General features: G+C 46.1%; 14 protein-coding genes, 2 long non-coding RNA genes and 1 other non-coding gene across 25 annotated transcripts; 9 read left to right on the top strand and 8 right to left on the bottom strand.

The window, feature by feature from the left end:
* The first annotated feature begins 3,976 nt into the window (after window positions 1-3,976).
* LOC100844550 (laccase-4) lies at window positions 3,977-7,086 on the top strand. The gene is made up of 6 exons (XM_003564544.4): window positions 3,977-4,202; window positions 4,315-4,466; window positions 4,597-4,841; window positions 4,944-5,072; window positions 5,607-6,575; window positions 6,693-7,086. Exons 1-6 carry the CDS (start codon window positions 4,095-4,097, stop codon window positions 6,821-6,823), a joined length of 1,734 nt encoding a protein of 577 aa, XP_003564592.1. The 5' UTR covers window positions 3,977-4,094; the 3' UTR covers window positions 6,824-7,086.
* Window positions 7,087-8,008: 922 nt separating this feature from the next.
* LOC100843948 (scarecrow-like protein 9) lies at window positions 8,009-12,382 on the bottom strand. Of its 3 annotated transcripts, none has more exons than XR_730964.3 (3): window positions 12,223-12,382; window positions 9,458-12,074; window positions 8,009-8,517 (listed from the first exon to the last, which is right to left on the bottom strand). XR_730964.3 is itself a non-coding variant. In XM_003564542.4 (2 exons), exon 2 carries the CDS (start codon window positions 11,972-11,974, stop codon window positions 9,557-9,559), a length of 2,418 nt encoding a protein of 805 aa, XP_003564590.1. In that variant the 5' UTR covers window positions 11,975-12,074; window positions 12,223-12,382; the 3' UTR covers window positions 9,168-9,556. The 3 variants fall into 3 exon arrangements, 1 of the variants encoding a protein (XP_003564590.1); XR_730963.3 differs by lacking the exon at window positions 8,009-8,517 and adding an exon at window positions 8,729-9,021; XM_003564542.4 differs by lacking the exon at window positions 8,009-8,517 and having other exon boundaries at window positions 9,168-12,074.
* A 7,001-nt stretch (window positions 12,383-19,383) lies between these two features.
* LOC100843640 (elicitor-responsive protein 1) lies at window positions 19,384-20,891 on the bottom strand. 2 transcript variants are annotated; one of them, XM_010234243.3, is made up of 5 exons: window positions 20,628-20,891; window positions 20,411-20,476; window positions 20,062-20,200; window positions 19,805-19,943; window positions 19,384-19,683 (listed from the first exon to the last, which is right to left on the bottom strand). In XM_010234243.3, the coding sequence occupies exons 1-5, from the start codon at window positions 20,692-20,694 to the stop codon at window positions 19,630-19,632; spliced, it is 465 nt and encodes a 154-aa protein (XP_010232545.1). In that variant the 5' UTR covers window positions 20,695-20,891; the 3' UTR covers window positions 19,384-19,629. The 2 variants fall into 2 exon arrangements, with proteins under 2 accessions (XP_010232545.1, XP_003564589.1); XM_003564541.4 differs by having other exon boundaries at window positions 20,062-20,203; window positions 20,628-20,863.
* Window positions 20,892-22,560: 1,669 nt separating this feature from the next.
* Window positions 22,561-26,209, bottom strand: LOC100843035 (triosephosphate isomerase, cytosolic). The gene is made up of 11 exons (XM_014898654.2): window positions 25,936-26,209; window positions 25,748-25,823; window positions 25,521-25,644; window positions 25,332-25,415; window positions 25,235-25,257; window positions 24,787-24,809; window positions 24,251-24,383; window positions 23,707-23,801; window positions 23,418-23,496; window positions 23,216-23,298; window positions 22,561-22,978 (listed from the first exon to the last, which is right to left on the bottom strand). Exons 1-11 carry the CDS (start codon window positions 25,975-25,977, stop codon window positions 22,925-22,927), a joined length of 816 nt encoding a protein of 271 aa, XP_014754140.1. The 5' UTR covers window positions 25,978-26,209; the 3' UTR covers window positions 22,561-22,924.
* Window positions 26,210-26,399: 190 nt separating this feature from the next.
* LOC100843336 (transcription factor MYB3R-2) lies at window positions 26,400-33,172 on the bottom strand. The gene is made up of 9 exons (XM_010234242.3): window positions 32,913-33,172; window positions 32,623-32,819; window positions 30,450-30,501; window positions 30,030-30,087; window positions 29,317-29,411; window positions 29,121-29,224; window positions 28,685-28,813; window positions 27,040-28,237; window positions 26,400-26,867 (listed from the first exon to the last, which is right to left on the bottom strand). Exons 2-8 carry the CDS (start codon window positions 32,781-32,783, stop codon window positions 27,124-27,126), a joined length of 1,713 nt encoding a protein of 570 aa, XP_010232544.2. The 5' UTR covers window positions 32,784-32,819; window positions 32,913-33,172; the 3' UTR covers window positions 26,400-26,867; window positions 27,040-27,123.
* Window positions 33,173-36,694: 3,522 nt separating this feature from the next.
* TRNAK-CUU lies at window positions 36,695-36,767 on the bottom strand. The gene has a single exon. It is a non-coding gene; the product is annotated as a tRNA-Lys (tRNA).
* Window positions 36,768-39,723: 2,956 nt separating this feature from the next.
* Window positions 39,724-45,573, top strand: LOC100842732 (protein ESMERALDA 1). 2 transcript variants are annotated; one of them, XM_003564539.4, is made up of 10 exons: window positions 39,724-40,602; window positions 41,889-41,958; window positions 42,337-42,404; window positions 42,510-42,598; window positions 43,319-43,516; window positions 43,607-43,811; window positions 43,924-44,091; window positions 44,256-44,423; window positions 44,502-44,692; window positions 44,839-45,573. In XM_003564539.4, exons 1-10 carry the CDS (start codon window positions 40,201-40,203, stop codon window positions 44,999-45,001), a joined length of 1,722 nt encoding a protein of 573 aa, XP_003564587.1. In that variant the 5' UTR covers window positions 39,724-40,200; the 3' UTR covers window positions 45,002-45,573. The 2 variants fall into 2 exon arrangements, with proteins under 2 accessions (XP_003564587.1, XP_024314698.1); XM_024458930.1 differs by having other exon boundaries at window positions 40,169-40,602; window positions 41,893-41,958.
* Window positions 45,574-45,692: 119 nt separating this feature from the next.
* On the top strand, window positions 45,693-54,011 carry LOC100823152 (fasciclin-like arabinogalactan protein 4). Of its 4 annotated transcripts, XR_002963105.1 has the most exons (5): window positions 45,695-45,841; window positions 45,919-48,332; window positions 50,335-50,416; window positions 52,858-52,912; window positions 53,788-54,011. XR_002963105.1 is itself a non-coding variant. In XM_024458931.1 (3 exons), exons 2-3 carry the CDS (start codon window positions 47,049-47,051, stop codon window positions 49,128-49,130), a joined length of 1,347 nt encoding a protein of 448 aa, XP_024314699.1. In that variant the 5' UTR covers window positions 45,693-45,841; window positions 45,919-47,048; the 3' UTR covers window positions 49,131-49,999. The 4 variants fall into 4 exon arrangements, 2 of the variants coding, with proteins under 2 accessions (XP_024314699.1, XP_010232543.1); XR_002963106.1 differs by lacking the exons at window positions 52,858-52,912; window positions 53,788-54,011 and adding an exon at window positions 50,580-50,674; XM_024458931.1 differs by lacking the exons at window positions 50,335-50,416; window positions 52,858-52,912; window positions 53,788-54,011 and adding an exon at window positions 49,068-49,999 and having other exon boundaries at window positions 45,693-45,841.
* Window positions 54,012-57,616: 3,605 nt separating this feature from the next.
* LOC100842427 (epsin-3) lies at window positions 57,617-59,458 on the bottom strand. Its single transcript, XM_003564538.4, has 4 exons — window positions 58,855-59,458; window positions 58,585-58,707; window positions 58,291-58,452; window positions 57,617-58,196 (listed from the first exon to the last, which is right to left on the bottom strand). Exons 1-4 carry the CDS (start codon window positions 58,959-58,961, stop codon window positions 57,821-57,823), a joined length of 768 nt encoding a protein of 255 aa, XP_003564586.1. The 5' UTR covers window positions 58,962-59,458; the 3' UTR covers window positions 57,617-57,820.
* Window positions 59,459-61,641: 2,183 nt separating this feature from the next.
* On the top strand, window positions 61,642-62,705 carry LOC106866167. Its single transcript, XM_014898920.2, has 3 exons — window positions 61,642-61,872; window positions 62,004-62,141; window positions 62,223-62,705. Exons 1-3 carry the CDS (start codon window positions 61,861-61,863, stop codon window positions 62,481-62,483), a joined length of 411 nt encoding a protein of 136 aa, XP_014754406.1. The 5' UTR covers window positions 61,642-61,860; the 3' UTR covers window positions 62,484-62,705.
* Window positions 62,706-63,580: 875 nt separating this feature from the next.
* Window positions 63,581-65,779, top strand: LOC100842116 (60S ribosomal protein L36-3). Its single transcript, XM_010234240.3, has 4 exons — window positions 63,581-63,713; window positions 63,799-63,934; window positions 64,892-65,091; window positions 65,489-65,779. The coding sequence occupies exons 2-4, from the start codon at window positions 63,833-63,835 to the stop codon at window positions 65,517-65,519; spliced, it is 333 nt and encodes a 110-aa protein (XP_010232542.1). The 5' UTR covers window positions 63,581-63,713; window positions 63,799-63,832; the 3' UTR covers window positions 65,520-65,779.
* A 270-nt stretch (window positions 65,780-66,049) lies between these two features.
* On the top strand, window positions 66,050-68,117 carry LOC104582899. 2 transcript variants are annotated; one of them, XR_730960.3, is made up of 3 exons: window positions 66,050-66,780; window positions 67,201-67,482; window positions 67,844-68,117. It is a non-coding gene; the product is annotated as an uncharacterized LOC104582899 (long non-coding RNA). The 2 variants fall into 2 exon arrangements; XR_730959.3 differs by having other exon boundaries at window positions 66,050-67,482.
* A 7,326-nt stretch (window positions 68,118-75,443) lies between these two features.
* Window positions 75,444-78,409, top strand: LOC100822844 (WUSCHEL-related homeobox 5). Its single transcript, XM_003567211.4, has 2 exons — window positions 75,444-75,962; window positions 77,738-78,409. The coding sequence occupies exons 1-2, from the start codon at window positions 75,494-75,496 to the stop codon at window positions 78,202-78,204; spliced, it is 936 nt and encodes a 311-aa protein (XP_003567259.1). The 5' UTR covers window positions 75,444-75,493; the 3' UTR covers window positions 78,205-78,409.
* Window positions 78,410-83,639: 5,230 nt separating this feature from the next.
* On the bottom strand, window positions 83,640-84,496 carry LOC112270945. Its single transcript, XR_002963636.1, has 2 exons — window positions 84,289-84,496; window positions 83,640-84,203 (listed from the first exon to the last, which is right to left on the bottom strand). It is a non-coding gene; the product is annotated as an uncharacterized LOC112270945 (long non-coding RNA).
* Window positions 84,497-89,379: 4,883 nt separating this feature from the next.
* On the top strand, window positions 89,380-91,679 carry LOC100840710. The gene has a single exon (XM_003564533.4). It carries the CDS (start codon window positions 89,873-89,875, stop codon window positions 91,412-91,414), a length of 1,542 nt encoding a protein of 513 aa, XP_003564581.1. The 5' UTR covers window positions 89,380-89,872; the 3' UTR covers window positions 91,415-91,679.
* Window positions 91,680-93,238: 1,559 nt separating this feature from the next.
* LOC100840403 (heat shock cognate 70 kDa protein) lies at window positions 93,239-96,603 on the bottom strand. Its single transcript, XM_003564532.4, has 2 exons — window positions 96,191-96,603; window positions 93,239-95,209 (listed from the first exon to the last, which is right to left on the bottom strand). The coding sequence occupies exons 1-2, from the start codon at window positions 96,402-96,404 to the stop codon at window positions 93,459-93,461; spliced, it is 1,965 nt and encodes a 654-aa protein (XP_003564580.1). The 5' UTR covers window positions 96,405-96,603; the 3' UTR covers window positions 93,239-93,458.
* Window positions 96,604-99,481: 2,878 nt separating this feature from the next.
* On the top strand, window positions 99,482-100,694 carry LOC100841011 (osmotin-like protein). The gene has a single exon (XM_003564534.4). It carries the CDS (start codon window positions 99,653-99,655, stop codon window positions 100,415-100,417), a length of 765 nt encoding a protein of 254 aa, XP_003564582.1. The 5' UTR covers window positions 99,482-99,652; the 3' UTR covers window positions 100,418-100,694.
* Window positions 100,695-103,550: the final 2,856 nt, after the last annotated feature.

Below are 103,550 nucleotides of genomic sequence, written 5' to 3'. Positions count from 1 at the left end.
AAAAAGTACGAATTGTTTTTTAGACGAGAAATGAATTTTCCGACAAGTTGAGAAACGAAAAAAGTACTTTTCTCATTGATTTATGGTGAGCGAATTGTTCTCTGTCAGTACTTCACTTACTTTCGGATTCCCCATTATCCAATCATCACAGGATATACACCCGGTGCAAATTTAACTTGTATCAAATGCTACTACACTGATCAAATCTTGTGAGGATCATATTTGGTCGGCTATTGGAGAGAAAAATCTTACTACCAGGAGTTCCTCAGTAGGACCAGATGCAAATTCAGAAAGAGAGAAATGGACACTGAATTTCATCATGGACCATCTAAATACTCCTCTCGCTTTCTGTTTCTTATCTGTACCACTGAAAGTCGTACCTTCCCCTGCATGTCCCCCTACATCTCTTTCCTTCTGGACACTAATCCTTCTTCGCGCCACTCCCAGATCACCGAAGTCCCCAAAGCTCTTGCAGCTGCCTCATCGGTCTCAGGGCGGTTGGCAGGTCTTCTTCTGGATAAAGCTGCATTTTCATTTCCGCGGTGTGGTGATCAAGGCATAAGTGTCTGAATGACTGAATCCAGTACGCGTGTCGTTTGCAAATTATCCCTGCACTTTGTTCTTACTCGGGAAGAGTACAGCATTGACCAATCGACTTTCTATGCCGTGCTGCTGCACCATGTTTATTAAGGATGTCATTTCGGTTGGAGCGAGCATATATATGGCATTGAGTTGTGTACTGCTGGTTGCAAATGGTCATGTCTCACTCGGCCGTTCTCAGTTAGCACTTTTTTTCTTTCTTTTTTTTGGGTTCAGACTTCAGATATCGGAAAGTTCAGACAAAACACTTCAGCAAGGATAAGGCGCGATGTTTTCGGCGCCATCTCGTGAGTAAACCGATAAATCTTACAGATGTCACATTCTCTGTTTATGCGTACTGCAGGATGCAATTTCCGCTGACGAGTCATGACCATAATAGACAGGTCTGCCATTCAGCCCATTCTGAATCTCACATTTCCGTGCTTGGCACCATTTACAGGTTCATCAGGTGCCTCATGCCAAACAGCCAAAGCCTGCACCTGCACTCCTACAATTCAGTGGCAGTTCTCGGCGGTTCTTGACGTACGTGATTCTACATGATAGACAAGGAATCGCACATTGTTTTGAACACTACAAAGAGACTGTGGTTACGTTTTAGATTGCACAATTTTTGAGTACTTACTACGTACAAATTTGAAGCTAAAGCGATGTGCAGTTCTAGCTAACTGTGATTACAATAATTTCAGACAACAAAGAACTAGGAGACCTGCTAATACATGCGTATTAAAAAAAACCGGTACAAATAGAAAAGGGAACTAAATGTGTTGTAGAATTTGGATGCCGCTATCTACTGTTGTTAAAAAAGAAAACCGGTAAAAATAGTAAAGGGAACAAAATGTTTGCAGTCCTGCATCGGCCGGTTGGGTCAAGCATCCTTCTCTCCATTGGGAACAGTAGTGCAAGGGAAGGACACGAGAAGGCACGCAAAAGGCACCAACCTGTGCAGCTGGTTGGATTGCACCAACTGGATATGGATGTCTCGGTATCCATGTCAAGCTATCTTGCAAACGTTAATAAACGTACTAGTATTATATAGCAGCATGTAAACAGCCCATAGATTCACTCTACTGTACTTGGAAGAAATAAGACGAGGATCACGATCGAACTGACGTTTACCGCCTAGCGATCTGCGAACTTTACAGGAAAGCTAGCCATAGTATATAGGTTGGTGACGGTGACTAACAATAGTATATAGCTTTTCTATTGGAAGAACACATCGCCTGCTTTCCGACGATGATCTGATCCTTTTTTCCTTTTGAGTTTTGACAGGCGAAGCGACCTAATATTGTTGATGTAACAGGGGAGTTCTCCCTTCAGAAAGGAATTAATATTGGCGTGTGTGCTATACGAGTGATGTCTGGATTGAGATGCGCAACCTAACTTTGGATGTACCATATGCGCGTACTAACTTGAGATCTAGAATATACCCTCCATTTAAAATAGACGTCGACATTTTTTTAAATATAATTTTAGATGCAATCACACCGGAAACATCTTTAATTGTTTGACTTATGCAGATATGTATCACTACTATACATGCAATTTTAAATAACACCAAATCGATTATATGTGTGTGTTCTTTGTACGTGATATCAGATCACGGTATAAAAAATCAAACTCATCACCGTAGGCCGCTTGACCATTTGTAAGAGCCCAAGACTCCTCTGCTCGAGGTTGGCTCGAGTTTGCACCTTCACCTCATCCGCACGAGATCGCCGACCACTCAAGACTCGTCGGCATAAGATCGACTCCGGCTTGCACCTACACCTCCTCTGAGTGAGATCAATGCTGTCGATCAGAGGGAAGGGGAGATCGAGGAGGGCAACGGCTTAGGTGTCATCCCAGGTCGCCTAATTGGGAGCAGCACATGGGATGCGATAAAAACTTATTACTGTAGTTTGTTTAGCGGTTTTAGACTATACCATCATGTGTGAATACCAGTTAAAGTTGTATTTTTTGAAGAGAAACTATACATAAATTTTCAAGTAATATACACCCGCGGTCCAGATTATTACGAAGGTGTAATTTTTTGAAATCCAGTATTTGGGTGACTCATTTATGTAAATTGTGCAGCGTTAGTCCTAAGCTCGTTCCACTCATGATGACCATCCGACGTGGCAGGGGCTATTTATCAGGTTCTTTATTAGATCTGGCCCCACTAATTACCTGCCATAATGTATAGGTGAACAATTCTAATTTACCCAAACTAACCTTAGACAATGGACGGTTATGATTCATTTGAACTCTTACATCCTTGTGGGGTATAAGTGGTGCGTTTTAAAAGAATTCTTGGAACTTTGATTTCAGATTTGTGCATTGACAACGGCCGGGCATATTATGTCCAGGTGAACCAGTTGCATACATAGACCTACGGGGCAACACTCCATTTTGGTGTGGAGATTTAATTTGAGTTGAAATGGCCCTCCCTATGGTAAAATATGCACTTGTGCTAGCTATTGGTGTGACGAGATTGTACGTACGAGTGGCGCAACTTTTGCCCAACGCTGCCCCTCTTTAAGGAGGGATACTGTGCATGCATGCTCATAACATTGTTTGATAGAACGACATGTCTGAGTGCGCAATTGACAAATCAGCTCCGTACGTTGAAGTTTTGTCCATTGTCATTGATCGAAATATATATGGAGTGAAACTTAATCAACTGTTCATGATCTACATTAATAACTGCTCCTGTCTAATCGATTTGGGCACTTGGTCTACCTGTCTCTCAGAATTCATTTCCCTTCCCTTACGATGCCTCTCAGAATTCATTGGGGAGCCAAAAGCACGGGGTTTAGAGAGGAAGACCACTCAATTGACTCGACATTTGGACAATCAAGTCGGCTGCCAAGATATTTCTTTTCGAAATGTGTAGGAGACAAGATTTTCGCCTGTTTACTGCATGTGCACGTGTAGTACGATTTCCACTCCTCAGTGTCAGCGGTAATCTTAATTTTCCTGACCACCAATTTACCAATTAGCTAGCGGCTTTTACCTTCCACTTTCAGTCAAGTCTCCTTTTGCATTGAAAAGAGGCAGTACGTGACTACGCAGGCAAATAGACGAGAGAGACGATCAAATCGATCGAGAGTGCATGCTACAGTTACAGCATGGTCAAAAACGATGGTTGCCCGCTGGCTTTAGCCACACTCCAAAGCTAGGGCGCTCCAGCTCGATCGATCGGGGCTCCGGCCTTGATAGTTCATCCACCGAATCACCAAACGAGAATTGCCTCCTAAGCTGCATATGCGTATCCCACCACCGATCGAGTCGAGAATGTACATACAGGCCTAGCTAGAAAAGAAATGGCACGGTGGTGGTTGGTGTGCACAGGCTAGCTAGCTTGCCGTATCCTATATATACAGCAAAAACTTAAGCGCTTATTCCAACATTCCTTCCTTCCTTCCTCACCAGCTAGTCATCAGCTCCTCCAGAGCTGATCGATCAAGATCATCACATATATAGCAGCTAGCTACGTCAAAGCTAGCCTATAGACCATGGCCATGGCTATCTCCTCGGGCCTTCCTGCTTGCTCTGTCGTCATGGCAACCCTGATGGTGCTCATCATCCAAGCTCAGGGCATCACCAGGCACTACGACTTCGATGTATGTCCACGTCGGCTAGCTATAGCTCGTACATGCATGATAACTAGGCACACAAAGCCTGCATATGCACACAAACATAGACCAAAACCTTGATCATGATCTCTGCATGCAGGTGCAGATGGCGAAGGTGACGAGGCTGTGCGGCAGCAAGAGCATCGTGACAGTGAACGGGCAGTTCCCGGGGCCGGAGCTGGTGGCGAGGGAAGGCGACCGCGTCCACGTCCGGGTCACCAACCACGTCTCGCACAACATGTCATTGCACTGGTACGTACGTATGTGGCTTTGGCTTTAGCTTACTCCCTTGGTTCCATGGTTCCATCGCTATTAAGAATTTGAGAGTACATGCAAGCCATCTCCGCACAAAGTTTTTGACACCTCGTTGCGCCTACGGCAGGCACGGCATCCGGCAGATGCAGACGGGCTGGGCCGACGGGCCGGCGTACATCACGCAGTGCCCGATCCAGATGGGCCAGACCTACGTGTACAAGTTCACAATCACCGGGCAGCGCGGCACGCTGTGGTGGCACGCGCACATCTCATGGCACCGCGCCACCGTCTACGGCGCCATCGTCATCCTCCCCAAGCTCGGCGTTCCCTACCCGTTCGCCGCGCCGCACAAGGAGGTCCCCGTCATCTTCGGTGAGTACTCTGAATAGCTTGCTAGGACGTGTAGTGGCCAGCGTTGGAACTTAATTGGAAGGTTTGATGGTGAAATTTTGGCTTTGGTTTTGGGTGGTGCAGGCGAGTGGTGGGCGGCGGACACGGAAGTCGTGATGAGCCAGGCGCTCAAGGTGGGCGGGGCCCCGAATATCTCGGACGCTTTCACCATTAATGGACTTCCAGGGCCGCTCTACAACTGCTCAGCCCAAGGTACGCACGGAGTATACATGTGTAACTTTTTTTTTCTTCTTCTTGAACTGTGCCGCATATGTAGCTGACAGAACGTTTAGGGAAGGATATATTCATATAGCGCCGCTGGGACAAAAATGTTTTGCCGTTTGCGCGCTGTCTGTAGGTATCATCTTTTTGTTCTGTGACGCAATCATCAGAGAAAATGGGTATAGTATGCTAGGAGGTTTGTCAGTCAAATCACCAAAAGTGAGCCGAAGAAGATTCAACATTTCTTCCTTGAAACGGAAACTGAATGGTGCATTAGTTGTTCGAGGTTCCTTATTGTAATGGTTTAGTCCTTGGAAGCCCAGCGATACCTGACCTAACATTTGGTAAGCCTTAGCAAGCAATTGATGCTGTTGGGTCCGGCCGGTGCTACGTACGTGAACAAAATCTTTGCAACGTTACACCTAGTACTAGGTCTGGGTATACTTTCTACTCGTTTAAGTCGGCATCAAGCTAGGTTTGCAAAAACATGCTGACTAATTAGTGAATCACCGTGCATGTACGCAGACACGTTCAAGCTGAAGGTGACACCCGGGAAAACATACCTACTGCGCCTCATCAACGCCGCGCTCAACGACGAGCTCTTCTTCTCCGTCGCCAACCACACGCTCACAGTCGTTGAGGTCGATGCCGTCTACGTAAAGCCGTTCACCGTCAAGACCATTGTCATCTCGCCAGGCCAAACCACCAACGTACTACTCACCGCCAAGCCGGTCAACCCCAAGGCCAACTTCTACATGTCCGCCGCACCCTACTCCGTCATCAGGCCCGGCACCTTCGACAACACAACCGTTGCCGGCATCCTTGAGTACCATGAAGACCCAAGTTCATCGTCAAGCTTCGACAAGAACTTGCCGCTCTTCAAACCGATGCTACCCCGGTTCAACGACACCAAATTCGTCACGAACTTCACAACCAAGCTCCGGAGCCTCGCCACGACAAAGTACCCTGCGGCCGTTCCACAAACGGTGGACAAGAGGTTCTTCTTCACAATCGGGTTGGGCACGCTGCCTTGCCCCAAGAACATGACTTGCCAAGGGCCCAATGGCACGCAGTTCGCGGCGGCAGTGAACAACGTCTCCCTTGTGCTCCCCACCAAGGCACTCCTGCAATCGCACTTCACGGGGCTCACCACGGGCGTCTACGCGTCCGACTTTCCGGCTATGCCACTCTCGCCGTTCAACTACACGGGGACCCCTCCGAACAACACGAACGTGGCCACGGGAACAAAGTTACTTGCGTTGCCATTCAACACGTCGGTGGAGCTAGTGATGCAGGACACGAGCGTGCTCGGCATCGAGAGCCACCCTCTGCACCTTCACGGCTTCAACTACTTCGTCGTCGGGCAAGGGTTTGGCAACTACGATTCGGCGAAGGACCCAGCCAAGTTCAACCTCGTCGACCCTGTCGAAAGGAACACGGTTGGCGTGCCGGCTGGCGGGTGGGTGGCCATTCGTTTCCTTGCGGACAACCCAGGTAATTAACTCAAGTGTTATACTAAATCCATACGTGAAACACAATATCCTAACTGATCAAGTACCAAATTTTGTGAGGTATTGACTCGTTTGCTAATTGCTATGTATGCTCATGCAGGGGTATGGTTCATGCATTGCCATCTGGAGGTGCATACGACTTGGGGGCTAAGAATGGCATGGCTGGTGCATGATGGGAGCAAACCCAACCAGAAGCTGCTTCCCCCGCCGTCTGATATGCCCAAATGCTAGACGGACTTGATCTCTGGCTGCTCTTTATTTGTCCTGGCCCCTTGTCTGATTTATTCGCCAATTTGCGATTGTTTTCTCCTGCGGGGGATTTTAGTGTGTTTTAGGCCGTTCATAGCTGACCTTTCTTACCAATTTTCCTTTTTTTTGCCTTTCTTTCATTTTTTTGTCACTCTCTGATGACGACTTTTGAACTTTTGATACTTGTTGAATAAACACTGGCGTGAATTCACGGCAAAATCCCGAATGTTCTGTGCAATTCTGTCTATTTTGTTGGTGAGGGAACACGTCTATATTTTTCTAAGCCCAACTCTTACCGGGCATGTTGTCAATAAAGCCCAACTGACAGCCGTCGCCACTCACCAGGAAACCCAAGTCTAACGTGGACGCTGAACGGTCCAAGTCACATGCAGGCCCATGAAGCAGGAGAGCATGACACTGAAGCCAGCCAGACTTCCAAAAGAGAACATCGAAGCTACGAAATTTTCAGCTCCCCTGAACCACATGACCACTGCGCAAAGATTACTGTAGGTCCGACACTGTTTCCTCCGTATTAATAAAGCCCAACTTGCCCTTTACACACTGACACTGGATACTTTAAGCACGCTGCCACCGCTGTCTCTCGCGGCACAATCGAATAAAATCTGCTGCAGTCGCACCTTTGTACATCCCGTTTGATCCTACCAAATCTATCGGGAGGCAGTATAATATTCAGGCCATAGTACACACTACACAGGTATCTTCTGTTTGATTAACCTGAAGCGTGGCCCAGAAGATTTGCAATAAACTGCTCCACTGGTGATCATGTTCACTGGACCGGCGTGATGATCTCGCGTGGACGGGAATATATTATACGCCGTCATCAGCGCCTGGCTATCGGCGGCTACGATTAGTAGGAGCATTAAACAAATTTATCTCCAGGACTACTACCACTCGCGCCATCGACCACGACATGCCTTGTCGGTAATTGTTATCGCCGAGCTGCCGTGCCTCCGCTGTAACTTTCAGCGGTGAACGTTGCTTTGTTGTATTATTGGAGCCTTGGATTGTATCGGCAGGTTCAGAGTTCTCGAGCATGCACCTCGGCTGGCGAGAAGATATCGAGTGCTCCCCTTTTAGGATGCTACCGTGGTCCCAACGTGCGGTAACATTTTGAAATAAATTTAGTGGGTTCATGAGATATGTGTCTATCATGTCACAAGGTTTCAAATCCAAATTCATGCACAGAGAACCAAAAAACGTTGAGATGTAGAGAGATTCCCTGCATAGCCGGTCGTTGTTACAACTTTTAAGTCTTTCTAACTTGTAATGCAGGCATGTCTGGATTCGTCGGCCCAGTCTTTTCTTTCTCCCCTGTGCTCTGTGATGTGCATGATGATATTGATACACACGACAAAAATTGGGTTGCTCTTCAATTGGCAGATGCGCCGTGCTTTTCAGGAGACAGTGATGTCCATGGCGGGCTATCGGTTTCAGCAGTAGTAGCTTGCAGCTAGTTGCTCCAGGATCATTCGCGCCATTTGTCGTGTCCAACAGTTTCACACGCCGCCGGCTTTGATTCTTCTAGATACCCAAGCCAACATGCACCGATTACACATCCGGTGATGTAGCCGATACGCCTTGTTCTGTAGCATCTGTATTCATGTGGCCGTGGTCGCATCTCGCATGCCTGCTGGTTGACCTGTTCATTCCCCAGACTGTCGCAAGAGCATTAGATAGATGAGGATTGAACAAACAAACAAGAATGGCAGTTCATCGCATATTGTGATTCACGGAAAGGTGTATTTACAACTGCCGATTAAGCAATTGAAATGGCACGACCAAGCAAACTAAAGAATTGGGTTAGAATTAGGAAGCTGGACCAAGTTTGCTGGTCTATGGAAATTTACAGCAAAATAAACAGCTATCAACTTGAAAAGATAAAGCTCGTGCCGATTATTTCACAAAATCTTTGATCGGTCCAAATCTATTACAGGAATCAAAATTGTAGCATTTCACACCAAAAGAGTGAGAGGGAAAATAATCAGTAATGGATGTTACTCTACAAACTAAGGTTTTGCATTTCATTGTTCTGAGCATTATTAGTTAGGCCCAGCTACATTTGAGCACCCATCTACATTGGATCAACATCCAGCTAATGAAACCGAGGAAATTTTTGGGAGCAACTAGTAGCAGAGTTTTGGTTATTGGTTGCACTGTGGCTGCATGAAAAACAAAGTTAATATTAGTATACTAAGGAAGAAAAGCACAAAATATTAGAGGGCAATATGACCTGTCTTCACATACTGGAACTCATGACAAGGTGTATCTACAATTTTCAGATAAGGAAATGAAATACACACCAAGCAAAATTGGAACCTTGAAACATTACTGAATAATCTGGAAGAAGGAATATAATACAAGACTAACCCATGAACGAAGCACCTACACGACTATGTCTAGCATAATTAACATACCTAGCCTGCTCCGCAAAAAATGCACTAAATGTTCCTGTCAAAACTAACTATATATGGGAACCTGTATTGAGTAGATGCTACAGGCATAAGCGGGTTCATCATGTGCATCCACAAAGAAATGAATCATGTCACTACTGAGCAAATGGTTTTGTTTCTTCAGTACTGGTTCAAATAGCATTACCTACTAATAGGTTGTTGGCCAGGAACAAGCAGCCCAAGAATTCAAGAATATGAACAGGTCTCCATTTACAGTATTCTACGGTCATAGAAACTGCAGAAACTAGGAAGAATGGTGATTTGGCTTCCATGTGGAGAGAGCAAACAGGATGCGCCCCTTCCATCCTTGTAGTAACCACCTGTTATCCTCATCAATAATGAAATTCTTGTGGTAGCACTTCACCTTCTCCCGAGCACGCTTCATGATATCCTGGTTCAGCGGGAGCTGCTTGAACCCAGCTCTCTGATTCCGCGTCTGCCATTGCTTGTATGTCTCTGGCCTCTCCATCCTCTCCAGTCCCTCACAAGATATTACGTTAATTGCCTCCCTATTAAACAGTGCAGACTCTATGAGCAGCCTCTGCTCGTTATCCCTTGGAATGTTTGCCTCCAACATGTCAAAGGCAGCAGAGTAGTGGAACAATGCCTCTCGGAAGCGTGAGACAAAGAATGGTGCATTGTAAGATCCATTGGTGATCCCATGAATGAACACATGCGGCTTCATCTTCCTTATTGTGTTCAGTACTATGTTTCTTGGACTCTCAGCCACCACACTCTCATCCATCAAAGTCTTGAACTTGAACATGCAGTTCACAATCAGAACCTCATCCTTCTCGATATGGAGATCTTCTATCTGAACAGCCTCAAATTGAGATGCGATACCCTGGAATTCAAAAGGAACTTTGAAGGTCTGAGCATAATCACTTAGATATCTCCCAGTCTCCTGTATACGCTCTGCTGGTCGAAAACCAGGCTGAGGCGTGTCGATTCCTGTGATACGAAGTTTTGGAGGGCCTCCAGCCCTGGTAGAAAGCCGCTGGATGAGACAAGGCCACTGAAAGCCATAGTATATGCCGTAGTCAATAATGTGAACTTTCTTTGCCTTCTCCACCGCATTCATAATGGTTTGATTGGCAAAGTAGTGAGAGATCTTTTTGAATGGACAAGCCGCCAAGTACAGCTGGTAGGCTTTGAGCACGTCAGTGCATGCAAGACGTGATATGGTAAATGACTTGTAAATCTGACTCCCATTACCAGCAAGCCTTGCCTCAAGGCCATTGGCAAAGCAGTGTGCCAAACGTTGGTCACCATCACCATTGGCGGATGCATGCTGCCTGATCTGCTTGAGGAGCTCAGTCGCACTCCGCCGATCATCAATGGACACAGACTGAGCACAGTGGATGAGGAGGGTCTCCAAATCAACCACCTCTTTCTTGGGTTGTTTACTCTGTTTCTTGCCACGGCCTTTACCATGGCCAGATCCTTTGCCATGGGCACCACTTGGATGATTTGCGACGTCGTGCCGCAGGGCCTCACGCAGCTCCTTGACACCTTTAGAACATGTCTCACCGTTGCATAGCAAGACCTTGTCCATCATCTCCCGCACAAGGTGATCTGAATCAATAATGGCAGGCGCTGAATGCTTGCAGCACCTCCCTTCCTCTACATCCAAGTCATCGCCATAAAAATGCTTCTTTCCACGGTGAACTGCTACTTCAGCACCAGCCTTCTCTGTCTTGACCTCCACAAACTTCTCTTCTTTAACCCCAGCCTGCAAGCTTGCAACCGACAGCAAACTCTCAACGTCAATCACAAGTTTGCTCTCTACAGGCAGAAATCTGCTTGCCTCTTCAAATCCACGGCTGAACTGTGCAGCCTGTTGGTTCTGCAGAACAAAATTGCTCAAGCCAACATCAGGCACAACACCGGCCGTGCTGAGCCACGACTCAAAGCCCTCTGAAAATGCCACACTGCTGCCATTCGAAGATGCGAACGACGACGATTGCGAGAGCAGCGTCTCAGGCACAGGATTGGTATGGAGTTGGTAGAATTCCGTTGGGTCGTACGGCCACGCGCCGCCTGCATCCACCACGCAGCTCTCGGGGCTCGGATCCTGATACAGCCGTGGCGGCTGCAGGAACGCGGCCGTGGGGAACTCGAGAAACGGCGGCGTCTGCCCGAGCCCACTGGACGGCGCGGCGCAGTGGCAGGAACCGAGGCTGTTGCAGGAGTTGGTGACGCTGCTGCCGTCGGGACTGTCGACGGTGCTGCCGCCCGAGTACGGCGGATGGTCGGCGAGGATGTCGAGGAACGGCTTCTCGGCGGAGAGCAGAGACGGGTAGTGCTCGAACTTCTCGTCGATATCCTCGGCCATGAGCATGCGGTTGATGTACCCCAGCACGATGTCCGAGAACCCCTCCGAGTCGTCTGGCGGCGCCTGGCCCGGCCCCGCCGGTGGCGGCGCTGAAGAGACCGAGACCTCTCTCGGTGGCGACGCGCTGTCGGTGGAGGCAGCCGCAGCATTCAGGTATCCTTCCGCGTCGACGCCATCGGACGGCAGGACCAGCAGCGCCTCGAGCTCCTCCACCGTGAACCCATTGGCGGCCGGGATTTGGGGGTAGATTGGAAGGTGGCCGTCGCACTTGGAATTGGATCCGGGCAGCGGCGCACTCCAGTCGTGCAGCGTCGCGTCCATGACCATCGATATGGGCTCCTCCGCACCACGGCAGCAGCAGCAGCGCCGCCACAGGGCATGCAACCGCAAGGTAAAAAAAAGAAGAAGAAACGAATCTCCTTCCTGCCTGGTAAAATGCACAAAACCAGAACGAGAAAATATCGGAGATCAGAGCAGGAAGAACTGAAACGCGGTGACTGGTTCAACCCAGCCAGTACTTAGAGGCGGAGAGACATCGGAGTCGACGATCTCCTCCTCGTCAAGGCGGAGCGTACCTGACGATGCGAGCGACCCGGGACGGAGGCGAGACCAGCCGAGCGAGCGCAAGGAGAGATGTGACGGGGATAAGAGCGAAAAAAAATATTTTGGGGGGAGAAGGCGGTCTAGTGTTTTTGAGAGGCGCAGGCTTGGCCTCGCCCGTGCCAGCCAGGTTTATTGGCCAAGCCCCAATGAATTGGCGTAAAATGTCGACACCCATGCCCGCCTGCTGGTGCGCCCTGTCCACGTCTTCGGAGCGATTTACACGCGTAGGTGGTTCGCGATGGGCGGCTTGGATGCGCTCGGGCGTACGTGGTAGGTCCACGGAGGAATGCACGGTGAGCGAACGAAGTTTTTTTTTTTTGCAAGGCAGCGAAGGAAGTTTCTGGGAACCAGTCTCCGGCTCTTGTGTTGGGCCACAAGGGGCAGAGCTGGAGCCGGTGGACTGTGCCCGTAGACCAGCGTCGAGCCGATGTTTACTTGACGCCATGACCGGTCTTGGACTTCCTTGCCTCGTTGTTACGGAAAACGCAAATTTCCTGATGCAGGTGTAGATTTGTAGGCCCTGCTTAACTAGCTCCAGACACATAATTTACCTAAATCATAAGAAGATGACTTTCTTTATTTGGTTCTCTCTCGTGCACGGTTTTCGTTGGTCAAATAGTTCCAGGCGGAATTTATTTTGTTCGTGCACGTTGTCATTTCGCGCGAACGGTGCCTCCAGATCACGTGTGATGCTAATTAGCCATGCTTGCATGCGTGCATTTTGTACTTATCAGTGATGAGATTTTGTCTCGGATGCATGGACGCATGTATGACTTTTGTACAAACTAATTTTCAGACTTAAATTATTTTATAGCTCGAACCGCTTGTACGATTCATAATCCGTTTTCATCGTTGCCTTCGTATTAACGAGAGCTTCAAAACTAGGTCTCGCTCGAATATCTTTCGACGAATTTTTTTATTTTCCTTGTTACCAAGCGATAATGCACAAGTTACCATCATACTCTGAAAGAACTTACCACCATTAGCATGTGGTAACTTGGTACTAACAGAGTGGCAATTTCATAAATTGTCGGGAGGTAATTTTAATGCATAGGTAACCATGCATCATATTTTCTATGAAGTTGTCATGTGGTAACTTTTTATTAACAGGGCGGCAACTTCATATATTATGGGGTGGTAACTTTCGACGCATAAGTAACTAGCCTATTTTGTATGTTTTAATGTTAGTAACAGGAACAGTAACTTCCTATTTTATCTGGTTGGTAACTTCAATGCATAAGTAACCATCTTTTTTTATGAATTTGTCATGAGGTAGACTGTTACTAACAGGGATGGTGACTTCATATGTTATTAGATGATAACTTTAACACATAAGTACTTATTCCTTTTTTGTGAGAGGTTATCATGTGGTAACTTGTTACAATTAGGGGTGATAACTTCATATATTATTGGCTGGTAACTTTTGACACGGATTTTTTTTTGTCGAAACATACCAATATGGGATCTAGTTTTGAAAATCTCGTCGAGACAAAATGAACCGTGAAAACGGATCCAAAATCGACTATACGGTTTGAAACCTATCACTTTTTAAAGTTTCAAATTTTACAAATGCATTAACAATGCATGCATGTGACATGCACCCGTCTACTCTCCGTGTTTGGTCTTAGTGTGCGCGTGACCTGACCGACGCGCATACGGTCGCGCATTAGTAAAGTCCCATAATTTAACAGGAAACTAGCATACTCTGTTTTCGTTCTTTCATTCGTCTGTACTACTAAAGTAATTGCATAGACAGTCGCTTCAGAATAGTTTTGGTTTCGTTCTTTTATTCGTCTACGCTAAACACTCGATTATTTCAAGATATGTGCATGCATGCAAGTGTCCGGATAATTAAGCGGGCGATGTTGGATCAAAATTACTCCCTCAGTCCCATATTAAGTGCCGAAATATTAAATATATCTAAACGTATTTTAGTATATAGATATATCTATTTTTAGACAAATCTGAGTCCTTAATATGGGACAAAAGGAATATATGGTTGAGATCGTTCCGAGTGAGGAGCGCGACATGGGACAAGGTGCAGTGGATAAAGAGAGACGTCACCTTCACAAGAAGCAATTTAAATCATTGATATATACCATATCGGTTCATAACAATTAGCCAGGTCAGTTCAGTGAAAGTAAATGTCTAATTAGGAGACTGGTTGACGGAGACTTGATTAGCATATACTGATCCACATGTGCTGACACAACTCAAATTAGACGCAAAGATCGTACGTACGTGCATGTGACCGTCTCCTACTGGATAGCGACCTCTGTCCGTGGGCTTGCCCTCCGATGCTGCACGGGCGTTCAGATCGAACGATTATCGCGGCATCAGGCATGCACGAACTCTTTCTTGAAACACTTCGCCGGTGAGTAAATTTTGTGGAGCGACGACTGCGCTAGGTAGTGTGTCGCCTAGGTGCGGCAAGCGGACAAGCGGCAAGAGGCTCTGGTGCATCGTGAGCCGGGTGCACCAGTGCACGGAATAGTTAGCTTGGACACCAAGTTCCCGGCGACCGCGTGGTGGTCCCAGGCAGGCCATGCGCGCGGCCACATACGAGCCCGAGGCAGCACATACGAGCACATGTGAGCCGGAACGGTAGCCGGTCGACACGCCAGCACGGTGGGCGCGATGCAGGGGGCTCGCCACGTCCTCATCCGATCCGTGTACACCTGTATTGCGCAGATGCAGGCAGGCGAACAGCTGCGGCACAAATGTGAGGCCATCGATCACCCCCACAAACCATTAAAAAATGGTTTTGGTATATCTAAATTGTCTGATTTTCAGTTAGATTGATTCGTTCGCGTTGGATATGACTTGTGCTTTAAGATTCGAAACAGATAAAAAAAAGATAATTGAAATTTAGATACTAATTCAACGGTTCTGATTCGTCAATTTAGATTTTTAAAACTTTTGCTTTAAATTTGGGCAACTTATATATAGCCACATCCATAAAAAATCATGATAAAATTTAGTGGCGTGTTTGATTTTTAGGAACGACGTTTTCGATTAGCATGGAATTATATACCAAAGTACGATATGAAATTCCATAGAATTGTGCTACCTCTAACTCAACCCTAATTTTCATCTAAAAAGCATCATTTCTTCGAATTTCTCTCCCATTCTACAAATCTGTGGGACAAACAACAATGATTTTTGAATCCACGATTTAAATTCAAACAAATGAAATATTGTCGGATTTTTTATTTCATTTCTAATATGGACTACTACCAACCAAAAACTCTGTGGCTCGCTTCTCGGTAACAACTTCCGGAATTAAACAAGCATTTTTCATGCGCCATTATGCATCTGACGAAGCATCGCAGCATGTAGCGCGACCTGTTTTGTATAGAGGTCTTGTGCGCCATTGACCATTACCTGACTGACTGTCCTATTGGGAAAAAGCATACACCCAGGAATTGTTAACTGAGCGCACCAAATAGCGTCCAGGTGCAGTGTATCCGTATGGCCCAAGCTTCGGATCCGATCGCTTTGTTCTGCCTTGTTTTTTGGGGGGCAGTGCGAGCACGTGGCGGCTGGACGAGCTCGAGTGTGGAGTACTTGGCGCTGTCGCGTTTGACTTGGCTTGATTTGCGGCTTCGAGTCGCGGAGCTGCCCGGCAGACGCACACGTAATTGCTCGGTCAATTTCATAATTTTTGTCGAAATGCTATGTGTATCGAATATTTTTTATGAATAAATATATTTATTTTTGAATAAATTTAAGGCAAGAATTATGAAACGAAGGGAATAGTACGTAGCAGCTCGATCAGAAAAATGATTATCGATCTGTTCCAGTGGATAAACAAATTTAAGGAAATGTTTCTCCGTTGCTTGATTGGGTTTGAAAGGGTCAAGGCTTTGAGCCTTTGACGATGCATGTTCGTCAGTACATGTCAGCGCACATGTCAGCTTGATGACACGGAGAGCGAGAGCAGAAGTTACATTTGCATTCTTCGTTGGATTTTTCTCCATCGTTTGTCTTTCGCGAGGCTTCATTCTTAGCTGGTGACGATATACGAAGTAAATGTCATTTTCCGGCCAGGATATCTTACAACGTTCTGAGAAATGAGAGCAAACTGTATATGTACTCCAGCTGAGTTAGTACTGTAGCAGTATTTCGTTATTCGTTGGCAAATAGCGACGGTAACTCATCTCGTTATTGATTAGTATGGGTAACTCATAATTGGACTTTCTGTTTTCCGAACGAGGCTGTTCTGTTTGCACTCGCACCAAGTGGAGATGCACTTCAAATAAAAAGTATGGTTAATTTACAAAAAGCATGCGCATACAGTCGTGACAAACAGAACTCCCTGACGATCTGTAAAATGTAAAGTGACTACATATAAGTACTGCTAAAAAAATATACACCCTTGCAAAAATAAAAATAAAAATAAAAATGCCTAGCTCTCCTTGGCCGGCGCTTGGCAGTTGGTAGCCAGGGGGGCATCAGAATTCAGATTTCAGGGAAGCCTCTCCCTTCTTCAGTTCGTCATGCATGGAGCTTCCTCACTCGTTCCTGCTTCCTCTTTACTGCAATGCTAGCACATGCAACAGCCATTCTAGGTGGTCTCTGCATGTGTGCATTGGAAACACAGTGTAGATGGTCCCGTGGATCTCGAATTAATTGCGCATGGCGACGCATCCGAGATTGATTGGGCCCCTAGATGAGAGGGTCATGTGCTTCCAGAAGTGAGTGAAGAACCGAAAGAAACCTCGGCCTGGAACCCAACAGGAAGATACTGCAGCTTTGGGTGACACTCATGGAGCTGGGCCACGAAATTTCCTCAACAAACTTCCGAATACGTCTTACAGAAAAGTCGGAATACGACATGAAGTGGTAACGACGGCGTTATTGGTGGAACGTATACACATACAGGCGATCGAGGACCAATGGTTTAATTCATCTGCTGTATGCTGTGCGTAGCAGAGTAGCCGAGTAGGAGGGCGGGAGTGTAATCACACTGGCAAGCTGAATGAATTAACGCGTATCCTGCACAGTTACACTTACACGCAAATGCATACACACCGGGTCGCTTTGATTCGAATAATTTTATACAGACAGTTTTGTCTTCGCGGGAATCGAAAATTTTCCCCGTGATTGCATTTTTTAGTAACTTCCGTGTGATTGCAGGGTTCATCGTTTTCGTTTTTGTCGTGCCATTGAAACGTTGCTTGTGTGGCCCAGACAGTTAGTTACCTTCTCTGTCAAGGCCTAATCATGATGGTAAAGGCAGCCCATAAAAACAAAACATCCATGTGGGCCTTGCGGGGACATAGGATGCTGCTAAAAGCCTAAAAGAAACCCATCCGGTGAACCCGTGGGCCGTGGAGCTATCCGGGCCTGCCTGCGTGGAATTGTGATCTGCTAAACGCAGTTAGTGGCGCATCACGATTAAGGGCCAGACCGTTGTCTAAAAAAAAGATTAAGGGCCGAAGCAAGAAAAAAGAATTTGATGAACAAACGAACAATACTCGCCTCTCTCTCTCTGAAAAAAACGAACAATACCCGGCCATACGGTTTTCCTAAGAGCACGTCTAGCAGTTACCGAACCCGACCGATCCGAGCTAACCGAGTTCGGATCAACCGACCAGAATTCGGTAACGTCGGAGTTTCGGCAGAACAGATACTGCATACGAAAACCGAAAAACACAGAAATTTGAAACTTCACGCGAGATTCATATAAATAGGAGATGATTCTTCGCGATTCACATCGCAGATCATCGAAGTTCGTCATTCGGCCACATACTTAAGTTCTACTACATCTACTAGTTCGACATTTACGAATAGTTAGCTAAATTAGAGGAGCAAACACCCAAAAACAAAATTGCTCCTCACCCCTCGCCGGAATGCTTACTTACTCCTCGTCGTCCGAAAAGACGATAACCGGGGGAGCAGCCGTCACCGGAGGCACGTGAGACGCGTTGAAGAGGTCGAAGGCCTCCGCGAGCATCCTCTCCTCAATGGCGAGGCGGCGCGCATCGTCATCGGCGATGGAGTGCTTCGACGCCTCCTTCGTGCGCTCGATGTCCTCGGGGTCGAACCCTGCCTCTGCAACTTCCTCCTCCCCCTCCTCATCCTCCTCCCCCTTCGCATCCACCTCCCCAACCACAACCGCCGACACCTCCCCGAGTATTTCCATCGACGAATCGCAGGAGGAAGAAGAGGACGGCGAAGCCAACCAGATCCAGTCACTCACCGCTTGGGGTGGACGCCGCTCGAGCTCCCCTCCCCGATGGCGGAGCAGCTAAAGTGGCGGTCCCCATCCACTCTCTGGCAGGCGTTGCTGCCGGGCCACCTCACCCAAATGCGGGCTCCACGATTGCGGCCGACCTCGGACTCGCGTCGCCAGGTTTCTTTCTCGGCGATGGTGACCCGGCCACCGCTAGGGTTGCCGCGGCCGTGGGGACCAGCGGCCAGATGCATGTGGTGAGCAGCGGAGGAGATCGGGGGCCGCATTTTGCCTGGGATGCTCGCCTGAAATGGAGTTGGTTGCGGCGGCGGCGGATGGATTGCGGCGGAGGGGAGTTCGCAGAGCAAACCGAAAAGCCCCCTACGAACCCTACACATACTGCAGGGAAGCGAGGCGATTCGGTGACCCGAATTAGATTTTCGGCAAACTGGCTCAATTCGATATCTGGCTTGGCCCATTTTCGGCCAAAAACTGAAAACCGAGTTCGGTTCGCTAGGGTTCAGCTCAGCTGAACTGGATCGTTCTAAAAAAAAAAAGAAACTGAACCGATGATTGATTCTAAAAAAAAAAACTGAACTGGTGATCAAGGATACAATTTTCCTGTCATGCGCACCGCGCTTAGCGTCATTCTCTCTGGTTTGTTCAGAGACGTCCACGCCCACGGCATGGCTCCTCACGTCCGATTATGCGGCGGGAGCCATGCGCAATGCGGCCTTCGTGCTCGTCATGGCGTCCCGCGGCCAGGTTCAGATTGGCATTTTTCTTTGTCGAGGAGGCGACACGGTGTGCTCCCTTCCTTCTCTGACATTCTCCGGCGAAATACTGCCGACCCGACGAGCGACGCTGCTCCCCCGGGATGAAATCCAGGGACGTCAGTGGCTCAATGCGCCCCTTCTTACGTATACCAAGTTACCAGTCCATCAACAATTCAGCATTCAGCAATGGACAGGTCTATTTGTTGTTTCAAAACAATCGGAATCATAATTAAACGAATCTGACGACGACAAGCTAATTAAGCTGTTCTGACTATACACATCTAAAGATCGAGCTGCAGATGCAAAGTACATACAACTTGGAATCGCATCAATCAGGCAACATCCAGGCTCCACTACTACTACTACCCAAGGACGACGCGACCGGCCGGCTGGGAATCCTTGCTTCCCGTCACATGCATGTTCTTCTACTCGCGATAGCTGTTCGTCCAGCCTCCAACCGCTCCCCCATCTTCTTCGACCTGGCATTGCGCACATAGTATATACAAACGTCAGATCAAAACTCACGTGCCATCAATTAATCAAGGTACCCCGGTACGGAGTACAAAAAGTCACTGGATCGCGAGGTTTCTTTATTAGTACCTTGGCGGCGGTGAACGTGATGCCAAATCTGATCTCGCCGTGGTACGAGTTGTCGGCGGTGACAACGCTGTACTTGGCCGCGTTCAGCTGCGACGTGCCGCGCTCCATGCCTATGCTGATCAGATCGGTCACGTTCACCCTGCGTTACATTACAGAGAGATGCAAGAATTAGACCAAGATAGATATTCCTTTTGCCGGAGTACTTATTTTGCGCTTTTTAAGGTACCGGCTATTGACCGGGTAGGGGCGGAACTCACGATGCTTCGCCGAGGAAGTCGTCGCTGGAGAAGTTGTCGTGGTCCATGATCCGGAAGAAGAGCTTGTGCTGCACGTTGGCCGCGGAGGAGTTGATCTGGAACCTGAACACCTCGTTCCAGGCCGGGTTCCTCCCCTGATCTGCTGCGTTACGGCAAACGGTTCAATTAGGACAGGTCACAACTCACAACTCACAACTAGCTGCATCTGAGCTTGTGGATTTGTTCAAGCCAACGTTGGCTTTGTAATCTCGTTACAAGATCATCATTTGCAGAAAAGGTTTCATATCAGGAAAAATATATATTCTGAAGAGGAACAAAAATCTGGGGAGCCATGGAATCAAGCACTCACCTCGGGCGGTGCTGCTCTTGCGCTCCTGGCTCCGGTACTGCACGATCACATACGGGTCTATCTTCCCTGCACAGGGTAAAAACACGACACGGACAGAATCAATTAATCTCTATCAACCAAACGGACACAAGAACTGACCAAATCGAAGCTAGAACCAAGAACACGCGTTGGTGACTGATTTCCTTCTCGTAATTCGGACGGGAAGGAGGGTGCTCACCTAGGAAATCGCTGCCGGAGAGGCCCTTGGCGTCGACGAGATGCACCTCAAGAACACCCCTCCCCATTACCGTTTCTCGCTCAAGAAACCTGAATAATATCTCCTGTCTTTCCTCTCCCGGACGACTGCTCTGCCTCTTCCTCCCTTTCTCTCTTTCGTCTGGGTCTCTGATCTTTGGCTCTTTGCTCTCGGTTTGCGGTTGGTATTAAGATAGCATAGGTGTTGCGTGCCGGCGTATTTATACGCATTTGGCTGCTTCTGACCAGGCAAAGCTCTGGCGCGGTCGCCGGCGTGAGAAAGCTCGCTCTCCTTTTAAGTCTGTTTGGACCAGTTCAAGGTTCCTTGTTCGTCTCTCCTTCGAACTATATTCCCACATGAAAAAGAAGTTGGAGCCTTCTCCGTTTCTCCGTTTCTTTTAGGTGGTTGTTTCCCTTTTGTTGGCTGTAGCGGCAGGTTTTTGTCCCACGGCAAAATAACCGAGAGTGGATTTCCTGCCGGGTTTAGATCCTGTTCCCCCCACTTTCCCTCTGCTTTTTTCTGTATCGACAAACTATGTTGTTTCCGTTGAATGGCAATGGAAAATGGGGTAGCCCAGGTTGGAAAAAAAAAAGCTGGCACATGGTCTTCCTCGTCAGGAAACTACGTCTGCACTGGCCGTGCTCGTGCAGTTTTCTGCAGTTTTATCGTCTTCCTGGAAACGGGCTTTGGCTTCAACCGTTAACTAACTTTGGAAACGGCTCTAACAACCAGTTGGCCCTCCGCCAGTAGTATACCAGTAGTTTAATGCGCTAGCAAAAGAACACGGTGTGATTCCTCTGAACGTCGCTAGCAGTAGAATTCTGATCGCTTCTGCGCGAGAAAGGACAAACCGAGACACCGCGTGTTCCGTCGTGTACGTGCTTTGTTGGCTTAACAGACGTCCATGAGAATCCTAACGCGGTGAGATGAAAGAAGAAGAAAACGTACATGACCACGGCCGGGGATTCGCGTGGAACGAGCTAGAATGGGTCTCACATCGCATATGCAACCCTGCAAGAGGTGCCGTTTGGCTCTGACCTCAGCCTGGCTGTTCTTACATAAGGTTGGTGACAGTGACACCACATGCGACTAACTAGATAGGCTGAAAGGGATTGTTCATCAAACAGACGAGCCGAAAAGGGGATTCAATCAGGGACAGAACTTAATTACGAACATCGAATAGGAATATGGCATCAATGACAGCACCTTGTGAAGCAATAAGAATCATTGCATGCTTCCAGGTGCAGCGGCTGCTATTTTGTTTGCAACTTGGTTTATACAAAAGGTATAACATTAGTTCGGATGACATTGACGGTCAAAAGACAAACGGCGCGATAAAAATTATCCATTTTTCTCTACAAGGTAGCGCGTACTGAATTTTCCTAAGAAATAAGAAGAAAAAAACCATCTCAGTGTTGCCAAATAAAGCTTGTAGGACGAAAAACGAAACCAGATCAACGCTATGCATACAACATTTTAAGAAACAAATCATGAATACAATCGTAGCTGCAGCTTCTAGATTCCGCAATCAGTGCGATCGCGTATGTGGCCAAATGCGTGCCAAACTCAAGCGACTTTTGAATTTTGCTTGCTTTTACGGGAGGGCCGAGGGGGAGTATTTCCACACGCTGACACGCGCGTGTTTTGTTGGCTAAAAGACGTCCATGAAAATCCCAACCTGGCGAACAAGAAACGTACTTAGACCACAGTCGTGTATGAGTTCTTGCAAAAATCGTAGCTAGACTGGGTCTCATTGTTGATATAAAGGTGCTGTCTGGCTCTGACCTAAACCTGTATGGTCTTACATAAATAGTTCCTGATCCCACATGCAACTAGAGATGCTAAACGTTTTCGCTGACAATGATTTATGACAGTGACATCGAATAGAGGAATAAGGCATCATGACCGTGATCTGTGAAGCAAACAGTTTTCACTGTATCAGGCAAAATGAGACACCTTTCCTATGTTTTTATTGTGCTATTAGCAGGATCCGAACCAATCGGACCCCTTCATAAATTCTAAGGGCACTTCCTTACTTCAAGAAACAAGGCAATAGGTTTGAACTATTATACTATCGACAGACTCCTGCCAATTTGTCGATTTTGTGCACAGGTTGCACCCATAACTTAACCAATTTTCGTTGGAGACAAGAACAGGCAAACATACTCTGTGATAGTACGACATAGCAGTGCACTATAATTAGAACAAGATGGTCAAACATTCTTATAAAGATAAGCATAATTCACTCCTACAAGGCCAGCATCTCAATTCTCAAAAGACTAAGCAGAAGAAGACTTCACGGTGGCAGACTTGACGATGTCCACAAACTCTGGCTGCAGAAACAAAAAGGATAGGTCATGAGCAATATTGTAAATCCTAGCCGCTTGAGATATGTAAGGTAATGTCTCGAATTGACTTCATTTGTATAATCTGTCAGACCGTCATGTCTAGTTAAGTATGGGTTGAGACGAACGTCTATATTTCACACTGTGTACTTTTCTTTCGAGGAAGTACTGGGTATTGTTTTCATGAAGAAGATCTTAAGGGAAATACGAGAACACGAACAAGACCTTCAGTGAAGCTCCTCCAACAAGGAATCCATCAAGATCAGGCTGAGCCGCAAGTTCTTTGCAGTTCGCGCCATTTACAGAGCCTAGAAAGTCATACAAGAAGAATGTGAAGGACCAGGTCTTGTTTAGAGCAGTAGTACAAAGATATTGGCAGTCATAACTGTTAGTTTGCAACTGAACATAAAGGTATCGCAGGTATTACCTCCATAAATAATTCTGATAGATTCAGCAACTGCAGGGGTAACATTAGTGTTGAGCCATTTTCTCAGACCATCATGAACCTAATATCATTTAAGTTTCAGAATGTGAGAATTATAAGAATAGAACATCATTGACAGTAATTTGTCAAGCAAGAGAAAGTATCAGATATACGAAGGCTCAACTTGTCTTACAGGAGTTGGCAAGTCGCGACATGTAAACAAAATGTCTACGGATACGTGTGAAAAAAGTGAAAAAAAAATGGCTTCTTGCTCTTGCTGAAGAAGGTATACCTCTTCTGCTTGAGCAGGAGATGCAACTTTGCCGGTTCCAATGGCCCAAACTGATTCATATGCCAGCATAACGTTTGTCCAGTCTGATACTTTTTCTGAAATAGGTGAAAAGAGAAGGTTTTCGTTGCAATCAATGGCACAAATGCAAAGTGACAGCCACAACAAATGCACAATGCTAAAAATGGATTCAACTAATATTTGTTTCATTGTACACAAACAAGTTAAGAAGTTCTACTAGTTAAGTATTCGTCTACTTGTATGGCTTAAGCTTCAAGTTCAAGTAACAAATCTAGTATTCGCTTAGTAGCTTACTCAGTAATAGCATTTATGAATACTGCAACAAACTACAAATAGTTTTCAGACTTCTATCAGGGTATTTTGTTCTATAATATGCTGCTATACCAATCTTCAACGGAAGAGGCCAAAAGAATGTTAGAATTTATCTTTTTTTTTCTATTCCATGACCAAAACAATAAAACTCCATGGATTAGGGTTAGAAGTTTCGGTATCAAAATCTCATTGAATAACAGCAAGTTAAAGTTACCTGCAATAGCTTTAGTCTGAGCAGCAACAACTTCCATTGTTGTTCCTGCTTCTCTCTGTTCAAGGGTCTCACCAATGCAAGCAATTACCTTGAGTCCTTGGCTGAGTGCGTAAGCAACTTTATCGGCAACAAACTGCAATAAAATAAGAAAACATTTACTAAAACAATTGAAGACTTCCCATGAGGCAATTTGTTTTTTGATATTTAGCAATCTTGATTTCATTTTCTATATAACACATCTTCGTATGCGTCTTTTGTATTAGAAGATGAACGCCAAGATGGCGTTAGTACAAACAAAAGCCAAACATCTACAAAATTGATAGAAAGAAGAAACCAAAACAACAAAGCTACTCTAATGGCGGAGTAGGAGAGAAGCACCAAAGTAAACTAGCAAAAGAAACACAAAAAAGCTCAACGCCTGGAGCATAGGCAGGTTGAGCAAGAGCTAAGAGACATCTTGAAAAACATCTAATTGCAAAAAGGTTCAGAAACTGGTTATAGTTGACAGACTTGCTGGTTTCATGTTACCAGTTTACAGTAAGGTTGTGCACAATTTTTCCTATACAGAAACATGCAATCTCACAATATTACACAATTCTAACTATTGAGTAAACTGCACAATAAAATCAATACCCAATTGGCCAGGTCTAGTTTTGCAATGGCAGAAAGGGGGTTACTGCCTAGCAAAAACCAATATATGGTTCTCCTGTGCTAGTAGCAGCCCACTTTCTTTGGATGTATCTCACCAAAAGCAACTATCCTAGTATTGAACAATAGTTCTCCAAACATAAACCACAAATTTGAAGTAAATTTATTTCAGGGATTAAATAATGCAAGATCTGAAAGTTCCTAATAACGTCGTTCAAAATACCCACGTGCATTGACTTGCATACTGCCAAAACTAATACACCAAACCTACCTAACACCAGGTTCTTACAACATGGGAATGAAAAACACCTGTTCAGTAGACAAATGTACACTAGCGTGGAAATTTCCCTGACAAGGAACTGGACAGCCAAGTCAGTTGATGAACCAACTAACACTAGTTGAACAAACAACGCACAATTTATAAAGCACTCACATCATTTGATCACTGAGCAGCGCTCTACGCTCAGAGTGCCCCAAAATGACCCAAGGCACCTGCAGGTTCACCAGCATCTCAGCACTGCAATGAGAAGATGCCATGTGTCAGAACACTCGCATTGCCAAATAGCTATGCATCAGAACGGAAGGGAAATGACAGGGGGTAGAGTTTGAAGAGCAACTTCACCTGATCTCGCCGGTGAAGGCGTCGCCCTTGCGCACCCAGCAGTTCTGCGCGGCGACAGCGAAGTCGGGCCGCAGCAGCCCCTTCACCTGCTGCAGGAACACGAACGGCGGGCTCACCACCACCTCTGCGTCCAAAACCAAACCCCAGATGAATCATTGCCAAAACCACTCGATCCCAAACGAAAGCAACGACGCCCTCCTCGACCCGAGGGTTCGCTGGCGGGGAGCTCACCGACGGCGCCCTCGGAGCCTCGGCATCGTTGAGGACGGTGACGATCTTCTTCACGTCGTCGCCGGCCCCGTTCTGCACGTAGCGCGGAGATTCACAGATCAGAAACAAATTAACGCTTCGGCGTTTGGAACGGGATCGAAACGACTAATCTTATTAGGCTCGTAGCGAACGTTTGGGAGCTTACGCATTTCCAGTTGCCGCCGACGAAGAACTTCCTGGGAGCCATTGGTCAGTTGGTTCGTGCAGTGAAGCGAGGCTGCTGTTTTTGGTCGCTCCGGTGTTCTCCTGAGGCTCGTTTGTGGCGGGCGGACGGGAAACCGGCGGCCGAAACAGGTGGCTGGCTCAGCTTCTTGGGGCGGAAGAAAGACCCCATCGGTGCTGCGGGCGCCGCGCCTACAGATCGGAACTTCGGAAGCAGGGGGCGCCTACTGCTTGGGCTCAGCCCAGCGGACAACGTAAAGGAAATGGTAGAACGTATTCTTTTTGCATCGCTAAAATTCGAGCTGCTGCACTTCAGTCCAAGCAACTCAAGAGCGGCTTTTACAACCACATGATAATGATACAGTAATAAAACAAGTTTACTCATCTCTTTTGTTTTTTCAAACTTTCATCATTTCAAAGTTCAAACCACTCACAACAGACAGTGCCTCAATCGTCAGATCAAGCCTGATGCTTGTCATATAAAGTTTCTTGACAAACAATGGCCAGATTTTGGCCAGTAAAACAAAGCTTTGTTATTACAGAGAAGAATAGACCTGACATCCCTTCCAATGAGAACACTTTATTCAGCTATGAGTTTCTATTAACGCTATGTTTTATCTTTCTACACAGTTTTGGTGGGCTTCTACAGTCTGACTCCCTATCTGCGAGTACACAAACTGCAACAAGCAAAATGGTCTTCTATAGGTGTCAATAAATTTAGAGGCCGTGTTTGTACATCCTGGTTAAGGGCAACGCATTGATAGCCCTTTTCTCTTCAGTGCTTCGATCCAATTGCGCAAGTCTTTTTCCTCCAAGAGTTGTGTTTGATATCAGTTCTCATCAGAGTCGAGCTCGTCAGTGAGCTTTGAAGGCATTCTTATCAACTGTCATACTTCATCAGATAGACATTAGCTCCTACAAGACAAGGTAGAAAATCAATAGTGCACATATTTGATCATCAAGACATCTAAAGGTCTCAATAATACCAACACAGATTTGGTAAGAACCTAGCGAAGTCTACAAAGTGCATTTATCATTCTCAAAACACATGCATTAACCGCGGTTAAAGATATTTGCAGTAGCATACCTGCACATTACAGGATTAGTTACACCCAAATTGGTCATACATGCCATGTTCTTGGTTAAAGATTCCGGCTCAATAGCATGTCAATTAAGTTTTGTTTCCTTCCATCATTGGAGCATCAGTGAAAGAATTAGTGTTTAGAGAATTCTGGCAAGGGGAGTCTAGAATCTTAGAACCACAAGTACCCAATTCATCTGCTGAAAAATCTAGTTGCTTCTCAACTGTTCTTGTGACAGCCGTTCTCTTTGACCTTATCCGGTATGGAGGTGAAACATCAAAGCTCCTTACAGAAGCCGATAACTGATCAAGAGATCCCAGTGACAAAAATGATGCAGTTTTAAATGACTCTGGGGTATCTGTAGTAGGTCGCTTCCCAGCAGGGGTGTAAAAGCTATCAGTGTTCAATCCACCAAACCTCAAATCGCTGGCAGGTGTTGATTTATCCCGTTTTCTCCGTCTCAAGATTGAAGGAGTACTTGGAAAGCTGTCAGCAGCACTCTTCAATATTGAATCAACACTTAACTGGCTTGATATTGTTCCCTTAGCGGGAGTAGTACAACCATTGGGTGACAGTACCACATCCCTGCAATGTTCAGATGTCTGATGCATAGTATGATGTTCAGAAAAGAGTGGGGAAGTCACAGGGGCTACATCTTCCATGTTAGGAATCTGGTAACAAAGAGGGCCAAGGCTAGACTGCGCCTCATTCTTCAAAGATGGTTCCTCACCTTTGGCTGGTACAGATTCTAGCTGAGTGGTACCAGACTCTGCCAGGGTATCTAGTGTGGAATCAGCCTCAAGTCCCTTCTCATGAACAGAGAGAATTTCCAAGCCCTTTTCACGGACAGAATCACTTTCCAGACCTTGTACTGCTAATGTAACAGCAGAACCATCAACCACTGATGACACTTCATATGAAGTTAGTGGCTGATCAGTTGGTAAAATAGAAAGGGAGAGGAACCCTGAGCAGTCGTTGACATGGTTAAGATTAGAACGCTGAGCTGTTTCAGGTATGTCTTTTGAACTGACGATGGCCACTTTGTTCAGATCGAGATGGCCCTCATTTGCCACCGGCTTCGGTTTATCCTTAAAGTCATTATGACCAACTAGTCTTGGAACCGCCAGAATCTTGCTGGTGCTATAGACGTCTAACTTCTTTCTCACAGAACTATTCCAATGATTCTTTATAGAATTATCAGTCCTGGAAGCAGCAAAATACTATCAGCAGGAATACAGAACCTTGTGAACAGGAAAAGTTAAGGTGAAGTACAGGTGCACATGTCAAAATAAGGGCATAAATCATATACTTATGAAGAAACAATCGGGACTTGATGACCTTGAAAAAGATATGAACAGTTGTAAACATAAATTCAAAATAACACAAACTAAATCAGATCACGCATTCATCAATGGAACATGTGATTATAAACTTATCGCCATTCAAATACAGAACACTTGGAGATAGTTTTATAGTTCAATACAACTTAAATAGTCAACGCAAAAAAACAGTAGGCTAAGTATTGAAATGGTGTGATCATCAAATAATTGAAATAGTGAAATAAAGTTTGTTAATAGCAGCTCAATGCCATTCAATGTCACGCCACTAGGTTTACATAGGACAAACAGGAAGTGAGCAGTTTAGCAGTACCTTCCAGGAAGGACTTTTGCTATTTCTGCCCATTTATTCCCATATGTCTGATGAGCATTAATGAGTGCCCGTTCCTCCTCAGCAGTCCAAGCATCTTTCTTTATGTCTGGATTCAGATGATTATGCCACCTGTTGTATGAAAATTCAGAATCAGCTCCATCCATATCTGTACTAAGCTTACCTCCAAGTCCAATGCAAACACAATTAAACACACTATGAAAAAGTTTCTACAGAATTAGCAGTTCAAATTCAGTAAGAAAATAGAATATTTATGATTATTATAACAAATGCTTAGCCAATCATCTTTTGCAGTTCTTTACATAAGCAGTGCATTTCTTGATTAGCTAATTTGTCAAAAGTTCCCTTGTTTTGGCTTGCATGAAGAAACTAAAATGCATCTCAACAAACCCGAAGAATAAATCAATCACAAGAATACCTCTCTCGACATTGTTTGCCTATACGTCCAGGTAGTGACCTTGCTATTACAGACCATTTTGTTGGCCCATACTCCTTTACAAGTGCAATAATTTTATCATCTTCCTGTAGAAAAGTAACATGAATATAACAGGCATTTCTAAGATAGAACATGCAAAAAAATCTTGTTGAGCAAAGTCAGAAGTGCAGTGACAAACCTCTTGAGTCCAAGGACCTTTGATAAGTTCAGGATTAAGAACCTTTTGCCATCGATGCAAACATTGTACTTCCGTCCTATCCGGAAAGAACTCAGCTGCATAGGTAGATACAGGCACCTCCTGTGAGTTCACAATACTTGTATGTACGGAAGAACATCTAAAGAAGTATGGGACATGCACTCATAAAGTAATACCAACTACCACCCATGAGATAAATGCCATGCTTCAGCATTAAAAAACAGGTCCAACTACAAGAGTACCAATAACTCTTCTTTACTTTCTGCTATCCTTTTTTTCTCAAATGATGTTGACAAATATAAATTAAAGCAATTGGCCCCAAGCCAGTGGAATTAAGTCATTAATAATATGCAAAATTCATTTGCAGATACAGTTCTCAACAAATTCAGCTCCATAATATCATGGACCTTCATCATTTGTAGGATAATAGTGTAGCAACTTTGAGGTATTCTACAGGAACAACAATGTAAACCACGTATTTCAAATTCTCTCAATATGAGCAGTTCTGCAGTCACAGTTCACTTTCATGTGCTTCCTGAATCTTTTAGGTTTATTAATTCCATGTTTGATTTGTGGCATTTAAGACCTAAGATTATTCCAACATCATACTGCTTGGTAGCAAGGAAAAATAGCGGTTTACAAGTGCAAGGGCAATTGAGCATATGAGTTGGTACAGTTGTAGAGAAGAGGCAAACCTATTTTCTTCCAGCTTCTACCCTTGAATGCTTGAACTGCCTTCCGCAATGTTTCATCCTGTAGTCATATATGTTGTTGCCAATTAGCAACAGTCCGCATATGTAGTGGAATCAAAGAGTGAAATTACTTTTGAAATAGGAAGAAAGGAAAAATTTCATGTGAGATAAAAATCAAGTTCTTTAATGGTCAGAGATGAACAACAAGCACGACATTTATGGAAAATTGATAAAAGAAATGTTTACATGGTGGATGATATAACAGCTGCATCGTTCATATTAGATGGATAAATTATATTGCACATTAGCATGTATACACTAATATTAGGTTTGTATCACTTGTACTAGAGTAGTCTCTTTTTTGGTTGAGATTGTACTAGACTAGTCTTGAACTCTTGATAACAGAGGAAGTGGGATAGCTACCTCTTGCGGTGTCCAGCCACCCTTAGCTCTCCTTATGGGCCCACTTGTTCGCCTAATAGAAGTAAGTTTTTTGTCAGCAAAATTACAGTTAGGTATTTCATTAAGGAAAATCATGCTAGGTCTAAAAGTTACTTATGAAGCACAATCTGCAGATATACACTGACATAAGATACCAAAAAAGGTAGTTGTTGCAGAAGGGAACTGGACAACAAAGAATTATTAGCATGAACCTGAAACCACTGGCGGAGCTATGTTAGGGCCAAACTGGGACACACTAAACAAATTTACTGCCAGTCCAATCATGTAAAACGCCCCTGTGGAGCCTTCTATCTTCATAATTTTGCAGGTATTTAATTCTCACACACAATATGGTAAGATAGATTTCGCTTGGATGAACACTCACGTCCTACACAGCACCTTAAGACGCCAGAATCTGCATATTCTGACTGAGGAATGCCCAATAAAGTCTGCAGTATGCTCCAGCTACTAAAGGACATACAGCATCATGCGGACAGATTTCACTCAGGAAAAGATTGTCGATGACCATATTTAATGCCCAGGTGATGCAGGCCAACAAATTTTGTGAAGGTTATCAGTATCAAGCAACAAGTCACCACAACCAACACAAACAGATCCCCTCAGCCACAAAGATCATCTCTAAATTCATACCAAAATGAAATGAAATGTATGTCTTGTATATTTAAACAATAATTACTTCATAGCACCAATTATTACTGAAAAGCGGCTGACCACACTCCATGGTATCCTTCACTACTATAATAAAACTAGGCAAAGACTAGAGATCGGTAGTCTGGTCATAGCATAGGACCAGAAGACAAAAGTGGAAACATAGAAATCAAAATATCGCAACATGCCAACATTGTGTGTCTACATATGCAACATTAAACTTTGATGCCGATACTATTTTCTGATGTATCCACGTAAGAAACTCTCTATGAAGGGAATATTTTTCTATAGGATGGAAAGTTATCCTGCAAAAACCTAGAAAGATGTATGGCATTTCCCATAAGAACACTGCATACTGATAACCATAGTGTTTCTAAAGCACATATCAATCAAGAAATATTTCCAAGACAACAAATTGATTAAACAATATTAACACACCATTGATGAAGAATTTTAAAATGGGACAGAAAAATACTGGTGACTGCAATTACTAAAACCATGACGCTGGTAAAGAAACATAAAATCCAATCCTTATTACTCCCTTCATTTCACAAAGGTTGGCGTATTTCGTTTCGTTAAGACAAGCCTTTGACCAAGAATTACTCTATTAATATGTAAATTATATGATACGGAACCATAATCATTAGCAAGAACTTTTAAAGAATAATCTATTGATATAAATTTCATGTATGAAAAAATACATATCAATAGAGTTTTCATTGGTCAAAGCATTGTCTTAACGAAACAAAATACGCCAACCTTTGTGAAATGGAGGGAGTATGTTGTACAACCGCTGGCGTACCGCAGCACCGTGTTTAACAAAGGCAGCAGTGAACGAAAAAACATCAAAGGTACAACTAAGTTGTATCTCGAACCATAAGTCTGTGACATGAACAATATAAAATTTCCCATCAAAACAACAAACATTGCACAGTACCAGAATTTAACCAACTGACAAATTACATCAATCTACACATTAAAATAACTCAACCTTAATAACAAGAGCATACCAAAAAAGAACATGTTCGCATCGAATTAACCAAAAGAGCATGATCAAACCAAGTTTGAAACAAACGGCACACTGGCATAGAGTTCATGCATAGAGTTCATCAAATCATTAAGAACCCAGAATGCGTCGAGAACCTAATGGATCCCCCAAGAATCTACCCTTTTCACCAAAATAACCATGACATGACTCATGTTCTATTTCTTCTTGACCAAGAAAGCAATCCTCATGGACTTTTTTCTCAAAATTACAACCAAAGCATTCATCTAGTCACGCAATTGTTGCTGATAAAACCACACAGCAACCACCGAATCCACAAAAAGGCCTATTTTTCTCACCACGAACGCCCACCACAAAACCAGGACCACAACCCGAGCAAGCATCATCCAACCCAGGTAAAGCAAACGGTTTACCCAACCGACTGGCCCAGATGGCCAGATCCCTCCAATATGACCAATTAAGTGCAAAGAGCTTCCTTACCTAAGACCGGAGATGGAATTCACCGAGCTAGACACCGGTGGGGACATCCGCGCGAGCCCAACGCCATAGCTGCTCCCGTCCGACACCGACGAGCTCGACGCCGCAAGAGGCTGCCGGTTCTCCACGCAGCCCTCGTGCTCAACCTCCGCCATGGCCCTCATCTACCGCCACAAACACCCCTTCATCACCACGACAACCTAACAAGACAAAACCATCGCCCGACAAAGGAACTTCAGATCAAAAACCCCACGAGAACCACCGCGAACAGATCGAGCCAAAAGCTGCCTTACGAATCTAGCACATCCCAGATCGAGCGATTGGGGGACCGAATCGGGGGTTGGGAGGGTGAATCGATAGGAGGGCTGCCTGGCGGGAGATGGCGCGAAGCGAGTGAGGGAACGGTGGCTCGGAACCCTAGGAGGGTGTAAAAGAGCAAGCTTTTTATCCCCCTTCTCTCTCTGCGGCTTCCGTTGGGTGTCGGGGCAGTTATTGATGGAGAGGAGAGGATGCTTTCAAAAAACCTCGCCCGTTGAAGGATGGGGAAGAGGAAGAAGGGAAGGGGAATAAATTACTAACCGTCTTTTTCCGAATTGGCCCCTGAACTCACTTTATATTATACCCCGTCAGTCTCATATTAAATACCGAAATATCTACACATACTGCTATATATATATATATATATATATAGATACGTCAGATAAATTCGAGTTACTTAATATGATACGAAGGGAGTATAAAGAAAATGGTAGAATTTTTGTGCCTTCTCGACAAATCTAAGGCCTAAGGGTCTCCCAACATGGTATGTCCTCTTCCTTTGACAGCTAACATCTTCATTTACGTTCATATTTTTACAAATTCTCCGTTCCTTCTGTGTTCTCGGCCAATCAGCCACCTTAAATCTAGAGAACGCTGGTGCTACCTGACTTGTTGTCGGTTAACCTCTGGGAGGGCCATCGCCCTTGCTGGCGGTAGTTAGATTTCTTGTGTACTCCTGCCATTCCATAACAATAGTCATAAAAATTTCATTGACCATGTTTATATCGAAAGATCGATATATAATGAAAATATATGTCACAATGGATCTCGTGCTCTTGATTTGGCACTACATATGTTGAATTTTTTGCTATAAACTTGGTCAAATTTAAGGTACTCCCTCCGTCCAACAAAGATGTCTTAAGTTTGTCAAAATTTTGATGTATCTAGATATGACTTAGTGTATAGATGCATTCAAATTTAGTCAAAATTGAGACATACTTTGTTGGACGGAGTGAGTATATGTTTTATATTTTGGAACAAAGGAAGTACTCCCTCCGTTCCATATTAATTGCCGCGGGCTTCCATATCAATTAATATGGACCGAAGGGAGCAGTTTTTCTCACTAATAGTGACATCGGTGGTAATTAACATGTGTTGTACATCACATATCGTTAAAGCGACGTCAAATGTTGAATTTAGCCATATAAATGATATAAGTAGAAAAAAAAAGGGGTTGCCTTTTTCTATTTAAAAGACACTAGTTTGAATTTATTGGATCCGTTAACTTGACATATAAATGATCGAAAAATCTTAACTTGGCATATAAATGATCGTATGGTCATATCTGGCTTACTTCCATATACGGAGTGATGAGTATTAAAAGACATGAACGAATTCTCTATCCTTGCATCCATCAAGGTGTTCTGCTATGTGTGGAAGCCCAAATTTTGAGAAGCTTAGGGTGAAATACAAAAAGAAAGGGCAACACCGAGCCGGAGACCAGGAGGAAACTTGCGCCGGACGGGAGGTGCTGTGACGTGCGTTGACGGCTCCGTTGGCCCTGGGCGGTTCGGGTTCGGGAGAGAGCGAGCGCGTTTGGCCAGCCGTGAACGTCGCCAGTTACCGTTGTGGGTTTGAGCGAGCCCCTAACGGCTCCTCAGATTGGGTGCGCCCAGACGGGGACGAGTAGATTGACTAGCCGCATCCGGCACGGCTCGTGTCGACGATGGGTCGGATGGCCACGGCGAGCTGAACTGAACCTAACATAACGTACACCATAAGATCAACTGGCCCCGGGATATTATGCAGAAATACCGATGCGATGCTACGGTTAAAGCAAAAACAAAAATCGAAACGGAATTATGTAAAGAACCTAACATAACGTGCATCATAAGATCAAGTGGCCCCGGGATATTATTCAGAAATACTGGTGCGATGCTACGGTTAGAAAAAATAATTCGAAACGGAATTAAAACAACTTAGACTGTTGGATGTAAATAAATGGAACAAAAACAATAATATACATTAGTAGCAAAGGAAAATGCACCGCTAGTCTAGTGACTTGGAGCGCTTGTGTAAATTTGTCATTGTAATTGGAAATTGCTAAATTCAGGTGCTACAACTTGGCAAGCTTGACCAGCTGAGGTCAAAATATGATTTCATATTTCTCTTGCGACCCAGAGACTGCCATTCATATTTTCTCGACTTATAGACCTTCTCAAAGCAGGTGTGAAGGCTATTGCATCATCGTCTCTCGCTTGCTCCTTTGATGCCAATGCTTCACCGGCATGTTTCTTACTTCAGTGGTGGAGCTCTTTGACTGACTTCCTCATATCTAATGCCGACAAGGAGAATCTAAACGAACTGATGATGATCTCTTGGTGGTTCATCTGGCTTGAATGAAATAATCGTGTCTTCGATGCTACTCGACGATCCCCATCAAAATCGTCGATGCAATCTATGATGATGTGAGGCTTTGCCAAGCTGCGGTCTCAAAATCTCATGGTTTCATTCGGTCCCCCCCCCCCCCCCCCCGAGCTCCTCTATAGGTTTTTCTAGTCGTTCTAGTCTCTCTAATTTTTCTCATGTCGCTGTTCTCCTCCTAGTACTCCTCTTGTTTTATTTTTGCGCTTGTTTAAATTCCAACTCTTAATTAATAGAATCGGCGTTGCCGTTTTTGTTTTCGTACAAAAAATACAATTGCGTAGGTCGGATGCTGGGGTGGCCTGCCGACGTGTCCTAAATAGGACTAACCGGCCAATTTTTTTTTGCAACTTTATGGATCAGAGCAGTGAAAGTGACCTCATTAGGAGTCAACCCCAAGCGCGCAACGGTGGATCCATAGGGTGGCCAGGGTGGTCCACGAACCACCCTGGAAATACAGCCCATATACATATGTACTAGTGTATTTTAAGCAGAAAAAAAAACCCCATCTTCTCATCTCGTTTCTTTCTACTGTCTGCCTAGCGATCGATCGAGGCAACGTCACGAGCATTTAGCTTCGCTGTATTCCTCGTCATAGATCTGGTAGAGAGACGCTCAGACCCACACGCCAGCACGCAGCAGCCTTTTATTGAATCAAATTAAAGGTTGCTCATTGATCTAACTAAAATTATCGCAAAATTGTTCAAATGCCGAGCTTTTCCCTGAAAAATACGAATTCCGCTTGATGCTAACTCATACCAATGGCTTGAAACAATTTGTATTGGGATACAAAAATTATACGTTGGACCAACCTGTCTTGAAATCCTAGATCGGCCACTGCAAACGCGACATTACGTCAGACACCCTCCGTGCTTCCGTCATGTCGCCGCTCCTCCAATACCCGTGAACGAGAGCCGTGCATGCAGCCAAGTCCAGCGCCATGTCGCCCACGGCTGAGAGACGGCGCATGGCTGCGGCCGTAGTCGCTGCCAGCGTTTAGACCTTTCCTGGCCCTTTCTGAAATTTGTTTTGGTCCTGGTAAGTGGTAACACGCTTCTTTTCACGAGGCTGCGATGGAGCAGGTATGATTCCCTCATTTCATCAGTCCTTTTTTCCTTTTTGGCGGGGATCAGTATAGGTATTACTGCCTATGAGAAAGCAAGTTTCAGACTTTCAGTTCTTATTTATCGTGTAGTACCAGTTTTGTTTCAGTGATTTGATTGGAATTGTAACTTTACATTTGGAGCGAAATTGGCCTGGACACTGAACTTCTAGCACAGCAGTAGTCCATGCGTTTTCTTTTTGCCCAGTTTTGTCTTGACGAATTGATCGCCGTGCGTCGATCCCGAGGGAACAAAATAGTCAGGTCAACAAAAAATTAAATTTTCTTCAGCGCCCACCGTGGGGCTCGAACCCACGACCACAAGGTTAAGAGCCTTGCGCTCTACCAACTGAGCTAGACGGGCTACGTTCAATAAATCTAATTACAATTTTCATATTCGTGCATACAGGTCGAAACCTAGATCTACTAAAGAAGACTTGGGCGTGTTGTTGAAGAAGCAAGTTCTTTACCGAAAGGACGGAATATCCATCACCAACTATGCAAGCGACAGCTTGGAAAAGAAAACACGGAACATTTTCCTTGGTTTCAACTTTGTTTTGAGTCCTGACGTGTGTGTGTATGTATATTATATATCATCTTCTGGAAAGAAATTTGATGTTATTTGGCACATATTTCGAAACATGGCAATAGTCTTACGACCCGTTTGGTACCACTCATTTTTATTTCAACCAGGGTTGCAAGAGGGCTCCCACTTAAGTCCTGATTCTAGTTCATTCGGCATTTGCTAGTTCAATATCTTAGCTCAAAATTTGAACTAGAATTGAAAATTGAACTAGAAGTGGTTCTTAGGTGGGAGGCCACTTATAACCCTAATTTCAACCAAAAAAATTATAAGATTTCATTTGGTTGAATTTAAATTGATTTCAAATTCAAACATCATGTTTGTCTACCACATAGATTTGTAAAATGAGAGATAGTCTCATAAAAATGATGCGTTTTAGATAGAAATTGGGGTTAGGTATAAGTGTGATTCCGTGGAATTTCATATTGAATTCTTATACACGATTCTATGCTAACCAAACAAGTTGGTTCGTGAAATTCAAAATGAATGACTCAATTCAACTTCCAAATGATGGGAGCCAAACGAACTGTTGTTGAGAATGTAAATTAAATAGGTTTGCTTGCGAGGTGGGGGATCCTTGGGTCCTCCTATATGTGTTTAGTAATATGAATTGTGTGGTCATTATCGGTGGCTAGGGTGTGATGTCGTCGAGAATAAAGGTATTGTGGTTCTTCCTCAGTTGTGGTGCTGGCTTATCGGACGGTGCCATGAGGCTAGAGAGTTTTACTCGCCGCAGGTTTGGTGTGCTCGATCTTGCAGATTTTGGGTACGTTGTGTCTTCGTAGATCAATTCATACATATTTGATGAGTTTTTATCGGTGTGTCGTGGTGCTTTTGATGGCAGAGACTTTGTGGCTTTAGAGTCTTTCGATGACATTCTGCTGAAATGTTGTGGTTTGGTGACTTGTACTTTTAGGGTGTCATCTTTAGGCCAAGCACGTTCAACGCTTACGACTTCTCATTGTTTTGGATGTGCAACTCAAGGGCCATTATGAAACTTAGAAGACAATCTTGTTCTTATAGATGACAAGTGACAGTGTTACAGCTTTAGTCTAATTGCAGTATCCTTGTTGAATCATCGACAATATTTCAGATTTGCAAATATTGACACCACGAAGAATTCGTCTTTGTGAAATTTCATTGTAAGTTTTTGTTATGTGAGACATTTTATATTTGTTGTTGTTCTCGACAACAATTAGAGTAAGGGGTACCAATGCTCGATGGCACAAGTGCGGGTATAAAAGTAGGACGTGTACGCCGGCCTTATAGCGAAGGTCGTTGTACACTTGGACAAGTTGGCACGTCGACATTTTTTGAATAGGTTCGGTCGACTCTGCGGGTGCGACTTAATCTTTTGTTAGGAAAGGCTTCGAGGAGGTTGTTAGCCAAGGGTTTGGGCCGAGCGGATCTTTCCAAGACACCTTTTGGTGAGAGATTCGTCGGGGCCGTCTCGTACTTGGACCGAACGCGTTTTTCCAAATATCGAGGTTAGGATATTCTCGGAACTCTAACCCAACCCTTTCTCCTTCGAACCCGTGCCAACCAAGGTTAGCTCAGAGCCTTGAAACTAGAATCCCGTAGAAGGCTTCCTCGAGGCCGATCGACTTTCAGTCGAGAGCGGCGCGCGAGAGCGAACCTTAGAGGGAGCACTCTAGCCCTCTCCCCTTAAGTTTATTCAAGTGAGAGTGAATAATACATGCCCCCATGGGGGATATTTATAGCATAGGGGTTCATGAAATGACCATGGCTACCCTTGAGGGAGAGAAAAGTGGGGGCAAAGTGGTAAAAGTAGCTCCTTGGTTCATAACTTTTGTGTGCACCATGTGAAAAAAGTGGGACTTGGTCCATGGTCCACCATGGACTAAGGGCTTTCTCCTCACACCTTTCTTACCCCCTACTCTGGCTCATTTGACCCTTTGACCATGGCATGAGATGCTTGACTTGTTGACTTGTCTTCCTTTGCCACGTAGGATTGATCTTGCCACGTGGGCGTCTTGACTCATGCTTGGGAAATGTTGATTTGGTCGTCGCCACGTAAAATTTACGGCCCGGCCCATATAAAAGTTTTATTTTAGTACAACAATATTGTTTTTTGTTTTATAATCTAAAGCATTGTATCTGTAGGTGTAATGTGCGTTTGAATAAATTATGGAGTATATATGTGATTCTAAAGGAAAAAAAAAAAGAAAACTTCGAGGCAAGGGAAGAGATCAACGCAAAGTTTATGGAAAGATCCAGAATGGAGGAAAGCGTGTCAATGTTGTTTTTGTGATTTCAGATGCGATTTATTTCCACATGTTTTCACTTTACACTCTCGCTAAATTAAAAAAAGTTCCATCAGTATGAATGTATGACGCAGCACATTTCTTGAGCGTTAACATTTTGTATGTGGGCCTTGTATGTGCTGCAACAACATATTCTCCAATTCCAATTAACACACCAAAAGCACACGTGTTAGCATAGAGAAGGACCCAGCACTAGCAGGCCAACATCGACAATTCTTTAACGAACAAATCGCTGACAAATTCCATTATCGATACGTCGTTCATTTCCCCTTTCCCTCTCTTGTCACCAACCACGCTCATCAAGCAAGGAGGACCATTTTTCCATCACGGTCTTGGCAAGATCGCAAACGTATCTCTTCCCAAACCCAGCTGTCCACCACCCACGCACGCGAGATTATGCTGACTAGTCCAAACACTCCAAACCCCCGAATCCAAACATCAGACCTTCCATTTCGACGTCACTCTTTTCCTGTCCCGTGCTGCTCTGCCCCCACCGGCCGCCCCAAAACAAAACAAGAGACCAGAAAAAACCGTATCCCCGGTCAGCGACGGGCGGCGCCAGCCGACGAGCCCGCAGCCAAACCCGCACCCATCGCCCAAAACCCCCCCAAAACTTCGACCGCGACCGAGGAGGCCACCTCACCGCGACGACGCGGCCCCTAGTCCGTACGCGCTCACGCGCCGTGCGCCCCCCCTCCCCCCTATTCGTTCGAACTAGCACAGCTGCAGCAGCAGCAGCAGCAGCAGGTCAGCGCCTCCTCCTCCGCCAGTCCGTCCGCCTCCCTCTGCTTCTCTCGGCCTTCGCTTCGTCGTTCAAGTCCGATCGACCACGCGGCGGAAATCCTGACGCCAGTGGAGTAAAACTCTTCACCCAACGGTCTGCGGTGACGTGTACTGGGGCGTGGGGTGCGGGGGTTCCGGAGGCTTCGATGCAGAACCACGCGTACAGCCGGCTGGGGAGCTTCGGCGGCGGCAACGGGGCGTTGCCGTCCCCGCCGTCGTCCCCGCGGCGGGCGTGGGGAAGGAAGCCGTCTGCGAAAGGGGGGTCGGCGAGGGCGGCGACTGGGGCCGGCGCCGGTGCGGGGAGGGGAGGAGGCGGCGCGGTGCGTCGAGCGGCGCGGGTGGTGCTCGCGGCGCTGCTGCGGCGGCAGGCGGTCTTCCTCTTCGCTCCGCTGCTGTACGTGGCGGCGATGCTGCTCTACATGGGCTCCATCTCTCTCGACAGCGTGCCCCGCATCATCTCGCGCCCGGCGCCCGGATCGCTGTACCGCAGCCCGCAGCTGTACGCCCGCCTGCGCGCCGACATGGACGCCGACAACGCCACCGACGCGGTGAGTGCCTCTCCCCTGCACATCCGCGGGCCGGACCTGTTGGACTCGGAGTTTGTGTTTGCGATCAAAGTATTTGCTCGATTTGGGTTGCGGGCGAGTTGTGTGGATGCTCGGTTCAAGTGTTAGGTGCGGTGTTGGGTACTTGGACCATTGGATGGGGTAAGTTTCAGCGTCTGTTAAGTTTGATAGTTGGATGTAAGCTAAGCTTGTACGCGTCTTCAGAAACTAATTTTGTGGTTGTTTGTTTGTGGCTCATACTTGTTTGGATTGTTATAGTGCGTGATGCTGGTTAGGTCGGATTTGGGCCAGTTTCCCCCTCAATTGCTGCTGCAGAATTACAATACGATTATAAAAATGTGGACACATCAGTTGTAGGTTATTTATTCCTCAAGTTACTTTGTGCATATGTATGGTGGGTGACGGGGCAAACTTTTAAACACACTTTAGATTCGTTGGGGACCCAGTATATTATCTTGGAGACACTGGTTAGCTTGGTCAGGATCAGATTATTGGAATTTGGCAGTAGTCAGATAAGCTGCTCTGAGCAAATAACATCCGTGGATGTTATTCTTATCGCCTATGGGTTCACATTGAATTACAACCTAAGATGACTGCACCTCATCTGTAAAAGAAATTCCACAAAAGTTATGGGTTGTAGCACCTTAAATAAATACCTTCTTGGTTTCTTCCTTGATAAACAGCCTAATCCAATGTGGTTATAGAAAGAAAGCAAGTTTTTTAAAAATGGTGATAGGTGACTTTTTTTATATTCAAATGTATGAAACTTGTGTATGTCTGTTGACTTTCAACTCCTGAGCACTTGGTTTCTTAGTGGTAGCTCAAGATTTACCCTTTGCTCAAGGGAAATGCCATAGGTCAATAGCAGAAAATAAGACATGTAACTGTGGCTACCTGCTACGCAATACTTTTGACTGTCACAAAGGTTTATCTTCACAACGAGGGTATAAATAATATGAGTATTCCCTAGTGGTTTAATGTACCGTTTAGTGGTTGTTTATTGTCATTTCCTGGGGATGGATGGATTTCCATGTTCCTTTTATATCGTTATATGTGCTAATAGGTATCAGGACTATAGTCTACAGTGGGATCTATCAGAGCTACATGTTCATGTTGTATGTTATAGGGAACTAGTCTTATTTTATTGTTTTTAAGATATATTTTTTCCGCATCATGTATCCTATTTGTCTGTCTCTCTTAAGTTCACATTTATGTGTTTTGCATTGCATTTATGTTTTTATTATTCTCATATTGCTACATTTTTGTAGCTAGCAACTGTATGGCGACATGCTTACAAAGGTGGTGTTTGGCGACCTTGCATAAGAAATAACACCTATGGTATGTCGATTCATATTTCTGTTCTTGACTGATCAAAATATTTGTCTTGGTTGTAATTTCAAACATGGGTAGTTTTCGTACTGTAATGGCTTTGGCCGATTCCAAAGAAGCTAAGCTTTGTTTTTCTCCACATTTACCGTTCAAAGTTTTCCAGTTTGTCTCAGGCGCATTTATTGTTATATTTGGGTGCCCTGGCATGAATCCTTTGGAAGTTATATAGTTATGAAAAGATACTTAGTGTAGTTGACATATTTGGCCATAATATATCCATTACTCTATTTTTTCACGTTAATGTATGGCAGATTCCATTATGCATGATGCACCTCACATCGAAGGAAGTATATAACAATGTATTTGGTTACTTCTGTGTTCTTGTAGATTTGCCTGAACCAAATGGCTACATATATGTGGAGGCCAATGGTGGTTTGAATCAGCAAAGGACATCAGTACTTACTTTTCATCACTATCTCTTCATTGCAGTTACCGTTTCTTTTCGCATTGTTAATTTTTGCTGCGTAACGAGTTGCTCATTGATTCCTTCTGTTTCCCAGATATGCAATGCAGTTGCAGTTGCTGGTTTTCTGAATGCAACCCTTATAATCCCAAATTTTCACTACCACAGCATTTGGAGGGATCCTAGGTCTCTTTCTTTCTGTCTTTCTGATGTGCATAAGTTTGATCGCAATTCTTTTACAATCCTAAATTTCCAGTATGACAGCATTTTCATATGCTACTGGGTTGGTATACTCCCTACCATTCTCTGTATACAGTCTTTTTTGTACCATGACATTTTCTTAGGGCTGATACAAAGTTGAATTTATCGTTGTTGATGATTTTTATAAACAACAAGAATTACGATGTACTAACTTTACCTGTACCATTCTCTATGATATATACAAGTTGATAAAGTAAAAATATGAGTTGTATACAATATTAACATTCTTTTATTGTGCTAGATTCACATAAGAGAGCTCAAATTGTTAGCTATGAATCGTTGCTTTTTTGTTTGCATGCTGTCAATGGTCTTTCATTGGCTTAAACATAACTAGTTGCAGCAAACAGGTCCTTAGTCAGTTAGTTTGAGGGAACACTTAAAAGATTATTGTATACAATACACATGTTGGCCATATTAGTGATCGTATATGTTTTTCCTTTTGTTAGTTATGCACAACTTCAAGGTTCTGAAAATTAAATTAGCGCTCATATCTACACGTGCCAATTGACAATATTTATTTGATCTCAGCAGCGTGTTTGGATATAGGGATTTCTCGAAAGTTGTGGATCTTATTTCAATTTTGATATAAATTCTGCACACAATAGCAAAAGCTACTAATGTATTTTTTTGATTTTTTTGATACAGCAAGTTTAGTGACATTTATGACGAGAATCACTTTGTCCAACATTTGAAGAATGATGTCCGAGTAGTTGACAAGGTGCCTGAGTTCATAATGGAGCGGTTTAGTCACAATTTGAGTAATGTGTTTAATTTCAAGATAAAGGCTTGGTCTCCTATTCAATACTACAAAGATGTTGTTCTTCCTAAGTTGATTGAAGAAAGGTGGGTTGAAGCCAATTCGGTATACTTCTGGTATTATGAGTTTAACTGTTACATACATGACCTTTTAAAGCTATTTTCTGTATATTATAGGCTCATAAGGATATCACCTTTTGCAAATCGGCTGTCGTTTGATGCTCCTCCTGCTGTTCAGCGACTTAGATGTCTTGCTAACTTTGAAGCCTTGAAGTTTTCTAAACCAATCACAACTTTATCTGACACTTTGGTTTCTCGAATGAGAGAAAAAAGTGCTGAAAACAATGGCAAATATGTAGCTGTGCATCTCCGTTTTGAAGAGGTTCGTTTTCTTCTTTAAAAGATGTGTGCTACATGTGCATGAATTCCACTTCTGGTTGAATGCCCGTGGTTACCAGGCAAGAGAACTGTTATCCATTAATTTTCTTCTGTAGGATATGGTTGCCTTCTCTTGTTGTGTATTTGACGGTGGTGATGAGGAGAAGAAGGAATTGGATGTAGCCAGGGAAAGAGGCTGGCGTGGAAAATTTACCAGGCCTGGACGTGTAATAAGGCCTGGAGCAATAAGGATGAACGGGAAATGTCCCCTTACACCTTTGGAGGTATGCTAGTATGGTATGCTGATCTGAGAGATGCTTCAGAAATTTCATTTTGAATTGAATGTAAACTATATTTCCAGCAAGTTTATTCTGATTTCAACAATAGCTGCTGCTGATTTATTTATTTTCTCCCAAAGATTGAGATGTTCCTGCTGTATGCTGTCTAGGTTGGATTAATGCTTCGTGGAATGGGTTTCAGCAATAACACTTCAATCTATTTGGCTTCTGGAAGGATATATAAAGCAGAGAAGAATATGGTTCCTCTCCTTGAAATGTTCCCTCTCTTACAGACAAAAGAAACATTGGCATCAGATGAAGAACTTGCCCCATTCAAGGTTTGTTGGGATTAGGGCTGCAAAATATTATTTAACAACTTTGCAATATGGCTCTAACATGGTGTGCATGTCTTCCAGAATTTCTCCTCGAGGATGGCAGCTATTGACTACAGTGTTTGTGTTCACAGTGAGGTTTTCGTGACTACTCAAGGTGGAAATTTTCCTCATTTCCTTGTTGGTCATAGAAGATACATGTATGGTGGGCATTCCAAGACAATTAAGCCTGATAAAAGAAGATTGGCCATACTCTTCGATAGTCCACGTATCGGGTATGTCATTGTGGTTAATGGCTGGCAAAGAGCTCTTAATTACTTCTTCGTTCTGGAAGACTTGCATGTTCTTTTGTTCAAACTGTACTTCCTTTTTTGAAATCATGAGTTTCCTTTTGTTCAAACTGTACTTACTTTTTATGCAGATGGAAATCATTAAAACGTCAATTGCTCAATATGAGATCACACAGCGATGCCAAGGGTATTGAAATGAAAAGAGCAAATGAATCTATATACACATTTCCATGCCCTGACTGCATGTGTCGTTCAAACAAATCAGAGCAATCTAAATCCATCCAGGCTAGATAGCATCTGTTTTGACTGGCTTCATTGACCCTGATTCTTTTTGGAATCACAGTATAGTGTGCTCATTCTTTGCATGCCGTCTGGTGGTGTTATGTTCCATATCAAGCACCCCTATTGCAGCGTTGCTCATTCCATTTTCCCTGGTTGACTTTTATCAAATACGGAAAAGCTTTGTGTGTTCTTTTATCAAATACGGAGTATTAAAGAAGAGCAAGAAAGAGTTGCACGACATGCATTACAATTGATGCAAATTGGACGCAAAAATATACAATCGGCGCCCCGGGTTGAGATTTGCAGACATGCTCAGATTATTTCATCTAAGCTAACTCTGTCTAACAATACACTGGTCTTCGTCTACAACAGATGTATCCTTTAGTCTTAACCATCTATCTCTATTCTCTAGGTCCATATTCCTTGACAATGCAGTGTCAATCTGCTCTGTGTAGTCAGTAGTCTGTAGTGGCAGTTCCCTTGTACATTGCAAAGCTAGCAAGCAATCGCAGATCTTACTATACAAATTTTGAAGCAAAGACAGACAATATTCATTTTGGTGTAATGCATTGATGGTTTTATCTGATGTTGGCCCCTTGTCTAGCGTGTTATCTGTTCTTTGGAGTAATACTATGCAGGGTATATTATCGTTTTGTTGGAGGGTTTTGTTCTTTGCTGTAATTTGGTTGCACAGTTACAAATTATCATCAGCTCAAAGAAAACATCCAAAAGGTAAATTGTGTTGTCAGACGTCGGTTTCCTATTATAATTGGGGTCATCGGAGAATCAAGATGTTTGTTCCAGAGCAAGATATTAGCGAGCATTCAAGTACATTATGGATTTGTGGCAGAGGTAAACCATTCTTTCCAACTGACGTATTATTTGTTTTCATCTCTATGCGCTTGTTAATTGGGTGATTTACTACGTAGAGGACGCAATCGGCAATAATGCAAAGCAGCTTTCATAGTCGAGGCCGGTCAGTCGGCCACATGCCCGTTTTGGCGGTTTTCAGTACATGGAGATGTACTCTGCTCGCATCATTACCGTCAATACTTGTGAAAAGAAGCTGGTGAGTAGTGAATAACCTTTTCCTTCCGTGAAATTTCTGACGGACTTCAAATTCTCCCTTGGCACGTTATCCAATTTCTTTATCTTATACTCCTACATCTTTAGGCAGCTGCATGTTGCTATTGCTACTTCTATACACCACGTTTTCGCCCAAACAAAAATGACCACACCTAATTTAGTACTCATGCGGCATATACAATTTGTGTTCTAATGTTGGTCGTAAGGCTAGCAATTAAGATCGTGACGAACTTTAGAAAATAAAAGGATGAACTTTAGCATAGCATTAGCCCTAGCAAATACACCCTCCATTCCAAATTTTTGGGTGTATAATTTTTGTTTATTGTCAAAAATATTAATGTTTGACCCATCTTATCTTATAACAAAAATATCAATTTCTACGATGCCAAACGAAAGTCATTCGGTTCATTGTAAAATATATTTTCATAGATCTTCACTTGGCGATGTTGATATTTTTTTGCTACAAATTTAATCAAAATTTTGAAAGTTTGACAATAAAAAAACATATACGCGCTACATTTCTCAAAATCACGGAGATTCGCCCTGTTTTACATGTAGTTTCGTTTTTACATTCAGTCGAATAGTGCCGACGCACACGTGAGCCGACCCGCGCATGTACACACTTAGCAAAAGTGACCGGGTAGACTGGGCGCTGGCGTAGGTGCAAGAATCCATCCCACCTACACACTTCGATCGACGCCATTATTTTTGAGCTGTCCTTCAAGAACGCTGCTAGTACTCCGTAGCTTTTTCTTTGACGATTACTCTACAGCAACAGAAAGCTCGTAATCTCCCTGCAAGAAAAAAAAAGCTCGTACCTAAAAAAACACACCAAACAAGCCAAGAGGAAAATCACAAATTATTCTCTCTCCCTCGTCACCTGTCACCTTCTTTTCCTCTTCACCCCTCGGCCATCTTCTTCTATCTCCTCATCACTCCCCGCTCCAGTCAGTCTCAGGACGTCACTAGCGAGATGGGGAGAGGCGTTCCTCCCGATTCACGCCCCCCGCTCGGGCCGCTGGTCCTGCTTGTGCTTCTTGCCGCCGTGCTGCCTTCCCCGGCGGCGGGGGTCAACGTGGCCGCCGTGCTCGCGGCGTTCCCCAACTTCTCCGACTTCCTGCGGCTGCTCACGTCCAGCCCCGTGGCCGGCGAGCTGACCGGGCGGTCGTCGCTGACGCTGCTGGCCGTGCCGAACGCCAACCTGCCCCGCTCGCCCTCCGCTTTCGCCGCGGCCTCCGGCGCCGACCTCGCCGACGTTCTCAGGTACCACGTCCTCCTCGAGTACCTCTCCCCGTCCGACCTCGCCCGCCTCCCGGCCTCCGGGAAGCTCGTGACCACGCTGTTCCAGACCACCGGCCGCGCGCCCTCCGACCTCGGCGCCGTCAACCTCACTTCTTCCGCAGCCGGAGGCCACTCTTCCACGGTTGTCGTCCACTCGCCAGCGCCGTCGTTCCCGGGGTCGAACGCCACCGTCCTCGGCGCCGTCACCAGGGAGCCGTACAACATCAGCGTGCTCGCCGTGGGCGGCCTCATCGTCCCCTCCGGCTTCGACATCGCGGCCTCCGGTTCCGAGAGCCGCCCCGCGGTCAACATCACCCGCGTCCTCGCCGACGCGCGGGGCTTCAACGTGGCCGCCTCCATGCTCGAGGCCTCGGGCGTCGCGGACGACTTCGAGGCCGACGAGCGCGGCGCCGGCATCACCGTCTTCGTCCCCACCGACGACGCATTCGCCGCTGGTGGCCTCCCCGACGCCGCCGGCCGCCTCCAGTCCCTCCCCGCCGACCGCAAGGCCGTCGTGCTGCGCTTCCACGTGCTGCACTCCTACTACCCGCTCGGCTCCCTCGAGTCCATCGTGAACCCCGTCCAGCCCACGCTCGCCACCGAGTGCACCGAGGCCGGCCGCTTCACGCTCAACATCACGCGCTCCAACGGCTCCGTCGCCATCGACACCGGCGTCGTGCAGGCCTCCATCACCCGCACGGTGTTCGACCAAAATCCCGTCGCGGTCTTCGCCGTCTCCAAGGTTCTGCTGCCCAAGGAAATGTTCGGCCAGGGGAATACCGCTAGCGCGGCCGCGGCGGCAGCGCCTCCGGCCGCCATGGCTCCGGACGCGTCTGATGACGGGCCGACGCCGCCGACGAAACTGTCATCGCCGCCAGTTTGGGCTACGGCAAGAGGCGCAAATTGGTCGTGTATAGGATTTGTCTACCTGCAGCTTCATCTGCTGCTGCTGCTGCTGCTGCTACTACTACCTCTGGTATGATGAGATCCAGGTGGCTTGCTTTCTCAAATTTTGTTCTTCTTTTACTGTTTTCCCTCTTTTGGGGAGAGGATTCCTAGAGGCAAAGTAGTAGCAGCAATTATTTTTCAGTTCTTCATTGTTCACTTGATTAGGGAAATAATACCATGTGTGTAAATCTATGCATTCAATCCAGTCCAAAAACAAACAGCGTGTTTGGAGATTCTTCCCTTCAGTTCAGTTTGTGTTTGCACCGAAGGTTACGACCTCAAATGGATCGGGAGTCGGGATCATGGAGGAATTAGCATGGGAGTTAGGATCTGGGGCCGAGCATTATTTGTTTCGTTTACCCGTTTAGCTAATTTGAGAGTACAAGGTGGGGTTCCCCTGACTGTGAGGATGAGTGGGAATGGGCTGGCCAGCTGGGATGTGAATGCGGCCTGGTTGTCAACCTGCACTAGATTGTCCCGTCCCGCCTCTTCCTGCCGTCGTCGCCGTACTGCTATTCCCTCTTTCCCTCTCACATGTACCAAAGCAGACTATGAGGCCTGGTTGTCAACCCAGTTTGCAAGGAAAACCTACGAAAAATATTTGAACTTCTACTAGGCTCTTCCCCTCCTCTGGCAATTTGGCTGATGACCTTGTATGGTGCTACCTTCTCACATTTATGATGACACGGGGGTTTTCTGTTAAAAAAAAGATTTAAGCCAATATTGATTTTATTTATTACATAACTGAGTAATTTCATGCCAGGAAAAAGAAATGAGGTGTGGCTTCTCTAGGATGCAAAGTTGTCAGAATGTTTATAGCGGCTAGGTTTTTTCTCCTGGTCAAACAGAATTCAGTCTTGCCATGACCATGATGATATGGTAGCTGCGTTGGAGAAACTACAAGTCATTGGTTCGGTTAATTGTTGGCCTTGTGGGGTTGCCCATCTGCATCCTACAATAACATGAAAAGGTCCACGATGGTACTGTCTCATGCACTTGCACCTATCATCTATGTTTTCCACGCTCTGAGGTCTTTATCATGCTGCGGATACTGTTAATTTCACATGTGCACTATTTTTTTTGCCTCCTATGTGCACTTGCCAACTGCCGACTATTGTGCTGCAGCTTACATTTATGAGATAGTGGAACTTCATCAGTGCTGAATAACTTGAGGTTGCCCATCATTTTCTTTTCTTTTTTGATTTTCTCGCCCTTAAGGTAGTACTCATACAAGTGGGCAATAGTAGGGGTATCAGGTATGCAGTATTCCTTTTTGTTGTTACATGTGTGTACTAGCTAATGATTATGCTACATTGGTTTCCCTTGAGATGAGTGATTGTGCTTACACATAAAATGAGCACAACAGAAATCTCGTGTATACTCCCCCTCCTTTCTGTATCTAACTGCATGTCCTTTTTAAGAAAAAGAAAATGTATGTACAGTTACTGCAGGGTGTTGTCAGTTTTAAGTTGTGTTTCAAGAATGTAAAACGGATTAAATCAATGTTCTTAGTGGTATAAAGTAGCATTTGTTTTCTCCAAATTAAGGGGCAGATAACAGCACACTAGTGTAGCAAGGGATCAGTCTTACTGTGTCAGTAGGCTGGAGGGAAATAAAGTTGCTTCTGTATTCTTGCGATAACAGTTATGTAAGATTGTTTAGTTTTTTGTCAGAATGTAAGATTGTTTATTGCGACATTTTAAGGACTTGAAATACATGGAAAAAGACATCTTAGACATATCACATGCTAAGAATTCTTAGATGAAAAAAAGGCATGAAGCAACTTCAGATATCCCAAACTGGTAGGGCAAACTGCTAAGAATTCTTAGTGGAGGTTCTTGATTGATGCAGCAACGAAATTTAGTCTGTGGTCAGTCGCATGGTAGCGTTTATATGTTATTTTACTTCCTACGAGTAGTATTTTGGATGATTAGCTACTAGCGAAGTAAAAATGTACAAATATATCACCTTGGAACTAGCTGCAACAAAATCTGTGTATGTATGAACTTTTTTCCACTGTTTTTCGTTAGGGAAATTGAAGAAGTAGCAGTACTGGTTGCAGTGATTATTCATTACTGAAGAAAGTACATGATTCCTGACTATTTTCAACTGGTGAGTAAGATCATGATTTGTTTACCGAGCCTATGTTTTCTGGCCTTTGGGACTACTTTGAGATGTGTGTTCATTAAAGTTTCCTATATTTTCTGGGCTTCGGATTGCTTTGAGATGAAGTACAGGTAATCAGATTTTTCTATGTATAACGAACACTTTTCAGGATATTTAAGAGTCATGTGTTATGTGCAAGAGAATACGCTACTAGCATATTGGAACCATCTGCCACTGGTAATGGACCTGCCCTTGATTTGCATCTGGCTAAACATGAATACGCCGTCAACATTAGTTTGTACAGTGAAAAATTGTGAGCGTGGTGTCTTCGTGCGGAAAGATGCTCGTCCCTAATCATCTAATATCTAATTAAAATAGAAGAAATTGTATGACGTAGATTGTTTCAAAGTTATCGTACGGCTGAAAATAAATCTAGATTTATCTTAATAGAATATGAAAATCTACGTGCGGCCGGAAAAAAATATATTACCAATTGGAATCCGGTTCCAATTGCTTCAACAGAAGCTACGTCAGCTTAAAAAAACAAAAGCTACGTCGGCCGGCAGAAGTGCAGAAGAAGTTTTTTTTTTTTACGTGTAGGTGTAGCAGAAGAAGTTTTATTTGCCATCAATTGGAATAACTCTACAAACTTAAAGCCGAAGAGTTATTCGCTCCCTCGACGCTCCACGTCCGCGCATTGGCGGGTTTGTTTCGGCTTTACGCGGGCACTTTTTCGGTTTTTGTCCGGTCTGGATGATTTGTTCGGTTTTCTTTCGATCTGAGGGCGTTGGCATGCGAGCCGGTGGTCGGCGGGACGGCCAGCGCGAGCCATGCGGTGGTGTACATGCATGCAGACGCGTGTCTTCGGAGCTTTCGAGAACGCATGCGCTGGCGGGCTAAGTTCGTTCTGGTGCCTTCTGCTGGACGTTACATTTAGGCTGCTAGCCCCCCTGCTCCAGCACGCCACTCCATCGCCCCCCTTCCCCCATCCAAATTTCCATCCCTGCAGTGCCGGCGCCGCTGCTTGCTCCGGCCGGCCGCTAGCCCCCTGCTTCAGCACGCCATTCCATCGCCATGGTCCGCTCCGATGCACGATCCCCTGCTCCAGGGTAACGCCCAACCCCATCCCAAATCTCCTTCCTGTGTACATAGGGAGGCGGCAGAGATCAACTGGGAGGCCACCGAAGTCAAGAAAGCAGCAGCGGGTGAGCGCAAGCCGAGGATGAGACGCAGCGCGCCCTGCGGGACAACGCCAGGGAGCACCGGGAAGACTACGGCCGCGGCGCCGGCTCCGGAGGAACGGACCACCGCCCGTCGTAGGGCGGGCGCGACGAGGAAGGAGGTGTGAGGCCCGCGCTGCGGCGGCCAAGGCCGGCCAGCTGAGCCTGACACGAGCGCAGGCAGCGGCTGGCGGTTGGTACGTTTGTAGCGCGATGAGGGGATCCGGCTATGTATGCTTGTAAGATACCGCCTCGTCGCCGAGTTCAACTGCGGCTGCCGCAAGTTACGTGCTACACTGCCTCTGTCGTTGGCGTGGCTGCACCTTCCGCCGTCCTCCTCGAGAACCTCACGCCCGCCGTCTCCGGCGCACCGCCGTCTCATGACGAAGCTGCGGTCGTGCCTACATCAGCGCCTGCGCCGCCCAGTTCCGCCGCATGGTACACCAGGTCACCGGCCGATGACCTCGATTTCCCCTCCCACGCCCCCGCCTCCCTCGTCAAAACAATGGCGGAGGCAGCAGCGACAGGCAGCGGATCATGCCAGGTTTGGACAGGATATCCGCTCTTTGATGTCAGCAAATGATCCGATTGGTTTGTCCATCAAATTAGATGAAGATATTATTAGGATCATTCTTCTTTATTTTTTCAGTTTCTGCTTCTGGTTACAGGACTTTCAGTTGTGATAAGAAATTTAGCAAAACAGAGCACATAGCTGTCAGGTAAGGGATTTCGTTCGTGGTCGTCACTGATCGTTTTACTTAGCTTAGAAGTTAAGAATGTTGTATGTTTGGGCAAATAGGCTCGCTGCCAAATCTCCATTTTTACACATCGATACCTTGCGACCCAAATGATTCGATTGGTCTGTCAATCAAAGATGAACATATATATCAAATGGTATAGGACTATCTGAAATTTCGTGTTGATCTTGATCCTATCAAAGGAGCTGCTGCACTTTGTTCAGTAATTGTTCAAGAGGTCGGTAAATCAGTAGTAACTCTTATTTCAGCTTTATGTGTTATATTTCAAATTGATGCTTACACACGTTTGGTCTTGAAATCTTGACGAGTTAATTTGTTTCTTTCTAAACATCAGTTCTCATATTTGCTATTTATTTTATTACTGCTATGTGGAGTTCGTTAGTAACCTTTTTGCTATGCAAGTGACCCATACTTCATGCAAGTGAACCATACTTTGAGTTGTACACTTCAACCAGCAGTTTGATTGCAGGGGCTATACAGCGAGGACGTAGAAGTACTGAAAGCGCCTGCCATCAATTCAGAGGGTAAACCAATAGCCTAATATTAATAATGGGTTGTTATCCCTTTGGCAATATAATATTTACAAAGTTCTTCCTCAGGACATGCTACTAATTTCAGACTGAAGTTCTTATAGCAATGTTGTTAAACTTCCCGAAGTTCTAAATAGAATTGTGTGCATTTTCCATATATAATTATCCTTTCTTGCAGCTTGTCTGTGCATTATTCTCTTTCCATGGTCATCGCAGTTTAACTTTGGTTCACATTGTCAATGGGTTTTTAATACACAAGGTCTGGAGCAAAAACAAGAGAACGGAAACTTTTTTGTGTGATGTGTGTGTAGTACTCTGCACCATATCCAATTGTTTTTTTATTTCTGCATCACCTTAGCAAATAGTAACTCATTCAGTTTGCTCTTTCGTTGCAAAATTAATATATCTCTTGCCACTCTATTCTAATGGATGCAGTGAAGCACTTCAACAGGTTTATTCTGCTCTTTGTCTAATATGGCACCCATCTTATTCCTTCTAACTTACATGCGAACTTTGAAAAAGATACGAAGATTGATCTATGTTATAAATACGTATAGATAATTAAAGAGTGCTTGTGGTATGACATGTATAAATAATTAAAGAGTGCTTGTGGTATGGCATACCTCTCCCTTTTTTTATACGCTCCTCGGTAAGGGAACTTCATCAACGTAAACTGTCATTGCTTTTGTTATCTTTCTCTGAAGTTTCTTCTTTTGACTTGCTCTTACAATTATGCAATCTAGATGAGTTAGTTTTCTTACAGTTATGCAGTCTGATGTGTTAGTTTTGTAGTTCCTATTGAATAAACTATAACCAATTATGGTATTGTAGTACTCCCTCACTCCCATATTAAGTGAGTGTTCATGCAGAAAAACAAAGGCAAAAGGAGGAATTCAGAAAACAAAATGAGGAAGCGAGAAGAAAGCCGTATGAGGTGAAACACAAGTTTAAGTTAATACCTTTGGTCGAAAGGATATGAAACACTTTATGAAAACTGTGGATTCATATGGTTGTTCTGTATTATTGGTTTGAGGATCTGAAACATCTAATATTCAGAACTACAGAATATTTAGATTATGTGATCTTGATGTAACTTTGGTCATGTTTGAAATCTGAAGTGTTGAAGAAATAGGTACTCCTTAAGTGTTGAAATATACATGTATCTAGACTTTTTTAGGTATAGATATATCCATATTTAGATAAATTTGAGTCACTTAATATGGGATGTAGGAAGTATTAATTTTATGTTGTATTAAGAAAAATAGGGGCTGCATAGTGAGAAAAGAAAGATCAAGTCATGTAATCGTTTCAGTTCCTAGCGACGGCGCCGCGTACACTCACTCTGTTTACTTTTCCTCACTAAATAATTCGAAAAAAAAAACATTTATATGATAATTTTAGCAACAAATAAGTCCCGATCGAATGGTACAGACGCGCGGCAATGCGCGCGTACACAGCTAGTTCGGTTTCAATACGTGCACTTCTTTTGGCTCCTACAGACAAGTCCCTCTTATTTATGATAGCTTGCGCGCGTCGAGCTACAATGTAGGTACGGTGTATATACTATTTCTAGACAAAGCTAAATGTGTATGTGTGTTGTATTTGCCTCGCTATGCAAAATATCATGTTTAGATCAGCAAATATTTTATCATGTGCTTGACAACACGTTAAAATTCTCTCGCCGTTGCCGCCGCAGTATTGCCGCACCACAGCCCGCTACGAACCTGCCGCCGCGGCCGACATGACCTCAGCCACCTGTCTTCCCCAAATGCCGCCGTGGCCACGACCGAGCCGTACTCCCTTGCTCTATCGGAGCCACCACCTGCCCTCGATGTTGTCTAGGTAAGTGTTTTTTAATGAGCTCTTTTATGGTATCGGGCCGTCAATTTTCGTTGATCATAGGGTCCAGAATGATCTATACTACCTATCAAACGCGAACAGTATACCATGTTCCAAGGACAAAACCAAAATAAAAAATCCACGCCCGTACCGTGGTTCGTGGCTTCTCGGCTTGGCCTAGCTGGCCCAATAGAGAAGAGAAGAGCATGGTTGGGAGATCGGGACAGAACCAAATGAAATCTAGGTTTTCTAGCCACCATCGTCGAGCTTCCGGGCTTCTTACTCGCCGACCTTGTGGTCTTCCTGAGCCCGCTCACGACGATCTGATTAAAATAGCATAATTCTATGGTGTAGATTGTTTCAAAGTTATCGTACGGCTGAGAATAAATCAAACCCATCCCTTGAACACAATTTTACATAAAACCCCTTACTCAACCCCCGATTGGCAACGATTTACGGCCAAAGAAAAACGAATCACAAGTAAAAAGAAAATATAGATGATTTCGATTAGAACTGCTCAAATTAAAACAAACGTACCGATCTAAAATGATGCCGATACGGACGCTATGACACTAACCGGGTAGAACCAAAAGGATCAGGCAACATCACTATGACATCATGGTGATGCCAGCAAGTCAAGAAATTGGCAATTGCTTACATAGGATCTCAACGAATTGCAAATTAAGAACATGATCCCAATTTAGTTGTCTGTTTCATCGGAACTCGACAGACATAAAATTCAAATCTCCATTTGACTGATATCATCCGTTAAAAGGACAAAATGGCACAACATTCGTCTACATAGGAAAAATTATACTCCTATCTGATATTGATTTCAGATTTTAATGGATAGGATTATTTTTGTTTTGAAAATAGGAAACTCGCTGGATATAAGCAAAAAAAATATTATCCATAGCCAGGCATAACGCCGTATTCGGATCGACCGTATTAGGTGCCAATACGCGGCTTTCAGGTTGTAGCCGTGAAACCAAGTGCAAAGCAAACAAAACCATATTTCAAATCTAAGAATCAATTAAAAATGACATAAACCAACAACGAAGAGAAACGAAGAGGAGAATTGGAATTATCGAAATTTAATATATGTTTGAGACCTTAAGAATAGAGCGAAAAAGGCAAGCTGGAACCAACTACTCTAACCGTCGGTGTCGTTCTGCCATGCGACAATCATACCTCATATGAGATGTTTAGTAAAATGACTTGATATTGAATGGGGAAAAATCTTCAAAATAAAATAGAAAAGAAATAACATGGCGTAAATGCTATGTGTATCGGATGAAAAACATGACTAGCTAACACATTCGGCTTCCATATATCCACATATGCACCGTCGCCGAATCCATGTGCATGCGGCAACATCTGCCGGTCGGTAGTAGCACGCTGGCAACGAAAATGCAAGCTCGAAGCCAATTTACCATAGGCACACCCAAACCCATGATTGTAAATCAGACACCTGAAGTAAAAAATCTATCACTATCGGCTGCCGGAAGCAATAAAATTTTTACTTGGGACAATATGACGAAATAAGGAGGATTTTCATGTCGAATGAAAAAAATCCTGAAAAAGTCATAAAGGCCATTGGATGATAGGCCTAATAGATACAAATTGGGTAGATAGAAATCAGTGCATACTGCATCATCCATTAAAAAAATATAAACATCTATAATCAATATCTAAAATGAAACTTTTGAAATATCTAAAATAAAATTTGACATGCAAATTAAAACACAACTAAAAACACATATTTTCCAACATAAGCTCAACACATTTATATTGCACATGATGTTAATAAAATAAAACTCTCTCTGTAAAACATGTCATGAGTATCTAGTCTACGGTATATTGTGTTATGAAGTTAAGCTCATACAAGCATTCGGAACATTCGATCTTATCCTTCTGAAGATATATATCAACAAAAACATGTAAAGAACTATATATTTTGTTAGGTGAAAAAATATAAAGAAACAAATTTTCCAATAAAAATCAACGAACGGTTACAAATACAATAGGTCTAAATTGAATACAAATGAATCTCTTAGAGAACGAAAACATAAAACATGACATTAACAAATCTAGCCGCGCGGGTCACTCCGCTAGTTGTATAGGATATTAGGATATAAGCAACAGACGAATTCAGGCATGTTGGCAGAATGAAAAAAAAGGTGCGCCACTCATGACTCATCTTGCTATCATGATTCATGATATGCATTCCATAGACTGCAGGTGTTAGCCTTTTCCATCGCGAGTGTCTTTGTTATTTGGTGCCAGACTTTCCTCTTGCTGAACTAGCAGCTGTTGTAATGGTGCATGGTAATAGCTAATAGTACGATTGAGAACAATTGGAATCCATGATATCTTTCAGAAAGAAGGAAAGGAATCCATAATGATATGCCAGGTGACGATGACTACCATTTGGCATGAGAAAAGTACTACTGATAGGAAAGAGAGAAAAGAAAATCTTTTTAGGCAATGGTTGCATTGAAAGCGTAAGAAGTTTGTGCACAATGTTGACGTCGAAGAAACTTTGCACTGAGGTGTTTGGAGAAATCGGTATGCAACAGGAATCTGGGATCAACATGAATGCTTCAATTGGCAGGCTATAGGGCTGATCGTAGTTCAGTTTGGTCCAGGATTAGCTAGTCCTTCCTACTTTACACTGCCGCCGTGCGCTGACAGTAGAATTTCGCTACATCTGTTCAGTGTGCTTCTGAGAATTCTGTACTTCTCTTTCCCGCAGACAAACTCTGGGGGAACCTTGGAGGCTTGGAATTTCCCATCTTATGTCCGCAATTTCCTTTCCCAGTACGTTCAGGCATCAAATTCAGAACGGAGGGAAAACAATTTAGACGGGGGCAAAGCACGTGATTACGCAACGAAGCCTGCTCGAGGAAACTGACCAGGAGACTGTACAGTGTACAACAACACAGAGCGGAAAAGAGCCTAAAAGCCTTCAGCAACGTCAGCAAACCACTGACCTTAGTCTTAGACAACCTGACATACAGTACAGGTGAGCCGAGAGGCGGCGGCCCCCTCGCGATCACTCGATCACTGGCTCAGCAGCAGCATCGCCTCCGGCCGCTGCTGCCCGAAGCCCTGGAACGGGTGATGGTGGTGATGCAGCTCCTCCACCGCCGCCTCCTCGCGCCGCTGGTCGGGTCTCGATACCAAATTCTCCTTGTCGTCGTCGTCGCCGTCCTCATCCTTCCACAGCCGGCTCTCGTACTGCGAGTTGCTCCGCGCGTAGAGCTCCGGCGCCGCCCCGCCGCCGGCGGTGCTGCTTCTGAGGTTGAAGCTGCCGAAGCCCTTGATCTCGCGCGCCACCTTGCGCGCCCGCTCGCGCTCCTCCTCCAGGAACGGGCCCCGCTCCAGCAGCCTCAGCACGCGCTCCGACTTGCTCTTCACCGTCAGACCCCAGTTGAAACTGCGTGCACCGAGGACCATCGAACATCAGAAATTTGAATACTGTAAACTGGTTCAGAAAAATGACACGTGTAGCAGAGAAAGATAAACCGGACCCTTTCTCGTCGATGTGCTGGAAGGTGGCCATCTGCTGGATGACGCTCCTGTCCTTCTGGAACTCCAAGGCGACGCTGCGGGGGCCGTGGGTGAGCAGGTGCTCCAGGAGGAGCAGCGCCTTGTACGGCTCTCGCCACTGCCTCCTGTCGAACGCCGCCAGCCTGAAGATTTCGAAGTTTATTTAACGAACGGGCAGAGAGTTGAAATGAAATGACGAGCAGAGAAAGAACATCATGGTGGTGGCGCCTGGCGATCCGGCGAGGACCGGCCGGCCGGACAAGATCGAACGTGACCTGTTGTGGAGGATGTCGGAGATCCTGACGTACTCGTCGATCTCGAACGCCTCCCGGGCGATGAGGCTCATCGTCTTCACGTTCGGCGGCGACGCGTCCCCGTTCGTCGCCTCCTCCGTCATCCTGCACATCCATTCCAGGCGCACCACTAATAAATCCGTCGAACCATAGCGCAGAGCAAATCAACGCCCAAAACGCGCACGAAAGAACACAAACGATGCATATAAATGCAGAAGTGAACAGGCAAGGGGTCGACGGGAGGCCGCTCACAGTTGCGTGGGAGTGACATCGGTGAGCGCGAGCCGCGCGGAGCGGATCTTGCCGGTGAGGTAGGAGGAGGCCTGCCTCCTGAGCTCGTAGAAGAAGGGCGCGTCCATGGCCAGCTGCAGCCTCGCGTACGGTGGTGCGCCGCGAAATTCCCCCTCCTTGTCTCCTCGATCGATCGTACCCTCGAGACTCCCGACCGAGCTGCCGCCGAGGAAAATCAGACGGAATGGAATCGGATCGGATGCGGATATAATAAAGGGCGGCGTGGTACGCTTCTTTCACCCGGCGCGGACAAATTTCGCGCGTGGGTGCGTCCGCCCGCCCCCACGCCGGCAATGGCAACCACTCCACTCGAGCGCAAGCGAACAAGCGGTGCAGGGTCAGGGTTGGGCGCGCAACCACTCCTCGATGGATCGAGCGCTGGCCGGTGACGCAGAGACGACGGAATTGGATCCGGTGGTGTTCGATGGGCTCTGGAGTCTGGACTGGACGAGCTTAATTGGAGGGGAGAACACTGCGCTCGATCCACATCCCACTGCGCCGTTTTGTCTCTAGTTCCTTCGAACCGTTCAAAAGGCAGTGAGTAGCGAGTGACGAGGATGTCGACTAGGGCGTTCGAATTTTGAATCGGCACCCACCCGGCCACCCCCGTACGTACGTACGTGGGCGGCCGTAGCTGAGGTCACGTGGTGCGGCCTGCTTGCGCGTGGCGAGCTCCCCGTGCGCCGGCGGCCCGGTGGAGTGTTCTGCAGCGCGCCGTGCCACGGTGCGTCTTTCTCGTGGCATCGCCACGGATGTGTTTTCTAACAACAGAAACGCCACCAGCCTTCCTGCGAGCCTCATGGGCTGCAACTGGAGTACAAGACAAGACCGTAAATCGAACGGCTGTTATTGCGTTTTACGTGACGCGGAGCAGATATACGTGGTGAGACAGAGGTAGTGCGTCCTCCGTCGGCCGGTCGGTCACTAGCTTTAGCTTTTCTCTTTTCCTGTAACTGTCATCCGAACGAAATGGAAGGACGGTCCATGCGTGCAGGACACGGTCTACGGGAGGGTTTTTTTTTTCTGCGAACGGGAGGAGTGTTTTTTTCTGAAAAAAGAAAAACGACCGTACGATCGATCGTGTTCCACTATCAGCAGATAACGAAATCGCAAAGTTCACCCCCACTCAGAGTTTTCACAAACTTGCTGCCCCTGGGCTAACAAGAACGCACGCCAAGGGACCAAAACTGGTTCCCAGAATAAACGACAACAGTCAAACAATAAGAAAACGTAAACACATTGGCACACAGGCCAGGATCATGCAAAATGTATAGTTTTCGACTTCTCCCCAGCAGCAGTCATGTTTTTTGGAGTTCATTCAGTCGCGTCACCCTTTTGTTGCTTCTTGACATCTCCAGCATTGTCGGCCTTTCCCTTCAGTTTCCTCTTGTCCAGGCGTGCTTGAGCTTCATGGTGTCGTAGCGCCTCTGCTTGCAGAGCCTCCGTGCCTGCTAACAAATTAGTGCGTTCAACCTACTTCTGCAACCCAGCCCAATATCGTAGAAAAGCACAAGCAAAGCAAACGATCTCGAATGAGTTTTTTTTCAAAACAAGCTTTATTACGGATCTTCCATATGGCCCAACATATAGCAGCCACCCCCACGATTTGGAGGTTTCTTGAAATTGGTAAATATTTGGACACCCACCAGAAGTACTGGAAAAACAACCCAGGCCGTGTGTCAGCATCTGTAGTTAAACTAAGTACCCCCCAAACATATTTGGCAACTACACACCCAAAGAACAAGTGATGAATAGTCTCAAGTTCATTGCAAAACCTGCACTTACTATCTCCTTTCCAGTTCCTTCTAAGCATGTTATCTTTAGTAGCAATAGCATTATGCCAAATAAGCCACATACAGATTTTGATTTTAAAGGGATTTTGTCCTTCCAAAGATTTCGAAAAAAAAGATCTCGCCCCCTACTAGACAGGTGTTCATACATAGATTTTACTGTGTAGGTTCCGGATTTGGTCCACTTCCACCTAGGTCTGTCCTTCTCGTTCAGAGCCACACCTATGAGGATATCATGCAAGCCTCGCAAGTCGCAACTCCTCTTGTAGTAAAGGGTCTAGCCAACGTCTAAAGGTCAACCTCCATCTAGTTTCATATAATTCTCTAACTGTCGGCCCACATTATTAAAGATTGCAAACAAACCAGGAAAAATTTGGCAAAGAGGGGTATGTCCACATCCGGCATCACCCAAAAGTTTAGTGGTTCGCCCATTACCAATCACAATACACCGGCCCTGTAAGTAAATTCCTTTTAGATATTGTAGTACAGGGAGGAGTGTTGAACAGCTACCGAACGGGAGGAGTACACGTAGTCCCCCGAAAAAAAAAAGAACTAACGTAGTCGCCGCAGGCCCATCCTCGTCAGAGGGTTTAGTGGGCTTCTCACTGCGGCCCCGTAACGAATCTGGACGGTGGGCCCTTCCATCTTGCTGGGCTGCAAAATAATTTCGCGATGGCCCTACGAATCCGAGCTCAAGCGCAGGAACGGCCTCCCCCGCTCTACGCTTTCGGGTCTCGTTCGCCGATCTTTTGTCCGCTTACTCCGTCAATGATTCCTATCGTCTTTCTAGGCGACCCCGGATTATCTTATCATTTCCCACTTCTGCTTCGGCCACGCGATTTTAGCCTACTCGAGTGAAAAAGCTCACGCACCAACGTCGCAGAGACTGATCTGCCATGGCGTTGGATCGCAGACGAGACCTACAATTGCCAAAACAGTCTCTCCCAGCCGTGTCCGTGTAGCATTGGAATTTCTTTATCTGCCTGCACTTTTCAGCCTCGAATCCAGTCGAGTACTCCGTTTATTTTTCCGTTTTTACTGATCAACGGTTCTTTTTCACGTGTTGTCACTTTTGCCTTGTCCATATAAGCTTTGAACACATCTCGTATTTACCTCCTTACCAGAAGTGACACCCTCCGCTCTTGGTTGTTGGCAGGTTGGGAGAGCTCATCTGCCCATGGCCCATGAGGTGCGCCTATCATATCTAAGATTTTCCTGGTTACAGTTCTAATATTGTTTTACACTAACATTGTTCTGTTCCGTACTAACAATGGTAGTACGGATTATAACTCATAACTCTACGTTTGGGAGCTATGGCAGGACGGCTGGCCTCTCGGACTGGGCACCCTGGATGCAAGAACCGGAGTGATCAGGAGCATCGGCTCTTCCTCCCCCGGCACGGCATTCACTCCCTCTCACTGCGTTTCTTCCTTCACTTCGTCTGATTTAGACACAGAGGTCAGTTTTGACTCGTCTCAACGCAAGGTCGAGGCAATCCGGGCATGCCTCTGATCATCTTATTGCTCTATTTCGCTGCAGTCGATCTGGTCATTGCCGCGCGGCGGCGGCGGCATGACTCTGGCGACACTGATCGGCCTGGTGGACGCCATGGAGAGCCGGCGCGCGAGGCGGAGCAGGAGAGGCAGGCTGAGGGCGTTGCTGCTCTCGCTCTGCCTCAGGAGCCACCTGGAGAATGGTGGCAGCGCAGCACCGTCGCTCGGCCAGTTCCTCGAGATGGAGAGGAGAGCCAGTGGCAACAGTGGCCATGCTCGCAGGACGCTCCCGTGGAGTCGTGCCTGACGAACGTGCATACAAGTTGTGTCCAATGGGGAATAATACTTTCTTTTCCTTCCTTTATTTACCAGACGACCGTGAGAGAACTTGCGCCTAGGCCGTGATTGTTTTGTTACGCGTCGTGCATTTCCATCTCTTGTTAGCTTAGACAGAGTTCTGCCTGTTGCAAGAACTGATGTTTTGGCGGCCCTTGGTGCTGTTTATAACTAAATATCTTTTCTTTCTGCATTATATTTTGGACTTCTTTCGTGTTAGCGTACAACTATGTGGTGGGTGAACTCTTGTTTCCGTTATTCTGATAATGAAATCCGATCGAAATGTCATTTGAAAAATAAATGTCCATCTCTTGTCCGTTCGGTTGGGTGTGTTTGCACGAGGGAGCCTGTAGCTGGGATACACGCCGAAAGGGCGCATCCACCAGCTTAAGCCCAGTGTTTGGTGCTACGCATCGTGACCACGAACAAGGAGGATCGAACATCGAGCGGTGAAATAGACTAAATATAGCATCAACGACCTATAAAATGCCTCCATACTCCCATGGCGGCGTATCCAGTAACTCCGTGAAAGTCATTGTAAATTTTTTAAAATTCTCAAAAGTATGTTAGAGAAGTACTGATTCATGTAGTACTAAATTTTCAAGTCCAAACTCAATTTCTTTTGGTTACAGCGAAGATTTTTTTTAACATAAATAGTGGTTCTTCTCTGTTTGGCTTTATTCATTTGCAATTTTATTTTTTCCACAGACTGTAAAGCATTACACCGACATCATGTAGTATTTTTGTATGAACGTTTTGAAACTTCAAACATATTTTCTGCTCCCTCCGTCACATATTAAATGATTCAAATTTGTTAAAATATAAACGTATCTATATACTAAAATCATCTAGATACACGTATATTTCGGCACAGTATATAGTTTGCACCGTAAGGGACGTTATCACGTGATATTTTACCACTCCCGTACTAATTTGTTTTTTTAAGAAAAAAGTCCCACACCAAATGGGCACCTTTTTTTTTAGAGGAACCAAATGGGCACGTATGAACTCATATATCAACCTGTCCAGCTGAGCGATATAAGCCCAGCAAGCCCAATTGGCCTGGCCCATTTTTCAACCACGATGAGATCTCATCGAGCCGGCGAGCAGGTAGTATATATCACACCATCGTCTTCAAATCTAGGGTTCCTCCTCGGACGCGGCCGGCGGCTTAGGGTTTTAATCTGTGTTCGTTCTCAAGGTAACAAGCACGGAAAACAAGCTCCGTAGACCGCTACACTTGAGTCCTGTTGATTGATCCATTTTTTGCGTTCCATTTGTATCAGTGGCAGGTTAGTAGGAGCGAGTGGGAGACCGGCGATGGCGCCGTCGCAACCCAAGTCTGGGCTCTTCGTGGGCATCAACAAGGGCCATGTCGTTACCAAGCGCGAGCTTCCACCACGCCCGTCCGACCGCAAGGGGGTAAGCACTTTCCCACCTTCGCTGTTCTTCCTCTACTGAACCTCACCATACATGTCTTCTTTGCTATGCGATTTCAATGCCATCCGTTGTTTATGTAATACTAGCAAATGCCTAACTGTCTGTTGACATTTTTTTTTTGTGATGATGTCTGTTGACATTCTAATACTGTATTTTAATTGGTTCTATTCTACGTACTTGATACGCCAGTAGTTTCTCTTTTTTTACGATCTTGAAAGGCTAGGTGGAAAAACACTGTACTCCCTCTGTCCAACAAAGGATGTCTCAAGTTTGTCAAAATTTGAATGTATCTAGACATGACTTAGTGTATAGATGCATTTAAATTTAGTCAAAGTTGAAACATCCTTTGTTGGACGGAGGGAGTAGCTGATATGACTGAATGATCCCCCATTGGCCCATTGTAGCTCTTTTTTTTGGCCTGGGGCGTTAGAAATTCCTGGCTCCGCTGCTGATTATAGGTGTGTGAGGTTTACCTTACAATTGCAGGGGAACGCACAACGTCTACTCCCTCCGATCCATAAAAAGGTCGCCCACTTAGTACAAATTTTGTACTAACTTTAGTACAAAATGGGCGACACTTATTATGGATCGGAGGGAGTTCGTACTTGAGACAGCTTGGTGTTTGTAATTATGTATTGATGGCTATGGCTCGTCTCACCTTGGCAATTTTGAGTCTGCAGAACTCCAAACGCTAGGCCTGGAGACATATATTAACTATCTCGTCTCTCGATGTCAAAATGGGGAAACCCTGAGTTTATGGTTGTTACCTCTATATTAACAGTTTGTGGAGCCATTTGACTGTGCCATCTTTAATAAATCGGAATTTCTGGAATTGAAAGTTGAACGCTGCAGTTTAATGTTCCTATATTCTGAGTTTATAGTTGTTGCTTCTATATTAACATTCAGTTCTTACATTATTATCTTGTCCAACTTTTGCAGAAAAGTACCAAGAGGGTGCTGTTTGTCAGGAACTTGATTAGGGAGGTTGCTGGATTTGCTCCCTATGAGAAACGTATTACTGAGCTTCTTAAGGTTGGGAAGGACAAGCGTGCACTCAAGGTTGCCAAGAGAAAGCTTGGCACTCACAAGAGAGCAAAGAAGAAGAGAGAGGAGATGTCTAATGTCCTTCGGAAGATGAGGTGTGTAACTATACCTATTGCAGTTTTTATTGTGAGCATTATTTTACTCTGTTATCCTGTGTTTCTTTTTTCTCTTAGTCCTGTACTACTTAATAGCACTATGAGAGCAATGAGTTGGTTGGAATTGAAGATCCAACAATGTTTGTTGGATGTGCCATTTCAATCCCGTGGATTGTTATGTCCAGTTGGAAGATGAGTAGATGACTCTGGTTATGGTGTTGATAAACCAAGCGACCTTCAGCCTTCTTCATCGTTGTTTTATTGCCGTTGGCTCTATAATTGTTTGCTATGCTTGACCAAATTACTTGAATCCTACAATTAGATAACACAACAAATCAACTGTACTTGTAAATTCTTTCTGCAGTAAACGAGCTCAATATTCTCTCTCTGAATGCAGGTCTGGTGGTGTTGCTGACAAGAAGAAATAGATTATCCCAAATGTTGTATTTCCAGTTCGTATCTATAGAAATTTCTAGCATATGGCAATTGTATTGGCCCGTAGTCCATTGTGCTACCAGTTCCGAGTAAAACTATGAAATTTTGGTGCTATCTTCACAATGTGGTTTCTATGTTTAGCAGCCTACCTTTTAACCTTTTTATTACAAAATATCTAGTGTATTTTTCTTCCTTCTATGAGATTTTGTACGAGATATGTATGTTGTTTCAAGAATCGTATTCCTCTAGGCAATTCTGCCTGCGTGTGGAGATTGGATCCATTTTGCCCCTTAGAAATAGCTCTCCTGTCTAGTTTCAACACCAAACTCATGGTTACAGGACCAGAGTATTGAATCAAGCATCTTCCTTGTGGTGCTGCCTAAAATTTACGCAAGGTAGTGCGTCGAGCAGAAACCAAAGACTGGGTGAACTAAATCTTTTTTACCGGCCTAATAACAAAATGTCAGCGGCTAAGCTATCTATAATCTATAACTATCTTAAAAAATACGGACCGGTCCTTCACATGTGTTTTCGTCGCCTGTCAGACTCCTTCGTATCCCTTCGTCGGCCTCCCCTCCATCCCACGCAGAAATCCGCCGGCTGCTCTCCCTCTCCTCCACGCCTCGCACCTCCTCCTCACCTCGCCGCCGAGCCTGCTCTTCTCCACACCGCAGCTTCTCACACGCGAGGAAAAAAAGACAACCTCGCAGTGGTGAGGAAGCAACCCTAGCAAATCCCTCACGACCTCACTCTTCCGCTTCCCACCGCGGCGAACTGCCCCCTTGCCCGCCTCCGGAGCGAGCGGTTCCTGTTCCGTGCGTCGTGAGAGCGATGCCCCGGCCCGGGGGAGGAGGTCACCTCGCTGCCGCCCCGCCCTCCTCCTCACCGCACCGCCGCCCCTCAACCCTCGATCCCCTCTTCTGACTCCGTCGCTTGCTGGCGATGGGCGTTCTACGGCCGCGGAGGGGCGGCGGCGGCGGCAGTCGTGGAGGAGGGGCTGGATGGGCGCGGCTCGACGGCCAGCGGCACCAGCCGCGGTGGAGGAGATCGCCGGTATGTAGAGCAGACGGACGGGAGGAGGACACGAGTACACTCTAGAATCATTGCGACCTAGAAGACCTCACTGCCGGGTGCAAATCGGGCCGGAGTCGCCGGACGAGTCGTCTTCAGAGTTCACATCAGATGCACCAGCAATGCAGTTAAGTTATTGCAAATCTTCTCTGACGCGAGAGAACATCTAGACGTGATTTAACTGTACGTATTTTTCTCTCTGATTTATAACTGTACAAGTTCTTCTTTTCTCTAACGTCAAATACTCAGTGCAAAATTTCTGTTTCAACATGGAGCATTTCACAGTAATTTGCTCCCACCAACATCTAATGGTTATGTCTTCTTAGAATGTTTTTGGTTATTAGCATGTAAACCGTCAGTTCATCAGACTTCTTACTTGCTACAATGCAAGAGCATATACTTATACTTATTAACCGCCAAAAAAAAGAGCATATATACTTATTATGTCTTCTTAAGACTTGTCATAATTTTGTTCTGCAACTGAGGGAGGCAACAATTTATTTTAGTTCATGGATTGGAATTTCTTATCGTTTTGTTTTACTATGTTATTAAAATTCATGGTAACTGGCTTGCCCATTTCATGATCGGGTGAAATTTTGCCAGCTGCAATGTTGACATATCCTGTGCTGAATGAACAATCAATTGATCACTGGAGCGTCACAGAGCTGAAGGCTGAGCTGTGTAGGAGAAACCTACCTATCACAGGTTTGAAAGATGATCTTGTGAAAAGGCGCTTTGAGGAACTTCAGGGTAATATTCTTGGTGGAGAAGGAACAGGTGGTGGAGCTACCCCTGGTGATGATCTGAAAGAGGACAGTACTCCTGGTCCCTGCTGATACAACTATTGGCCAAGCTACGATCGAGGTCTCCGCAATAGTTATGAAAGTAAGAAACTGAATTAATCTGTAGATTTTATCTGATACAACGCACGGTTACACCGCTAGACCATGACACCAATTTAAGTGGCTCGGTGAGAAAAAGGTAACAAAAAATGACTTATTTAAAGAGAAATAAAATTTGAAAAACATGATACTCCTAAGACAAAATATCTCGTCGTAATATGGAATAAATCCTAGAGTACATATGTGCATGAATCATCTAATCAATCTAAAATAAACTTGGTTTTATTCTATCATAGTAAGCAGCTATAGCATAGGCTCAAATTCTCTTTTTTTTTTACATGGTAATAGTATCCCTTGTCTGCACTTTGTTGCTTCATATCAATTTCTTATTTGCATGATGCCAGGATGATATGCCAGCCAACATTGAAGAGCTTGAGAAGAGAAGGGAGCTGATTAGATTTGATGACAGTCGGCTGTAAGAAGTAAAACATCCTGGCAGTTATTTCAGAATCTATGTTTGTGATTTTGGAAAATAAGTCCTAGGAGTTTCACTGTTGTAGCATCGGCGGTTATTTTGGTGTATGATATATGTAATATTTTGTATAAAGTGTCAAATTGGTTTGAGATCACAGGCTATTATTTTGTATTAAGTAACTAATTGGCTTCAGCTTTTAAATATTGCATAATGTTTAAAATTTAACATGTGGCCAATCAGATGTTGACACAAGTCACCCCTGCTTGGCCTATCAGATGTTGATGCTTGTCACCCTAGCTTTTGACTTTTAAATATTCCATAATGTTTCAAATTTAACATGTGGCCAATCAGATGTTGACACAAATCACCCCTGCTTGGCCTATCAGATGTTGATGCATGTCACCCTAACTTTTGTTGTTCCGTGGCATCGCACGGACATTTTGCTAGTAAGAGAAATATTGGTCTTCATGTGTAACACGCAAACCGAGACAAGTGATGATAGAAAAACCTTGTGGCCGGTTGGATTGTTGGATTTTTCGTGGATTTTTCGTGGGAATGACAGTATTTAGTTCAATTTTGGAGGGGTTGAACTAAATACCAGTCGTCTCACTAAAACTACCACATTTCAAGCAGTGGCAATTGTAATCTCTCCCGTTTAGATCCTCGAAACTGTTATGTGACCAGGAGCAAGAGACCATTGATCATTTGCTGCTAGGCAGGTGTGGTCGATCTCCCTAAGAGGTTGGAACAACCTTGAGTGGTTGCCCGCACCTCAGGGTGTGCATTCGGTTCGGGTAATACCGTTCGTATGCTTCGGTTAATACGGTTATGTATAAAAATACTGTTCGGTTTCGGTTATGACCATTTAATTTTTGTTCGGTTTCGGTTATAACCAAATTAACCAAAATTGACGCGAATTTTTGAGCAGCGCATAAATTTTATAGACTTGTTTCAAAGTTTAATTTAGTCTATGAAAAGATAACCAATCATTCGATTGTGTACACATATGGTAGTACGAAATGTTGCACACTAGCAAATGGTAGTCTACTTGCAAATTGTGCATGCACGTTCAGTTCAGCCATTCAAAGATTATGGGCCACGTTCTCTACTTAGTTGCCAATTGAACATAGGCCCAACACCAACAGCCCAAAGGAAAATAGGCCCAAAAATGAAACCCGATCGACTAACTAGTTAAAAAGTGGGTTTTCCTAATTATAGTAACTGACATTTCTCAGGCCGAATGGTTCTTTGGTACGGCGGGGAGGCAGAGGTCGGGAGTTCGACTACCAGTCATGCATATTTTTCATTTGCAGTGGGGTTCGGTTAATTCGGTGTAACCAAATTTTAAGAAAAAAGAAAATAACAAGTACAATTGATTTTAAGATAAATAGACTAAATTGAGCAAAGTCATGCGGTCACATTACCTATTTACCTAGAAAAAAAAAAATAACAAGTACAATTGATTTTAAGATAAATAGACTAAATTGAGCAAAGTCATGCGGTCACATTACCTATTTACCTAGAGAGTTCGACTACCAGTCATGCATATTTTTCATTTGCAGTGGGGTTCGGTTAATTCGGTGTAACCAAATTTTAAGAAAAAAGAAAATAACAAGTACAATTGATTTTAAGATAAATAGACTAAATTGAGCAAAGTCATGCGGTCACATTACCTATTTACCTAGCAGTGTTTTTTTCTAAACAGTGGGCCTCCCCACCGATTTCCATTAAAAAAAACGCCGGCGGTTCTACAAGAAGTTCAGAAAAAGAAAAAAAACAAGTAAATAGAAAACAACAAACAAAAACTGCAATACAGGACACTTCAGACAAACTAGATACTCCAGCATCACAACTCCAGACAGCAGAACAACCCTAACAGCGTCGACAGACTCCAGCATCTTCAGCTCAATTTGCAATTCTTCTGGTAGCCGGCGCCCAACCTTGTCTTGCAGCATATGCTTCAGCGATTACCTGCTTCAGCCTCTGCACCCCCTCTAGAAGGTTTCGCCGGCCTCTTCCTGTCTGCAGAATCGCCCAAAGATCAAAATGATTGCACAGAGAGAAACAACTGAAGCTGGATCATTAGGGAATTGTTGTTTAAAGCAAGCTGCATTCCTAGTTTTTCAGATGGTCCAACTACAGCAGCACCTCCACTCAGGACCAGTTTCTGTTGGCCTGCTGGGAAAGATGCAAGCCAGGGACCAAACATGTCATCTGTGCTATCCGGTGGTCTAGAGAGACCAAAAGCACAAGTAATGACTTGCCAGATCAGTCTGGCCAAAGAGCAAGAGAAAAGGAGGTGGTCAACTGTCTCTGCTTCAGCACAGAAATGACAGTGTTCATCACCAGTCCAGCCTCTTCTAAGCAAGTTGTCTTTAGTTAGAACACTGTTTTTCAACATCAACCACAAGAAGATTTTGATCTTTAGTGGGATCTTGATCCTCCAAAGCTGTCTGTAGGGCACCAGATGTTGTCCCTTCAGATGAAGGTACAAGGAACTAACAGAAAACTCCTCACTCTGTGTAAGATTCCATCTCACCGTCTTCCTCCTCAGAGAAAGGGAAAGCTGCAAAAAAAAATCTTGTAACTGTTGTCATTATTCAAAAGTCTCACCCAGCATAGTTCTCCTGAACTGGATCCACGGCAATCCTCTTTCCCTGACATCTGACACAGTCACTTTCTTCTTTACCTAGCGGTGTTAAAAGATACTCCGTCCGTTCCATATTAAATGACATTTTATTAAATATATCTAGACATTTTTTAGATATAAATACATCTATTTTTGCAAATTTGAATATGGGACGGAGGTAGCATGCAACTCAAATAAACTATTCAATCAGATTGGGTTTTCTGCCCTTCCACGGTCTGCGAGCGCATATGGATCGAGGATTTTCTCGGGGACGATGCCATAACACTACGGACCACACGGCATACATGGAATTGAGGATTTGCTCAGAAAAAAAACACTACGGACCCTGAAAACTTCGCTGTACACTGCTTCCCGTGTCCGTTTTTTAATCCATTCGGAATGTCTGTTCCAAAAGAGCTGTCCAAGCGCTTCCGTTGACATAATAACCTGCTGTTCCGGAATTTTAGGATTTTGACCCGGACGTGTCTCATGTCGCGTTCCGACGGCGTGCACTCTGGCACAATACGACAGCCGCGTGCACGGGCCTTGGATCATATGGGTTCCGTATTACCGATGGCATGGCTCACGGCTCACCCTGGTTTTGATCGCCCAGGTCTCGCCGCCTAATCGAACGGCCTCGTTTTCCCCAGCCGGGATCAGGAAAGCAGGGCGGCGTTTTTAATTCGGATCAGGGGCGATCCCAGCCCAAATCTTTTTGGGCAGGTTTGTCGTGAATGAAAGTCAATCCACGTCCTATCTAGTCACGCGCTCTCTATCGCTCGCTGCTGCACGTAATCCTTGGCAGCTCTGCTCTTCTCGCCCGGCGGCCATTGGCTCTCTGCTGCGCTCCTACACGAAGCCTACGGCTACGAATGGCATTTCCCAACGCAGGAAGCCTCTCCTGCTAGCGCCAATTTGCAGCGTCTCTCCCCCCCGGCCCTGAGGAGCCGTCGTCTCCCGAGGAAATTGCGGACCAGCGCAAAACACCTATTATTCATATTTTTTCGCAAAACACTTACTATTCGCCTAATCCGTTACACATAAGTCATAATCCTAATTTCAGTGCAATAAACACGTTTCTGACCGGTGGCCCACCCGTCAGTGCCAACGTGACGTCTCGGCCTTACCAGTGAGAATTGGGTCGGGCCGAAGAGGACTTCGGGGCGGCGCGGGTGCGCTGGGCAGACGGCGCGGCGCGGCACGGCACGGGCGTGTAGGCGCGGCGCTGCGATGCAGTCCGACGCGGGCGGACGGGCAGCGCGGTCACGCTGGACGCTCCTGAGATGCGGACGGACGAGGTGCGCGCCTCCGACGCCGGCTCCTCTTGACGGCCATGGCGAGACGCCGAAAGAGCTGGAGCTCGTTTCACCTCGCCGAGTACAGGGTGGCTGCCGGCACTGATGCGGGCACGCAAACAAAGGACCGCCGCCGCCGGATTGCCAAAGAGCCGCGGACGGCGATGACGGAGCTGGGCGCGGACGACGTAATCGATGACGCCGCACATTCGCCCGCGTGTGAGCCGCACCTTGCCACCCTGCCACGCCGCCCACACCTGAACCGCGCGTGCCGCCCGTCTGCCCGTGTCTGAGCCGCGCAGCCGCGCCATGCCGCACCGCCGTGCCGCCCGTGCGCCTCTTCGAAGCATGCCTGCCCGCGTCGTGCCGCGCCGTACGTCTGGCGCGCCTACACCGCGCCTCACTGCCCCGAGGTCCTCTTCGACCCGACCCAATCCACGCCGGCAAGGCCGAGACACCACGTTGGCACTGACAGGTGGGCCCCACCTGTCAGAAACGTGTTTATCGCGCTGAAACTGGAATTAGGACTTATGTGCGACAGATTAAATGAATAGTAGATGTTTTGTGAAAAAAGTATGAATAGTGGGTGTTTGCACAACAAGCTTCGTAATAGTGAGCGGTTTTGTGCAATTTCCTCTCGTCTCCCCCTCTCTTCTTCACTTGCATTACGGGGAAACGGGAAGCGATATTCTCAATATCCGTCTCCTCCTCATGAGCCATGGTCTGGTCTGCATGCCTCTCTCTCGCATTACTCGGCATGCGCATGTAAACACAATGGATTAGACTCACCCCTCTCGCATTGATATCTCTCTCCCCGTTTCCCGATGTGCCTCGCCATTCCAGTCCCTGCCTATAGGAGCCTAGCTTAGCTATGCGGCCTCGCCTATACAATGGCGTCCCTCTGCCCGATATTAACTATCGTCTGTAGTAGCTGATTACCACGCGCGCGCATACAGCAAGCAGACACACGGTAGTGCTAACGTGATCTTTAGAAAAAGTTCTCCATTTGGATCTTCTCGGCTCTAAGGTCAACTTGGTCGAAGTAAAAGCCTTAACACACGAAGAGGGGAGTAAGCAAAAGATTTGAGAATCCATAATTGTATGCGCATGTTTAATTGCTGCAAACGCAGTGAACGGAGTAAAGAGTTTGCATGCATGGCTGTTGCCGCGCGCATTAAATCGATCCAAACTCTCGCAAAATCTCATCGCAGGCATGAGATGGATTTCGTGCATTCATGTCGTTGAGTGACTCGAGCAAATTTCGCCGAGTATATTTCTCGCGAATAGAGTAAAATCGGCTGATGCATGTGCCAGCATACTCCTAGGTACTCTCGATCGAGTTTTCGTGCGGCCGTGCCCAATGAAACGGGCCATTTCTTCGCCAATGCGCAAATACTCAAACTTAATGAGATGGAACAAGGCGACATTATTCAACGATTGCTTCCGGTCTCAGAAAATTTCCCAGAACAGATAGCTTCTGCGTCGATCGATCTGAACAAGTCCAACACGAGCATGGCAAAACTGGTGCACTACGAGCAGAGCAGCAAAACTGACATGAGCTTTATGCATGCATGCATGCATGCAGCTAGCTAGTACACCCATCCGAAAGATCGATCGACGCTGCTGGTAGCCTGGCAGTGGTACCGAAATAGGCTAAACACACGAAATATCACCTGTAGAACGAAAAGCCAGCTGCACTAGTACAAGCAAAGAATTCCTATCATTCCCGAGGCAGGAGGAGGAGGATCACCAGGCTATACGTACAAGCGTGCTCGATCTCCTGCAGATCGATCGATACATGTACGGCACACTGTCCGGCAAGCGGCGAGTCATTCATTGGCAGTGAATTTGCACAAGACATTGCGCAGCCGCTTCCTGCCCCGTTGTTTTCAGAGCCCACCTCAAAACACACGCGCGCGCGCGCGCAAACGCTTTGCACTCGCTCTCCTTTTCCAATGGCACCAAAGGCGCACTCCCTCTATCCAAAAATACCAAAACCAAATCTCAACTGTGAAATAGTACTCTCCAATTCTCTCAATACATTGTCTCTTGAGTGTTTCTTAATGTGTGATTCATGTAAGATGCAACCTCTCCAGTACTCCTTAGTACTCTCTCCGTACAATGGTATCAGCCCTCCATGCATTTTAAGGTTTAGCTTGGGTGTGACATCCTATGGATTAATAGGATTGATAGCATAAAATTCTCCATGAACGTATTGAACAATATAATAGGAAAATAGGGGTTGAGCATATAGGTCGCGTAGTTCAAGTGGGGGATAGGATTGCTCGTATTATAGGTCTTGGTGAAATAATGTCAGGTGAATTAGTCGAATTTGCAGAAGGCACTAGGGGTATTGCTCTTAATTTGGAATCCAAAATTGTTTGGATTGTATTAATGGGCGATGGGTTGATGATACAAGAGGGAAGTTTTGTAAAAGCAACAGGAAGAATTGCTCAGATACCCGTGAGCGAGGCTTACTTGGGTCGTGTTATAAATGCTCTCCTACCTATATCAATCCGACACATCTTCTTTTCGGTAGCTCATCTGGATAGAACCTCGGAGTGAAAAGAAGATTGGAATTGCCCTAGAATTTTTCTGCAATTTGTCAAAAGATAGTCAATATTTGTTGAAAGTTCACTAAAAAATTCTTGACTCCAATCTTTTTCAAAAAAGTTGAAAGTCCATCTCAATTTTTGAAAGTCTTTCTCTTAAATCTGAAGCTCTCATCTAGAAATATCTGAAAGTCCATCTTTTCCTTTGAAATTGAAAGCCCATCTCTGAAATGTTGGAAGTTGGTTGACATCTTTTGTCTAGAAAGGTTGAGGGGCGCCAAGGGGAGAGATGCAATTTCAAAATCGGGTGCCATGCTATCAAATTCGACCGTATCAAGAAGTTTCCTTGACCGTCGTGGATTAATTGTGCCCCTTAAAATAAACTTGGCACAAAATTACTCCATTCAACCGAATATCGCCGTGCCAGCTAAGGCGGCGCAAAGTTATTTTGGAAATCGAAACGTATTCACACCGAGCACGGTGGGTGGCGTGCGTTAGCATGCGCTATTCTTGGCAGACGATTAATGTTGTGGGTAAGGACCAAAACTCTCGTCGTGCTGGGTCTACGATCACGTGCGTTCCACCAGTGCCGCGTGTGCCAGTCATACGGCGTAGAGCTATACGCACCCAGCCAGTTCACCAAAAAGATAGAATCGACAGAGAGGCGTGAGCAATCCGATTACTTCAACGCGTGGCACCGCACCGGAACACATTCCGGTCGGTGCATCACGCGTTGTTTACATACGTCCAACGTTTCCATCCAGTGTATACTCGCATCAGCACGCCGGAGTGGTAGCGCTTATCGTGATCGCAGGAGCGCGGTACACGGCACAGGGCTCACATGGCGCTCGGCGCGGCCCCCCCTCCTCTCAACGCTTTGCTTGGGAGCTTTGACCTCGAGACGACAGGGCCCCAGCACGCACGAAATCCCCGGTGCTGCGCATGCTGAGCACGCGCGGGCGCTTCTTCCTTCCTTCCTTCGCCAGCAGCTCTTTAAAACCCCCCCACCCACAAACGCCCGCACGCCCACACACACACAGAGCCGGCCGCCGCTCTCCCCTCTACCCTGCAGAGCTAGCCCAAAGATCCGTCAATCGGCCGCCATGGACATCCTGCAGAAGCACGGCGCCGACGCCCGCAACCGCAACAACAACAACCAGCAAGCGCCCATCCGCCTTTCCCTCTCCCCTCCGGGCCGGGTTCCGGTGTCCCCGCCGATGTCCCCGAACTCGGAGGCGGCGTTGCTGGCGAACGCACGCTGGACGCCGACCCAGGAGCAGCGGGAGCTCCTGGAAGGGCTGTACCGCCAGGGGCTGCACACCCCGAGCGCGGAGCAGATCCAGGGGATCGCGGCCAGGCTGCGGCAGCACGGCCCCGTCGAGGGTAAGAATGTCTTCTACTGGTTCCAGAACTACAAGGCCCGCCAGCGCCAGCGCCAGAGGCTGCAGGGCCTCGCCTACTTCGACAGGGAATTCCGCCGCCCCATGCCGATCCCCGTGCTCCACAGGTTCCCCTCGCCGCCGGCGACGGCTCCTGTTCCTCTTCTTCCTGCTGCATGCAACAGATCGGAAGGTAACTACTGGCCCGACTTCCAACGTGCGCCGATGATTTAAGTCTCTGCTTTTTGTTGGCATGTTGAAGTAGATCTTGATTGCGTTAGCTTGTGTGCGAGGCCGGCCGCGCTTGTTGGCGCGTTTCCTCGCCTTTTAGAATTTTGGGGTTTAGCAGGGGAAGGAGGATATGCATCTCTACGACTTGCCAGTTTAAACTCAGGGCGCTTTCGTGCTTGATCCGATGGTCAATGCTGACGTCTTAGACTTCCATTTCTGGCTGATGCTGATGCATGTACGCTTTTTTCTGCCGTCGCCGTCCACGCGGTCCGTCCCCCACGGGGATATCCGAACGCCAGAGGGGAAAGGGGAAGGCATCGGGATCCGTGCACCAGAGGGAATATCCTTCGTGGATCGAACGGCTTTGGCAGGTTCCGGCGCCGGTAATTTCACCGCTCTAATCTAGAGCGTTTCTACCGGTGCCAGCACCTGCCGTCGCCGTCCACGCGGTCCGTCTCCCACAGGGATATTCGGGCGCCAGAGGGGAAAGCGGGAGGAATCCGGATCCGTGCGACAGGGAGAAGATCCGTCGCGGATCGGACGACGACGGTTCCGGCATGTTCCGGTGCCAGTAATTTCGCCGCTCTCATCTAAATCGAGCGTTTCTACTCATGCTACGGTATAGAGTTGACCCATGCATGTATACTCGCTTTGGCCGACATGATGCAACACGCTAGGGCGATTTGTCTTCTGGTTAACTTGTTGCTGATCCTTACACGCTTTGCTTGCCTACTTGTACTACTACTTCTGGTCACGATGTGCATGCATGGCATGCATGGTCCTGTGTATGTAATGTTGCAGCTTCTTTCTTTCCCTAGCTAGCTTGTCTGTCGTAACACCTGTCGTTTCTCCTCTTACCCCTGGTAGAGAGTGTCAGTGGAGCAGGGAAACCCCCTCGCAGTCATGGTCACACGATTTAACGTTGCCTGCCTATGTAGCTGCTGCTGCTACCCTTTTGTAGCTCTTTTAATCTTCTGTGCTGGCCTGCGCGCAAGCATGCATGCCCCAGGTTCGAAGGAAATTAACTGTCCTAGCTTAGCTACGACCGAACCGGCCAGACACAGCCTTCCACACCAGTACCCCTACCTGCGTCTGCGTGCATTCCTTCGGCCTGCTGCATGCCATAATGGAGCAGTCCTAGCTTAGATAGGAAGACGAAACTTTTTTGTTGTGGGTACAACGTTGGAAACTGGAAATACAGTACTGCGTGTCAACCAATCCTGCAGCGAGTAGCACACTGTATATACTCCTCCGTCCAACAAAAGATGTCTCTCAAGTTTGTCAAAATTTGGATGTATCTAGACATGACTTAGTATATAGATGCATTCAAATTTGATCAAAATTGAGACATCCTTTGTTGAACGAAGGGAATAGTATATTCTGCGTTGTTGTTTTGTTAAGTTAATCATGAACACGACCATGGATTAATTGGTTTCTGTTGCTTCTATTCACTGTTTTCATTTAGTTTGGGCAACACTAACGCTGACCAACCTGGTTAACATCGTACTAATGTATTGCACGAATGCAGTACTCCCTCCGTTTCATAATTCTTGTCGAAATATTACATGTATGTAGACGCTTTTTAAAATAGATACATTTATTTTTGGGCAAATTTGAGACAAGAATTATGGAACGGAGGGAGTAAGTTAGAGCTGAGAGGAGCCATCTCTAATCTCTTGGTGTGAATCATAAGTTCATAACATGTCTTCTGTTGGTTTCACGCTTCTTTTGTTGCAGCGAATATGTACAGGCAGCCAAGCTTCTTCCCGCAGACGCCACAGGCCGCGGCAAATGCAACTGCAGCCCACTACTTGCAGACTCAACCGCCGCTGCTGTACCCTGGATTCGGAAACGCCCCGGCGCTCTCAAGGTACCAGCAGCCAGCTCCGAACAGCGCCGGCGGCAGCGGCACTCAACAACTGCGCGGGATGCGCTTCCCTTCGGCCAGTGGGGCGGCGAACGCCAGCTCCGGATCCGGCACCCGTGACCGTGAGACCCTGCAGCTGTTCCCGCTGCAGCCCACCTGCTGGCAGATGCGCGAGAAGAAGAAGAAAAACTGCAGCAGCACCGGGAGCGGCTCCCCGAGTCCAATGACGCCCTCCAGCTCCGGCTCAGCCTCCTCGTCGTTCTCTTTGGAGCCGGAGAGCCCGGAAGTGCCGTTCTATGACTTCTTCGGCCTTCAGTCTGGAGGCCGCGCTGATTAATTCGTTGGGAACGAATTGAAAGGGAGCTAGTAGGAAGATGATGACTGTCGATTTGTCGAACTGTGTCGACTTGGTTAATTCCTGCAGACTATATCTCTCTCATGCATGGTCGAGCTTTGAGTTGATGGACCCATTGCGTTTTGGGAAAATTTATTTACTTAGAAATGGACTTGTAGTGAGGCCGCATCTTCCTGTCAGAGATGGTCGTGATAGAGGACGTGTGCGGCGGTTGTGTTTTTATACTCCCTCCGTTTCGAAGTGAATTTGTATAACAATCTATACAAATCGACGTCAATTAATTCAGATCGAAGGGAGTACCTCGAAAGTTGTGGTCGTTTATTCTTGTTTTGCGATGAGTTATTCTATAAGAGATTGATGGACCCAACAAGTCCACTGCTGGTACTAGCTGGAGTATCCAACAATTCATTGCTGCGGATGCGGGAAGATTCTGCACTGCACATCGTCCGGTTTTTGTGAAGTTGTGGTGAACCAGACTACCAGAGGTGCAGCCCAGATTAGCCAAGTGGTAAATGTACAAATGCAGGCGATGATTGCTTCATGTATTTAAAGTTACTGAATGTTTGGGTCACTAATTAACAACCGGAGGAAAAACACCTGCACACAGCTTCTACTAGACAGAGTCAAAATGTTCAAAAGCAGTTAACCTTTTCTGGATTATTTTACGATTTAACCGGCGACGTGCGTGTGTGCGTTCATAGGGATGAATGTACGCGCGTATTGTGAGTGTCTGCACTTCTATTGTGTTTCTAAAAAAATTGGTCAAAAACAAATGCAACCACACATAGTAAAACAACCGAGATCAGAACGCAGATACGGTCATCAATGACAGATACACAAACCAGCACATGTCTTGAACAATTCGCAAAGTAAAGGGCTTGGGGGAACAAAAAGATGATTTGCCACTACCACCGGATGCAAAGAGGCCAAAGCTCCCGGTGACTCCCCTGCTACCTACCCCCATCTTCCCGGCCACACACCTGTCCATGTCTTTTTTTTTAATCTTTGAGGCCAGGTGATTAGCAAAAGGTGTCGGTCCCTCCTTCTCTCTCTCACATACTTTCTCTCCTGGGCATCTCCGTATCCCACCTCTCTCCTCCTCCCTCTCCTTTCTCTCCTTCATCTCCATATCCCACCTCTCTCCTCCTCCCTCTCCTTTCTCTCCTTCATCCAGATCCCACTGCCTCAACTCCTCCTGCAGGTGAGCACTGTGCTCGTGCTCCACCGCATGGAGACGGACGACAGAGGCCCGAGGAGCCAGTGACCCTGCCGCCTCCGCCAGCGCATCATTCGGGACTTGCCCTGGCTGCGGCATGGGACTAGGCCGTGCTGCCCTTCGAGACTCATTCAACCGCGTCGTGGCCTCTGTCCCCATCCCCTTGTTGAATTCGAGTACATAGTTATTTAGGTACTTGGTTTGTTGAATTCGAGTTCTCCTCTTCGATTCCTTCTTTCTATTTTTTTATCCATCGATTGTTGATTGTTATGATTGAGGATTGACGAGATACTTAGGTATCTGTGATGTACCTTAATGTACTTGTCATGTAACTTGATGTATCTGTGATGTACCTTCATATACTCGTCATGTATCTGTGATGTACTGTGATTTTTTTTGTGGATAATGTGATATACCATACGATGTACTCGTCTCAGAAGTTCATGTATACGAGGTACTTAAAAACTGATAGGTACTTGTGATGTACAATACAATGTACTCGTCTCATCAGTCCATGTACACGAGATACTTCAAAACTGATAAGGTACATGTGATGTATCATTTGATGTATTCGTCTCATAAGTCCATGTACAAGAGGTACTTAAAAATTGATAAGGTACATGTCATATATCATAATGTACTAAATATTGACGACGAACTAAGTATTGACGAGATATTTCTTTTGTAAAAATGAAAAAAATTAGGTGTCTGACAAAAAGCGAGAAAGAAAGAACAAAAGTTGCCAGGAATCCCACTATTAATTCCCACTTTTAGCCTAAAGCATAATAATTAACTAGCAGAGAGAATAAAGGGGAGGTGGAAACTTGTGGACGGGAAGATGGGGCTAGATAGCCACGGTGTGACACCAGGCTCCGCGTTAATACAAAGAGCTCATTTTCTCTGGGTACTCTTTTTAGAACGTGTTGGATTCCATTTGGGGGCCGAGCTGTTCTTCATCTTCTCGGCCACTTCTGACAGGAAAACTAAAAGAAAACAATCGATCATAAAACGAGGTACACTCATTAGCCGATTCCTACTCGCAAGGGTTTGTTGCGGCATTGGCTGGTTGTTGACATCAGATAATTCACATGCTTGTCGTTGGTTCGAAGGTCGTATCCGCAAAAACAAAAGAAACGATGCCTCATCATAGCGCTGGAGCGATGCAGCTGTCGCGGGGGCAGACGCCCACGCTGAGCTCTCTTAGCAACGGCGATCGAAAGCAAACCATCCGTACTCGGCTTCGCCTGGCACGCATGTTTGAGGTTGCTGAACTAAACTAGGTTCAAACGATCTCGACTTTCCCATCTGAAAGTGTGTTGTTGCCCAGCGTCTGTCTGCTTCCTCTGTGCAATTGGCTGTTTCTGGTGATCGGGACGAAGAAATACTGGAATCTGTTTCTGCAGAGGCCGGAGGTTTTGAAACTTTTTGAAAGAAAAAATAACTGCAGAGACTTTCTGCCTTCGAGGAAACCCGTATGATGAACCGGCATTGTCTCTCCTTTCCCACGCTGAAAAAAATCTTCTATTATATACTAAAAGCAATATGAAGGGTACCAAAAAGTACCACCACGTTGATCCACATCACCTGAATTGTTATGATCGCTGTATCTGAGACACATAAAAAGACAACCGTTGGATCTACGTGACACATAATTTTTTTAAACGTAAAACAGATTTAACGTCATGTGTATCTTTTAATCTCAACGGACTCTAAGACGCCACGTAACGTTTCAATCCATACATACACGTTCATGCGGTGAAGCCATCGATCGGTCACGTTCGTGCGCTGGGGCCACCCATCCATCGGTCAGGGCACAGGAGAATCTCCCGGCCAGTCAAGGTACGTGCATGCATACTTCATTGATCAATCCACTTTTCAGCCTATACGCAATTAACTACGGGCATGTATTATGTTATGATGTAAAAAAAAATCTACTGGCATGTGTCGAGAGCAATTATCTGCTTTGACTAACTGCACCCGCGAATTGGAAAACCCAGTTATTTGGTGAATTAGTAAGGCTTACTTCAGCAACCATGACAGAAATTCTGACATCTCAACAAGCTCCGTATTTGAAATGGTCAAGGTTTCATATATTCGTTAAATCTATCACTTCCTCCGATCCATAAAAATGTCTCAAATTTTCTACTAATTTAGTACGAAGTTGTATTAAATCTGAGACATTTATTATGGATCGGAGTACTATGAACTAAAATTTATCTGTTATTATGTTTCATATCCATTATCTATTATATATTAAAAGTGATATGAAGGGTACCGAGAGAAAACTTCACATTCATCCACGTCATCTGAATTTACTATGTGTGGTGGATCCACGTTGGTGACTGTGGGTCCCACATAAATTACAGAAAATAAATTGAAATATAGTAGTATTTGTGCGAAAGAATGTGGAATAATCAGAGTTTGTAATGGGATGCACCCGCATATCTCTCGCTCTGGATCCGTCACTGGGTATATTTGATGGGTTAAAGACAAAATATCAAATGGTTTCAGGCCCACATAGGGCCAATGCTAACTAATATTAAAATTTCTTTGTACATTGTTAAACGCAATATATTGCATTAGACAATCATGACAACTTTTTCATTGTTTTATCCACAAATCACGAGAATATCAAGTAGGAAGCTCACTCAATTTACCAAAGTCTATATTTTACAAACAAGATTTATTAACGAGCAGTATTAAAAGAATTATAGTTCTACATACCAACACAAGATCTAAATTTGTCTATGGCTAGGGCGGCTGGCTAGATAGCAAATGAGAAAGCATTTACTAATCAAATATCACCACAAAGTCAAAAAACCAAACGACTAGCTCACGATCTAAACTGAAATACAAGTATCAATAGCATAATTGCGTAAAAGTTTAATTTCACATGATGATTTTCAACAAAAAGAAATCACCTACTTATATAGTTTGGCGTACACATGACCCATCGGCGCAGTCAAGTGATTGACCAATTTAGCTTGCAAACTTTTTGTTTTGAACATATGTGATTTAGATACCACACATGATTAGTCACCTTAGATAAGGACCATCGTCTCGCACGTGATCCGGACTTTAATTCAAAATACACAACTAATATCACTTCAAACGATCAATTAGTTCGATGCAAACATTGATCAATTAGAGTGTGGTGAACTTTAAATTATTGACTACGATCTAAAACCACATAAATAATATTGTGCCATATTCAAAACACGATATGCTTCCGTACTCTCTGATGTACGCTTTTTTAGCTCTGACTATATAGGGACCGTTGTTCGAACTTTACTTGAGTGTATATGTATATTGTGGTTTACTAATTTTTGTTTCTAGCGACAATCATGCTCATGATCTGAGATGCAAATTTTATTTTCATACTGATCGAATAGCACATACAAATGACACATGCACCTATCATTTATGTGCTAGGCTTTTGAAATAATACAACAATATATATGTTTTTGTGAATCAAAATATTAAATATGTATAAAGATATTTCTCGTGCAATCACACGGGACACTATGCTAGTTAGGGCTTAATAATAAGTAAATAAAAAATAGTTATGACAACGGCAGGGTCTTGAGCAAATTTTATAGTGGCATCTTTTGACATATTGTATATTACAAGTTTTAGAATGGTTGGCAATTTTAGAAACCGTCAAATCCAGTTGATCCAACGATGGAAAAATAGGAAGTATTAGAAAGTAATCAAACAAAAGTATTGAAAAGTACTGAAAAGTACCAGAATTATTCAATTATTTTTTTAGAGAATTGCATTTTGCCTCGTACAGCTAACAGCTTGTACATTCGTTGCCGTCTGATTCCCACCCGATGCGTTGCGATTCGTGGAGGGTGCAGCACAGCGCACCTAGGCGGCTAGGCCACTCTCTCGCTGCTGTTGATCCCCAGTCTCGCTGGGACTCGTCGTCCCGGCGATCCGTCCAGAGAACAACGGCGGCGGGGCAGACGACGAGCTGGAGAGATTTTGCATATGCTTGTTCATGGATTTTGCAAGGAAGATGCATGTTCAAGATTTTGTGGGTCTTCCGATCGGCATAAGAGTAAATTGTTGCCACCTTTTTTCTTGTGTTCCAATTGTAGCAATCAATCAAGGGAAAGCAGCAAGTAAGAATCATAATTTGAAGTAGACAGAGTATCAGAAACAATACACGAGGATTCGACACAACCACGATCCCAGATTGCAAAGAAGCAATCCTAAGTTTTTTCTTAATCAGAGAACAGACGTTTACAGCAAGAGAAGAAGAGAAGCTCCTCGTCCTCCTCCTCCAGCAAGTAGGCCAAACTATCGACGGCAGGTAGCAGATTCAGATCACCTAGTGCTCAATTAGAGACCCACACAACACCTTTTGTGATCGACTCAACACAGGAACAGACCAGCAGCCAAGCTATAATGTTACGAGCAAACAATCTTGGCATAAAATAAAAGGATATATGGTTCAGGTTCGCAGCCAAAATGACAGCCAAATGTTGTTTCAACAGAAGAACAGTCAAGCCAAGATGACAAGGTTCAGATTGTCGTCTTAACACCTGACAGACCAACAGCCAAGCTAGATGTTACAAGCAAAACAACATGGGACAAAACACATGCTAGTGACAACAGACCACAACACAATTGTTGGTCTGATTAACTTGAAACAAATTATGGCAGCCCGATCAATCACACGCCTGTTCAATTCTGAAGTTCAACAGCACACGTAGCTGAATTGTGCCCCTGCCCCTTGCACCTGCTACTTCCTCCGTTCCTAAATATTTGTTGCTGTTTTAGTTCAATTTTGCACTAAAACAACGACAAGTATTTAGGAACGGAGGGAGTAGATCAGTTCTTACGGCGTGCTTTCTTGCTAGCCCCATCTTCCGTCCGTTGAGGTTGGCCTTCCTTGCCAGAGCAGGTAGCCGCATTGTGTCCCGGCTTCCTGCAGAAAACAGATTGCGCGTGGGCGAGGAGGAGGGCAGGGGGCGCCAGATCCGGCCGGGGGGAGGCGGGCGGAGCGCGCGGCGGGCGGAGGGGAGGAGGCGGCGGCGGCGCGCAGGGCACGCAGAGGGGGGGGGGGGGGGTCCAGCGGGGGAGGGTCGGGGATGGAGGTTGAGGAACCTTGTCAGCGGGTTGAGATTCCGGCGACCGAACGCCAAGGACGTAATAATCCGATAATTAAGAATGCAGATAAACGGACAATATTAATTTTGACGGAAAGTACTAGAAAGCATTCAACAATCACCGTAAAAGAGTTCATTGTATATTGTAATACCGTAGCATTTCAAAAATCTACAGAATGCCATGGTATTTTCTCAAAAATAAAAATTACAGTGATATTTTTCGAATACGCAAGAATTGCGGTAAGATATATCAAATTGATCCTTACTATTATGGTTATCACTTTGTTAAAGAACCATAGTTAGAGAACACATGCACGTGGTCTCGTGCAACTTCGCGTTGGTTGCACTCTGTGCAAAGGTACAAGAGCAAAATTTCTTCAGCAAGAAACCAACACGGTACAGGACTGCAGAATTCCACATGGATCATAGCAGGGGGTGACAAGTGGCATAGCCGCCATCAGTGTGATAAGTTTTTTTTGGTCGACAGACTAGAAGTGAAGGAATTATTGTTTAGTGTTAGTACAGAAATTGACGGATTTCTGAAGTCCCATCAGAGATGCCCTCAGATCTCCATCATTTCTGGAGTTTCTGCATGCTTGAGTGCCCCTCAATCATGTTACTAAAATAAGGACTAATTACATCTCAGAGACTGTAGACAAGATATAATATTCTAGGCATTCATGTGCGAAAAGTCTATTCTACAGTGTTGATATATTCTGTTGGTTTGCTCAGTGGCTAGGACGTATTCCTCTGATCTTAAATTTTTAACTAAATTTATCAAATATGAATGTATCTAATCTTAAAAAACGTCTAGATACATGTAATATTTCGATAACAATTTAGAATCGGAGGAAGTACAACATTTTAAAACATGAATTTTGGATCGGCAGGAAAGACCATGTACTACTCAATGTATTTTGTTGTGAAATGTTCAGAAAGGCTAGGACCAGTGTTTTTGCATATTAGTTGGCAATTATACCTTAGTTGGGACATAGTGCCTGATACCAAAATGATCTGAATGAAGAATCAGTGGATAACCAAGTACAGTTTTTCCGGGAGGGTCTCATCAGATCCAGACGGTAAGGTTATACTAGCAGGCAATAATTGTCTGCATGCTTTCGCAGCACCTGATCGCCCAATATCTAAAGTGGTGCAGACCAGGCACTTGGTCTGCACGTCTGCACCTGGCGAAACAGGAGGCCCTGCGCGGAAGATTCAACCCCTCCTCCGTGGCCCCAATAATTGCTGATATAAAAACCGCCATCACGGACACAGGAAAAAGCGAAAAGATGGAGCATGATCGCAACGAGACCCGGACAATGGCCATTCGTCTCCATGTTCCTGAGCTCTACGTGCATTTCAGTGTCAGCTTCTTTTGCAAAAAATCGTGGGGCATTTGAACTCTTCTCTGTTGTTCGCAAGTGTGCCTGGTTGCTGAAACCTGATTCCGGGTAGCTGTGCAGCTGGATCTGAAACGAAACTGCTTATCTTCTGAAAGAAACAAATTCAAACCGCTGAAATTGCCGACAGAGCGAAGTGCAGAATGAAGATGCCATTTGCACCTTGGCGCAAACAAGCCAAGAAAACCGAGAACCTATCAGCGTTTCAGGGAGACAAAAACGAAGGCCAGATCACAAGTCCCACTGCAGTCTCCAGCTCGTATCCGGGGCAGCTCTCTTCTGAGTTCTGAAGCTTCCATGCAGGGACGCGCCATCACTAACCAATAATACACCCTGCCTGTCCCCTCCTCCCGCTTGTTTACTCTAAGCCAGGCAACAGCAGCAGAACGCGGCGAAGGTGCCGCAGAGAGAAAAAAAAATACTATACGTGGCAGTGCACCGCACCTTGGCTCCCCCGGCTGTCTGGTCGCAGGAGGTCGCGTTTTCTGCTTCGTGCTGGGCTCGGTTTGCTGATACGCACGCACTTTTCCCTTTGGTGCTGGGCGCTTTTGAGAGAGGCAATCATTCTGGGGAGCTGAAAACTACGGGCAGTTGCAGATTTGCAGTGTGGGCGCGGCTCCATTATTTCGATCCGGAGTGGACGATGTGTCGTCCGGATGCTCGATTGATAGTCGCTGCTGGCTGCTGCCGCGTGCACTGCGACGGCCACCCAGCATATGCAGTAGCGGTTGGAATAGTCTTTCTGACGAGCTATTCCATCCAGTTTGCTGCTTCTTCTTCGATCGTCATCGGTAGGGCTGATGAATGTTGATCCGAGAGCAATGTGACAATGTTTCTCACCCACTTGTACTCCTACCGGAGGGAGAATCTCCAGCGGATGCGCCAGGCCCGGAAAACATGGAATTTTTAGATTAGGCGTACGCACGCCCCGCGCCTCTCTGTACCTGCCACAGCAGTCGAGACAATAATTACAGTTTTTAATCACTTGATGACAGTTGTTTCCTAGCATCGTCAGTGGAGGCCGGCCTGAGAGAAGAAGAAAAATTGTTGACTGAAAGCATGGCTTCTACTACTACCACACAGGGTTAGACATCTAGACTGCCAACCTCCGCCAAGCCACGACCTGCATAGTGGGCTCAATCATGTGGGATATAAAAATTGTTAACGCGCGCGATTAGGTGGTCATGAGCTCACGGGGATGTGCTTTCCTCACTCGTGATCGAATGGCTGAGAGAGTGTAACCGGGGGCCATCATATCTTGTTTGCTCAAAAAAGTGTAATACAGTATCTTTCTAGGCATGATAATTGAGACTAACGATGATGATTTTTACTAGCGCGAGCAAGATAGTCCAGCCATACGGCACAAGTACAATAACTAAGAAAATCTTCGTTGGATGGTTATGATTGTCGATCGAGAAATAACTATTTGTTAGGCGACCGAGGAATAGACACTCCCTTATATATTACTTATGTGATGCTGTAAAATGCTCGTACATTTCTCTATAACTTGGTTAGATTTTGAGTTTGAATTAGAAACAAATTAAAACATCTTATGCTTACGAACAGGTGTAGTACTATTTAACCGTGAACTTGAATCACTCCGTAGTAAAAAGGAACAGGTCAAAAGAAAAGAGAAAAATGTAAATACGGAGTAACTGCTTTCACTAAAATATACCGGTAAGCTAATTAATCTCTCAAGAAATATTCAAAGGAATTTTCAATGGCATAACATTTTTTGTCAATGTGTCCTGTCATAAGGAAAAAAAACAATGCGTACTCGCTGAATAACTGCATAATATATTGTTAACATATCTCTAATGAAAGTACGGAACACATCGCCATCTAATCCGTCATTGAGAATGTGTGCCACAGTTGAATGGGCCAACTCTCAGTCCCACTTGAACAGTCAATGCACCAAAATTTGAGATAAACGAACGGCAGATGTTGACAAAACAGAGCATTCCGTTAATTTAATCCTAGTACCACAAGTTAATTGTGCCATTAGGGCCAAGCCCCACCACTACCAATCTCCAGTCTTCTACCGACCACCTTGATAAGAGAGGAGGAGAGATGCGATAGGTAGCTTTAGTTTTTCCCTATTTGATAAACAAATACACGAGCAGCAGACAACCTTTGGCCAAAGAGATAGAGATGAGACGCCAAGTCAAAGATGAACGCTGGCTTCTCTGCGTCGCAATATAATTCTTCCAAACTCTGGTGTGGCCCAGAGAAATCCCAGCAGCCGAGCAATGACTTTTGTGTTCGTAGTTTTGTGTCCTTGCGTAGCTGTGAAGCAAGGCTGGCCGGTGATACTCTAGCGATAAGCAGCAAATCCATTGACTCTAAACCCACGGAAATAGAGTTGTCCACAGTCATGATTAGCGATAAGCAGCAAATCCATTGACTCTAAAAATCCATGGTCTATCACGGGAGGTCGGAAGACAAAGTAAAATAAAATCCGCCATCGCACTTATCACGGCGAATATATTGGCTAGCATCTATTTATAACACAAGGTTTTAGGCGAGACCCGAACTTATGTTCTTCGAAATCTTACAAAAAATTCCATGCTTCAAATAAGGCCTGAATTCCGAAGAAGTTCAACCTTTACTTCAAACAGTGTTTATGCATAGATGCATAATCTGTACTCCGTACTTGTCTAGCCAAGAGAAATGTCCAGCAGAAACCCCTGGAACAGATTAAAAAGCGATTGAAAATGATACTTCTCCTAACCAAGTTGGCAACGAGCGAAGCGGGTGCAAATCAATGCAGGCCTAGCTAATTGAACTGTGCCACCACAAACTATACTCCACATTCGATCGAGGAAAGATATTTGAACGCCATGCTGATTTGACATGAATTTTGGTCGTTTATGGGCTAAGCAAAAGTATAAGCAACCTGCCAGACCAAATACGCAGCTCTGGTCACGGCACGCTAGCTAGAAAGCGATAGCTTTTGCAATTAGAATCACACTCTTTTTTCTATCACACTTTACTGAAAGTAATGGGAAGGGGACAAGTCTTGACCCACAAAATAGAACTTGTATAGTTGTGCCTGATTGATCATGTTGTTCCAGAAAAAAGGCCCTTAATCGGAGATCCTAGCTTTCTTATGTCGGTCCCACGCAACGGCGGGCAAAGCTGATGTTGCCGTCCACTCCAGGATTCAAAAGTCCACTCCACACAGTCAAAACAAAGAAAGAATCTAGAAAAACAAGGTAAATAATGCAAAAATGCAAGAAGATAAATCGAAGGAGACATATAATCATGTGTTCGGGACGGACGGCACGTGGCGTTGGGGTGAGCGCAGCGGTGGCGTGTGCCCTAACGCCGTGGCCGTGGAAAGTTGACGGCGCCGTCGTCTCGCCGTCTCAGTCGTATCCGGTGGAGGCCTCTTCCGAGCCCCCAGAGGCCATTAAAAACGGACGCCCTCCACAACCACTTCTTCCCTTTCTCCCACCTCCCACCTCCACCACCCCTATGTCACCGCCTTCCTCCGCGCGCTCTTGCTCCCGCTGCTTCCAACGACCCCCGCGCTAATTGTGCCAAGGTTGTTCAGATTTGTTAATGGAGGTAACCGTCGGCTAACCCATCCTCCGCCGTCCGCCCCTCTCTGTCTCTGGGCTTCTCTGCATCTCCTGGTTCCTACCAGTGCGTGGGAAATTGTTTGGGGTGTGGATTTGGTTGGGGGGAGGAGGAGGCTGGTTGAGATTTGTGGTGTGCTCCCGTGGGGGAATTGATGGTGGGTCGTATGGCGTGTCCCCATGATTGGTTGCTGTGGGACGCCTTCTTGGAATGCGGAGGGATCCGGAGGCCGCCGATTAGATAGCGGCCGGGAAGGAGGGGGAGGAGGAGGAGAACGAGGAGGCGGAGGCCGCCATTAGCACCCACCACCCCGAGGCTCGAGTCACCGGCCGGCCATGGGGGAGGACCTCGTGACCACCCTGTCCATGGAGAACGGCGGCGGAGGCGGCCATCACGGCCCCTGCACCCTCCTCTCCATGGACCCCTCCGGCCACCTCGACGACCGCGCCGTCGGCGTCATGGTGCAGCCCCGCATCGGAGCGGGCGCGCGCGCCCGCGTCGTGTCCCTCTCCGGCGCGGCCCCGCCCGACATCAACCAGCCGTGGCAGACGGAGCCCTGCGACATGCTGGATGTCGGCCTCGGGCCGCAGGTCTACGACGGCGAGGTCGTGCTGAGCAGCGCACCGAAGGCTGGGAGCCGGAAGACCGCCAAGCGCGGGGACAGCATCTGGGGCGCGTGGTTCTTCTTCACCTTCTACTTCAAGCCCCTGCTGTCGGACAAGGGCAAGGGCAAGGTCGTCCGGGACAGCAAGGGGTTGTCGGGGTTCGACAAATCGGACCTGCGCCTCGACATGTTCCTGGTGCAACACGACATGGAGAACATGTACATGTGGGTGTTCAAGGAGAGGCCGGATAATGCCCTTGGTAAGATGCAGCTGAGGAGCTACATGAACGGGCACTCACGCCCTGGTGAACCTCATTTCCCTTTTAGTGTTGACAGGGGATTTGTCCGATCACACCGGATGCAGCGAAAGCACTACCGGGGGCTCTCGAATCCGCAGTGTATTCATGGAATTGAGGTGGTTAATTCACCGAATCTTGGAGGCATCACTGACTTGGACCGGAGGAGGTGGGTGGAGCTTACAGGGAGGGAGCTCAATTTCTCTATCCCACAAGAGGCCAGTGACTTTGGGACATGGAGAACTATGCCAAACTCGGAGCTTGAGCTGGAGAGGCCACACCCTACCATGAAGAGCAATGTTCAGCCACCCCAAAAGAAGTTGCTAAATGGATCTAGCTTGAATTTGTCATCACCATCCAATCATTCAGGAGAAGACGGCATGGATCTCTCCCCAGTTAGCAGCAAGCGCAGGAAGGAGGCGTTTCCACATGCCATGGATGAGGACTGCTTCTTGCCACTGAACTCTTGCAATGGAAGGACACAACAAGATATTGAGATGCATTCAGTGTTGCAACCGTCGTGGCTGAATGAGTTCACTGGGGTGATGAGGAAGGCTTCCGGGCCAGCAACAGCTGCCAAGTCTATTTACGAGGATGACCAGGGCTACTTAATTATGGTCAGCTTGCCATTCGTTGATCAGCAGAGGGTGAAGGTTTCCTGGAAGAATAGTCTTACCCATGGTATAGTTAAGATCCTTTGTGTTAGTACAGCAAGGATGCCATACTTAAGAAGACATGATAGAGTCTTCAAGCTCGCCGACGCTACGCCAGAGCACTGCCCTCCTGGGGAGTTCATCCGTGAAATACCTCTAGCTACCCGTATCCCTGAAGATGCTAAGCTGGAGGCATACTTTGATGAGGCTGCTGCAGTTCTTGAGATTATGGTCCCCAAACGAGGAAGCGAACCAGAAGAACATGAAGTTAGGGTCTCAATGCGCCCTCCTCACCTTGGAACTAACGATCTCCTGCTGACATAGGTAATGGAAGGCCTCCCCGTATCTTCTTTGTGATCTCCAGATCAGAGATGCTCGAAGGAGCTAAAAGTTATACTACTAGCGTCTTGTTCTGAGGGTGTTGCTAGGCCTCTTCAGCAGCAAGCCTCTCCTGAAGACTAGTTTATTCTAGCTGCTGTGTTGCGGGTGTCTTTTTAGCCCTCATGTTCTCATTATAGCATATGGTGGGATTGCTTGTTCTAGAATCTGTACCAAGTTCAGTTAACATAATAAACTTTCCATTTCTTAAGTCTCAGCTCCACTTCTGAATCTGGATTATAATTGCTTTTGGTTGTACCAGTCTGCACTACCCAGATTTTCTGTGAACATTCTTTGCCGGTAAAAGACTACTCCGTTCCATAATTCTTGTCTCAAATTTGTCTAAAAATGGATGTATCTATTCCTAAAAGGTGTCTAGATACATGTAAGATTTCGACAAGAATTATGAAACAGAGGGAGTAATTCAGTGTTAACGCAGTTTCAGTTTATGACCAACTGTGTATCTCTGTATCCCAAGTTGCGAGCGTCTTTAAGCGTACGTGTTTGGTAAGCAACATTGCATTTATCTCTCTTTTTTTGATGGTACTGCGTCTCAGAGAGACGATGAATGTGGCCGACAAACTGCGGTTCCAGTTATGGCCTTGAATGTAATTAACGAGGAACTGAATTCAACAAAGCTGTTTTAGCTGAATATGAGATCTGAATTTTACAAGGCATTCTAAAGCCGCTGCTTGAAGAACTTATATGTCAGAAAAATACTAGGATTAACATGGAATACATGCCTATAAGAAGCAGCTTCTCTTTGTCTGAAGAAGGGAAGAAAAGAACCAGAGCGGGCTCCATTCTGGATTTCCCCAGCTGTCGATGATTTTCGTTTGAAGAAAGCCTGAACTTGCTGTAGGGAGCTCCAGACGTCATTTGCAAGCGTGAAATTGCTCTAGCGAGCTTCAGACATCATTTGCAGCGAAATATTTCCTTGCAAAACTAAAAAAAACAAGCTATGACCCAGAGCTGCCGTAACTTAAAGAGCAAATATCATGCTTCCGTTGGCCCGTTTACCACAGAAAAATGAGGTAACGGTTAGCCCACTGGAAAACAAACTAACACTTCAAATCGATGGCACGACACGAATATCACGTTGCAGAGTTCAGACGACCTCGCTACCGAAACCCCCAATACCGCTGCCAGCTTCGCACAGCTCTCGCCGGGGGCCGCATCCTCGCCCATGCCTGCAGCACCGCCGCACGGCGCATTCCCTTGCCCGAGCAGCAGACACAGATTTCTTCGACCAAGACTCCAAGAGCAGCCAGACGCAGTTTAGACAGCAAATTTTAATCTTCACGTTTTGTCAGCACCAGTCTATCACAGAAAGAAAGATAAATGCATTGTTGCTTACCAAACCAGGGCCTGCCAAGACAAAATTTATTTGAGCCGCTGCTTCTCGTCTGGATCAGATGGATTATGATAGTGTTGGACTCAAGTTCGGCGTTTCAGTTTAGGACGAGCTGTATGCCAGTACCCAATTGTACTGCTTCGTACCAAAATCTGTAGGCAATGCAGCATGTAAATAGTAAAGAATAAACAACTTTCGGCGATCATCGTCTGCCGTAAGCCTAATTGAGAAGTCTGATGCCTAGTAGTTCGCCATCAGGCTAGGAGGGAGCTCAACTTCTAGGCATATTATCATCATATACCATGCAAATAGTGAAGAATTAACAACTTTCCGCGATCATCAGGCTTAGGGCACATGGTATATTATCATCATATACCATGTGCCGCAATTTTAACCGGTCAAAAACAAGTGCCACAAGCAAAAACACAATTAGAGAACAGATTTTGCATGAAAATTCAGATCACAGCAATTCCAGCTTCCATCCAAATTAAAAGTCTCACGACATAACCAGAACTAAAATCCTTCCATGGAACCATGGAAATAGACGAACACCTATTCAACGACACGATACTGCATAGTTTTCTGACGTCAGACTCCCTCGCTACCAAAACAATCAAACACCGCTCCGATTTCAGCTTAATCGACCTCCTCGATCTTGGGCCCCGCGCCACTTCGGCTGGAGGGCGAATCCTCATCCATGGCGGTGGCACCGCCCATGCCCATGCCTCCCATGTCGGCGCCAGCACCCTGGTACATCTTCGCGATGATGGGGTTGCAGATTCCCTCGAGCTCCTTCATCTTGTCCTCAAACTCGTCAGCCTCGGCGAGTTGGTTTGTGTCGAGCCAGCTGATGGCGCCGTCGATCGAGTCCTCAATCTTCTTCTTGTCACCAGCCGAGAGCTTGGCGGCGATCTTGTCATCCTTGATGGTGTTCCTCATGTTGTAGGCGTAGTTCTCCAGCGCGTTCTTGGCATCCACCTTCTTCTTGAGCTCCTCGTCCTCCGCCTTGTACCTCTCCGCCTCCTGCACCATCTTCTCGATCTCCTCCTTGCTGAGCCGGCCCTTGTCGTTGGTGATGGTGATCTTGTTCTTCAGCCCGGCTGTCTTGTCCTCAGCCGACACGTTGAGGATGCCGTTGGCGTCGATGTCGAAGCAGACGGTGATCTGGGGCACACCGCGAGGAGCAGGAGGAATGCCGGACAGCTCGAACTTGCCAAGCAGGTTGTTGTCCTTGGTCCTGGCGCGCTCGCCCTCGAACACCTGGATCAGGACGCCTGGCTGGTTGTCGGAGTATGTGGAGAAGACCTGCTCCTTCTTGGTCGGAATGGTGGTGTTCCGCGGGATGAGCACCGTCATGACGCCGCCCGCAGTCTCGAGGCCAAGAGACAGGGGCGTGACATCGAGCAGAAGCAGGTCCTGCACCTTCTCGTTGCCCTCGCCGCTGAGGATGGCGGCCTGGACAGCAGCGCCGTAGGCCACGGCCTCATCGGGGTTGATGCTCTTGCACAGCTCCTTGCCGTTGAAGAAGTCCTGCAGCAGCTGCTGCACCTTGGGGATGCGGGTGGAGCCGCCCACGAGGACGACGTCGTGCACGGTGCTCTTGTCCATCTTGGCATCGCGCAGGCACTTCTCCACGGGCTCCATGCACTTGCGGAACAGGTCCATGTTGAGCTCCTCGAACCGAGCCCTGGTGATGGTCGAGTAGAAGTCGACGCCCTCGTACAGAGAGTCGATCTCGATCGTGGTCTGGGCGGTGGACGACAGGGTGCGCTTGGCACGCTCACAGGCCGTGCGCAGACGCCGGAGAGCGCGAGGGTTGCCACTGATGTCCTTCTTGTGCTTGCGCTTGAACTCCTGGACGAAGTGGTTCACCATGCGGTTGTCGAAGTCCTCGCCGCCGAGGTGAGTGTCGCCGGCTGTGGCCTTCACCTCGAAGATGCCCTCCTCGATGGTGAGCAGCGACACATCAAACGTGCCGCCACCCAGGTCGAAGATGAGCACGTTCTTCTCGCCAGAGCTGCTGGCCTTCTTGTCGAGACCATAGGCAATGGCAGCTGCAGTCGGCTCGTTGATGATGCGCATCACATTGAGGCCGGCAATGACGCCGGCGTCCTTGGTGGCCTGCCGCTGCGAGTCGTTGAAGTAGGCCGGCACCGTCACGACTGCGTTCTTGATGGTGGTGCCGAGGTAAGCCTCACCAATCTCCTTCATCTTGATGAGCACCATCGAGGAGATCTCCTCAGCGGCGAACTGCTTCTCCTCGCCCTTGTACTGGACAACGATCATCGGCTTGTCACCAGGACCGGGAATGACCTTGAATGGCCACAACTTCATGTCGCTCTGCACGGACGGATCGGAGAAACGCCTGCCGATCAAACGCTTGGCATCTGCATTACAAACAGAACAAGACATTGAGTCAAGCTGTTCCACTAGAATATTTGCGCTCAAATTTATTCAGCTTTCAGATATAAAAAACTGAAACAAACAGGAACTGCATAACGATCATCTTTCACCAGAATATTTGCGCTCGAATTGATTCAGCTTTCAGATTAAAAAAAGTGAAACAAACAGAGGAACTGTAATAACGATCATCTTCAACCAGAATATTTGTGGTCGAATGGAACTTTGAGGTATAAAATTCAAACGAGAAGATGAACGGGATGAGATGACTTGACAAGGAATTGCATAATTATGCCAACCAGTAAACAGAGTACTTTAATCTGAAATAATCGGGTTTCTGAAATTACTCTGATATTCTCCTATCCGAAAAAATGTCCCTACAACCATCGAAGGCCAACAGGTGTAAAATAACTCCGAGTCAAGCTGTTCCACTAATATTTGCGCACGAATTGATTCAGTTCTCAAGTGTCAAATTCAAACAAGCACAGAGACAGGGTGACTTGACAAGGAACCGTATAATGATGCAACCAATCACTAAACAACGTTATTTGATCTGCAATATTCCGATTTCTGAAATTACACCTATCCAAACAACTCCTACAACCAGCGAAGCCCGACAAGTGAAGGATGAACTTACATGGACATCTTAATCAACAGAGACTTCAGTAGAGAAATAGAGTGAATTATAAGCAATCGCTGTCAAATCCATGATAGTATCCATTAAAATTCTCTACATTAGCAACATTTTAAGTCATTTGCAAGTCGCAAAGCAGTGTAAAAAGCTCTACACAAACAAAATCCATAGTACACAACCTACATTGCGATGGTAACGGGCAGCAAGGAATTAGATCTGAACTAAATCGCATGAAAAAACGTCTAGTCGCACACAATAGAGCACAGCATCAACTCGATACCAGAGAAACACGACATCAGATGGTTCAAGTCAAAAAGAGGAGCAGTGCACGTACCGAAGACGGTGTTGGTGGGGTTCATCGCGACCTGGTTCTTCGCGGCGTCGCCGATGAGCCGCTCGGTGTCGGTGAAGCCCACGTACGACGGCGTGGTCCGGTTCCCCTGGTCATTGGCGATGATCTCGACGCGGTCGTGCTGCCACACGCCGACGCAGGAGTAGGTGGTGCCGAGGTCGATGCCGATGGCCGGGCCCTCTCCTCCCTTCGCCATCTGCTTTGCTCTAAACTGGGAACTGGTAAAAGGGATTCGGAAGAAGAAATCGAAACTTAGAGCTCCAGATCTGAGAGAATCGTGAATTTGATTGCTGTGGGAATTGCAATGGAACTGTTGGGGAGGGCACGAACTGGCCGTGGGTTTTAAGGGGGGGTCATGGCCTCCCTGGGGGTTTCGAGAATGTTCGAGCGCGCTATGGAAGGAGCATTCTGGAAGAGTATGGATGGAACGGATTCGACAATACGGCCAGTTGGAATATGACACGTGGCGTGGTGGGAGGACGAGGCTCCAGCCGGGGAGACCGCCTTTGACCTTCCTTGCGGGCGGTCCTCGTAGGTTCTACAGTAAACGCCTATGTTCTGGGCCTATCCTGGTGCATTGGGTCTGGGCTTTCTCAGTGCTTTGGGTCTGGGCTCTCCTTGTGCGCTGGGTGACTTGGGTCTGGGTAGACTGGGCTGGATATAAATCCTTTGTTTTTGTTCCCTAAAAAAAGGGACAAAAGTTTGGTGAAATATAGTACGAACTAAAGTTTTGGCATGGCAACGACAGCCAAAATGTTTTATTTTCCCGGTTTCGTTATATTTAAGCCGTCTGATTTTTAGTTAGAAATAAGTCGATTCTTCAATCATCGGATATGGTTTGTGTTTTAAGATTCAAAACGAAAGGTGGAAAAAGAATAGTGAACTGACATCTAGCTACAAATCTAACGGTTATGAATGTCAACTTGGGTTTGACCATTTTTTGCTTAAAACTCTGTCACTTGAGACATAGTCACTCCCAAATTTTTTAGATGAAAGACAAATTGCTTTAGACAATCAACAGGCGGGACAGGTTTTGACGCCAACTAAACATATCCTTAATGTCATAGAGGTACGGAACATGTGCAAAGCCCTAGGGGGCAGAGGCGGAGACAGGCCCCAGGCTGCAAGGGCCATGGCCTGGGGCGCAGAAGGTTTTCTCTTTCATAATTTTGGTGATTTCACGATTTTGCCTGGGTCTTGTTTGCTAATTCTAGCGATTTGGAGCAACGGCCCTGATCTTGACGAAATCCTGGCTCCACCACTGCTAGGGGAGGCAGGTCGATTGCAATGCTTAGCATGTCATGAGCAAGGCCAAAGTGACGGTTCTTCAGAATTTTAGTGTTTTGTTGGTGATTGATCGGATTATTAGCTTCAACAGGCTGGTAAAGCTGCTGAAAAAAGCCCGAGCAAGTAAATCTAGCCGGTTACATGAGTCTTCCTTAAAGAAAACTATTAATCGGCTTTGCTATGAGAAGTCACTTGTTTTGTATTAGAGATCGGTCGACATGTTAGCCGTCGGATCGTAATCCAACGATACCATGTGAAAGATGAGAGAATGAGGATGACCGTTGGATCTTAATCCAACGGCTCAAAAACATCGACTAAGATTTAAGATCCATTTCTTAAAAATCATGCGACTTAGAAATAGTCACACCCCTAAAGAAAATAACTCGTGCATATTTGTATTGTCTGCTTGTAGCATTCAATACTCTTGTGTATCCGAAGTCTAATACATCGGTTCAATACTCTTGTGTATCTGAAGTCTAATACAGTGACACCCGACACCGATGAAACTTCTTTAGAAAACGAAAACATGTAGGTGAACTGCATAATACACTTACTAAGGTAGAAAGAGTGTAACTTTCCAATTTTGAAACATAAGGTATAAAGAGTGACATTTTCAATTTTAAAAACGGTTTTGCTAATTCTAAGCCGACCGAAAATAACTATTTCTGAGTCGATGCTAACAACTGTTTGATCCAACCATTGAAATTCATGTTAGTACAAACTATGAGAAAATTTTAATCGGATAGTCATAGTTATCAACGAAAAACAACTATTTCTAAGTTGAGAAAAAATAGAACTCGTTTCTGAAAATATCCAGACTGTCCTCGGTGGACTCTCGTGGATGTTGCACGGCCAGTAAGCAGCATCTGCTTCATTATTCGGCGCAAAGTCACTTGCCATGCACTTGGCTTTAGACCTATTTTATACAAACATCTTCATTCTTTCTGGACTGATCAAGTGCATCTGGAATCTTTTGCATGTAGGCACCGTCACACTAGTTCAACTTCAAAGGAGCCCTCTGTTCGGAACAGAGACGGACAGGCACTGCATGTGACGGACCCTTTCGGCTTTCGAATGCTTGGCGCGACGCGAAAACTGGAAAAAGGCAAGAGCGAGCTATAAACAAAGCGAAAAGCGTTCGTGTTTCAGGCTTTCAGCCTCATACCGTGACTAGCCGTGCCGTGCACGCAGCAGCAGCAGCAGGAAGAACCTGCTGCCAGCCAGGATGCGGCTGCCTCCGCGGCACCGAGCGGACAGGCGTTCAGCGGCCCAGCCAGTGCTAGGCTTGAAGACGCTGCCCGCGCTAGAGAAACGGAACAAAAAAAAGAAGGCGTTTCCATTCCATGGTTCTCTGTTCAAGCCGCTGCCCGCGCTAGAGAAACGGACCAAAAACCATTCCATGGTTCTCTGCTTTCTCATGCTCGCCAGCTCGTGCCATGCCAAAGTTTGGCCGTTCTTATCCACTGGCCACAGCCTGGTGGCCCCTGGTTTTTGGCGGCTTGTTTACTTTTAGCGAGAAGCCATCACTGCACCACCGCTCCGTGCCACCGCCGCTACCGTCGGCCTTCGATAACTGCTGTCACATTTCTTCCCGTGGGTTTGGGGAAATTTACTCAGTCCAGCGTATAGCACACTAGTGGTAGCATGCCCGTAGCGTAGGAGTATCTTAGGTAGATGTCCATCCGAGGAAACAGTCACGTCCTATACAAAAATGCAAAAAGACTTCGGTCGAATACATCAATCCTAAAGCTTGTCGATAAGTAGAATATGCAACATTTGGCTTTGGACCCGCTTTGGTAGTTTCTGAAAAGCAGCTTTGAAAAGGCAAGTTCAAGGATAAGCAAACTCCAAGATAACTTTTTCTCCGCACCGGACTTGATGCCATGTTTCATGATTCTTAGTCGAGAAGATAACTTGTAATGGCAGGTGCAGTCTGGAAATGATTGAGATGTCATTTTGGAATGTACTTCGACCAGGCTTGTGTGTTGAGTGCAAACTTCATGGTGTTTTGTTCATCTCGTGTTATTCGCATGAAACAAAGTTTGTTGCAACCAGACTCCAGCGGCCTATAAAACCCCACTAAACCCCTCACGAGTGACCACCACCACAGTAGCGCTCCCCCCACAAGGCCACGCTGACACTAGCCAACTAGCCACCATGGCATCCTCTCCTAAGCTTTTTCTCCTGCTCGCCACCTTGATCCCAAGCTGCGGCCTCCTCCTCGCAGACTTCGCCCCGATGACGCTGACCGTGGTGAACAACTGCCCGTACCCGATCTGGCCGGGCATCCAGGCCAACGCCGACAGCGAGGTCCTCGAGGGCGGCGGCTTCTACCTCCCGGCGCTCTCCCACCACTCCTTCCCCGCCCCGACCCACGCCTGGTCGGGCCGGATCTGGGCGCGCACCGGCTGCGCCCCGGCCGGCGGCGCGCAGGAGCTCCGCTGCGCCACGGGCGACTGCGGCGGGCGGCTCCAGTGCGGCGGCCTCGGCGGCGCCGCGCCCGCCACGCTGGCCCAGGTCTCCCTCCACCACGGCGGCAACGACAACGACCAGTCCTCGTACGGCGTGAGCGTGGTCGACGGCTTCAACGTCGGGCTTTCCGTGACCCCGCACGAGGGCCGCGGCAACTGCCCCGTGCTCGCCTGCCGGAAGAACCTCACGGAGACCTGCCCCAGCGAGCTGCAGGTCCGCGCCGGCGCCGGGGACGGCGTCGTGGCGTGCAAGAGCGGGTGCCAGGCGTTCGGCACCGACGAGCTGTGCTGCCGCAACATGTACAACAGCCCGCAAACCTGCCGCGCCTCCAAGTACTCGCAGTTCTTCAAGGGCGAGTGCCCGCAGGCGTTCACCTACGCGCACGACAGCCCCTCGCTCACTCACGAGTGCTCCGCGCCGCGGGAGCTCAAGGTCATCTTCTGCCACTAGAGTCCAGTGGCTCCAGCCGGCCGTCGACTGGCGTCCCTACCTAGCTGGGATCTGGTCATCTGGGTTGTGTTTGTCCTCATGCGCAAGACGGCGGTGCTTGGTGTGGTTCGTGATCTGAAGTAATGGTGTTAATTGCCTGGATTCCAGTCTGAAATAACAAGTGTTCAGAGTCAATCACGTGTTATGTGCATTTTGAGTTGCATACCCCTCTTCCCCCCATACCTTTTTCTCCTCTGAAGCGATCGTAAAATCATCAACGCAAATATGTTCCGTTCTTTCACCGTTGCACGCCATTGATCTACCTTAATGTAGTTTTAAATTCTGACTTTCTGAGTGTTTGTATGAACTCAATGCTAAAGATTGGCAATTTGGCGTACGGTTGAACCGAATCGACGCCTTTCAAAACAAAACTGAACCGAATACCAGCACGCGGGATGGCACAGGACAGCCCCAGGTGAGTACCGCACGCCTCTTTGAGCCTTGTCTGTTTCTGCTTCTGGTAACCAGTGTCTCCTAGTAATCTCGTCCCTTTCTCTTACCATTTTCTCCGCCGTTGATCAATTGGCTGCCTCTCTCTCTGTCTGCGTCCCGACGCCTTGGCTGGTCCCGGGTTTATGTCTGAGTATATACGCTCTCAGACTACTATCAGCTTGCCAGTTAAAGCTTATTAGCTATGCATAAAAATACTTACTCGAGTAATCTTTGTATGAGGAATCTGATCAATCACACCTCAGTTGGAGTTCTTTAGATGAGATTTTGAATCAACTGTAGACTGATCTGATCATGTGAAGTTCTGAACAGTACTATTTGATTGATCAAGCCGGTGTATAAGCTTGGTCCACCCTTTGTACATGGTGGAGCTAACTCAGGGGAAAGCATCAAGAGCCGTTGCCTGTTGCAATGCACGAGGAGCGGCGAAAGGCTGCATAGCACTAGCATGACTGCACGCAGAACTGACTGCTAACCAGTACCACATTTCTGGTGCAAAGAGTATTGTGTTACTTACCTTGATATTCGTCTAGAGTCAGTGGTCCCCACGAAATGAGAGTAATACATGCAAGAGAAGCCAGGCAGGCTCAACGGTTAGCAATGGCAAAGAAGCGCCTCAGAAGAGGACATGCATGGATCATGCTGCGTGATCAAAGTAATGGGCCTGCGGCGCAATGTGCTGCCCTACCTGCCATGGGACAGAGGTGTTCTTCACGTCCTCTAAAAAAAAGGTATTCTTCATAAATGGGCCAAAAGTCGCACATATGGCCTTTCTGCAAACAAATGGGCTTAGACTACAGCATCACTCCTGCGTGAGATATTTTTTAGTTCAGCGGGTTCATGTCGAGCAATTTTCACTTTGTGAGTCGAGGTGTACACGACCAGACCAGAGTAATTTAGCAAAATTTGTTGTTGTGGTGAGATTTTTCTACTAGCATATGTACAACACACGCACCTCCGACTGCGACTGTGGTTTATATGCATCGTGTGCATCTCTTCCCGTGCTTTCGCAGTTTTTTATTCCTTCTTGGCAAGATTCAAAAAGCGCAGTCCATCGAACAACAGATCCATCCATTATTGTGCTGATAGAAATGATGAATGTCTGCGACGACGACGACGACGCCTTTTCCCTGGTGCAAAGATCTCCGAGAGCGACGCCGACCTTTCGCCGGATGCCCCTTCACGATTGCGCACGATCTGACCTATACCAAACCAACAGCAAGATTGATACTCGAAATAGCAAAAGCTAGCGAGCAAATAGAGGCTGGGGGCGCGTCTCGCCGGTATCATATCATGGTCCAAGGTTCTTCCGTGCCTCTGGTTGGTTCTGGTCCACCGACCGGCGTCGCGTAGTAGACCGCACTATTGGTGGCTCAGAAGAAACGTGCGACTTTGCGATATACGGGCAAGGGGCCGGGAGGCAAACACACCGATTCCGATCGTTATCGATCAGCGCGCGCGGGGCCGGCCGGCTGGTGATTGTGAATCAATGGCCATCCTATCACCCCCTGTGCACGGGAAATCTGCCGAAACTGTGGTTCTGGGCTCTGCGCCACGAACGAGCGCAGTGGCTCACGTTTTAGAAGTGCAAAAAGAGCGGGTGTCCTTTCCGCGTGCAGGGTTGTTGTTTATAGCTTGCGCTTGATACCGGGTTTTGATGCAGAATTAACCAAGATTTCAGGTGAAAATGTGGATACTTACTATGCAGACGGGAAGAAAGGGCGGAGCCTTTGAAAAACAACTTGACGGACGGTTGGTCCCCGAGGTCACCGTTGCGGATGAGCATGAAACAGTGGTCTCGTTCCGGACGGAGGGTGCCAGACGGTGATTCCAGACTATAGTTTGTTATGTTTCCTGTTGGCGCCGACGGAACGCAAAGGGGGCAAGCACAGCATCGGACAACATGGTAGTCGATCGTGGAATCGGCGACTCGTTATCTCTCGTTTGGCCTCGCGTCGGGCGGCGAGAGAACGCGAACGGCACGCGAACGGAGCCGCGGCGCTGCTACGCTACCTTTGTCGGCCCAATTGTCCGGTCTGCGCTGCCGTCAGGGGTGCCGTCGCGTGCCACCCAGTAAACGTAAAACGATTGCCCGCCTCGCAACTTGCAGCGCCTTGCATTGCAGGGCCCGTCGTCGGCCGTGTGGCCCTGGCGCCCTGCCTAGCCGTGCTCGTGCTGCTAGTCCAAGTGAGGCTCCTCTAAAAACAAATATATAGGCCGGTCCGGTTGTCCAGGTGAGGCTGCATTGGCCGGTGCTTCGAAGATTCGACAATGGACGCCGCGCCATAGTGCCATACAGGGAATTTGTCATTGGGTCCTTGGATCGACATCAAAGGGAGTGCGGTAAATCTTCGTGCTCGCGTTTATATCCGGTAAATGGGTAGATTTAGTTAAAATTTAGTGCTATATTTGCCGATTCGTTTGTGGCATTGGTGTATTAACAAGATTACTCGCTACGTAAATACGCATAATAAGTGTGCACAGGTGCGTCTCGTATCTGGGGAAAAGATACGTACCTAATCAACATGGACACGATACCTAGAAACATTGTCAAGTCATAGGCGTAGTCGAGCTGTAAATAAATAATACTCCTACTCCCAAGCAGAGTTTAGGAAGTTGTAACAACTTCGGCGGTATAGACCAA

The sequence above is a fragment of the Brachypodium distachyon genome, chromosome 2 (assembly GCF_000005505.3).
Source record: "Brachypodium distachyon strain Bd21 chromosome 2, Brachypodium_distachyon_v3.0, whole genome shotgun sequence".
Classification (NCBI taxonomy): Eukaryota; Viridiplantae; Streptophyta; class Magnoliopsida; order Poales; family Poaceae; genus Brachypodium; species Brachypodium distachyon.
The sequence above is the reverse complement of the archived record's forward strand: the minus strand, read 5'-3'. Positions and strand labels throughout refer to the sequence as shown.

Bases quoted from the DNA above. Each gene is read 5' to 3' on its own strand.
- LOC100844550 (XM_003564544.4), top strand. From the start codon at position 4,095: ATGGCCATGGCTATCTCCTCGGGCCTTCCTGCTTGCTCTGTCGTCATG. The intron at 4,203-4,314 runs GTATGTCCACGT...CTCTGCATGCAG, and splicing joins CCAGGCACTACGACTTCGAT to GTGCAGATGGCGAAGGTGAC. The intron at 4,467-4,596 runs GTACGTACGTAT...CGCCTACGGCAG, and splicing joins CACAACATGTCATTGCACTG to GCACGGCATCCGGCAGATGC.
- LOC100843948 (XM_003564542.4), bottom strand. From the start codon at position 11,974: ATGGTCATGGACGCGACGCTGCACGACTGGAGTGCGCCGCTGCCCGGA.
- LOC100843640 (XM_003564541.4), bottom strand. From the start codon at position 20,694: ATGGGGAGGGGTGTTCTTGAGGTGCATCTCGTCGACGCCAAGGGCCTC. The intron at 20,204-20,410 runs GTGAGTGCTTGA...GCCGTAACGCAG, and splicing joins CAAGAGCAGCACCGCCCGAG to CAGATCAGGGGAGGAACCCG. The intron at 19,684-19,804 runs GTACTAATAAAG...GCGCAATGCCAG, and splicing joins TCACGTTCACCGCCGCCAAG to GTCGAAGAAGATGGGGGAGC.
- LOC100843035 (XM_014898654.2), bottom strand. From the start codon at position 25,977: ATGGCTCCCAGGAAGTTCTTCGTCGGCGGCAACTGGAAATGC. The intron at 25,258-25,331 runs GTGAGTGCTTTA...TTGGCTGTCCAG, and splicing joins CTGCTCAGTGATCAAATGAT to TTCCTTGTCAGGGAAATTTC. The intron at 24,384-24,786 runs GTAAACTGGTAA...ATTTTATTGCAG, and splicing joins AAATTGTGCACAACCTTACT to TTTGTTGCCGATAAAGTTGC.
- LOC100843336 (XM_010234242.3), bottom strand. From the start codon at position 32,783: ATGAGGGCCATGGCGGAGGTTGAGCACGAGGGCTGCGTGGAGAACCGG. The intron at 30,088-30,449 runs GTAGCTATCCCA...ATATGACTACAG, and splicing joins GTGGCTGGACACCGCAAGAG to GATGAAACATTGCGGAAGGC. The intron at 29,225-29,316 runs GTTTGTCACTGC...ACTTTTCTACAG, and splicing joins AAGGTCCTTGGACTCAAGAG to GAAGATGATAAAATTATTGC.
- LOC100842732 (XM_003564539.4), top strand. From the start codon at position 40,201: ATGCAGAACCACGCGTACAGCCGGCTGGGGAGCTTCGGCGGCGGCAAC. The intron at 42,599-43,318 runs GTCTCTTTCTTT...TTTTTGATACAG, and splicing joins AGCATTTGGAGGGATCCTAG to CAAGTTTAGTGACATTTATG. The intron at 44,693-44,838 runs GTATGTCATTGT...CTTTTTATGCAG, and splicing joins TTCGATAGTCCACGTATCGG to ATGGAAATCATTAAAACGTC.
- LOC100823152 (XM_024458931.1), top strand. From the start codon at position 47,049: ATGGGGAGAGGCGTTCCTCCCGATTCACGCCCCCCGCTCGGGCCGCTG. The intron at 48,333-49,067 runs GTATGATGAGAT...ATTTCATGCCAG, and splicing joins TGCTGCTACTACTACCTCTG to GAAAAAGAAATGAGGTGTGG.
- LOC100842427 (XM_003564538.4), bottom strand. From the start codon at position 58,961: ATGGACGCGCCCTTCTTCTACGAGCTCAGGAGGCAGGCCTCCTCCTAC. The intron at 58,453-58,584 runs GTCACGTTCGAT...CGAAATCTTCAG, and splicing joins TCCGACATCCTCCACAACAG to GCTGGCGGCGTTCGACAGGA. The intron at 58,197-58,290 runs GTCCGGTTTATC...CGGTGCACGCAG, and splicing joins CAGCACATCGACGAGAAAGG to TTTCAACTGGGGTCTGACGG.
- LOC106866167 (XM_014898920.2), top strand. The intron at 62,142-62,222 runs GTCAGTTTTGAC...ATTTCGCTGCAG, and splicing joins CGTCTGATTTAGACACAGAG to TCGATCTGGTCATTGCCGCG.
- LOC100842116 (XM_010234240.3), top strand. From the start codon at position 63,833: ATGGCGCCGTCGCAACCCAAGTCTGGGCTCTTCGTGGGCATCAACAAG. The intron at 63,935-64,891 runs GTAAGCACTTTC...CAACTTTTGCAG, and splicing joins GCCCGTCCGACCGCAAGGGG to AAAAGTACCAAGAGGGTGCT. The intron at 65,092-65,488 runs GTGTGTAACTAT...CTCTGAATGCAG, and splicing joins AATGTCCTTCGGAAGATGAG to GTCTGGTGGTGTTGCTGACA.
- LOC100822844 (XM_003567211.4), top strand. From the start codon at position 75,494: ATGGACATCCTGCAGAAGCACGGCGCCGACGCCCGCAACCGCAACAAC. The intron at 75,963-77,737 runs GTAACTACTGGC...CTTTTGTTGCAG, and splicing joins TGCATGCAACAGATCGGAAG to CGAATATGTACAGGCAGCCA.
- LOC100840710 (XM_003564533.4), top strand. From the start codon at position 89,873: ATGGGGGAGGACCTCGTGACCACCCTGTCCATGGAGAACGGCGGCGGA.
- LOC100840403 (XM_003564532.4), bottom strand. From the start codon at position 96,404: ATGGCGAAGGGAGGAGAGGGCCCGGCCATCGGCATCGACCTCGGCACC. The intron at 95,210-96,190 runs GTACGTGCACTG...TTTGTAATGCAG, and splicing joins CCCCACCAACACCGTCTTCG to ATGCCAAGCGTTTGATCGGC.
- LOC100841011 (XM_003564534.4), top strand. From the start codon at position 99,653: ATGGCATCCTCTCCTAAGCTTTTTCTCCTGCTCGCCACCTTGATCCCA.